Source organism: Lacerta agilis, chromosome 10 (assembly GCF_009819535.1).
Source record: "Lacerta agilis isolate rLacAgi1 chromosome 10, rLacAgi1.pri, whole genome shotgun sequence".
Lineage (NCBI taxonomy): Eukaryota > Metazoa > Chordata > Lepidosauria > Squamata > Lacertidae > Lacerta > Lacerta agilis.
This window is the reverse complement of record NC_046321.1, coordinates 62,580,609-62,724,787: the sequence shown is the minus strand read 5'-3', so window position 1 is coordinate 62,724,787 and position 144,179 is coordinate 62,580,609. Positions and strand designations below refer to the sequence as shown.

At 41.5% G+C, this 144,179-nt stretch overlaps 2 protein-coding genes across 2 annotated transcripts in view; one reads left to right on the top strand and one right to left on the bottom strand.

Annotated features, from left to right (window-relative positions):
* The first annotated feature begins 27,993 nt into the window (after window positions 1-27,993).
* SLC2A13 (solute carrier family 2 member 13) lies at window positions 27,994-122,476 on the top strand. Its single transcript, XM_033162939.1, has 10 exons — window positions 27,994-28,930; window positions 50,928-51,087; window positions 53,109-53,317; window positions 65,683-65,791; window positions 86,995-87,158; window positions 90,205-90,325; window positions 104,736-104,861; window positions 118,246-118,367; window positions 119,822-119,974; window positions 121,241-122,476. The coding sequence occupies exons 1-10, from the start codon at window positions 28,351-28,353 to the stop codon at window positions 121,465-121,467; spliced, it is 1,971 nt and encodes a 656-aa protein (XP_033018830.1). The 5' UTR covers window positions 27,994-28,350; the 3' UTR covers window positions 121,468-122,476.
* Window positions 122,477-138,511: 16,035 nt separating this feature from the next.
* The window catches only part of LOC117054275 (uncharacterized protein C12orf40-like), a 9,898-nt gene continuing 4,230 nt past the window's right edge, over window positions 138,512-144,179 (bottom strand). Inside the window, exons 4-7 of the mRNA XM_033162953.1 lie at window positions 142,709-142,766; window positions 139,826-139,874; window positions 139,342-139,424; window positions 138,512-139,098 (exon numbers count right to left, since the gene is read on the bottom strand). Of these exons, the coding sequence (XP_033018844.1) occupies window positions 138,640-139,098; window positions 139,342-139,424; window positions 139,826-139,874; window positions 142,709-142,766 (649 nt within the window). The 3' untranslated portion in view covers window positions 138,512-138,639. The remainder of the gene's footprint in view (window positions 139,099-139,341; window positions 139,425-139,825; window positions 139,875-142,708; window positions 142,767-144,179) is intronic.

Below are 144,179 nucleotides of genomic sequence, written 5' to 3'. Positions count from 1 at the left end.
TTTTAACTTGGGAGCTGTATGTGATTACTAGTGGTGTTCTGTTATTTTCTTTTTTGGGTCTGCCTTGCAGCAAGTCTCTCTGGGTATCAGTCTGGCTCAGTTGATCTGTTGTTTAACTTCATCAGGCGGATATTTTAGTTCTAAAAAGGTTTGCTGTAGATCTCTTATGTAAGAGTCTCTGTCTGTAGAGTTAGAACAGATACGGCTGTAATGTAGGGCCTGGCTATATACAATGGATTGTTTGGTATGTTTGGGGTGGTAGCTAGAAGCATGTAGATATGTTGTCGGTCAATTGGTTTGCGGTGTAAGGGTGGTGTCTATGTGTCCATCCTGTATTTTTATAGTAGTGTCCAAAAATGTATTCTTGCATAGATTGGTTCATTGTTAGGTTGATGGTGGGGTGAAAGTCATTGAATGTCTACCTACCTGTAACTGGTACTGTACTATAGTGCATTTGTGTCAATGAAGCTGCATTAATCCCTCTCCTTGGCTTTAATGTACCGCATCTGCTGCAACACCATTCTCTTAAGAGGTACCACAACCATAGCCCATTTCCTTGGGAGCTCAGAGCCAGTAAGGGCAAGATGTGGATGTCTCCCATATTTTAAGTAGGACATCCCTATACTCTAATAATATTTAGAACCTACCGGTGTTCTCCCCCCTCCACTCTCTCTTCATTGAAGTTTATCCTATTTGAAGGCTTAATATTATTCTAAGTGAATAACTTTAGATCAATTCCTTACATAGAATAGAAGAAGAAAATCTATTTGCTATGCATTAATACTCTGGAATTACCAGAAGATTAGAAGTAATAAACATTAGAAGTCATGAATAATGACTTCATTAGATAAGTTCACCCCAGCTTGGGAAATCAATTGCAATGAGAAAAGCACATAAGCCAAGTAAGAAAACAAGCAGTGTTGTCTTTTTGAAGCAATGCAAGAGAAATCTCAGACTGAGCACAATGCAGTGCTTCACGGAATTTTTCTGCATACAGAATTGTGCCCTGCTCAGCTCACCCTCCACCATCAACCTCCCTATTTTGAGGTTCTGGATGTGTGTGCAGCTCCTCTGTGTTGTAAACTACAAATGATTTATTGTTGTTATTTATTAAATTTGTATACCGCCCTTCATCTGCATATCTCTTCTCCTCACACAGCTATAGAGTGGTGCAATCCCTGTTTATCAGGGAACTTGGGGGCATTGTAGTTTTGGGAGGGGACAAGGGGCCTCGTGGCAACTCTCAGCACTCTTAACAAACTACAGTTCCTAGGATCCTTTGGGGGAAGCTATAACTACTTCAAGTGGCAAGATTAAATGTGTAATGCAGATAGGGCCTAAGTCAGACTGCCCCTAAATAACATTGAATAATCTACCCGCTATCTGAAATGGTAGATAACACTATTAAAGATTGCAACCTTGTGAGTTCCTCATTTACTATGACTGTGAGCTGACAATAACATCTTACAGTACATGCAATATTATGATCTAGCGCAGGGGTAGGCAACCTAAGGCCCATGGGCCGGATGTGGCCCAACTGACTTCTCAATCCAGTCCGCGGATGGTCTGGGTATCAGCGTGTTTTTACATGAGTAGAATGTGTCCTTTTATTTAAAATGCATCTCTGGGTTATTTGTGGGGCCTGCCTGGTGTTTTTACATGAGTAGAATGTGTGCTTTATTTAAAATGCATCTCTGGGTTATTTGTGGGGCATAGGAATCCGTTCATTCCCCGCCCCCCCAAAAAATATAGTCTGGCCCACCACATGGTCTGAGGGATGGTGGACCAGCCCACGGCTGAAAAGGCTGCTGACCCCTGATCTAGCGCCTGACTAGTTCACTATCTTTGTATAGCTGCAGACCCACAGAAGTGTGCAGATATGATTTGCCTTTTGTAATCCCTTATTTGTGCCCATATCCCATTCGCTCCTACACATGCATGATCCACACATTCACACTGGGGGTGGGTGGATGGAACTAATGGCATTTGGTGCAATGTTCCCATATTGAGATTGTCTCTGAGGAAGTTACCAAAGGAAACAGTTTTGTAAGCTGAAACAAGTTTCTGGGCTCTATAACAAGAGTCAATACAATTATCACAATTTGTGGGGTACAAGCTAGTTAGTTTACTAAGACTGCATTTTTATTTGTTTTTTTCTTTATTGCAAAGAAATAAACCAATTGGTGCTAGTAGTGCTATAATGCAATCTTAGTAAACTAAGCATAATCCTTGTTCTGCACATTACAGCAATTGGATTACAGTATTTTATTATTGAGGTTGCTTAGAAGTTTCAGCACCACAGATAGCTCCAGGTGAGCAACTTGTTTCAAGAAAGGTTGAGTGTAGATTGAGCCTCTTTTGCTCATACTACATCTCCCAGTTTCCACCCTTTTGTAACTACAGTGCCTGAAGCTGGGGACTTCTCTATTCCTGAACCTCCTGCCTGGTACCCTCCCTTCATCACTGGACTGGTGAAGTCTCAGGGGCAGCTGGGGTTAGTTCCTCAGGCTCAGAGCAAAGTGCCTGTGAAGGTTCAGGCTATGGGCCTACAAATCCAGGAGGTTCTTCTAGGGCAGGGGTCAGCAAACTTTTTCAGCAGGGGGCCGTTCCACTGTCCCTCATAGCTTGTGGGGAGCCGGACTATATTTTTTTTTGGGGGGGGGGGGAATAACAACGAATTCCTATGCCCCACAAATAACCCAGAGATGCATTTTAAATAGAAGGACACATTCTACCCATGTAAAAACACGCTGATTCCTGGACTGTCTGTGGGCTGGATTTAGAAAACGAATGAGCCGGATCTGGGCCCCCCGGCCTTAGTTTGCCTACCCACATTCTAGGGCCTTGTATTTCTCAGTTGTTTCCTCATCTCCACAGCAGGCTCAGAGCCCTGTAACTCTCCTTAGTTGAGCCCATGACTCAGAATTTTGACTGCTGCTAGACACTGGGGCCATGACACCCACCAAAGTACATTTAATAGCTGGTATTTATACTTCAGCAAAAAAAAAAAAAAGGCATGGCACACAACCTCCCGAACCCCCAATTTAGAAATGTCTTGGAGCATGACACCACTGAAATTCTGATTCAGCAGATAGTCACAAATCCAATTTCAATGCTACACATTTATGAAAGCCTGAGTGAGGGGGTGCTGCGCTCTCTAGCCCCATTTTGGAGCAGCGTAGGAATTATGATTCAGCAGAATCTTATTCCGTAGGGGGGGGCCCCCATGGCACTGCATTGGCCAGGAAACCATGGTTTTAATTGCATATTACCCTCAGCTGCTACTCACATCCCACTCATTCATTCACACACACACAAAACCCACACAAACTAATAGCTGGCTACCACTGTGACGATGATGCTTCCCTCTTCTGCATCCTTTCCTATCAACAGCACCACCAATCCCTATATCTCTTTATAATATAGCAAGGTAAAAGGTAAAGGGACCCCTGACCATTAGGTCCAGTCGTGTCCGACTCTGGGGTTGTGGCGCTCATCTCGCTCTATAGGCCAAGGGAGCCAGCGTTTGTCCGCAGACAACTTCCAGGTCATGTGGCCAGCATGACAAAGCCGCTTCTGGCGAACCAGAGCAGCTCACGGAAACGGCGTTTACCTTCCCGCCGGAGCGGTCCCTATTTATCTACTTGCACTTTGACGTGCTTTCGAACTGCTAGGTGGGCAGGAGCTGGGACCGAGCAATGGGAGCTCACCCTGTCGCAGGGATTCAAACCGCCGACCTTCTGATCAGCAAGCCCTAGACTCTGTGGTTTAACCCACAGCGCCACCTGGGTCCCTATAATATAGCAAACACAACAATAATTGTTGTTTTTTTATTTATTATTAAATTTTGCATAAAAATTTCCATACATCATTTAACATTTCTTCAAATCTTATACACAACAGTAATTGTTAACACTTTTATAACCATCCTGTAACTTCAGCAGCTCAGCTGATGGGGAACAGGAGATATTTCATGAAGCTGAAGCCAGATTGGCTACTAACCCTGGTCCCTGACGGCTATATTCTCCTTCCACTGTTGGATGGTAGTATACCAGGTATTAGAAACGGCAGGAGGGGAGAGTGCTTTTGTGCTCCAATCTGGCTTGCAGGTTTCCTACAGGCATCTGGTTGGCCACTGGCCTGACCTAGGAGGCTCTTCTTGTATTCAGAGCTGTCGGTACAAACAAGCTAAGAAGGCTTCAGAGACTGAAACATTTTCCTCCTTTTTTTTCTCGTTTTCCTTCTGTGCTATACAGTGGTACCTTGGTTTGCAACCGCTTTGGATTACAACCGCTTTGGATTACAACCACGTCAAACCCTGAAGTGTGTGCCCCCCTTTTTTTGGATCACAACCCATTTTTTATTATTACAACCAATTATTTTTTGGGAGGCCCCATTGGCGAAATCGCGCCTTGGGTTACAACCTGTTTTGGTTTACAACTGGACCTCTGGAACGGATTATGGTTGTAAACCAAGGTATCGCTGTATTAGGAAATCATATTTGTAGTGTTTGCTTGAAATGGATCCCTGTTTCTTTGTTGTAAGCCTTTGAAATCCCTGTTTCTTGTTGTAAGCCTCTTTGTTGTAAGCCTGTCAACCCATGCGACTTAGAGCATTATTATTTGTGTGTGTGGAAAAGCAGCATACAAATAAAATGAATGAATGAATGAATGAATGAATGCCAGTCACCTCCAACTCTTACTTAGCATCCCATGGGCTGGCAGCCTGGCTGGAGCAGGATGTTAGTTCCATTATTAAGAAATGTCAGGGGGAAAAGAAATTCCTGCCAAATGTGTAATTAGTGTTTAATGATATTTAAAAGCCCACTTTCCTTTCACTCTCTCTAATATGCCATCTAAAACATCCTCCTATTTGGACCTTGGCTATTCCCTCCTTTTCGTTACTGCATATCCATTTTTAAACATCTGTTTTTATTTCATTTTTTCCTCCTTTTTGAATTATAGGCATTTAGCCTGATTTCTGAGGAGAGCAAGTTATCCTTAGTCTCTGCACCAGATTGAAAGAGTGGGCGTTTGGCAGAGTTCACTCTCATAGTGAGCAGTGATATCTTTACATGTGAGAATCATCTGACTTCCTTTTTTTCCTTCAAATAAAGTGAAAGTTGATTTAGCACCTACCCACTTAAGCAAATTGTTCTTTTTTGACATGTGAAAAGATGTCACTCCATTTATCCAACATAATGGAGTAAAAGGTAAAGATAAAGGACCCTTGGACAGATAAGTCCAGTTGAATTTGCCTTTGTGTGCAGTGCTCATCTCTGCTTTCAGGTTGAGGGAGCTGGTGTTTGACCGCAGACAAGCTTCCTGGGTCATGTGCCCAGCATGACTAAACCACTTCTGGCACAACGGAACACCGTGACGAGTGCCAGAGCACATGGAAACGTCATTTACCTTCCCGTCGAAGTGGTACCTATTTATCTACTCGCACTGGTATGCATTTGAACTGCTAGGTTGGCAGGAGTAACCAAAGTGATCTGCTCTAGACATGGCTGGATTCCAGTTCTTATCAACCCCAGACAACATGGCCAAGGGCCAGGGATGATGTAGCCCAACAATAGTAGGGAAACGGGGGGCACTGTAGTCTAAACCACTGAGCCTCTTGGGCTTCCCAATCAGGTCGGCAGTTCGAATCCCCATGATGGGGTGAGCTCCCGTTGGTCTGTCCCAGCTCCTGCCAACCTAGCAGTTTGAAAGCACGCCGGTGCAAGTAGATAAATAGGTATCGCTGCGGCGGGAAGATAAACAGTGTTTCTGCATGCTCTGGCTTCTGTCATAGTGTTTCCTTGCACCAGAAGTGGCTCAGTCACGCTGGCCACATGACCCAGAAAGCTGTCTGTGGACAAACGCCGGTTCCCTCGGCCTGAAAGCAAGATGAGTGCTGCAACCCCATTGTCGCCTTCGACTGGACTTAACCGTCCAGGGGCCCTTTACCTTTTTACGTAACCCAACAATATCAGAAAGGCACCATATTGGCTACCCTTGCAGTTGAGGTTCCGTCCAGTACAAATCAATATGTTCCCCTTAAGACATAGATAACTCCTTCTTGGAATCAGAGGCCGACGTCAAGCAGCCACCAAGCCCTAGGAAGAGCAAATGACTAAAGATACAGGCTCAGTCAGCCACCAAACACCCTTCTGAGGAACAAGGACTCCTCAGGAGTAAAGGGATATTCATAAATAATCTACAGCACATTAGCAGACCAAAACTTCCAGCAGCACAGTTGGCCTGCGGTTGTGTTCTGTGTGGGTCCATGAAGGCTTAGATTTACAAGCCTTCCGTACCAGTCGGAGCGGTGGAACCATGTCTTTTCAACCAGTGTCATTATTTCTTAAGCCGTCTACTTGTGGGCCTCAAAATGCTGCTGGATGACGACTCCCAGGATCCCTCACCATACTGGCTAGGACTGTTGGGAGCTGGAGTCCATAAAATCTGGAGGGCCACAAGTTCCCCATCCCTGGCCTGTGTTTGAACTTTGAACTGCCTTTAGACCTTGCCTCATTGATCAGTTTCCAAGGAGGAAAGTAATGATAGCTCCATTGGTTAGAGTGTGGTGCTGATAATGCCAAGGTTGCAGGTTCGATCCCCACATGGGACAACTGTATATTGCTGCATTGCAGGGGTTAGACTAGATGATCTGGGGGGGACAACCCTTCCAAATCTGCAATTCTATGATTCTAATCTCTCTACAAACAAATTGGGGTGTATGCTATCTATCTAGAAACAGGAAGTATATTGTCAATGTGATATGTAGGCTGGAATTTAAGAACAAGCCTTGAAGGTGATCTTGAGAACTATTACTGATTTAATAAAAGCCAAAGGTCCGTAATGAAAAACACCCAATATTTTCCTTCTCCTTATAAATCAACATGGCTGCCTTTGTTCCTAACCTTCTAGCTGTCGGCAAACTGTAAATGTTAAATAAAGCAGTACAGATAACACTTCCCTCTCCTTTTCTGTTTCGCTGTTCTTTTGTAAGTGTCTTCATAGACCATGCCTGAAAACTGTTGGCTTGTTTACCGGGAAGATTTGTAGGCATGTAGTGTCAGCTGTTGGGTTCCAGATCTTCCCGACAAGATTTGTGGCTTTCATTATAACTTTCTGCAAACTGGATTGGTTTGGCAGCTCTTGCAGGCACTGAAGCAAGGTTTCCCCCATTGGGACTTGGAGGAACATTTTAGAGTTTGAAGCAGCCGTCCTGACATCTACCCCTCAAACCCTGCCAGCAGCAGCGTTTGAAAAATGATCTGTAGGGGAGTTGACTGACACATGACTCTTCCTTTGCCATTATCTTTGTTTCTTACCTGCTTAACTGTCAGCCTATGATTCATGGACTCATCCACTACCTTGCAGATCTGTCTTTCGACAAAGACAATAGGTAGCTTTTAAAAGCAGGAATAACGAACTATTTTAACATCTGACAGAGCATAGTTTCTTCTCCGGTAGATGCCGCAATGCAGTCGGGGGCAAAAGTGGACAGGAACGGAGAGACATGGAGCACTAGGGAAACAATTATGAAGCTTCCAAAAACAAAACGCCTGACTGCTGAGCTTAGAGTTGCAACATAACAGTACAGTGGTACCTTGGGTTAAGTACTTAATTCGTTCCGGAGGTCCGTTCTTAACCTGAAACTGTTCTTAACCAGAAGCACCACTTTAGCTAATGGGGCCTCCCGCTGCCGCTGTGCCGCCAGAGCACGATTTCTGTTCTTAAGCGGAGTTCTTAACCTGAAGCATACTTAACCCGAGGTACCACTGTATGGGATTGCAGGGGAAAGATGTTAATCAAAAATGTAATGGAATGGGGATACACCAGGTGTCCCCAGACTTACCGGACCTCGGGCCGCTTCCTCCAGCGCCGATCACATGGCGGGCCGGAGGGCGGGGGAGCGCGCGCCCACACGCTATTTCCGGCACACTTTTGGGTCGGCGGAGCGCCTGAAATAGCTTGTGCATATGCAGACCCGCTGTGATGGCCTGGGAGTCAGACTCTGATGCTGAACCTGAGGGATCCCAGCCTGCACAGGATTCCCCGCCTCCAGAACCAGCTGAGCCGGGGCCAGGGCTTGAGCCTGAAGGATCCCCACCTGTGCTGGATCCCCAGGTGCAGGCATCAGCAGAGTCTGCTCTGGCTCCTGATGGGAGGGAGGACCCATTGCCTGCAGGTGCTCCACTCCCAGCCTCTTCAGAGGAAGCTGAGGCAGCCCCTGGGTCCAGTAACCCACCAGCCTCTCCTGAGCTGCAGAGGCTCAGGACAGAGAGGTGAAGAGAGCTAAGTGCTTTCAGGAGGAGTGCTCGCCTCCAGGCCCGGAGGAGAGGCGAGTCTCCGGAGGATCGGGGCCGCCCTAAGCATAGGGCCAGATAAAAGCCAGCCAGACCCAGCCCAAGTTGCGTGAGCAACTTAGTTGCAAGCGTGTGCTCAACCTGCCACCTTGTGCCTGAACCTGCCTTGGACCTCGACCTGCTCCCTGCCTTGCTCCCCGCCGGACTGACCTCCTTTGGACCCCTAGACCCAGAACTGGACTTGGACCTTGCTTCATGGACAAACCCTTGGGGCTAGCACACCCGCAAGTGCACCGGAAATGACACTTGTGCATGCACACAAGCTATTTCCATCACTCCGGGTGATCCGAAAGTGGGCAGCTGCACCGCGCCGGTAAGAGCGGGCGGCGGCAGTGGCCGGTGGGGGTCACCAGGTGCTGGATAAATGAGCCCCACGGGCCGCATCCGGCCTTCAGGCCTTAGTCTGGGGACCCCTGGGATACACCATAGCTCAGTGGTAAAGCATCTGTTTTGCACACAAAAGGTCTCTGTTTCAGCCCCCAGCATCTCCAGGGAGGGCTGGGAATGGCCCCTGTGTCCCAAACCCCCTAAAACTCAAACCTTGGTGATTTGTCTGCCATATAATGGCCAGGGTCTAGCACCAACCCTGCCCTTACTCCTCAAATCCAAGCAGCCTAGGCCAGGAGACTCCCAGGCCTTACCAGACACCCCTAAGATTCCAGAAAAGAGCTAGTGAAACTCAGGTAAATAACTTACGCAGTAACAAATAATAAAGAAGTTAGAGGAAGCGGGTCCAGTACCAAGGCATGACCCAAAATGGAAGCCAGTTTTAAATGAGATAAAGGAAAAGGGACCCCTGGCCATTAGGTCCCGTCGTGGCCAACTCTGGGCTTGTGGCGCTCATCTCGTGTTACTGGCCGAGGGTGCCAGCGTACAGCTTCCAGGTCATGTGGCCAGCATGACTAAGCTGCTTCTGGCGAACCAGAGCAGCACATGGAAACACTGTTTACCTTCCCGCTGTAGCAGTACCTATTTATCCACTTGCACTTTGATGTGCTTTCGAACTGCTAGGTGGGCAGGACCTGGGACCAAGCAACGGGAGCTCACCCTGTCGCGGGGATTCGAACCGCAGACCTTCTGATCAGCAAGCCCTAGGCTCTTAAAAATCGAATAAAGATAGCCCCATGTAAGGCAACAAAAAGGCCCACAAAAACTACAGATCTAAAATACAGTTGACAATTACAGTTGGGCATAAGAATCAGTCCATGACACACATAAATATAATCTCCCAGGGGTTGCATAGAAACAGGTAAGAGAGACAAAGGAGACAAAGGTGAAAGCTAGCTTTATAGTAAAAAAGAGCACTTTCTGGCACTTGGGCAGACTGTTTTTCCACAGAAATGAGTCCCTAATTAGTAGGCTTCCTCCCTGGCCTTGAAGATTAGAAAACACAGGTGCTTCAACTCGATGAGATCATCCAGATTAGTGGGAAATAGCTTCTTTCTCGAAACTACTAACATGAGTTTGGCCAAACTGCGAGGCAGTGAAGGATAGGCGTGCCTGGCGTGCTCTGGTCCATGGGGTCACGAAGAGTCGGACACGACTGAACGACTGAACAACAACAACAAGCTTCTTTCCAAAAGGCTTGCTTTTTACCCAGAGACCCAAGCTAGGGAACAATTTTCTTGGCAGTTTCCAAATGCATAGTGAACAAACAAAAATCCAAACTCTTCTTCTTCTTCTTCTTCTTCTTCTTCTTCTTCTTCTTCTTCTTCTTCTTCCTGGAATACATAGTAGATTCTGACTGGCAGTAACACTTCAAGGTGGTCACACAATCTTAGTGGGAAGGCTACTTGGTGCGTTATAATCATAATCATATTATTATTATTATTATTATTATTATTATTATTATTATTATTATTATTACTATTATTACCCAGCCCATCTGGGGGGCTTACAGAATATATAAAACATAATAAAGCATCAAACATTAATACCGGTAACTTCCCATTACAGGGCTGCCTTCAGGTGTCTTCTAAAAGCTATGTAGTTCTTAATGTCCTTGACATCTGAAGGGAGGGCAAACCTGGAAGCATTAGCACATCTGTAAAGTTCTAGCATTCTTCAGATGCTTTTCCCCCTTTGACTGTTAGTACATGCTTTATTTTTTAAAAAACTTAATACAAAGTAAACATATACTAAAACTACCCGTACATACCAGAAGAAAAGTACATTCGCGTTTCAACAACAACAACAACAACAACAACTTATTATTTATACCCCGCCCATCTGGCTGGGTTTCCCCAGCCACTCTGGGCGGCTTCCAACAGAATATTAAAATACAATAATCTATTAAACATTAAAAGCTTCCCTAATCCTATTTTCTCTTTGGTTTGTCTCTCTGGAAAAGTAGTTTTATCCAGCGAAGCCAAGAACTGGCACCCCGTATGGTACTTGGAGGTCCCGCACTTCTGCATAATGTGAAGACGCTCCTCTGTTGTATTCTTTCTTATTTATATGTGCACTAAAGTCATACCAGTCCACTGTAAAGATGTCAAAGTGTTTTTGTTCTTCCAATAAGCAAAGCCTCTGGGTAAGTTTTTCTCCGAAGGCAATGTGCCGCATTTTGCTATACCACCAATCCAGGGTGGTTTCTTTCATATCCTTCCAATATTGGATCATTTTCAGTCATCAAGATTTTACTATGTACATCAGTATTACATGTTAAGGAAGTAGTTAATTTTCCATAGGTTGGTATAAAATGTCCCGTCCCCCCCAGGATGCAGTTGCAAAGTATTGTGACTGTCTCATCTCGGTTGTTGCGCAGACTGTCACATATTGCTGGCCTATATCAGAAGCTCCGATTATGGCTTTCTGTGGAGTGTGCACAATGGTGGATTGTGGTGAATTGCTGCAGACAGAACTGGAAAGGCTTGTGAAGAAGAAACAGAAGAATGAAGCTGCAGGACTTTGGCAACTCTAGACTTTGGACTTGCTGAGAACTTTAAGCAAGGACTATGAAAACTGAAAGCCCTCTCTGGGGTCAGAGAAAGAGGAGCCTTCCTGAAACAACTGTGTATAGTATGTGTGTGTATATAATGTGTTTTATGTTTACTACACAACACAACTTCTGCTACACTTTGTCAGCTGTGGGAAGTTTAATCACTTTGCTGAACTTCTGACTGTGCACAGTCACCCAACTATTGGACACGAATATCCAACAATACCATCTATGAACAGGTTTAGTAAGGTTTTTGGATACTTTTTGTTGTTGTTCAGTCGTGTCCGACTCTTCATGACCCCATGGACCAGAGCACGCCAGGCACGCCTATCCTTCACTGCCTCTCGCAGTTTGGCCAAACTCATGTTAGTAGCTTCGAGAACACTGTCCAACCATCTCATCCTCTGTCGTCCCCTTCTCCTTGTGCCCTCCATCTTTCCCAGCATCAGGGTCTTTTCTAGAGAGTCTTCTCTTCTCATGAGGTGGCCAAAGTACTGGAGCCTCAACTTCAGGATCTGTCCTTCTAGTGAGCACTCAGGGCTGATTTCTTTGAGAATGGATAGGTTTGATCTTCTTGCAGTCCATGGGACTCTCAAGAGTCTCCTCCAGCACCATAATTCAAAAGCATCAATTCTTCGGCGATCAGCCTTCTTTATGGTCCAGCTCTCACTTCCGTACATTACTACTGGGAAAACCATAGCTTTAACTATACAGACCTTTGTTGGCAAGGTGATGTCTTTGCTTTTTAAGATGCTGTCTAGGTTTGTCTAGGTTTGTTTGGATACTTTAGGCAGAATCAAACTAAATAGCTCTGCTAGTGTGAGGAGTTTTAGCTGCTCAAAGGAACATTCTCACCTTCTCTTGTTCCTAAGAACCCACTGTGCCTTCTGTAAATCTGTTCCTGAGGATTGGGGGAAACCCCATAACAGAGTTAGGGGCCACACAGAGGGAGAACATGGGGAGAGAAGAGGTTTCCTTGCACAGCTAAAACTCCTTGTGCTAGCAGAACAATTTAGGGGGATACCTCACTTTTATTTTGTGTTTTATCTGTTGTTTTCTAGTTTTTGATACTGTTGTTTTCTTATTTTTATATTTATTATTCTTAGCCAGCCACCTTGAGGCTGTAGTGAAAAAGCGAAAAGCAAAAGAGAGCAAGCAAGCGAGCAGAGTAGCAGTCTTTAAATATTAAATAAATTCATATATGTGCCTAAAGTTAATGGAAGCAATCCTTTCGGTTAACAGATCTGCTTCTGCTTCAACAGAGGACAAAGGAAATATCACAAGTGCAATGAATGGCAGTGTCATACGGTACATTTTCCCTCTTGCCTTGTCCCTCAAAGCTGGAGAAGAAAGCATTGCTCATTCCTGCTAAAGGCTACAGAGATGACTATTTGTTTTGGAACATGAGGAGGGGTTCCTTTCACTATTCTCCTTTAATGCAATAGGGATGCAACAGGGAACTCACCTGGAATTATTTAATCTTCACAGGCAGTAATGGGGGAAAGAAGCTTCCTTTACTCTCAGTTTTGCTACAAAAGCTTCCTTAGGTGCTCTCCATAATTCAGAGATATTAATTGCCCAGCCAGCTGGATGAGTAACTGATCCAGTGGCAACCTGACTGGTCACACCGCCATCAGCTTTCTCCTGCAAAGGTCTTTTCAATTATCGCTTCAATTAATAGTTTTTCAAGAACGCAGTAGTGAATCACCGCCGGAAAGGAGGCAAACTTTTTTGCAGCCTGAATATTTTGTGAAAATTTGCTCAAGGTTGTTACGGATAACTTCCAGTCTCCAGGAAAGGAGGCACCTCACAGGGGATGGAATGGCCTGTTTTCTGTGGCAAAAGAGGCAGGTTAGTCATGCCCCTCCTTTCTCTTACCATCACCCCCGCCCCATTGTAGCAGGAAACACGTATAGGATTGCCCCAGACAAGACCCAGATGTTTGAAATACATTGAAAAGAAACTCATCTGGTTTTCCAATTATCACTTTTTTTAAAATGTGTGTGAAAATAACTTTTTAAGGCTTTTTCTGTTTGTAATCTAATCGAGCACATCTTATTAGATTCTTCCGTGCATAATCTTTTTTCCCCAGTGCAGCTGCATGATGAACAAGTCTGGTCTTGGGAATAATGATTTTTAATAACATCTTGTTCCAGAAGAAGCCAACTGTAGCAGTCACTATCATGTGATGCTCGCAGATGTAGCCCGCCCTACTGATTAGCTTTCTTTTCTATATCATCTTCCACAAACTTTGCTGCACACAAGGCTTAAAAGAGCAAAAAGGTCAACAGAAATGAAAGAGCCGGTCTTCTACCAAATAAAAGCAGCTCCCCAATCAACTGTCACAAGGTTGGAGTAGATTTTAAATGCATTGCATGTCAGTAGGTTATTTGATGCATCCTTACAAAAGAATATATTGTGCCTCTAGCAAAGCAAAATATGCAACAGAGTGCTTGGTGTAATTATTTGCCTGTATATAGACTAGCAATGCAAACCCACTACTGGATTTTTGGTTAATTTGGACAGAATTTTCTACTGAAGTTGTTCCACAAAAGCATTTAGTGCACACATTGCTGAAGAACCTGGGACTCTTCAGCTAGTATTGCGGAGTAATGTACTCAAAAACCCGCTTTTTCTTATAACACCCAAAATCTGACTTTGCGAAAGATCTGGCATGGATCCTCGATATTTTGTAGTGTGGCACGTGCACAAACGCCATCCCACTTTTTATAGGGAGGGGTTGGGGTGTGGTTTGGGAGACGTCTCTGTCTGTGCAAGGTATCTGCTTGCAAGCTCAGTTCAGAGGAGAGATGGCTGAGAAAGACAGTTGTACTGAGTCTAAGAACTGCAGACAGAACTTCACCACGATAACCAGGTTTGCCATAGGTCAGGAAGACATGTAGTTCCTCTTCTAATCTCCTATGCTCCTATAAAATCAGCAGATGGTATAAAGGTAAAGGTAAATGTACCCCTAACCACTAGGTCCAGTCGCAGACGACTCTGAGGTTATGGCGCTCATCTTGCTGTATAGGCCGAGGGAGCTGGCGTTTGTCCACAGACAGCTTCCGGGTCATGTGGGCAGCATGACAAAGCCGCTTCTGGCGAACCAGAGCAGCGCACAGAAACACTGTTTACCTTCCCGCTGGAGTGGTCCCTATTTATCTACTTGCCCTTTGACGTGCTTTCGAACTGCTAGGTGGGCAGGAGCTGGGACCAAGCAACTGGAGCTCACCCCGTCGCAGGAATTTGAACCGCCGACCTTCTGATCAGCAAGCCCTAGACTCTGTGGTTTAACCCACAGCGTCACCTGGGTCCCTATTAGCAGATGGTATACTAGGCATTAAATAGGGGGAGGGGAGAGAGGACTGTCACTGTGCCCATACCCATAACTCCCAACATTTACAGAGTGGGGGAACATTTCTCAATTCAGGCACAACCCACTATTAACGTGGAAAGGAAACACAGTGACATACGAGAAAGGGCAATGTGTGCCCTGAGAAGGCTTATGTGTAAATAATAAGGAACTATATGTGTCCACTCCAGTCTGGAGGAGCTGAGAGATTCAATCAATTTGCTCTATCCCGTGTTCTCTTTCATCTGCAAAACCAGCTCAAATGATTTCATTTACCCTTGTGTCACTCACAGGACATCTATTTGACAGAAAGAATGTGAGACTTGCTGCTTGCTGCTAAAATGATCCGTTGGTTGATTTTGCTTAATGAGATTTAAATTTGAAGATCACAGTATGCTTCATTTCACAGGAGGCGCTGAAATTTATTTATACAGGACAGACATGCATACTTACACACTGCCCGCAACCCAAAGGTTTCCAGAGTGATGCATACCAGCATACAGAAGGTCAAACATAACTATTCACAATAAATAAAAACAGGTAAAACATAGCTATTCACAACAAATAAAAACATTAAAAACAAACAAACACATTCGCCAACATATTGAAACTATAAAAGCAATTTATAATGCAAAACGGGCACCTCAGCAGAAAGAGACATCAGTTCTTTAACTGCCCCCCATAAGTCAGAAAAAAGTGTCTCTATGTCAAAAAGCTGTTAAGGTAAGGGAGAAGCATAACTCTCATGGCAAAGAGATCCAGGGTCCAGGGTGCCACAACAGAGAAGCCCCTGCTTCACATTATTGCACAGTGAACTGCAGTTGTCAGTGGAACGGCAAGCATGGCTTCCATCCCCAGATCTTAATGCATAGGTTGGTAGCTATGGGGAGACATGTTTGGGTCACAAATAATTTAGGGATATATATATCCCTTACAAGAGCTGCTCTGAATGCCTGTTGGCTCCCAAGCCCAATTTAAGTGCTATATATATATATATATATATATATATATATATATATATATATAGTAAGGACGTTCAGGGGTTGCTCATGAGTAAAGCGCCAGACGCAGAACTTCTAAAACTAAGTTCTTTATTGTGCACAGCTATCTACAGTGGAGCAAAAGATCAAACGTCCATCTCATCCCTCTGCAGAGTCCAGGAATGACCCCTTCCTGTTCTTTGTCCAGCAAAAGAGGCGCGGGATTCTGAACCCCCGCCTCCGCCTTCCATGCCCTTCCGGCCTGCGACCTCGGAGCGTGGGAACCTGACCCTGTTCCCCACTTTCCCCTTGGCGCTGAGGCTCTGCGATCCTGTCAGAGCCGCTGCACCACCTTCCTGCTTCCGACCCCCCCTCCCCACTGGAGGAATGGGAGCTTCCGGCGGAGGGGGGGGAGGACGAGCTGGTGAAATGCACCGGAGGTTCCCTATACTGCAAATGCTCCCGCGATCCCGCCGATTGCGGGGAGGGGGGTTTCCTGACACACACACACACACACACACACACACACACACATGTTCTATATATATCTTAGCACCTTAAATTGGGCATGGGAGCCAACAGGCATTCAGAGCAGCTCTTGTAAGACTTGTGAAATATGACCCCATTTTGTAGTGCCATTGAACACCTTGGCAGTTGCACTTTGTACCGGCTGCAGCTTTCAGACCTGTCTTCAAGGGCGGTCCCATGCTGAATGCACTGCAACAGACTAAACATGAGATTGCCAGAGTGTTTGCTACTGTAGCCAGGCTGTCCTGGCCCAGAAAGGTCCATAGCTGGCAAAAACAGCTGGAGCTGGAAATAGGTGAAGTACCTGAGCCTCAAGCGACAATCGTGACTCTAGGCATACCCTAAAGGTAAAAACGGTAAATGACCCCTGGACGGTTAAGTGCAGTCAAAGGTGACTATGGGGTTGTGGCGCTCATCTCGCTTTCAGGCCGAGGGAGCTGGCATTTGTCCACAGACAGCTTTCCAAATTATGTGGCACTATGACTAAACTGCTTCTGGTGCAACGGGACACCGTGACAGAAACCAGAGCGCACATAAACGCCATTTACCTTCCCGCCGCAGCGGTACCTGTTTATCTACTTGCACTGGCGTGCTTTCAAACTGCTAGGTTGGCAGCAGCTGGGACAGAGCAATGGGAGCTCACCCCGTTACAGGGATTCGAACTGCTGACCCTTTGATCAGCAAGCCCAAGAGGCTCAGTGGTTTAGACTACAGCACCACCCACGTCCCATGCCACCCTAAGCCATGAGCCTTTTCCTTTAGGGGCAGCCCAACACCTCCAGAACAGGCTGTCAACCCAACTCTTGGACTTGAGAACGGCCTACCATCAACAGGGCCTCCATTTTGTGTGGGTTCATCTTCAGTTTCTTGACTCTCATTCAGCCACTTGCTGCTTCCAGATACTGTTCTAGGAACCTGAACAGCATCTCATGGGACTTTCTTTGGAACATTCATAATAGGATTATGCTGTTAAGTGATTATTAAATGACAGGCTTTTGAATTAGGTGGTTCTTTTTGTATTCAATTATCTTGTTGCATTTACGCTTCTCGTGCAGACTGGTTTGCTGCACATTTTATGAGTTCTCGGTGTTATTGAAACGATAACTTTACAAATAACTGTTTTTCAAACTGTCGAGGTCACTGAGGAATACCATGTTCTTTCGGCTAAGCCTATTTGCAGTGCAGACGGGAGTTTCTGTTTGACACATAAGAACATAAAAGGTCATTCTGACATATGCTCGTTCTCTGGTATTTCCAAGCAGAAGTGGTATTTCTCTGGAGACTCTTGTGAGACAGGCAGCCCAGTTCCATCTCCTGCTGTTGCGATTCTGGAGCAAGCAGAAGATTGTGCCTCAGGGTGGAAGTGGCAACTTAAGCAAGTGGAGTAGAAGCTATCTAGCTCCCTCTCAGCACCCCTTCAATGGGATGTTACTCAGCTGAATGTGTGATTTTACTATTCTGCTGGGAGACACCAAGAGTGGCTGGGGAAACCCAGCCACAGGGGTGAGGTATAAATGATAAAATGATTATTATTATAGTTGTAAGATGGAAAGAAGCAAGAGGGGTTACAGATTGGTTTGGTTTCACACTGCAGGGCAGGCAAAAATGTGTTTAACTCGCAGCAATGCTATGAAATGGCACTATATATAAGGGTCTGGTGGCTTCTGTTTCAGTGTATCTGAAGAAGTGTGCATGCACACGAAAGCTCATACCAAAAACAAACTTAGTTGGTCTCTAAGGTGCTACTGGAAGGATTTTTTTATTTTTTATTTTGTTTTGACTATGGCAGACCAACACGGCTACCTACCTGTAAATGAAATGGATAGTTCTTATAATGTTGATGTTCGCAAACAAGATCAAGGGGGGAAAGTGGTTGAATGGTGGTAAAGGCTATGGAAAATAGGTTTGAAATTTACAGTGTGTTGTTCATCGAAAGAAGATTAAATGAAAATCACGTACCGGTGGTATTTAACCCCGGTCAAATTAGCAAAGATGTATAGAATGAGCTCAAACACTTGCTGGAAATGTAAAGAAAAAGAAAAAAAGAAGGTACCTTTTACCATATGTGGTGGAGGTGTAATTAAAAATTTCTGGGAAATGATATATAATGAAATGAATTTTAAAAAAACTATTGTTAAAAACCCCAGAAGCTTTCTTATTAGGGATTATAGGTACTGAGAATCCAAAGGACCAGAAAAGACTGTTCCTGTATGTGACAACAGCCACACAGATACTTTTAGCCCAGAGATGGAAGGAAGAGACAACTCCAACCAGAGAAGAATGGCAAACCAAGTTGATGGACTGTGCCGAAATGGCAAAATTAACTGGGAAGCTCATAAATCAGGAAGACAAGAACTTTAAAAAAAAGAATGGGGAAAGTTTATAATTTATATACGAGGTCATTGTAAGCAAGTTACAGTAAAACACTGGCAGGATTTTAACCACACTTGTAATGTAACGGAATGTATGGATAATTTAGAAAGACAAAAAACTGGAGAAGTATTGATATGCAGTTGAAAATATTATCAATAGGATCCATGGAAGGGATGGATGGAAGTCAGGAGATTTAATCTTGATATTTGGATTCTGAATAGGTTTTTGCTGTATGTTTATATTTTTGAAAATCAAATAACATTTTTTTTTTATTAAAAAGTGGTTGAACGGTAGCATAAGGCCGCCATGAACTTTTATTGTGTCAAAAATAAAGGCAATTTCCTATAAACATATTCTCTCTCTTCGCTCATGCATTCATATATCTTTGGTTTAATCGCTGACACCCCATCCCATACTTGGTTTAACCAGCACATTATTGATGTGGTATATTTTAAAGAGGTATTATTGCACCCATCTTACATAGGTGCCACTGAGCCTAATTGTGTGTCACCAAAACCAAGGGAAGTGGAGAAATGTCTTGTTACGGCCTTAACTACTGAACCTAGCAAGGCCTTCTTTACTCATCCAGCTTGTTCCTGTGACTTGCTGAATCCAATAAAAATCTCCTTCATTGCATGCTTTAATTCTCAGGGACAGATCACCTGAAAAAAGACACTGTTAGTCCAACCCTGTGCATTCTTACTCCCAGGTAAGTGGATACAGGATTGCAGCCTCTAGACAGGCAAAATTTGTCATTCATTCATTCATTCATTCATTTGATGGCACTACTCTTTTGCCTTCAACAGTATCCTACGCAAATATAAATTAGGACAAACTTTTCCTACTTCTTTCATCTGTCAGGAAAAGCTTTACCAATTTGTTTCAGGCTGCTGCAAAAAAGTACGGTGGAAGGGCCAGTAAAAGTGAGATGTCCACGTAAATTAGAGTGCCGTTCTACTATGTTATGTTTCATGATATAAAGTTCTTTTTAAAAAAATCTTCAGTCTTAACTTTCTATTTCCCTTTCCATTCTTTCCATCAGATACAGTTTGCTAAGAAGAAAAACCACAACCCAATCAAAATGTGCTCAAAACCTAAAATCCAACAAAATAATACTTTCTAGAAATGCAGGGTTAGGTTTGTATCACACCACAGGGAAGAATGCCCCCCCTTCTCCTTGAAAGCTGGTTGAAAAGCAATGTGCTAAAAGGTTTCCTTTGAAAAGTCAGTGTTCCATCAAATTCTATTATGCAGATTTGTGTTATCCTTTATTGTACATCATCACAATAATCCATGGCTCCGAAATGCAATCCACTCTGTTTTCCACATGTACAGATGAAAAGCTCTCTGTGGGTATCTATTAAATGTTTTTCATATTTATTACTTTATTATTTTAGAGATGTTTAAGTATAATAACAATAAACTGTTTGCTAATCCTGTGGTGCCAGCTGAATAGAATAAACATTACTATTTTTACCTTCATAAGAATGACATGCTTTAATCCTTTTGAAAGACTGTGCTTAAAAAAAAAAAGGAACTGGAATTTTTGGAATAGAGGCAGAGGGCCTTCCAGAGATTAAAATACCGTAATGGTCTCTCAGCGCGAGATAACAAAAACCACTATCTAGGAAATTAAAAATGAGCAATGATATACCCTGTGATCTTCAGCAATACTAACTCATAAACAAAGGATTAAAGAACTAACAGAAACACTGAGAATCTAAATTGTTTCATGGGATCTACTTTAAATTAATTTCTTACGGTCTTTCTAAGTCAATGATCCTGCTATAATGATCTCTGGTGCACTATTTCTTCACTTGAGACCATATTCTGGGCCAACATATCCAACACAACCAAGACCCCATTACAGTTGTATCCATTGATCCAGTGGAGGATGAACAGAGAAGAAAATTGAGGAATGCCTGCATTTATCTTTCTTTTGTGATCTACTTCAGTGACTGCAGCAAGCTTGCTTGGCTAAGGCAACCTTGACTAAAGAGCCTTTACTGTCGGTCATGTCCAGGGGTAAATGCCTTCTGGGATAAGATTTATAACGAGCTTAAAAAGGTAATGAAAATTACCTTTAGTAAGAAACCAGAGGCATTTCTTTTGAGCATGACCAATGAAGAGATACCCAGTCAGGATAGAGTATTTTTTATGTATGCCACAACAGCGGCTAGAATTTTATTGGCAAGAAACTGGAAGGGTGAAGAGATTCCAACAGTGGAAGAATGGCAGATGAAGTTAATGGACTATATGGAGCTCGCCGAACTGACCGCAAGAATCCGAGACCAGAGGGAGGAGAAGGTGTCGCAGGATTGGAAGAAATTTAAGGATTATTTATTTAAATGTGTAAAATTGAATATTTGAGCAGAACTAGTCAGAAGAATCGGCTTTAGCATGTTAATGTTAGTTAAAATTGTTTAGAAGAAACTTTTGTTGTGAATGATTTAATTGTTAAAGAGTATCTTAAGATATTGAGTTTAAGTTATGATTTATATTTGATTAAGTAAATCTAAAGAGTATTAAGAGATATGATAAATGTTAATGGAAAAAGATACAAAGTTACCCAAAATACATATATGATTTTGAATGCAGTGGAGGGAACGGGGGAAGTCCCCAAATAGAGTAGTTAGAAACAAGAAAAGTACAAAGATAGGTATGGGTTAAGGTATGTATATGTTTTTCTTATGTTTATTGTTATTGTCTTTATTGTTGATTTTGTTTATTGTTTATCATGTATTGTGTTCTTATGGTGTTTATGTTTATGTAGTGTTTTTTCTTTGTTCTATTGGAAAATAATAAAAACTTTATAAAAAAAATAAAATAAAGAGCCTTTACTGTCATTGGAATTGCTTCCGCAATGAGCTTTGCTTATGGTTGTTTTTTAATTGGCTTTTGAAAGTATGTCTGCCTATTAGTCCTCCTCCTAATTAGCAACTAATTGGGGCCAGTGGTGGAGGAACCCTCTCCGGCACCCGGGGCGGCGCATGTGCGGCATCCCATACAGTCACTGTGCGAAAGTTGCAGCCTATACAGACGCCGCACTCTTGGCCACTCTACACCTGGGGGGAGGCAGGGGCCATCTTGTTACCCCTCCCAGAAGGGCATCCGGGGTCCTCCACCCCCTCTGCCCCCTTCCTACGCCACTGATTGGGGCACTAATTGTGAAGTATAAAAATAATTACTGTTAGTTTAGCAGAAACTTGAAAGCTTGCATATTTTAAAAGGAATCATTTTTGCCTGTTTAGAAACTTGTGGATGCAGTTGCAAGAAAGTAGTCTTCTCTGAGATAAGACGTTGCCGTTATTGCATTACAGTGGCACTCACTTGCCCAGTTTAAGTTCCTCCCAAACTCTCCTCCCCCCCACACAAGAAATGATTAAGAGACAGGTAACAAATCTCATAGTCAGTGAGCATCATCTTCCAAGGCATCATCTTGATTTTAGAGACCGCTATCAAATCTAGTGGTGGGGGGATCTGTGTTGCTATAATTGTGCTATCTAACATGTCTCAAAAGTCTACTGGATGGAACCCAAGACCCTATGACTTTGGGAATCAAGGGCATGGGGATTTCTCTCTCAAGTCTTAGAATTGAAATACTTTTATTAAGATATTTGCATGCATGATTCTACATTTATCTTAATCATTGTAAGCTAATCAAATGAACGAAGGTAGCCTGGACACATGCAGCTATAAGACAAATCATAGGGGATACGGCTATCAGCAACTGCTAGCCATGATGGAGGCAGTGTGCCTCTGAATACCATTTGCTGGGAATCACAAAGGAAGAATGCTGTTTTGCCCTAGTACTACTTTTGAGCTTCCCATAGGTATTTATTTGTAAAAACAGGGTGCTGGACTGGTTGGGCCATTAGCCTGATCCATCAGGTTCTTCTTATGTTCTTAAATATCTACAATGATAGGTTCTGAAGTGCAGGTGGGTTCCCACGAGGCAAGACACAGTGATAACAGCAATAACCTTTATTGAGCTAACAGAACTAGACAACAGGGGCAAAGCAACTGCTTCTATACATTTCTGAAGGCCTGAGTCACTCCCACTTCCAACATGATTGGCTATCTAAACTTCCAAGCTGCGAATCATAACTCAGAATTTAAGAGCCAATGGCAGAGGCCCCAATCCTGAATTGTTCTGTGATTGGATATCATGTATCGAATCAGAACACAGGGGCTCAGAATCCTTCGTCCAAGACTCAAGCTCAGGCAAACACAGACCACTGGATACATAACAGCTTCAGTCATGTATTTGCCATATGATGCATAAGCCGTCCACAGTACTTTCTTATAAGCTCACACAATACTACACAGATAACTTACATAATCAGGAGGCAGGTGAAATGTGTATTTCTACTTAGCTGGGAATAAGTCCCCGAGATCAGACCAGATCGGCTTTCTCCCGATTAAAGTGTGGAGTGTTTGAGGACCAGGACATTCGCAGGGAAACCAAAATGCTTGTTTACAAAGCTATTGTACTACTAACCTTACTGTATGCTTGTGATACATGGGTCACTTATAAAGGCCATCTCCAACTCCTCAAAAGATTCTATTGACAGTGTCTCCGAAATTTTTTACACATCACTTGGGAAGACAGGCGAACTAATTACCAGTGTACTGGAAGAAGCAAAGATCACCAGTATTCTTTAACATCAACTTCATTGGACTGGTCATGTTGTGTGGATACCCAATTATCACCTTCCAAAGCAATTACTCTATTCTGAACTTAAAAATGGAAAGCGTAATTGCTGGTGGTCAACAAAAGAGGTTTAAAGACTGTCTCAAGGTATAAACACCAACAATTGGGAAACACTGGCCTGTGAGCGCTCCAGTTGGAGAACAGCCTTTACCAAAGGTGTCATGAGCTTTGAAGACACTCAAACTCAGGACGCAAGGGATAAACGTTCTAAGAGGAAGGCACGCTTGGCAAATCCACACCGTGATCAACTCCCGCCCGGAAACCAGTGTCCCCACTGTGGAAGGGCGTATGGATCCAGAATTGGCCTCCACCGTCACTTCCGGACTCATTGTTAAAACCGTGTTTATGGAAGACAATCTTACTCGGCTACGAGTGATAGAAGAAGAAGAAGAAGAAGAAGAAGAAGAAGAAGAAGTCCCAGTGAAATCAAGAGGACTTGCTTCTGAATAAACATGCATTGGAATGGGGTGCACCACAGAACCTGGGAATACTTGTCCCTTGCAATGTGTTCAGAAAACATTCTGAGCTGAGTGAACTGTCCTGTGTATATAAGAATCAGGGATGTAGTCGAAAGGGACGACAGTTTTGTTATTTAAAAAGCCAACAAAACAAAAAGGACCAGGCCTTATACTATTTTTTTTTTATTTGTTAAGCCTAATGTTTTCAACCACTAGGAGGCATAGTGATCCTATCCGTAAATAAACCATGTCCTGCTATTATAATACTTTCAGAGAGTTGTGGAAATATAATTAAAAGCCTCAGGATGTAATTGCATCTTCTTCTTTTGTTTACCCCTGCCTCTGTCCCCCCTCATTCTCTGTTGTTTCCCTTTTGTCTATTGTCATATTCTAAGTCCCTTAAATGCATTAACATTTCTAGAGTACCTTCTATGCACTACCTGGAGTGTCATAGCTGTGCCACGTACAGAGGTAGATAGATAATATGCATACTTTCTTAGGAATAAGTCCCATTGAGCTTTCTGAGATTTTCATTACTATATTTTTATTGCAGAATGAAGATTTGAAAAAGTTTTTGGGAAACAAAGAGATCTATTATTTTAAAATTTCACTGACTGGCCTCTTTATTTTCTTAGCATCCTGTTAATTTTCAGACTAGGGTGTATATCAAACATGCTTTCATAAGCCATCCAACTAAAAATATCTAAAAGTGAGAGAGAATGTGAACCTGGAAGGTTTACTTAACAGAGCTGGATGAAGGAGAAGCAACTTTAAATGAAAAGACACTCAGCTGAGGCTTTGCTGGTTTAATCCGTTGTTATAAAATAAGTAGCATTTTTGCACCCCCCCCCAAAAAAATGAGTTAGAAATTGTCCTCTTACCCACTGAAAGAATCCTGCCCATGGACCATTTGCATGCTTAGCTTCCTAGCTAATGAGTTAAAGAAAAAAAGTGTGGCTACATGAGAGAAAACCCGCCAGACAGGTTCAAAACCAGTTAAGTAGAACCAATGTCATTTCTCTTACATTTTTAACCCAGCAATTCTCTGTTCAGAAGCAAGTTCTATTGCACCCGCATGTCATTGGCGTTAAAATGCCAGCACATATTTTTTTCTCATTTAATCTGGATTTACCCTTTCTGAGGGGAAAAACAAACTTCTTTTTTTAAACTGTTGCCAACAGCCTGTTTTCTACATCTGAATGGCTTGTTTGCAGTATTAAGCTCCCATCTGGAACTACCATAGGGATGGGGAAGGGAGGAAGCAGAGGAAAGAAAGAAAGAAAGAAAGAAAGAAAGAAAGAAAGAAAGAAAGAAAGAAAGAAAGAAACTTTCTAACTGGCAAGGGAAGATCCATCCACTCAGTGAATTGTATCCACTGGAGTTTTACACAAGACTTCCATCCCCACCTTAAAAGAGTTTGGGGTTCTAAAATCTGAGGCCTATTCTCACTTTTGACTTATAGGAGTCTCTTGAAGACTTTCTCATGTCAACGAGCCTATGTAGTTGTTCAAAATGTCCCTTAAGCAGCCAGCCATTTCATTCATCACTTCAAACTGCTTTAAAAATGTTTTATGCTATTGTGCACTGCCGTGACTCTTTGTGAAAGTGTGCTATATTAATATTTTTTTAAAAACAAAACGAAAATCTACTCAAAAGCAAGTTCTATTGAATTCCAAGAGAGCATGCAATGGAACAATTTTTCTACTGCTGGGATGGCGAACCTAGAGCCCTCCAGATGTTGTTGGATTGCAACTCGCATCAGCCCCAACCAGTGTGTGTAATGTTGGAAATACTGTATCTGAAGCTGCAGTTGGAAATACTATGTCTGAAGGCCCACAAGTCTCCTATCCCTGTCCTACTGCAATTTCTGTACTGTGAGATTTACTTCAAACTACTCAAGCTGCAAACGTGAATGGGATTGCCATTTTACAACCTGATCCTGTTCATATTTACTCAATAATTGCACTCTTCATTTTGGTGGTTCAAGCTGCTGTCCCTTAGAGCAGTTAGGTAATTTCAGACTCTGGGCTTAACAGTCTTCTGGAAGCCCTTTTTTTAACATTTTACTTCACTTTGGAGCCACTATTTTGCGGGAGGGATTCCAGCACACACCGGAAATTTAGGGTTGGACAGTTAGTGGATCAAAGTGCTCTGTTGCATTGGCAAACTTAAACAAAAGTGGCTTTTTGGGGTTAGCATAGAGAAGGGGAAACACACCGGAAAGTGGAATGAAGTTTTTTTTTAAAAAAATAATAATCAAACAGCAACCCCCAAGGAAATCAGGATGACACCTCACAGTTGTATAAGCCCTCCAGGAAACAAATCAGAACAGATGCTCAATAAAGACCAGGCATAGACTATCCTAAGGCCTGCATAGCTCAGTTGGCAGAGATCGAGACACTTAACCTGAGTGTTGTGGGTTCGAGCCCCACGCTGGGCAAAAGATTCCTGCATTGCAGGGGGTTGGACTAGATGACCCTTGTAGCCCCTTCCAACTCTACAATTCTATGATCCTCCACGTACGCTTTGCACAAGCAGATCGGGATATCAAGCCCCTCCCAGCGTCCCTGTTTTCTAGGGACAGTCCGGGATTAACAGAAGCCATCCTGGTTTCTGATTTGATCCCGGAATGTCCCGCTTTTCCTCAAGACGTTCCTATTTTCATCAGAGAAATGTTGGAGGGTATGGAGTTATGTGTAATAAGTAACTATGCAATGTTTAGAAGACACCTGAAGGCAGCCCTGTATAGGAAAGCTTTTTTAAAAAAATTAATGTTTTTTTATATATATGTTGGAAGCCACCTAGAGTGGCTGGGGCAACCCAGTCAGATGGGTGGGGTATAATTATTATTATTATAGCTTTTTTTCAGCTGGAACTCACTGGAACTCAGTCCCAAGATCTCTCAGAGAACAAGGAAGGTGCTAATGGTGAGTTCCAGCACCTCTTTTTCTACAAAAATATCAATTATTATTATTATTATTATTATTATTATTATTATTATTATTATTATTAAAGAGGTCCCTATTTTCATCAGAGAAATGCTGGAGTGTATGGAGTTATGCAACCCCCAAGCCAAGGAGATAAGGAACTATACACAACCTTTAGAAGACATCTGAAAGCAGCCCTGCATGGGGAAGATTTCAATGTTCTATGATGCCTTTAATATACCGGTATGTTGGAAGCCGACTAGAATTGGCTGGGGCAACTCAGTTGGATGAGTGGGGTATAAATAAAATAAATGATGATGAAGATGAAGATGAAGATGATGATGATGGAATAGGATGTCCCTATTTTCGCGGGAGAAATGTTGGGAAGGTATGGGATGAATGCTCCAAAATGTGACATATAAGGAGCTGAATTTTTTTAAAAAAATAATCTTTTCTAAAGCCTTCCTTTTAGGAATTCTAGGTGCCGAAATCCCATGGGAGCAAATACTATTTATGTATGCGACACGGCTGCGCAGATGTTATTGGCCCAGAAATGGAAAGAAGATAAAAGTCCCTACCAGAGAAGAATGGCAGATCAAGTTGATGGATTATGCAGAAATGGCCCAAATGACGAATCAGAAATCAGGAAGACCAAAATTTTAACAAGGAACGGGAAAAATTTATAACTTGTCTTAAAAGACCATTATAAACATTTAAAATCGTTAGTAGGATTGGAATATCACCTTGTAGTTTAATGGTGAATTTTGGACACAATAATTTTAGCAGGAGGAAATGATTGACAATAGGGCCCACAAAGGGGAGGAGATTCCTTGGAATCTTGTTTTTATGTTGCATATGTGACTGTAAAATTTTAATCTGGAAAACCAAATAAATATTATTGTTTTTTAAAAAGAATGCTTCAAAATGTGTTGGCGTTTGGGCCCCTCCTGCCGAGCGGGGCTGCTGATTTTTTGCCCCCCACCCCCTCAGTCCTGCCGTGGCAGCAGCGCAGCGGCGGCCCCTGCTCATTTCCAGGGGCGGGATCCCCGTGACACGTGGGGATACAAACGCACGCAATCCCTGCCACAGATTTAAAAGCCTCCACACGGACCCTGCCGTCGTTTTGCCTGAGGGAAAAGCAGGCTGGGCCATTTCCCCCTCAGCGACCACACTACGCGCGTGCTCAAAATATGCCTTTTCCCCGCGCTTGCTCTGTGCGTACGAGGCGGCGGGGACGACGACGACGAGAAAGGGATATTTATTTATTTTCCTGAGGGAAAGAATGTTTAAAAAAAAAAAAAAGGAGGAGGAGGATGGCGGATACACACAAAACACACGCCCAGGCCGCTCCGCCCCTTCACCCGCCCTTCGCCCCGCCTCATGGCCGCCTCGCTCGCTCCCTCGCTGGGCCAGTCACTGGCTGAGGTGGCAGCTCGCTCCCGGCTCCTTCCCTCGCTCGAGGCCCCGGTGGGCGTGAGGCGACGACGGTGGGCAGCAGCAGGCGAGCGGCGCTCCTTCGCCTCAGCGCGCCAAGAGGAGGAGGAGGACGATGAGAGGCGGCGGCAGCGAGGCGCCTCGGCAGCGAGCCCCGCACTGAGCTGCCTGTCGACACACGACCGATTGACCGCCATCCCGAGCGGGGCTCCTTTCCTCAGGGTGCTTCTTCCCGCGCCCGCCAGCAGAGGCCGCCGAAGAGGGCTGGCGGCGCCGGCTGCCCCATGTCCCGCAAGGCCAATGTGGAATATACCCTGAAGAGCCTCAGCAACCTGATGGGGGAGAAGCGCCGACGGCAGCAGCAACAGCAGCAGCAGCAGGCGCCCGCCGCCGAGGGCTCGGCTAGCCTCGGCGAGAGGAGCCTCCTGGCCGCCGCCGAGTCGTGCTCCAGCCTCCACAGCCAAGCGTCCGGCGGCGGCGGCGGCGGCTGCTCGGACCTGGAGCGGGCGGCCCGGCGGCAGTTCCAGCGGGACGAGACGCCCAGCTTCGTGTACGTGGCGTCGGTCTTCTCGGCGCTGGGCGGCTTCCTCTTCGGCTACGACACGGGCGTGGTGTCCGGGGCGCTGCTGCTGCTCAAGAAGGAGCTCCACCTGGACGCCTTCTGGCAGGAGCTGCTGGTCTCCAGCACCGTGGGCGCCGCCGCCCTCTCGGCGCTGCTCGGCGGAGTCCTCAACGGGTGGTTGGGGCGGAGAGCATGCATCCTGCTGGCCAGCGGCATCTTCACGGCCGGAGCCGCCGTGCTGGCGGCCGCGCAGGACAAGGAGACGCTGCTGGCCGGGCGCGTCGTGGTGGGGCTGGGCATAGGTAAGGGACCCTCCCCTTGTGTCGCGCGATCCTCCCGGGAAAACTTGTATCATTGCTGTCTCTCTCTCCCCCCCCCCCAAATCCTCCATGCACACCTTTCCCCCCAGTACTCCTTTTTGCCTTGCCGCAAAGCCCTGCCAGTGTGGTGTAGTGGTTAAGAGCAGTAGACTCGTAATCTGGGGAACCAGGTTCGCGTCTCCGCTCCTCCACATGCAGCTGCTGGGTGACCTTGGGCTAGTCACACTTCTCTGAAGTCTCTCAGCCCCACTCACCTCACAGAGTGTTTGTTGTGGGGGAGGAAGGGAAAAGGAGAGTGTTAGCCCCTTTGAGACTCCTTCAGGTAGTGATAAAGCGGGATATCAAATCCAAACTTCTTCTTCTTCTTCTTCTTGTTTCCCCCCACCTTGTTCCAGCTCCACTTTGGGGCATTGCAACAGACCTGCGTGCCTGTTTGTTTCAGTGGAAGTGGACTGAGGCTGCTCCGTGCAGGAATCTTGCATAGGATTGCAGCTTGCCTCTTTTAAGTCTCTCCCCACCCCCCAAAAAGCTAGCCTCTTTTGCACATATGTAGAGTTTCCCCGGCTATTGTAACCAATGCTTTTCTTAGAGAAAAAGGTGCCCAGTAGGCTACTCGCCATAAAGTGGATACAGTAAGTGCCACACTTTTAACCAGGGCTTTTCTTCTAGAAAAAAGGGTGCCTGTACTGCATACACTTGAGTATCCCTAGAAAAAAAAGCACCGTTGTAACATACTGCAAACTTTTCTTGAGAGTAGTATTGGTGGGGCTAGAGGAGAGAACTCCTCTTCCTCAATAGGCCCCCAATTGTGTGGTGTGTGCAGTGCAGAACAGGTAACTTTATCAAACTGCACGGGGTTTGCACCCTTGTAACCTCAGCGTTTTTCCACTTAGAGCCATGAGATGGCTTCCCCCAACTTCCCCTTTCATCTGTCCACTTTTTTAAAAAAAATCTGTTGTGTCATTTTTAAATGACACAAGCCTAGTCTGGATAACTTTAGGAATTAAGACTTCAGCTCTTAATGTCTACTGCCAAGTGAACAGCCTGACTCTAATGTAAGAAGGAAGTTGTTAACAATATGTTAGTCATTATTATTTATCATCATTGTAATTGTCTTTTTGAAAGAAAAGCCCTATGTTTATCTGTTCTCAGTGGGAACTGTTTGTGCTGTTAAGTGGCCCTCTGTCATTGTCCTTTTGCAAGTCAGAAATTCATTTTAAAGGTGATCATTGTTGCCACTGCCAGTGGTGTTTTCTTTAACATAGAATATTTAATGTAGCCTAGGTGGCAAATACAATTATATTGTAGCTTGAAAATGGTGCTTTATATTTTTGAAGGATGTTCAGGAGGGCTAACCTTGGCTTAAAAGATCTTGAGTTAAAATTCAGATGGTGCAACTAATGGTATTGTGGGGAGAAACGTCACATCTCTGAAAAGGCACCATTTATCTGTACAGCTGAGAAAGCAGTTCCACAGTTAATGTGTAGCATTACTTAAGTAAGCTTAAGTACATAATGGCAAACAGATAGTCTTTACCTGTTTCATTTTTTCCCTCCTAGCATATTGAAGGGTCCTTGCTGTTTCTTATGATGCCATTGTTCAGTAATGCACAATATCTGAAAGTTGAGCTTTCCCAGAACTTGCTTTATGAATTGACATCGGAAGATAAACTTACTAAAGTCCTTTAACACTTGATAACACATAAACTACAACCATACAAACTTGCCTCAGAGTGAGTCTCATTGAATCAAGTGGGACATCTGCATAGATGTGTGTAGGATTTTGCATTTAGTGGCATACATTTTTGTAGAAGGAATATTTTTTGTAGAACTGGCACTTTTATTCAGTCCTTCTGGCAAGGAGTTTAGGGAAGCCCAGATGATCTTCCCACTCTCTTTTCCCCATAACTCTCTAAGATAGGCTTAGACTGAGGATGTAACTGTGTGAATATAGTTTTAAACCCAGGCATCAGCCCTGTACAGCTTACTATTTGTGTAGAAAAATGCTGAGGAAGAAAGCCTAGTGATAAGTGGTGGTCAGATGATCAAATTATTAACAGTGGAACACGTATGCCTTTTCTATCTCATTTTTGAACAGTTCATTTAGGCAAGATGGCAAGAATATCCTGAAAATGTATTAGCCAGATATTCATAAACTCTGTCAACTTTGTATTCTTCACAGTACATATTATCTTCTCATTGGCCTCTCTATCGCTGAAACCTCTTTTCTCTATCTTAAAAGTTTGTGGTTTTGTTGTGTGCTTTTGTTACCGGTATTCTGCCTGTATTTACCTTTTCTTCTCTTGATGTATCTTCTTTTTTTCTGGCTGTTTGCAGTGTGAGAACTTTGTCACTGATTCAGCTGATGCCTTAAGTTATGTCTTTTCGTTGACATCATTCAGCACTATGCTGTTCTCTTTGTCATATATATTCTGATTTCACTCTTTCTTTCATTTGTCTCCTCTAATGTGTTCTGTTAGAATTGGATCCTGTGGACAGTCTGTTTCCATTTTTTTAACCCTTTGACAATATAAATAAGAACTAAACCTTGTAATGAGGAAGTACCACAAATACATGAGATCACACCTGCCTCTTTTGCCATTGGTTTTTCATTATATAATTGTGTACTACACTCCTTTTTTAATAACTTGCTCAGTTGTGATGCATACCTCAAGCTTATTTCTTGTTGGGAGACAGAACCAGCTAATTGAGAACCATTGTTGCATTGCTTTTCACAGTTTGCATCTGTGAAGCTGTACTGTTGGAAGCTTTTGTTATCAGAAGCATGGGATGTGCTTTTCAAACAGAGCAACAACTTTTAAAAAACAAATAGAGGGAGCCTCTGCTCTCAGCCATTCCTTGAACAATTACAGGAGTTTGTAGAATACTCCTTCTGAGAAGCTAGTGTAATTGTATTGGCATAAGGCTGATGAATCGTGAGTAATAATTCATAATTATTCATACTGCTCAGCTGTGTTTATTTCTGGGAATTCATAATTTAGTGTGTTTACACTTGAAGTACATATATTTGACTCTTTGTTGTACAAAGCTTTTGGGTACTGTAATTATTGGGACTGAAGTGCAGTTAGACTGGATCTAACCCTCTGCAAAAAAGGTAATTTTGAACACTATTGTTTCTCTTTACATGTGCACCTACTTTTAATTGATATAATTTGCATAGACTAACTAACCTGTCTGTCAGTCTGTGTTCTGCATGTCTTGTAAAGGAAAAATAATCAACATGATATCTCTTTTAATAGATTTGAGTTATCAGGTTTTGGTCTAATCACTTACGCTTTAGTGGGAGTGAAACACTGGCTTGCTGCCCTTCTTCATTTGTTTGATTCAACCAGATTTGCCCATTGAGTCATGAATAGCATGGATTTAAACAGTAGTCCATTTAATTCAGTAGTCCTAGGTCACCAGATGGAACCACTTCAGTGTGAATAATGGATTTCAGCCTTAGGTGCTCAGCAAATGTATCTGATGCAGGGGCATCGCGGAGGGGGCGGGGGGCCCCGGGCAGCACCCCTGTTGGGGTGACACATCGGGGGGCCACCCCCGCCCACTGGGATTTTTTATTTTTAAATTATTTTTTTTTAAAAAAATTAGGTTATTTTCGGCACTGTGGGGGGGGGAGCCGCAGGGGCGGCCAGCGAGGAGGGGTGTCACCCCCCCTCGCTGGCCGTCCCTGCGGCTCCGCCCCAGCAGCGCTGAAAATAGCCCCCCCTTGCAGCGGCGCAGCTCGGCATGGAAGCAAGGGGCGGGCCAGCGAGGTGGCCCGTCCCTCTCCCTGCCCTGACTTGCGCTGCGCCAAGGGAGCCCGGGCGGCAGATTCAGGAGTCTTTGCGCGCTGCAAAAACTCCTGAAGAAGCCTCCGCCCGGCGGCATCACCCCTTCTTGCCGCGGCGGAGGCTTCTTCAGGAGTTTTTGCAGCGCGCAAAGACTCCTGAATCCGCCGCCCGGCACCCCCGGGGGCGGGGCGTCGCATGCGTCATGACGTCATGACGCACGCCCCCCCGCCCCCCAGGGGTGTCTCTTGGCTTCCCACCCCCGGCAGCCAAGGGGCTAAGAACGCCCCTGATCTGATGTGGATTACTTGGTTGTAAAATGGTCTAGAAAAATAGTGAAATAGTTTAATGGTGGTGTATGTGTGCTTATAGGTGTAGCCTTCAGCAGGCTTTGTTTTTTTGTGTGGTGGTAAGATACCGGTAAGAACTGAAAAAACTTGCTTTAGTCTGCAGGGTGTCTTAAAAGTGCCTGATGCAGTATAAAATTAAACAGGAGTGGACCTAGTTTGTAGCATGATGGGAGAGTCACTTGGAAGTCAACTGGGTTCTTTGTAGAGAAAGATAATTACTTCAATTCTTGGGTGGAATGCAACATCTGTGAAAGGCTTAATCAATTATTTTCAGCTTCTGATAAGCTGAACACAACAGCTAATGGAAAAAACGTAATCATACCAACCAAATGAAAATAACCCAAGACTACTTCAGGTATTAAAGTATTCCTGTGTCTGTAATTTGTTTTCCATAAAGTGTTCCTGTGACTGTAATTTGTTTTGAACTGTTTTTAATACAGAATTTAAAATTGATGTAACCCATCCTGGGACATTATGGTAAAGGGTGGGTAATTAAAAATATTAGCAACAGCAGCAGCAGCAAGACTTAAAGCAGAGATGAGAACCTGTAGCCCTTTAGAGGTTGTTAGACTACATTACCATTGGCCATGCAGGTTGGGACTGATGGGACTTGGGAATCCAACAATATCTGGAGTGCTTCTAGTACCGTAACCCTAAATTTAAAGGCCTCTTTTCTGTTCTTGAAAAAAATCACAATTAACTTTTTCATTGTCAAATCGACCATCAGAGGGAGCTAAGGGGCTTAAGTAACTTCTTGAGGGCTGTAAAAAACCAAATAAACATAGCTGAACAGTAAGTGTATGTTCAAATTAGACATAATAGGTTGTAACACTAAAGAGCAATTAAGGAAAACTGACTCATCTTTTCTGTGTTCTTGAGCTATGGGGCATTAATAGAAGTTTTCATTTTGTGTGTATTGTGACTTAATGTTTTGGACAAGGCCTCCAACTTGTTCCTCTGTTCATATTGTCCTTACTGATTTTATATGTTATCTTTCAACATTGTTTCTTGTTTTGATACATTAAAAACTGAGTTAAATACTCTTAAATAATGGTACCTTATTAAATTATCACCACTGCTCTCAATATGAACATGGTTGGTGATACTGAATTGATGCCAAATAACTGCTATTCAGCAGGTAAAGGTTAGTTGATTAGTATAGAGTGCTAGACGTTATAATTCATGTTGACTGTTGTTCAGTTGAGCAGCTTTGCAATTAAGTCCACAAAACTTAATAGCCAGCACACCTAGGTCAGTGCTTTTGTGGCATTCTGATGGAAAGGGGAGAAACAAAGAATCCAGCTGCCTTTGCCGATAAGAGGTTTATTGCCTTGTTGTATGGTAAAAGTTATTACTTGCCATTGGTACATACACCAGCATTCGAAATTTGCCAGGTACATTTTGCACCTGGCTATCAACCACCTGCGACCACGTGAAGATGCCTGGGTGACATCTCCACCATCTGGAGGTGCATGCCTGGGGATCCTTGGATCTTGACTATTTTCACACACTAGCAACACATTCTGTAGAATTCTATCCATTATATTTTATCTGCACAATCAGAATGAATTTCAGGAACCAAAAGGTCACATTGAAAAATACGACTTTTGAACCGTCTGGCCCAAAAATGGCAACTAGGCATTCCATTTGTAAACTGTGTAAACATTTGTTTGTGACTGTAAACCTGGTTTAAGGAGCCATTTGGCACCTAGCTTATATATCCGAGTTTCTAAAATTAATACCAGTATGTGGCTATCAGCTAGTCACATACCTGTGATTTAGTAATATGGCTGTATAACAACATCCAGCTTATGCTTCCCCCCCCAACAACAGATTAGTGCTTAATAGCTTTAAATGAAAAACTTGTAGTGAGTTTGCTTCTAATTTTGCATTGAAAATGCAAAGTATAACTGTATGGGATGCAGGTACAAACTACTGTTTAATGTTTTTGTTTAAGGAACCGTGCATGTTGTATCCATTTTCTATAACCTCCACACTGACAAGTGAGGAAAAATGCTAGACGTTTGCCCTTGGGTGAGTTGTATGCATTAAAAAAAACAAAAACACTTCCAGCTGTCCTTATATATAGGCTTATTTCTTAATTCCAATTTAAGTTTGCTTTCGCCATAGCTTGCTTGTGTAGATGTTGCTACAGTTTTTGCAGGCAATTAACATACTTTGAACACTGGAACATATAGCAGCCTAAAAGCTTCTAGTACAGTGGTGGCGAACCTATGGCACGCGTGCCCAAGTGGGCACGCAGAGCCCTCTCTGTGGGCACGTGTGCCATCGCCCCACTGGTCTAGGCCCTGCGGCGTGAGGGCGAGGGGGCGGGGTCTCCCGAGCGGCGCAGTGTCTCAAAGCGCTCCGCCCGCCCCACCGCTTGCCGGGCGGTGGAACCTTGTGGCGCGCGCGCCGGCGGCATGTTTTGGGTGCCGCACTCCGCGAGGGAGCCCCGCGGCGGGGCCGAGAAACGCCGGGATGTGGAGGAGCAGCGCCCGCGCCGCCTGGTGAGATGGGGGAGGGGGCAGAAGGGGGCGGCCTCCCTCGCAGGGCTGGTGTCGCCCTCCCCCCCTTGGGGGCCCCGAGCCTCGCCCGCCCGCCGGCCCTCCGCCAGGCCTCCCCCTGCCCTGAGGCGGATTGGCACCTTGTGATAAATCATTGGGTTTGGGGTTGCAATTTGGGCACTCTGTCTCTAAAAGGTTCGCCACCACTGTTCTAGTACATCAGCTTTAAAAAAAAACTCTAATGCCCCGAACAACCACTTTTGAAGTGAAATATTTATCCTTTAGTAAAACAGAATCTTGAAGTTTGACTGCTAAATGCTTTTTTAAAAAAAATGATTTACATTTAAAGCACATTTCTCTCCCCTCCCCCCCGTCATGGGAACTGTAGTTTACCCCTTGTTGTTGTTCAGTCTTTCAGTCGTGTCCGACTCTTTGTGACCCCATGGACCAGAGCACGTCAGGCACGCCTATCTTTCACTGCCTCCTGCAGTTTGGCCAAACTCATGCTAGTCACTTCGAGAACACTATCCAACCATCTCATCCTCTGTCGTCCCCTTCTCCTTGTGCCCTCCATCTTTCCCAACATCAGGGTCTTTTCTAGGGAGTCTTCTCTTCTCATGAGGTAGCCAAAGTACTGGAGCCTCAACTTCAGGATCTGTCCTTCCAGTGAGCACTCAGGGCTGATTTCTTTAAGGATGGATAAGTTTGATCTTTCACCCAGATTCACCCAGTGAAGCAGCTGAGTGAGTTCTGGTATGTGATGGCCATCTTCAGTTAAGAATTCCCTGTGTGCTATATAAATAATTGTAGCTATGAATGGCCCAAGACATTATCTTCTTGAAGCATAAAGTTCAAAAGTTATAGTGAATGAGCACACTATTTCCAATTTGATATCAATCCAAATTCAAGTTGTTTATGCTGATGTGTGAAGCCCATGCCTGACAGAAATCACTGTGAAAGTGACTTGTTTTTCTCATTATCATGTTAGACAGCCATGACTCTGTACAAGGGTATTACATATGGAGGACGACCACTTGCTTGAAGGTGAAGGTTGCAATCCTGGGCATACATATTTCAAACTATTGAACAAAGTAGGATTGACTTTGAGGAAATTTGCACAGGTAGGGCTCTAACACAGATCCAGGTATAATGCTGGACAAAATAGAATGAGATGGAAGGTATATACCTATGCTGGTTGACTAGTCAAATCATAAATAGTCATAACTAGACAACGGAAAACAGTGCAGAACTCGAGTAGTTCAAAGGCATAAAAAAGGAGTAGAAATGTGGCCTCAGCAGATGTCCTGATACACGGGAGGGTATACCTTGGATTCCAGGATTTGTGAGTATCATGCCCTAAGCCTGGGCACGATACAGTACATGATACTATCTCATTTTTCTATTCAGAACACCACTAATTTTGAACGATTTCTTTGGCAGATATTTATGAATAATTTTAAAGACCTAAGTTAAGGCTTGAGCATATTTTTTATTCTGTTTCCTTTCAAGTTAGGTTGCTTTGAAACATGTTTTATTTGTTTTTGTTTTTGAAATCTGATTTTAAAAATCCATTCCATCCACTCAGTGTGGCTGGAGCGATTACAGTAGGAGAGGTCAAACTTAAAGTGCAACAGCTACCAAATTAATGGTGGCTGTGTACTGACAGCCAGTGTCTGCAGTAAATAATGGGACTGGTGCTTATTACTAATGCATGAACAGATTTCTGTTGTTACTTGACAGTCAACCTATGTTGACTGCTGTTCTTCAGTACATCTTCTGTACAGGGACTGTTTTGTAAGACATACAAATGAAGTGTGGGTTTTCTGTTCCTCTTTGGAAGCTGCATAATGAGCATTCCAGTGTTTGAACTGCTTCTGGTTCATTAGGGAAATCAGTAGATGCACATGAATTTAAATTAAGATGTGTAAGTTATTCTAATTACTTGACTGCTGTATAACATGTTGTCCTTAGAAGGTGACAGATATTTTCAAGGTGAAAACCTTGAGCAGAATAATTGGAAATCTACAGTTACAGGTAGGTAGCCGTGTTGGTCTGCCATAGTCAAAACAAAATAAAAAATAAAAAAATTCCTTCCAGTAGCACCTTAGAGGCCAACTAATACCAAGAACAAACTTAGTTGGTCTCTAAGGTGCTACTGGAAGGAATTTTTTAATTATTATTTTGTTTTGGAAATCTACAGAAATTGAGGTCCGTATTTCTGCCTGTGGGGTTGATATTTGGAATGTTTAAGCATGTCATCCATGTTGTAATGAAAATCCAGAGACTGGTTGCAAAAAGGCTGCTACTGATGTAGTAGTAGAACAGTGAAGATATCCAAATTTTTCTGTTCGTAGCATGCTGGAGTTGCAAAACTCTGGACTTGAGATACTCATGTTTTGCAAGTAGAAGCACAGTAGATAGATATGCTAAATTTCCTTTACTGTCCAGCTTAGATGCTTTCTACAGTATATGCAATAGAACAACTTTTTATTGAAAATGTTTGTCTTTTTGTGTATGTGCTTGAGAAAACCTGGGATTTCTCAGATAAGTAGGGGATAAGTAGAAGGGGAAGGTGCAGAGTTGAGGCAATGAGGGTTGTGGTGGTTTCTCTGTCCACTTCTATTAGTCCTTTACATTTGTTTCATGATTCTGTTTGTATTTGGGAAAACCTAAGACTTTTGAGATTTAACAGAAGTGCATAGGTTTCAATGCTAAAACAGTTTCAGATTCTTAATAACTGCAGTAATGTCAGCTTCCAGGGAAGTCAACTTGGAAAGTGCAATTACCAAATACCGGTACATTTTGGTGATATGCATTGTTTCTTTGCCTGGAAAACAGCAAGCAGATGTTTGACTTGATTCATTGCACTTTGAGTATTGCTTCATGTCAGCGTATTAAATCTCTGAAATTATACACATAATCTACTTTGAGATCTGATTACAGTTCCCAGTTTTTAATGACATAGTACAAGAACCCTTCCACTGGGATGCGTTTTGTTGTTCCATGGTTTCCCATTCTGTTGCGTGGTGATGTGAAAAAGATAATGAAGCATTCTGTCAAGCAACGAGCTCTTTGGCAACTGAGTGTGAAGTGACATGTGTCATCGAGAAGCTGCATTATAAGGTTGTTTTAGTTATCCTTGAAATGGTTGGTTACCCAGACAACCAGCAGCACTTTTTCTATTCCCCTGGGCGGACTGTTGCCCAAATAGATGTAGAGCTGGTGCAGATGTAATGCTGCTGATCTCTTCACCATGGCTAAAAGATCAGGAGCAATTCATGGACTCCTTTCATTTGCTAGTGTTAATTAGGGTGTAGTAATATTCCTGCAGTGAAGGCAACCAGCATTCATTTCCTACTGATTTGATGGTGATTTTAGAGACTTGTTCCTCACACATTCCTTATTCACATAACCAATAATACCAGTAGAACAGTAAAATATAATGTGCACCCCTGCAGCAGAGTAAAAGGCACTTAAAAAAAAAAGATATTAGGTAGCAAGAAGCCACACAGTTGGAAATGCATTTTTTATTATTGCTACCTGCAAAACTGTTCATACAATCTGTTAACCATTGTAAAAGATTGGTAAAACATGCCTCTAGCAGGCCGGTGTGGCACAGCCACAAGCCTGAGTATTGGTACGGTGCTCCTCAGGACAGCATTGGTTTTTCAGCATTTTGGCATCTGCTTAGAGACAATGTGTTTTTGCTGCATAATTGCTTTGAATTTATTTACCTCTCCTGCCCCAATATGCAGAGGTGTAGGAAGGTCAGGTGGTACCCGATGCAGAAAATTTATTGTCATCCTCCCCCCCCACATTGATTTTATTTTTATTTTTTTGCCTGCAAAAATGGTTTTATATTATTTCATATTTTCTTACAAAGTAATGTGGATTCTGAGCCTCTGATAACAAGTAGGCGACTATGGACAGATACAGGATGGATTGTGTTTTGGCTTGTGTTATTTTATTTATATTTTTGTTTATTTATTTAATAAAATTTATTTTTAAAAACCTGCAAAGTGTTTTACCAAAAGAAAAAAGAAAAAAAACCACAACAGTAAAATGAAGAAAAATGAACAATCCTACTTTAAAACATACAAAAGCTAAAATATTAAGATTAAAATTACTTCCAACTTCCTAAGCATCTAGGTATGCTTGCCTAAAGAAGAATGCTTTTAGCAGGCGCCCGAAAAGGGTCTAGCAAAGGCACGTGCTTTGTTGAAATTTCAGCCTTCACGACATAAGATAACGGCCAAGTAAACAGCTATTTTTGGAGAGGAGGGTCAAGATATTACCTGATATGCATGAAATTTCATATGTAGCTATATAATCCCTAGTGTAGTAAGATAAGACCTTTGGAGCAGGCATTTTTTTTAAAAGAAAGTTTTTTATGAACCGCCCTAGGTAAAGGTAAAGGGACTCCTGACCATTAGGTCCAGTCGCGGACGACTCTGGGGTTGCGGCACTCATCTCGCTCAATACGCCGAGGGAGCCAGCGTTTGTCCACAGACAGCTTCCGGGTCATGTGGCCAGCATGACTAGGCCGCTTCCGGCGAACCAGAGTAGCGCATGGAAACGCCGTTTACCTTCCTGCCTGAGCGGTACCAATTTATCTACTTGCACTTGACGTGCTTTTGAACTGCTAGGTGTGCAGGAGCTGGGACTGAACAACGGGAGCTCACCCCGTCGCAGGGATTCAAACCGCTGACCTTCTGATCGGCAAGCCCTAGGCTCTGTGGTTTAGACCACAGCGCCACCCGTCTCCCTTATGAACCGCCCTAGTAGGGCAGTAACTGTTCCTTGATAATTTGTCACCCCCCTCCATGATGGCTCCTGGGCGGCCTGCCCCCCTTTCCTATGCCCCTGCCAATATGAAAAATATTTAAGTATTGACTGAGAACATTAACCACCCATGTCATAGGATAGGACACTTGATGTAAGTACTTTTACATGTTGTAGGGGCATAAGCTTTTATTCAGAAGCTGTGGCTAGTTTATATATAGATTAGACTTCATGTATTAAGATTTTGTCTTTTTTTCTTAATTTGCCCTCGGTGTTCATTGCTTTTATGCTCTCTTTAATTATTTGCTTGAGGAGCAGTCATTAGACCAAGGAAGATAAAGTTAATCACTTCATTCTCCCCAATGGAAAGTGACTGAACACTGGACAAAAATTGACTTGAGTGGGTCTCTGAATTGGAGGTTACCAGGTTCAGTTAATTAAACAGTAAGAATACTACTGTGTCTGAAAGTAGTTGGAATTGAACCTGTGGATTAGGGACTTTTTTAAAAGGACTTTTTAAGGTCTGTAAAGCTGGTGTCTTAAGTGAACATGCAAACTACCTTCTTAAAGTTTAGGGAAGCTTTTAATGTTTGACGGACTATTGTATTTTAATATTTTGTTGAAAGCTGCCCAGAGTGGCTGGGGAAACCCAGTCAGATGGGCGGGGTATAAATTATTATTATTATTATTATTATTATTATTATTATTATTATTAAAGTCCCTCATATTAATAAAGCTTTATAAATAGCTGTCAGTGGAAAAAGCCTTTTGTTACTGTGACAAATCTCAAACAAACCAGGAAAGAGGGAAGGAGACACCAGCAGGGGCGGGGCGTTGGGGGCGGGCCGCCCCGCGTGCCACCCTGGAGGGTGGTGACACTCAGCTCCACCCCCCGCAACTCCCATGCCGAGCCCCGCCGTCTGGCACCCCATCCGTGCTGCTGCTCACGCCCGGCAGCCTGGATGGACTGCGCTCTGTAGCGCGCATGTGTCGTGATGTCACGACGCATGTGCGCTACGGAGCGGCACCCGCCCCTGGGGGGTGCCCCCGCATTTGCCACTCCAGGCGGTCAAGTGGCTCCGTACGCCACTGGACATCAGGGTTTGTTCTGGCAAAACTATCACCTCCCCATGATAGAGTCTGTCACTCGGCTATGCTACTAACAGTTGCCATGATGGAAGGATCCTGATGACACCAGTATGTCCATATTATTGTGAATTTTTTTAAAGTACCGGTAGTTAAATGTTACTTGCCTTTGAAGGACTTGTATCCAGGAAGACAGGGTATTGTTGTTGTTGTTGTTCAGTCGTTCAGTCGTGTCCGACTCTTCGTGACCCCATGGACCAGAGCACGCCAGGCACGCCTATCCTTCACTGCATCCCGCAGGGAGGGTATAAATAATTGTAATAAATACGCTTCTAAAAATGCTATCCTTGTTTGTTTTTGCTTTGTATAACACTATTCCTAAACAGCTGGTTTAGTAGGTACATGATAAAAATATACCTCCTTCAAAATCTTAACTTTCTAGTGAGTTTAAGGCACCATTTTCATCCAACTTTTCCCTCTCCCACTTTACATTCAATAACAATGATTCACACTTGAGCCTAGGGTGTAGTTCATGAGCACAACTTTGAAAGAAAATTATTAATGAAAGTGTCTTTTGGTCTGCAGAGAAGCAAAAAAGAAGCTGAAGGCACTTGAAGTTTAATATTGGATAAATTCTCTTGCATCTTCAGTGTTGGATTTCCTTTAAAGTGGCTAAGAGTGTAGTGTTAAAATCTAGTTTTATATGTAGAAGGAGTCCCTTGAAGCTTTTTCCCCTTTTGAATTAGCTGTGGAGATTGCCATGCTAACGTGCAAAGCCTTAGAGTGGTTCATATATGAAAGTACAGGAGTTGTCTTCCTCTGCTCTTCATGGTACTTGCTTTGCTATTCATGCTATTACCTCTGCACTCTCCCCAATTTTACAAAATCAGTTTATCATGAATGAACCACTGTGGCATCCTGGCAAATAAATACCTTTAACTTACGTAGGACTCCTAACCACTTTATAACTATGCTGCAAAACTGATATTGAAACACCATGGCATAATATAATAAAGACAGGCTACAAGAAGGTAGAATGGAAATTCTACAAATGGTTAAATTAAGTCAAACACTCTTAAAACCTGTGGATGAATAGGAGAGACTTCAGCACATGCTTAATCCTTCCGTTGAAATAGATACAGTAGACCTAAAAAGTGCCAAACCCTAGTAGGGCACAATTCAGCCAATCACTTATTACTCTGCCTCTTGTGTTGTTTTTCAGTAATCCCTCATATTACATGCATGTGTCTTGCACAATTTCAACCAAATGTGATAGAAGGAAGGCTGGTTAAAATTGCACAAATCAAATCCCAAGCAAAACAGAGAGCTTAAAATCTCTTTTCATTCTGGGTCCACTTGTGGTTACCTGGAGCAAAAAGAGCTTTTAAGCTCTCCACTTTGCTTGCTGGGCAATGTCTGCTCAGCGCACCACCATTGCAAGGCTCAGGGATGCTCTTGCGAGACAATTTCTAGCCTTCTAGAACTGGCACATCAAGTGGGCCTTTCTCCCCTAAGCAAGTCTGAGAACTTAAAAGCTTTTTTTTATGTGGGTAATCCAAACACGCATCAGCAGTGGTGACAACTTGCTTGAGGTCCTAGACAATTTTGTCTACCTGGGCTCCACCATAACCAGCAACCTTTCCGTTGATGCTGAGCTGCACAAGTGTGTTGGCAAGGCAGCTACAGCAATAGCTCGCCTCTCCAAAAGGGTATGGGATAATGTGATGCTAATGACCAATAGCAAGATGAAGGCCTGCATGTTGAGCACACTGCTTTATGGAAAAGTCATGGGCAACTTACATCCACCAGGAGCTATGCCTCAATGCCTTTCATATGTGCTGCATTAGGAAAATTTTGAGCGTTGCATAGCAGGACAAACAATGATCTGTTCTCCCAAGCCCGCATTCCCAGCATCTTTGCACTCTGGTCTCAGGGACGTCTACGCCAGCTTGGTCATTTCCACAGAATGGAAGATTTATTTATTGAATTTATATGGCAGGATCACCAAGGACATGCTCTATGAGGAGCTAGCTTCAGGCATTAGAAAGATGCCTGTGATCTTGACATGAGAGCTGGCAACATTAACCCCGACATATGGGAATCCCTTGCAGACAGCCGCAGTGCCTGAAGGCAGGTCATGTATCCACGGCAGTGACCAGCGGAGGCATGACTGCTGGGAGGAGCACAGACAGAAGAAACACCATTGTGCATCTGTAGCAGCAAAACCGGATGGCTTCATCTGACCTTGCTGCAACAGTACATGTCTCTTCCATATCTGTTTCTACAGCCGTAGCAGGTGCTGTAACTCGCCAACAGTTTGATTTTATCCCTGAAGGTGCACTCTTCCATTGTCTCCCAAGACAGATAGATGCCACCAACAAGCACAACAAGAGACTGAATATAACTGAAGAGCATATTTTTAATCTTTGAACCATGCTGCTGAATTTTATTTGCTTAGAAACAATAGCCAGATTTCTGTTGGGTGCAGTCCTTATGGATTTGCAATTCTTATGGATTTGGCAGTAAATACCAGTGAACAAAGTGGGACTGGGTTCTGAGTAAATGGCCATAAGATCGAGCTATAACAAGTGTTCAGAATTTTCAAGAAGCAGCAGATGGTAGTAACTGTACAAAATAGTGCTGGCTAAAATAGAATGTGATGGAAAGTAAATATCCTTGTTGAAGTACAGGACTATCCATATGGGCTCAATGGATGATCTTGCCAAGTTACACTTCCTAAATTTCTGCACCGTGATGAGTAGCTAGTCGTGGGTTCATTTGGAACCTCATAATAATAAATACAATATGCAGCTTACTGTATTTATAATGCCCACACCTAAAGTAGCTTTTATCTGTCTGACAGATGGTCATGAATCAGTTTTATGAGATAAATGTAGACCAACATATTTATATTCAGGCTTTTTTTTTTAAAATACATACTATAAAAGCGGAGTTCAAATTGGTTTTAAAAGCTCTTCAAATTATTCTCCCTTTGATGTTTGGAACATTTGGATTTGTATGATATTCTCAAGAGCTCGCAAAGCTCCAGGCAGGTGAAAATATGATGGCACCCACCTTAACGGCCATGTTGTGAAATCCTAAAGTACTGTAGATGTAAGCATTGATTTCCCACTTCCACTATACCATGTTGGCTCAATTTGCCATGAAAAAAAGATGCATATAAAGGAAATTTTCCAAATGTAACCGTCTAGAGTCTACTGTTGCTAATACAGTGGTACCTCAGGTTACATACGCTTCAGGTTAAAGGTAACAGACTCTGCTAACCCAGAAATAACGCTTCAGGTTAAGAACTTTGCTTCAGGATAAAAACAGAAATCGTGCTCTGGTGGCGCAGCAGCAGCGGGAGGTCCCATTAGCTAAAGTGGTGCTTCAGGTTAAGAACAGTTTCAGGTTAAGAACGGACCTCTGGAACGAATAAAGTTCTTAACCCGAGGTACCACTGTGGTACCTCAAGTTAAGTACGCTTCAGCTTAAGAACTCTGCTTAAGAACAGAAATTGTGCTCTGGTGGCGCAGCGGCAGCAGGTGGTCCCATTAGCTAAAGTGGTGCTTCAGGTTAAGTATGCTTCAGGTTAAGAACGGACCTCCGGAACGAATTAAGTACTTAAGACTTACAACCCTTATTTTCCTAAAAGTAAAACAAGGGAGCCAGCATCTAAAACAATGCAACATGGAAAAAAATACAAAAGTTTAAGCAAACAGAACAGATAAAAGCAGCAGAAGGTAACAAAATGAATAATTGATACCAGTAGCACAAAACCACCTCAGCCAGCCAAAAATCAGCCAAAATGTCAAAAGAAAGAGGATGAAAGGTAATTGGCCCATGGCTTGGAAAGCTATTGCACCCAAAATAAACACTTAGAAAGATTAAATCACTTGTTCCTTATGGTGATATTCAATAATAATACCGTAATAATAATAATAATTTATTTATACCCCACCCATCTGGCTGGGTTTCCCCAGCCACTCTGGGCGGCTTCCAACTGAATATTAAAAACAATACAGCATCAAACGTTAAAAACTTCCCTAAACAGGCCCGCCTTCAGTTGTCTTTTAAAAGTAAAATAGTTGCTTATTGCCTTGACATCTGCTGGGAGGGCGTTCCACAGGGCAGGCGCCACTATTGAGAAGGCCCTCTGCCTGGTTCCCTGTAATCTCACTTCTTGCAGCAAGGGAACTGCCAGAAGGCCCTCGGCGCTGGACCTCAATGTCCGGGTTGGACGATGGGGGTCGGAACGCTCCTTCAGGTATACAGGACCGAGGCCGTTGAGGGCTTTAAAGGTCAGCACCAACACTTTGAATTGTGCTCGGAAACGTACTGGGAGCCAATGCAGATCTCTCAGAACGGGTGTTATATATGGTCTCGGCAGCCACTCCCAGTCACCAGTCTACCTGCCACATTCTGGATTATATTGCAATTTTATTTTATTCAGAGTAGACCCATTGAAATGAATGAACATTACTAAGTTAGGTCCATTAATTTAAATGGGTCTACTCTGACTAAAATTTGGTTACTACCACCAGGACCTCCATACACACTGCCCAGGCTAGCGCCATAGGGAGGTCACTTCGGTGTTGCTATCACAGCGGTTTGACTTCACCTCCAGAGGTGAAGTCTATTGTGTTTTGAGACAGATGGATACCAACAATGTGATAGGGAAGCAGGCAGGTCACACTCAACTCCTAACAACTGGTGAGAGCAGTTCTTATGCCAGTTTTTTTAATGGTGGCTTTTTTGTGCAGAAGGTACTACAGTATATTGTTGAATACACACCCACACCCACACACACCCTGCCACCTCTGTGTTTCTACTGCGTCTATTAACACTCCTTCCAGATCCTGCAATTGAACAGTAAAAACTCTTATCTCAAACTGTCATGCAGGCGATGGAAAAATCAGAAGTGTTAATAGACCTTTCTGCCCAGCACCTATCAAAAAGCCTGAGGATCTATTCATCCCATGTGACTTGGAACGGAGAGTTTGCTAACCAGGAGGTGAAAGAGATGAGGCAGCACATACTGAAATTAAATATTTGTTTAAAAGGTAGAACTTCATTAGTTACCAGCAAGAGCAAGTTGGGGAACTTGATGCGCTCTGAACGGCTAAAGGTAATCTTTTTATAACCAGCGTAGCTGGGAGGGCTGAGCTGAAGTGTAGCCTATTAATTTAGGGGAGAAAGGGAGGTTTTCTAGGATTCACTGTTTCCTGAAAAGCCCCTTTAGTGTAGCTCCTTTACATTTTTTTTCTGTTTACAGGGATTGTTTCGTCCTCTGTGTTGTTGCTGTTCCTAGTGCCACTTTCCCCTGGCTTTGCTCTTGCCGATCAGAAGGTCGGCGGTTCGAATCCCCGTGATGGGGTGAGCTTATGCCGGCTCCCTTGGCCAATAAAGTGAGATTTGCGCTGCAACTCCTTAGTCATCTGCGACTGGACCTAACAGTCAGGGGTCCCTTTACCTTTACCATTAGCCACTCAAAAATAGTTAAGTGTAAAAGACCCCTGGACGGTTAAGTACAGTCAAAGGCGGGGGGTTGCAGCACTCATCTCGCTTTCAGGCCAAGAGAGCCAGTATTTGTCCACAGACAGCTTTCTGGGTCATGTGGCCAGCATGACTAAACCTTTTCTGGTGCAATGGGACACCATGGTGGAAACCAGAGCGCACGGAAACAACATTTACCTTCCCGCCGCAGCAGTTCCTATTTATCTATTTGCACTGGTGTGCTTTCAAACTGCTAGGTTGGCAGGAGCACAACGGGAGTTCACCCCTTCGCAGGGATTAGAACTGCCAACCTTTCAATTGGCAAACCCAAGGGGCTCAATGGTTTAGATCTCAGTGCCAACCGCATCACTTTTTAATACTACTGTATTCAAAAAATACTATTCAAAAATAGTATAATAAATGTGGCAGTATCATAAAGCTGTGTCACCAGTCAGATTTTGTTAATGGCAAAGTCACAAAACCAAATCTGAGGGGTAATTGGCTGGTCATATCCTAAAATATTTAGTTGCGCAATAGCATAACACTGCACTTATATTGTGCCTAATCTGACTTGAATTTGTCTTGAATTATATCACTAATTTTAATTTATGAGACAAGTCATTTCAAAGTAGATAATCTTTCATGGAGCATTTTTGACCCCACATCCAGTGGCTGTTATATTCATAGCTTCTTCCTTTATACTGATGCTGATGTACTTGCCCAGAGCAACTGCATTTATTTAGACTAACAAAAGCTTATTGGAAAATGCCAAGGTGTAATTTAAACACCCCCTTTTGGAACACGGGGATAATTAACTATCTTTTGTTAGGAATGTCCTGTATTATCTAAATATAGTTCACATAAATTAATGTGCACTGCTTGATATGGCATTAATTGATTCATTTAATGTGTATAAGAAGCAGCACTACTTTGAAGTGACCTGCCACTTATCTTCACAGCCACATCTGGAACATGAGTTGGTGGATGTGTTCTTAACTCATTAAGTGTAAGCCCTGTGCTTGATATGACACATCTTTTGTTATTTTCACTATTGGATGCTGCGTGTTGCTTAAGTAATCTTGTTATCTTTATCATGTTGAAATGTGGGGGTTTTGTATATTAGTGTATTTGCTATTGCTTTGCGCTATGTTATTATGAAATGGTTTTTGTTGTGTTTGTTTGAAATGTATTCATGTTTTATTTGTTGTAAGCCACTTGGAGCATGATTTGTGTGTGTGTGGAAAAGCAGCATACAAATAAAATGCATAAATGAATGATTATACAACTATGTTTTTGTATTTCTCTGGTAAGAAATGGATAATCTTAGGACATATGATATCAGAAGCTTCCTAACATTAAAGGTTGCAAACCGATTTACTTTTTTGAGGTATTATTGTAATAAGACTACTGTATATCCATTTCTTTTTAAAGTTATCTACCAGTGTGTTTGTGATTGATGAACTTTAGATTGACATTGGAATTCGAATATACCATCGTAATTAACAAACTTCATGTTAATGCCTGGCATTTCTGGTACATTTCTGAAGCATGTCACAGGTCTCTTCATTCTGAACATGAACCAAAGTTTTCCGTATTGTATATTTTGTCTAAATGTTAACGAAAGGCTTTAGGGGTGCAGCCCCATCAAATACTTTATGGGGGGGACACAATGGGACCTTGGCCCCTAGAGGCCAAGCAGCCATATTTCCTTGGTTGTTCATTAACTTGTACATCACCTAAAACCTTGTATCCGCTACAAATTCTTTCTCTAGAATGAAATATTTTGCCATACTACAAACATTTCACAATGAGAATGATAGACTTTGAAAAGCAATGTGTAATGTTAATAAGTTGAATTAGCTGGAGGATCTTAAAGGGGGAAAATAGACATTAAAATGTTCAAAGCTGCCACCGTTCCTCCTACCTTGTAATGTGTAATGTAAACATTGTATAATGTGTGAATCACCATCTGCCATCCCCTTGTTTTGTGGCTGGCAGGGAGAAGCCAAGTCTTAGAAAGAAGACAGAGGAAAAAATATATAGAAAGACAATGCAGATAATGCACATTTTGTAATGTTTAGTTTGGCTCTAACTCTAATTGTGTCCATAAGCATTAACTTGCACTCCTTCATCCCATTTCAGTTTAACATGGTGGGGCAGAGTTGGCAGAAGAGAGGTTTCAGCAACTTTGTTGTGCGGAACTGAAAACCATAACCAGCTCTTTTGTATCTTTCAATTTATCCTATCTCATAATTTCCTGTAATTGGTGGTTTAGGCCATCTGTTTGGCTAGCATAATACCGTGTACAATATGCTGCTGGCAGGTATCTGTTGAACGGTGGCCACAAATTGGAGAAGCTGACATGAGTAGCCTGGGCTCATCTATCACAAAGCATTTGAAGATGAAAGGGATTTTGCCTTGGTTGTAACATGTACAAATGGCTGCTGGGAGAGTTTCTGCTACATGTTTCTAGTTTGTCCCTTGCAGAGTCCTGCAAGCTCAGTACACAGTGTTCTTCAACCATGGCTGCCCAGATGTGGTCCCATCATCTTCAGCTATAGATTAGGGATGATGAGAGTTGTAGCTCAACAACATCTGGGTATCCAAGGTTGAAGAACATAGAGCATGGCAATTAAGCTTATTGAGGCAGTTCATAATGAAGCTTTTTTTGTTCGTTTGTTACTGTATTAAAAAAATCTTAGTATTCCTAGGTTCAAGATATTAGTCCTGCAACAAAATCCATGCCAAGGCAGCCAAACTGAGAACCAAGAGTAGTGAAGGGCATAATTTATATAAAAGACAGCTTGTCGCACAGAGGCTGCCTGGCACTCAACTCACCTGGAATTCCATTATTTCTGCAAGCTCAATTTAGATAAAGTATGGGCCAACAATTCAGTGGGTCACTGGACTTCTTAGCACGTTTTTTTAAATAAAAATATAAATATTTTTAATTAATTCTTAGACTCCATTTCTGCAAAAGTTAGTTCAGGCACAGAGATCTGCTCTATGGTCTTCCCTGTGAAGACAAAGACAAAGTGCATCTGATACAGTTCTTCTGGCTTTGGTTTTGAAAAGGTGTTGGTTTCTAGCATCTGACTTGATACAGGTGATTGGCAGAATAAGTAAGTTTTCGATGGATATGAGGTTATAATATTCTTAACTCTCTAAGTACTTAGACTAATCTCTACGTACTTAGACTAAGTACAATGTGTGCTTTGAGACATGAGTTGGAAAAAACACAACAAAAAAATACAGCCACAAAAAACCGTTAGCTTACTTTTTTCTTAGGAAGTTGTAGCAATTTGGTTAGATGCCTGTTACTGAAATCTATTTTAATAAAGTGCTTTGTGGGCCTGCTGGTAATTTAGTTCATGTCAATGGAAATACACCAGTACTGTATAAGGGAGTCATAATGTAGCCCGGGTTGATATTGGGCTGAGATATGTTTAGGTGCCAGATGACATATGCCCTGTTCTATTAGGCTTTAATTGCCTTTGATGATTTTTTAATGGTTACAGATATCCCTTAATGGATTGCTTACAACTCATTCCTTTTTTAGTCGGCTATCTTGTTTGCTACTGTTCTTTTGTATTATGTTATTAAATGTGGGATATAAATCCCTCCAAACATATAAATAGTCATCACGCTTCCTACATGTTCAGCTTCTGTTTGCTTATCTATTGATAATCTCTTTTATCTGATTATTTTCAACTTGCAGTGCAATTCTTTATGCTATATTCACGATCAAATGATTTCTCCTCCGTTTGAGACTCTTATCTTTCAGATGCACTGTAAACATGCTATATTTATATAGCATGTACTTTGGTTTGATTACTTATTTGAAAGGTAAAACGTTTCCTCCTGTTTATGATTTGAGTGTCATGATTGTAGATAACACATGCCAATGATAAAATAATAGTTCTTATTTGTAAACAGGTTCATACTGAATTTTAATTACTTTCTTCCAGGTATTGCTTCTATGACAGTCCCAGTATACATTGCAGAAGTTGCTCCACCTCATCTAAGAGGCAGATTAGTTACTATAAACACACTCTTCATCACAGGAGGACAGTTCTTTGCAAGCGTTATAGATGGAGCCTTCAGTTACCTTCCAAAGGATGGATGGAGGTTAGTGTAATTTTTTGTTTGTCATTGAAAGTAAAGTTAGAGCTGCACTTCCATTAGATTCATATGCTCTGTGTGTGAAATGTGTGTGTGGTACACACAAATATTTATTTGTAATCTTTAGTACAAAAAATTAATCACCCTTTCTAGATCACAATAAGGAGTAGTAGTAGTAATAATAATAATAATAATAATAATAGGTGACAAAGAAACTATCCAAATGTGTTACATTTTACAGATTACATTTTTATTTTAAAATCAACTATTTTAGATGCAAATCTAAATGATTTAAATGTAGATTTTGTTTTTGCACACTTGGAATCTTCCTTTTTGTGGTTTTAAGTTGGTGCCCTCAGAATGTTAATTGGCTTTGAATAATGGCAGCAAATCCAGCTGAAATTTACTAATGGATTGAATTAAGGAGATATAGATTTTATCTTTCAACATTGTAATTTGCAGGGTGGCAGGATCTATAGCAAATGCAACCAAGATGCATGCTAGCGTTCTTGGAGACCCATGGCTTCAATTCTATGGCCCTCAGTACAATATCATGTAAAGTCTTGATTCTTCTGTTACCCAGACAACTAATTTTAAGAATCCCCAAAGCTAAAAAAATAATATATTTTTTAATTGTTTGGTTTGGAATAGACCATCTTCTGTCTGTGATCTAGAAAAATCATTCATTGTAGCAATAGCCACCAACTTGGATGGCTTCAAATGAGTGGTAGACAAATTGATGGAGGATAGGGCTATCAGTAGCTACTAGTCATGATGTCTGTGTTCTACCTTTGCATGTCTTTGTGAATGCCCAGTGCTTGGAATCTCAAACGGGAAGAGCCCTGTTTCACTTAGCTCCTGCTTGCAGGCTTCCCTCAGACATTTGGTTGACCACTCTGTGAGGAGGTCCCACGGGGTACTTAAGTGTTTTTAAATGGTATAGTTTCATGCCTGTTTAGTTAGTGAAGAGAACCTGTTTGTACTTTAAAGATGCATTATAGAACCCTGGGCAATAGCCAAATAAATCACCATAAGATTTCCTCTTGCATGGTTTGTGTATTTTTAAACAGAACTGTAATAAAAATAATACTTGAATTATCAGGGGAAGGGAGCTCCTTTTTATAGAAAATTGCAATAGTGTGATTGAATTGATTTAAGAGTGAGTGAGTTGGTAGGTGTGGATTTCAGATTCAAATTTTTCCACTTGCCATTACAAGAAATTCTGTCATAATAGTGAAAGGAACAAATATTGCACATTAGTAACTTTAAAGTAAAACATTTACTTAAAGTAAAACTTACTTGCGTGTTAGTAACATGAAGTAAAAACATTTAAAATATAATAAAATTAACCATTTGTTAGAAGTCATTGCAACTTGAAAGTCAGTAAATATCTTGAAAAATAGAATGGCCAGCTTTTGGAATGCTAATTACAAAGATAAAATTCAACCATGCTTCTGGTTTTGAGTGTTTGTGTACTATAGTAATCTATAAGATTTTCATTAAACTTAAAAGTATCTGAACATTTTTGCTATTCTAAATGTAACACACTTATCAATATCATTTTAGCAGGAAAAGCAGTTTATCTTATCAAAGGACAAGTGAAATGGGATTTTTCTCCCCCAGAATGAAGTAGTTTTATTTTTGATTCTAAGAAAACCATCAGTACAAGAATGCTTCCAGCCCAATGTGGAACAATTTGGGGAAATAGTTAATGATTCAGTATGTAAGGAATTCTCAATATAATATGAGTTAACTTTGGGCTAAGTTTATGTTATCTAACAGTAATTGAAATAACTGATTTGCAAACAGCAATGTTAAAATTATGTCTGCAGGGAACATCTGAAAACCTGTTCAAGAGTTCTTGGAATTGTCTGATACGGAAATTTCAGCATATAAACTATGTTACCTCCATCTGCTCATTTAGAGAAATACTGAGCGTATTCAGAAAGCAGCTTAAAGCCTTGCTGTTCTGTATGGAGAGAATCTTGATAAATTTGCATTAAAAATGTTTTTTTTCTTTCCCCCAGATATATGTTGGGCCTCTCGGCAGTTCCAGCTGTAATACAGTTTTTTGGCTTCCTCTTTCTTCCTGAAAGCCCCCGTTGGCTTATTCAAAAAGGACAGACTCAAAAGGCACGAAGAATCCTGTCTCTGATGCGGGGTAATCAAACAATAGATGAAGAATATGATAGCATCAAGAATAACATAGAAGAGGAAGAAAAAGAAGTTGGTGCAGGTAAGGCTGAATTTCTGTTTTCTTTGTACATTTATTAATGAGTGACAATCAGGTTGTGACAGTGTAACAGCATTTTAGGTTACTTTGAAATAGATTTTTGTTGTTGTTGTTGTTGTTGTTGTTGTTAAAATTTGTATAGCAGCTGCAGGTCTCAGGGCAGGTCTCAACTTAAAATCACAATATAAAAACACAGAAGACATAATAACAATTAAAACAAGAATAATCCAATAATTTGCAACCCATGGTTTCAGGCAATCCTAATTGGGTCTAACCATAGTCCCAGTGAAAATAAAATTAAACTAAGCGCTATGCTTTATACAGCCTTGCTCCTACATCTAATTCTATTGGTATTTTTCAGAAGAAATTAATATATTAATATCAGACCTGTTTCCATACTTTAACATAATGAAATTATAATTGTCTTAAGAATTGCTAATGAGTTTCACGGATTCAGTTAAACAGGGGAAGCCAATACAGTAATCAGCCATGTGTACTTTTTCAAACAAATTAATAATTTGAAGGATAATTTTTGAACTGCTCTCAATTGACTGGGTGTATATATTCTAATTGTCACAACCTAATTATATAATTGCTTGTCAGGAGTAACTTGCTAGTGCACACTAGCTCTGATGTCCTTCAATTGCGATATTAAAACTTGAGATTCTACAGTGACCTTTCAGTCTGTTGCCTCCCTTTATTCGCAGAGGATTTTGGTGTGTGAGGTTCCCAGTATGGTTACAAAGAAACAAAGGCTGGCAAATTCCAACTAGCATATTGAATTCTCGTGAGTTGCTTCTGTTCGCTTTTGGGTCATGCAAATTATACTTGCTTTATACAGCCACTTCTATGCATTTTCTATTACCAAATTGGAATGAGACTTCAGTCACAGTGAACATGTTCGTGAACAGCAGAAACTTTTCAACCCATGCTACTAGTGCATGGTGATGTTTCACCTTCCCCATTTATACCAGTCTCTATTAGAGTTTATTTAACAGGATTAGGTTTTTTTTTAATCTGTTAAAAAGTATATAAACACGGACTGGCAGCGTACAGTACAGATCCAGTAGCAGGGAAAGGGAAGAGGCAGTTTTATGTTTTAGATGCTTCTTCAGAGAGAAGGTGGGTTTGTCTATTGTTATTATCAAATGAGCATTGCCAACTAGGGGGAATCCACTGATGCTCCTGCAGATGATCCCAGTGGCTGATCTGGGATAGAAAGCTTAAGGTGGTCTCTGAGGTAGCTTGGACCTAAATGGTCCAGGTCTTTGTAATTCAATACACGGACCTTGAACCTGGCTTTGTAGTAGATGGGCAGCCATTGCAGATTCTTCAACAATGCTTTCATATGTTGTCAGCCAGATGCCGCCATGAGCAAACTGGCTGCTGCATTCTGCACCAGCTGGCACTTCCATACCAGGCCCCAAGGACAGCCCCACGTAGAGGTATTGCAGTAATCCAGCCTTGAGGTTACCAACACATGGGCTATAGTTGGTGGCCCTGTAAGGAGGATGCTGTGAAGCAGTCCAACTGGAGCAAGCAGTGAGGTAATCTTTTCCAGCCCAAGCCTTCATTACCTAGTCCCAAGATAATGACACAGGATGAAAAACTTGAATGCAGTCTGTAGTTTGACTGCTGTTTCTACCACAGCAGTTCCCAGTGCTGGGAAAAGGGGGTGAAATCTTAAAATCTGCAAAACAGCCTATCTCTTCTGTGGCCTGTGTTTACAGATCCCCATGCAAATGTTTCAGTTTCTTTGGATTGTGGCTGTCACCTAGGCTGAGATCCAGAAAGCCCCCACACAACTAGTTCTGCGTGCCAAGAGGTTTTGGCTTCTGTTTTTGTGAATTGAAACTGTGCAATATTGCAAACCACTTCTGAAACCATGTGGACTTTTAAGAGCTGTTTGTGTTAAGTCTCCGGGGTCTATAGCTAAAATAAAATAAAATCCTCCGGGCTTCTCCAAAATGTGCTGCTTAATGTTGCTGTTTGGAGTCTAGCCCATAATGATTTTTCCATGGAGAGATGTGGGTCTGACATAAGAGTGTTAAACTGAATCATAGGTTAAGTTTTTTTTAATACATCTACTCACTTGCAGTCCTGCACACTAAATATGTAACATAATATTATGTTCTGTTGACCAAAAGGGGGAAATGGCTTATGGCTTTTTCTTGCATCAGAGTTTATTATAAAAATTGAAATAAAATCAAATTATTGTGATTCAAGGGTTGTATGTTTGTGTTGAGATATTACCGATTTTTGTTTTTCTCATTGATGGTAAAATGAGGTTTCTTAAAAATGACACAAGAAGTTCCTTCTGGTACTGTACCCAAATAAGGAAAAATATATTTTTCTTAAAGTGAATTTTGCATTGGTGAAGAAGCTCTTGACACTAATATGAGAGGATATAAGAGGATTTCCCCCATTTACCTTTCAAGATGCAAAACAGATTCTGAAACACAGACCTCTTATTTATAGTGTGCGGATATAAGCAGATTAATGTATAATTCTTATTTCCTGTAAAAACAGATATTAGCAGGATAAGTCTGGTCTCAAGTTTGTGCAGCCCTGACCACTCAAACTTCAATTTATCAATATATTTCTTGCTCATGGGACTTTGGAAAGTCATGATGAAGGGTTTGAGATAAGTTCCTTCCTCCTCAAAAACTCAGAAGATTTTAACATTTCAGAGTTAGCAGTTTTAGTGAGCTTTGAATGCAGTGATATTCAGTGATCTTGTTTGTGTTCATTCATTCTGTTATGACTTTGGCTTTCAGGTCAAGCAGTGTGGTCAACACTGCATTAGAGGAGTTCTGTTTTTAGGATTTCTTCTTCCCTACCATGAAGCTTAGTACTACTACAAATTTAATTATGCAGGGGTGGAGATTTCTTGAATTTATATCACAGCCTGAAATACAAACAGTATCAACTTTGTGTCATTTTTGCATCAAAAAGATTGCTTATAAATAATGGAACTAAAGCACAAGCTCTATTTGTGTTTGAGTAGTTTTCTGTGACTTCAGTGATTATAACGGAATCGGATTGTTCTCTTGCATTTTAGCATTTTTTTCATAAGAGCAAACAAGCAGTTCTAAGAGGGAGCTCTGAAGTGTTAACATTTTGTTAAAACTAAATTAGATCTGTTAGAAGCAAGAATAAAATGACAGTTTATGGCAGATTCTAAACAAGTGAATAGCTACGGAAATGCCTGTATAGAAAACATCTTTATTCACATTTTATTTCAAAAGTGCTGTGCTTCATAGTATTTAGCTTCTGTTGCTATGACGATGGAAAACAGTTTTCCCAGTAGCTTGTAGCATTTGTAAATGCAGAGCAAGAAAATGTTTGGATATAGCTACAGTCCAACAGCCTTGAAAAAGAGCACAAACTGATATATTAAACTGAAGCTACAGTTTTGGCAATACCTTATTTCTAGAAGTATGAACACAGAAAAGGTTAAAGTTGACATGTTTTGCATTTGCCACACATTGATATTTTTGAATTGTTATTAAAAAAAAAAGACAAACTGAAATCATTATGACTCTACCAACCAAATGGCATGGACTTTCACTTTGTATCTCATTGAAAAACACTATTTTGCTGCCACCCACTGCTTTTAGACACCTGTTATACCCCAATCATACATGTATATTCAGTATATACTGTATGTCTATTGTTCACGTATGTACTTTGTTCAAAGGGACTAATTTTCAAATAAAGGTGCATAGGATTCAAACCTTAGCCTTCAAGTAAGTAACCTTTCTTAGTATCCTATACCAGGCTGAAGAGAAGAAAGCATTAAGCCCCAGGCAACTGAGGGTTTGTACCAGTCTACTGCTGCAAGCAGGTGGGTTAAACCACAGAGCCTAGGGCTTGCCGATCAGAAGGTCGGCGGTTTGAATCCCCGCAACAGGGTGAGCTCTCGTTGCTCAGTCCCTGCTCCTGCCAACCTAGCAGTTCGAAAGCACGTCAAAGTGCAAGTAGATAAATAGGTACCGCTCCGGCGGGAAGGTAAACGATGTTTCCATGTGCTGCTCTGGTTTGCCACAAGCAGCTTAGTCATGCTGGCCACATGACCTGGAACCTGTACACCAACTCCCTCAGCCAATAAAGCAAGATGAGCGCCGCAACCCCAGAGTCGTCCACGACTGGACCTAATGGTCAGGGGTCCCTTTACCCTTTACCTTTACTGCTGTAAGCGCTGGCCACAACATGAGGGTAGCATGCCCCCATGGTCCTGTTTTTCTGATAGTTTGGTTCTTTAAGTACTCTTAAAAACATGTTTCTCCTACATGCCTTGGAGGTTTCTACTTCAGCTGGGTTTCCCCTTTCCTTATTTTGCCATTCAGCATTTCATTATCCACCTTAGAAGGAGCAATTTACCCTTGATTGTTTCAGAGCCTGTTCTGTTTTATTTTGTGCCTTTATATTCTTCCTGGCTTCCATTGAACTCCAGGCAGCATATATAGGACTCCTGGGGAGCTTCCAAGCCAATACAGGCCTATGTAGTTTCAGCAGAGTTCATGTATTGTATTCCATGCCCTGGGATCTGGAACACTTATGCTACATAAAAACAGTGCTCAAGTAGGTTACTAGTTCCCAGTTCCTTATTTGCTTGCAAGCTCAAAACACTAAAAATAATGAAAATTCATTCATCCCTGAACCCCCCAAATAACATTTGGAGTACCCCATATAGTATATTTCCATGACTGGGTACTCCCACCTTCGGGTCCTAGAATAGCTGTTTTTAGTCCAAATTATCTTGCTTATGAAATAATCATAAGAAATTAAATAAGCAGCTGGTTGTGCCTACCCCACAACATGAATCACACACCCATCCATCTGGGAGAGTGTCCCTTGTGAGATGACATTGGATCCTGCCTAGCCCAGAGCTTCCTGCAGACACATAGCACAGTCAGCTGCACCTGTACATACCAACAATAGCCAAAATGTGTAAAAAAGAAGATGATACTCTTTAGGCAACAAACAACAAATCATGCACTCACCCACAAAATAAAGTATAATGATGTTGGTGATCATATTAATTGTTCCTAATTATTTTATGTAGATTGATGGAAGATTAAATATGAGGATATACTAACTGAAAGGAAAATGGGGTCTAGCATATATTTTTATTCCTGATAAACATTGAAAAGGGAATATTGAAGAGTGTTTGACCTTTATTACGGTGCTTTGTAATAAGAATTATAGAGAACGTACAACTCCCAAGTTGCATCATCATCATCACTATTGTCATTCTCAATAGCTGGACTGTGCTTGTAAGATGATACTATTAATGTTGATTAAATGATACAGCAGCCCTTGCTTTGGAAAGGTAGCATGCCAGGGAGAAATAGGTCATTTCCTGTAAAATCTTGTGGTTTTGTTTCATTATGCGTTTCCCACACCTTTTGTGGTTACATCTGTACTGGGGTTTGTACACATGGGTTTGCCAGGTAGTTTTGTTACTTTTCTTGCAGACTTACACTTGAGTGTCACACTCTAGTGGCAAAAAGTGAGTATGTGCATTTTGCCTCTTTTGAGATGGTAACGCATATAAGAGCATGGTAGATCAGGCCAGTGGGCCCATCTATTCCAGCATCTTCTTCTCCCCGTGGCCAGATGCCTCTAGGAAACCCTCAAGCAGAATTTGAGCACCAGAGCACTCTTCCCTTCTGAGGTTTCCAGCAACTGGTATTCAGAAGCATTGCCACCAACAACTGTGGAGGCAGAGCACAGCCATCATGGCTGTTAGCCACCAGTAGCCTATTCTTCCACAAATTTGTCTAATCCTCTTTTACCTAGCCCATCACTGCCTCCTGTGAGAGCGAGTTCCATAGTTTTAACTAATATTGTTTTTGACAGCAGTGATCGTAGCATTACGCAAAGCAATAATACATGTAGATGGTGTGACTTGTACTGGTGTTCGGAGTGGTTTACCATGTACAGTGGTTTGAAAGCAGCCTATGAATTACCGGTAGTACAGTAATAGACAGCAGCAGCAGCAACAACAACAACAGCTCCTTTCGAAACAGGGCTGGATGAGGCAACTGGGTCAAGTGGCAGATTCAGGAGTTGAAGCGGCAGGCCCCTGGCTGTTACTTCTAAGCCCCTTGGCAATTCCCCTCTGTTGGAGGACAGAGCTTGTACATGCTATGTAGCCTGTCCAGTTCCCCCAAACCTAGCCTGGTACTTTAGGTGCAGTAAATGATGCTAATCTGCTATCGTTGTTGAAATAAGATTCAACTGTCTGTCCAGGCCGTTTTTGAATGTGGAATAGGGAAGGAGTGCCAATCTGTCCTTCACTGCTAACTGCAAAATATTTGGGGCCAGCCCTGCTTCTAAAACATGTTTTTGTGGTTTTCCAGAGCTTGGTTTCAACTGTGAGGAAGCTGAAGTATACTCTCTGCATCAGTGAGATTGCTTCTGAGTTCATCATCGTCCAACCTTTTGTAGAATCCTTTTCGATGTATCCTAGCAACAAGAATGGCAATATGCACAAAGGCCATTAGGGACCCTCACTTTAAAAAATTTAATCTACCCTCAGTTGTTTTTTTTAATCTACAAATTTAAGATGATAACTTGAAGACTAAAGCATGTCTACTAAAGGATTTTCTAATTCTATTCACTTTTTTCAGAATAGTAGGAACATTATACAACAAATATTATAACCCTTGGAAAGGTTAATCAGTGTATCAGACTTAATGGTTTAATATCTTTATTATTATGACTACATGTTTCACAATTGAATGTTTGGTTAATTGTGTTTGCTTGAGTACTTAAATGATAATCTGAAAAATAACATTTCCACTCAGCATCAGCCATCTAGATAAATATTTAACAAACTGTTTGGACACTGGATAATAGGAATCCCTGGAGTCCTAAAGAACTGCTATTTCCCCCTTTAGTGTATGTTTACTGCTTCTGCCCTGTTGTCTGGTAGTCCTTGGAATCTCTGTGGTTTGCTCTTCCCCTTTTCCAAGCAACCAGAATGCATTTTTCCTGTGGTGAGTTTGTCTGAGGTCAGGTACACCTTAGAAAGTATTTTCTGCAGATGAAAGGTAAAGGTAAAGGGACCCCTGACCGTTTGGTCCAGTCGCGGACTACTCTGGGGTTGCAGCGCTCATCTCGCTTTACTGGCCAAGGGAGCTGGCGTACAGCTTCCAGGTCATGTGGCCAGCATGACTAAGCCGCTTCTGGTGAACCAGAGCAGTGCACGGAAACGCCATTTACCTTCCCACCGGAGCAGTACCTATTTATCTATTTGTACTTTGATGTGCTTTCGAACTGCTAGGTTGGCAGGACCAGGGACCGAGCAACAGGAGCTCACCCCAAATATCATCAAGCCCAAGAGGCTCATTGGTTTAGACCACAGGGCCACCCGCGTCCCTTACAGTAAAACACATTATATGTCTACTCAGAAGTCGATTTCCTTGTGTTTAATAGGCTAAGTGATTACATGATAGCAGCCTAAGCTTTGTTTAAGGGTTGGGTTTTTTGAGGGAGGATGGTTCCTGTTGCTTTTGCAGCTGTAACTCCACAGTCAAGGTCAATGGGACATAGCTGACTTCCCATGGTAAGCATGGGGTCGGCATGGTGTGGGGGGGAACTAGTTGTTTTTTAAAAAGATCATTGTCATGCTTCATTCTCCCCACCAGCCACTTTCGGTTTGTATTATTTAGCTCTTGTTACAGAACTTGTTTCTTCCCTATTTAACTTCATTGCTTGTAGGGATGAAGTATGGTGCATGACTCTCATTCTGCTAAGAAAACAAGGAAAGGGGCCTTTATTCAATCATCCATTTATTTCTGGGAAGTGTGGCTTCACGTTCTGATTTTAATCCTGAGAAGAAATGGTTACAGTGACATTTATAGACTTTATAATATGATAGAATATTTTAACCTAATTGAAGGTGTTCCATCCCTTTGAAAATAGCCATGCCCTGTACCTGTGAGGTTAACAAAACACCCGGGTAATTTAAACTGTGCTGGTAAGTAGAACAATACTCTATTCCAACAGAAATAATTAAATCAGAGCAGGATGACCTTGGCACCATGTTATTTTCCTGTTGATTTCTTAAGTATCCCAGGAAGACTTGGAATAAAGAAATAAACTCTGGAACCTCTACTGGAAGATGCATAGTCTTTGTACAGTTGTAATAAAGTGAGCATTTGAACTTCTGTCTCAAACAATTAAACTCCATTGAATAGCATAATAGGAAAATTCTGGAGAAATAATTAGTTATGCATGATATTTTGATTTGAAAAACTTTTATAGAGGTTTATAGACCACAGACATAATTTTAAAATGACAAATCAAATAAATAAGCACTTTAATGTTCTTAGTTAGGAAAACATATCATAGGAATAAAAGCTTCTCATCTGCAGTTGCTGATGTGTTTTGGAATTGTGTAGTGCTTTCGTTCATTGGATTTTATTTAGTGATAAATTGGCTTCAAGAATGGTAACATGGTTCTGCCTAGGTAGAATAAAATTGTGGTTGTTAAGTAAATTGCTGGCATTGGTAAAATGGGCTAAAAGGCTGCATTTGGTTTTCAAGTAGAGCTGTTTGGAGTCAAAGCTGCAAAGTGAACTTTCTTGTACAGGCAATTCTCAACTTACACTGGGGTTACATTTCGGGGATAGTGCATAAACTCAAAATCGCATATAGTCAAAGCACATGGGATTCAGAGTTGAGTGGGATTGCCAAAGTTATTTTTTCTTGGATGCCTGCCCCCCTTTCCATCTATCTATCTATCATCTATTTTATTGCCAAGTGCATAAAGCTGAATGCGCATAAGTTAAATAAACATAAGTTGTCAGTTATCTGTATCCTAAAAGATAGCACTGAATGACCATAAACCATGCATCTTGTTCTGAACTGCTGTACTTGACTGTTTTGTCTCCTTGCTTTTAAATTGGTGGTACCTTTTGAAGGAGAGAAATCAGGCTCTATGTTTTACATACCAACAGTGTCTTACAGCTTTTTACTAACAAGGTGTAAACTTTGACGCCTCCCTCTCTATGGAGGCGCAGGTTGCAGCTACAGCAAAGGCGGCATTTTCCCATCTCTGCCGTATTAAGCAGTTGGTCCCTTACCTTTCTCGCCCTGATCTGGCCACAGTGGTCTATGCGATGGTCACCTCCAGGCTTGATTACTGTATTTCGCTCTATGCGGGGCTGCCCTTGAAGCTGACTCAGAAACTCCTGCGGGTGCAGAATGCCGTGGCGAGACTCCTTACGGTGTCCTCACCGCAGGATCACATTCATCCAGTGCTTTACCAGCTGCACTGGCTCCCGGTAGAGTACAGGATCAGGTTCAAGGTGCTGGTTTTGACCTTCAAAGCTCTATGTGGCCTAGGACCCTCATACCCACAGGACCGCCTCTTCTAGTATGCCCCGCGGAGGACCTTAAGGTCCATAAATAACAACACTTTGGAAGTCCCGAGCCCCAAGGAGGTTAGATTGGCCTCAACCAGGGCCAGGGCCTTTTCAGCTCTGGCCCCGGCCTGGTGGAACGCCCTGCTGCAGGAGATAGGGCCCTGAGGGATTTGACATCTTTCCGCAGGGCCTACAAAATGGAGCTGTTCCACCTGGCTTTTGGGCTGGACTCAGTCTACCCCCCCATTTTTTATTTTATTTTATTTTATTGATGGAACCACTTATATGGGATTTGTATATAAATTTTCCCTCATCTCTTTTTGCTGGCCCATGTAGGACCAGCATGGATAATTGGCCCCGGTGAATATTTGATGTTTTCTCCCTTTATGGCTTTGATCTATAGGGTACCACTAAAACGAAGCTGTATTTTAAGCTGCATTTTAAGCTGTATTCTAACGTATATTTTAATCAGCTGGTTTTTGTGTGTTTGTGTTTTAATGTTTTTACTGTATTTATATTCAGTGTTAGCCACCCTGAGTCCAGGGGGAGGGCGGGGTATAAATAAAAATTATTATTATTATTATTATTAAATAATTTATACCATACATTATTTATAATGGAAAGGTTGGGTCTCCTGAATTGCAGAGGATAGTTGTGGTTGTTTTTTTTTAAGTGAGCATATTGGATCTCCTTAAAAGGCACAATTGAGAGATCTAAATTTGAGGCTGATGAGTTAGGTTTTTGTGTTACCTTTCGTCCAAATGCAGCAGTTAACTGTCTTTTAATATAACAGTGAATTAACAGTGAATTAACCTTATTGGGTAGCGAATGAATGCTGAGAAGCAAATAGGGAAAATTATATCTAAGGTTGCGTATAATTTATTCCCTATAAATATTGATTTTGAGCCGTACTTCATGGACAGTGTTGTTTGAATGCGATGCATTTAATCTCTTGTGAATATATTGACCTAGGAGTCACTGTACTGAAGACGGTTGAGCTACTTCAGCCACTTTTATTTCTCTTGGTGAATTCTCCAGCCCTCACCATGTATATTTACGACATGCTAAAAATGGTTTTCTATATGAAGGCGAACAGATAATACAAGAAAAGAGAGTGCTTAAAGAAGGTCCTAGAGGAGCAATAAGTTTGAAGAAACAATAGCTGCTTTGTTTACCAGCAAGCAATGCAGGGGGAGTGAAGACATCTCTTATATCTTATAAGATTGGAAGAGAACTGACTGATATTCTGTCATTTTGTATACTAAGCACTCATCCTGCCGTATATGCTAAGGATGTGTGTACCACCGCATCTATTCAGTTTTAGAGTTTTTGAGAAACTTAATGACTTCTCACAGCTGTCCATGGAGGCACAGGTCAATTCTGTGTCCCGGGCAGCTGTTTACCAACTCCCTCTGGTACGCAGGCTGAGACCCTACCTGCCCACAGACTGTCTCGCCAGAGTGGTGCATGTTCTAGTTATCTCTTGTTTGGACTATTGCAATGCGCTCTATGTGGGGCTACCTTTGAAGGTGACCCGGAAACTACAACTAATCCAGAATGCGGCAGCTAGACTGGTGACTGGGAGCAGCTGCCAAGACCACATAACACCGCTCTTGAAAGACCTACATTGGCTCCCAGTACGTTTCCAAGCACAATTCAAAGTGTTGGTCCTGACCTTTAAAGCCCTAAACGGCCTCAGTCCAGTATACTGAAGGAGCGTTTCCAACCACATCGTTCTGCCCGGACACTGAGGTCCGATGCCGAGGGCCTTCTGGCGGTTCCTCCCTGCGAGAAGCTAAGTTACAGGGAACCAGGCAGAGGGCCTTCTTGGTAGTTGTACTTGCCTTGTAGAATGCCCTCCCACCAGATGTCAAAGAGAAAAACAACTACCAGACTTTTGGAAGACATCTGAAGGCACCCCTGTTTAGGGAAGCTTTTAATGTTTAAAGACTATTGTATTTTAGTATTTTGTTGGAATTTTGTTGGAAGCCGCCAGAGTGGCTGGGGAAACCCAGCCAGATGGGCGGGGTATAAATAAATTATTATTATTATTATTATTATTATTATTATTTGAGACAGAAGATTTTCAGTACTTGTTTTTATGCCTGCATTGTTGCAGTAGATACATTTAATTATTACCATGTTTTATATATGTGGGGAATAGTGCCATAATTTAAAATTTTGGAATAATGCATAATTTTAAAGGCTAGAGCAATATCTCAATTATAAAACCTGCCATGAGTATGCAGTGGCTATAGTATTATATTTTTATGGATTTTAGTTGCATTGCTAATCTTAAAATATGGACATTAAAATTAATAGGGGAATTGCATAGAGAAATAACCTTAGTGCTTGTTTTTTATATAGATTTCAGCAGCAATTGTATAATTAACCACCTTTCATTTCCCCTGCTGGTATTGCATATCATAGGGTCTCCCAAACTTGGCTGTCTAGCTATTTTTTGGGCTATAATTCCCATAATCCCTGACCACTGGTCCTGCTAGCTAGGAATGATGGGAGTTGTAGACCTAAGACTGGGAAATCCTGACATAGTGTATCCCTCTTTCAGGTCCTGCAATATTTATTAAACTAAAGTTACTGGAAAATTATTAATTTAAATTCTTATCCTTAGACCAGTATATGAACAATTGTTGCATAGGCTATATATCTGAAATTAATTAATTTTGTAAGCCATTTATGATGTGGGTTTGATGGCACTATCATTTTCGGCTTTCTGCTTCCCTGAAATACCCACCTTTATATATCATTTGTCTTCCAGAGGCTTGAAACATTTTATTTCATTGATTTTTAAGTCCCAGCATGACAACCGTCTTGAAACCACTTGATCTGTGGTCAGTTATTCATCTGCTATACATAGTAAAGAATGTATGAAATAAATAGCGTGTGAAAAATATGGGATGTGGGTGGTTGCCATAATGGGAAATACTGATTGAGGTAATGAATTTCATTTCTCTTTTCTTTTTCAAGCTGGACCTGTGATATGCAGAATGCTGACCTATCCTCCAACTCGAAGAGAGTTAATAGTTGGTTGTGGTCTACAAATGTTCCAGCAACTGGCAGGTATTAACACAGTCATGTATGTATCACTTTTTCAACTTTGTTTTTTTATTTTAAAAACATGTTTCATTTGGTACGACAGAAAATAGACAAAAAGCTTTCAGTGACATGTATATTTTTCAGATACTATAGAGGGCGAGGGGTGACCAGTAGAGAAAATGTCAGGAAGCCCAGAAACAATGGAAATAGTATAAAGGTGATTTATAAATTGACAGACTCCACTTGTAAGAAACTCTCCATTTGTTGTGATGAAGCATGGGATGCAGTGCAGGAAATCTTGTCATATTAAATTGAGATGTTTGGAGATACTGTTGTAATTGTTACCCAACAGTGGCAAATGTTTGACTTTATATATGCATTCACATCACATGTAACAATATTTTGTAAATTTAATAACCACTTTTCTACTGTTTACATTGTTCTGCAGATTCCTGTGATTTTCTGTTTTTCATATCCCTGGGGACCTTCTCCTTTGTTTTAGATGTGTGCTTTTCAAATGTTGCATGAAAATGCATTGTCAACTGCATTTAGACTAATGTTCAAGGTAACAGAGCAGATTTTTCTGCAGTGCACCTATTTAAGCATGCTTCCCTACGAGGCGAAACAAAATGCACAAAATATAGGACTTGCATCAAATTACTTTGAAAATGTGATGTGTGCATATGGTAAATGGTAAAATGTCTGAAGTTCCTGAGGAAAAAACACAGTTGGAGTAGGTACACATCTTTTTTCTTTCTTTCTTTTGAAATATATTGAAACCCTGTAAGATTTATGGTACTCATTAGCTGACTTTGCTTATCCTAAACTTACAGATGTGCTTAGATCAGAAACACCTTACCAAGCAGTAGTTTGTGCAGACTGTGAATGGAACAGATCTAGTTGACAATGAGGAAGTGGAGAAGGGCGGAAGTTACTGCAAAAAAACTCTTAAATTCTAAAATGCATTACAGCAGCTCTGGTGTGGATTTATTAAGTAAATCTTTAGGCATGAAGTATTAGAAACACACAATTCAGTGTAAATTGATTTCCCCTCAGTTTGTTTTTTGGTGTTTGAGATACACACTCACATACAAATGTATGTTAGGGGACCTGCACTGTGAAATGCTTTGATACTGTAGATCAGGGGTTCCCAAACTAAGGCCCGCGGGCCGGATACGGCCCATTTGAGCCAATTATTTGGCCCCCAATGATGCCTGCCGCCCACTCTTACCGGCGCAGTGCGGCTGCCCATCTGCGGGTTGGCGCGGCACCAGAAATAGCTTGTGCGCATGCGTAATTTCCGACGCATTTCTAGCACGGCGCAGCACTGGAAATAGCTTTTGCGCATGCGTCATTTCCAGTGCACTTCCAGGTCTGTGGAGGCCCGTGCACACGCGCACAAGCTATTTCCAGTGCCGCGCTTCCCCGCCCTGTGGCCCGCCGCGCAATCAGCGCCAGAGGAACTGTCCTGAGGCTAGGTAAGTTTGGGGACCCCTGCTGTAGATTGAAAACCTGTCGCCTTGCTAGATATGACAGCAGAGTGCTTGGTAACCTTCCACACATTCTATGACCTATACATTTTAATGGCTTATTAACATAAAGATGTAGCACTGCACACATTTAGCCTTCTTTCATATGTTTCCCAGTTGACTGTATTTTAATTGAGAGGACCATGGTAGCAGAGTGAACTATTGCTTTTGCTTGGTGGGTAGGGAGGTAAATGTGCTAAACAAAGTTTTTCCATGTGCAGCTGTTGAAGAAACTGGTCTCATTATATTTACTACATGTATAGCACAGAAGGGTCATAGTTCAGTGGGGGAGAATCTGCTTTCCATATAGAAGATCACAGGCTGGGAAGGTTTCCTTTTTGGAAACCTTGTACAACCAGCTGCCAGTCAGTTTAGGCAGTGCTGAGCTAATTGACCAATGGCCTCATTCTGTATAAAGCAGCCTCCTGCGTTCCTGTATACTACTTTTTGTTTGCATTTTTATAACAGTGACTTGTGATCTGATACAAAGGAGGAAAATAAGCAAATTCAGGTACTAATTCTTTCATGCTATTATGCAATGAAGTTATATAACAACCAGCTGGAATAGCTGCTGATTGAGACAGTTCTGATAGAAGAGGAGCCAAATGACATTTGGACCCAGCTGAGCTGATAAAGGAGGACTAGCTGTTTCCTCTTCTGTCAGTTGCAACCAAATGGAAGATTCAGAGAGCCCGATATTACTGCGCCCTAAATCCTCATTGAACTTTGACCATGCCTCTGACTCCATTAGTTTGCTTGCAGAACTTTTACGATCTTCAAAATTTATTATTCCTCATTTTATGCCCGCTGTTTGTCACTGGTGTGGTGAACCTGTGTTGAGAACGTGGGACTGGGCTAACATCCTTGAATGTAGCTCCATAAGCCTCCCTAATATCCCTGCACAAAAAAGGGTTACAGCCTAGGCTTCTTACTGATATGGTGTAGCAGTCAGAGTAACACCAGAAATGTCAAGGTTCAAGGCTCCACTTGGTAGGTGACATGGTGCCAATAATTCTCTCACCCTACCCTATCTTACAGAATTGTTGCAAAATAAAATGAAGTTGCTGTGCTCCTTGGAAGAAGGGCAGGACAGCTCCGCCCCACCCTAATCTCACTGACAGATGCAGTGATTTTTATGTGATAGGGCACCATGTAAGCTTATATCTGCAGCCTAGCTGGTAGCATTACTACGTGAACAGTCTTAAATAAGTTTAAAAACAAACAAACGGGAGAATGCCATAGGCAAAATCTAGTCTATTTTGGGAAGGGTATTGGAGATAGGAAACTCCCGACTTACAGGTTGTGATGGATCAGGACAATAATAGTCATTCTAATGATGGAGGTCATTTAGAAATGCTTTATTGGAATTGGACTTGCATCATCATAATGTGACACTCGATCGTGGGGATTCAATGATAAGAAGTATAATTGAAAACGGTAAATCAGAGTGAGGATATTCAAATGTCAAATGACTAGGAGATTAAATGACCTACTGATAAACTCTTAACAAAATGATGTTGCATGAAATCATAGAAAATTAGTAGAAATTAGTAGAAATGTTGTACTTATAACCCTAAGAAACGGATAAGTCTTAAATATGAAAACTATCAGTTATTTTAATGATTACAATTCAGATAATATTTTTGTGGCTGTGAGATCCTGTGTAAGAATGCAGTAGCATTGCAGACTTCATAATTTTGCTTTGGGAGAAATGTATCGTGATGGTGTCTTTGTATTCTTCTCTGTTCCTATTTTTAAGCCATTTGTGTGAGTCTTTCACAGTCCAGCCATTTCTCCTCCTTGATCCTGCCAGGAAGTCATAGTACTATTTGATTTCAGCCTGTTGCCTTGGTAATAACTGTAATGTCACAAATTCAGCATTATAACTTCACTGCACGATCAAAAAGCTGTGAGTGTGTGCTATGTGGGAGAGAGCCCAAAGGCTTTGTTGTAATACACAGCTTTGATAATTAGTAAAACTGAGAGAGAACGACTTGCTTTTTTCAAACATAGCAGCCTGCCAGATTTGAGGTGCTGAAATTCATCTCCATTTTAAAAAAGTAACGTTCAGTCAATCAGTTTCCCTTTCACAATATTCCTATGCATCCTTCCCACTATTCATCAGATATTTGTTGATAGCCAACATTATCTGTAGCAAGAGCAAGGTATGGAAGGTAGGTATGTTTTAAAACCTCACTTAGTCACTTTAGTCTTCTGTATTTAAATGCACACTTGATGTAAGCCAAATTCATAAATTTGTTAATGGAGTTGTGCAGGAGGTTTCTTGGGCTCGTTTCTCGTATGTTTTGAAAAACACTGATCAATCAGGATGTTTACTCAGTTGTTCATCTTGGAGCTATAAATACTCCACTTTATACAACCCATTTTTCCTTTTAAAAGGGGCGGAGGGAGGAGGGACATGATTTGCCTTGAGATGAAATCTTTTGAAAGATGGTCAGTGTGAAATTTGATGATGGTTGGCAGGAATTGAACACAACCCTTGTGTAATATCCTGCTAAAGTTATTACAGCAAATGGCACCATGTCTTGCACTTTGTGGGTTTTAGTCACCGTTATTTTGAGAGCGTCAAAACGGGTTCTGCTGGTGAGAGACTGACATATCTAGGTAACCAAACTCAGCTGGAGTTTAACAAGAAACAATCTCACACCAAGATTAAGTGAGTGGGCAGGACTTGATGAAAAAGAGTCGCACCTGTGACATGCTTTCCTCCCCCAGGAGGTCTTTTGAAAATAAGGTCTTTTACCTTCTGACTGAGGTGTACTTTCCAATAGGAGGTAACTCCTTTTTATATATTATAAAATGCGTAGGCAGTTAGCAGAAGAGACTTGCTATATCATTTGGTCCAAATAGGTTCCAGTTTATTTTAATGCATGTTGTGGTTCAGTCTGCAACTATTTGTTTGTTTGTTTGACGACTGAGACAACCCACAGTTGGGCTTTTCGTGTTAACTGAACATTCTCACTTCTAAGACTCTCCAATATTTATCTACAACGACAATAGCAAAATGAAAGGGATATAGGGTCCATTCAAAAATTTGACTAAAATATGATAGAGGATAGTGCCCCTTGTGGTATTTTGTGTTCTTAATACTTCAACAAAATGTTGCCTGCAGCATTTCTTTATTCTCCCCACCCCTTGGTGCAATATATAAGCTGGCTAACACCTTTTGAGGGCCGTGGGTGACGCTGTGGGTTAAACCACAGAGCCTAGGGCTTGCCGATCAGAAGGTCAGCAGTTCGAATCCCCACGACAGGGTGAGCTCCCGTTGCTCAGTCCCTGCTCCTGCCAACCTAGCAGTTTGAAAGCACGTCCAAGTGCAAGTAGATAAATAGGTACAGCTCCGGCGGGAAGGTAAACAGCGTTTCCATGCGCTGCTCTGGTTTGCCAGAAGTGGCTTAGTCATGCTGGCCACATGACCCAGAAGCTGTATGCCGGCTCCCTCAGCCAATAAAGCGAGATGAGCGCCGCAACCCCAGAGTCGCCTGCGACTGGACCTGATGGTCAGGGGTCCCTTTACCTTTAACACCTTTTGAAGAATATTAAAGCTTAGCTAGAAATGACAAAAAAATTATTCTTACACACAAAACTAAATTCCCTATCCAGCTTGGGAACTGGGTATCTTTCTACTCTACCCCTGAAAGGCATTTTACCTATCAATTCTCTTCCTGAACCAGAAGTAGGAAGAGCTCTCTTTACTACTACTAGTAGTAGTAGTACTACTAATATATTATTTGTACCCCGCCCATCTGGCTGGGTTTCCCCAGCCACTCTGGGCAGCTTCCAACAAAGATTAAAAATACATAAAAATACATATCTCTTACATGTGATCTGATAGCTTATGAATAGTCTCTGAGAAGGTACCTACTTGAATAGCAAGGTATAGAGAGTCTGGGGAGGAAGGAATATCGCTCCTCTATGCCAACTCTGCCCCAGCTTCTGCCAACCTAGCAGTTCAAAAGCATACCAGTGCAAGTAGATTAGTAGGTACCGCTGTGGCATTTCTGTGCGCTCTGGCACTGGTCACGGTCCTCCGTGCGCCAGTAGTGGTTTAGTCATGCTGGCCACATGACCCAGAAAGCTGTGGACAAACGCTGGCTCCCCTTGGCCTAAAAAGTGAAATGAGCGTCGCACCCCATAGTCGCCTTTGACTGGACTTAACTGCCCAGGGGTCCTTTACCTTTACAGTCGTACCTCTTGTTACGAATGCTTCAGGATGCGTACAACACGGGTTACGAACGCGCCGAACCCGGAAATAACGGAACGCGTTACTTCCGGGTTCGGCAGTTCATGCATGCGCAGACGCGTCAAATGACGTCACGCGCAGAAGCGCTGAATCGCGTCGCGCACATGCGCAGACACAGCGCTTCAGGTTACGCACAGGGCTCCGGAACGGATCCCGTTCGTAACCAGAGGTACCACTGTACTAGCAAATCCATGGCCTTGGTGGTTCTTGGAAAAGGGAGGATTATTGCCAATGCAGCAAGTTGCCTGCTTGGTTGCTGCAGGCGACGCTAACAATAAATCATGTGGCAGTTTTCATGTGCCTGCATTCCCCAAAAGTGCAGGTAGCATGTTACTTTATATGTCTTCATCAACTGGTGAAGAGGGACCACTATGAATTCTGCTGCTCTCGAGGTTTGCCTTCTTTGGAAATCTGAAAACCATGGGCTCCTGGAGGTTGTGTTTTGATATGTCCCTTGTATCCAGGACTTAAGCATGTTGCAGATGTGGGAGTTCTGGATGGGTTCACTACTTGCCCTACCAGTAGCTTTGAAAATGACTCCTGCTGTTCAGCATTCATTACTTCCTACCATTTACCCTGTAACAAATTTATATGTGGAGTTCCTCTCCCCCATTTAGAAAACACATAAACAGACAAAGAAATGCATCATGAGATGTGATCCGTGTAATGTGCCTGGGAGTGGAGTGTGGCTTATTAGTAAAATAGGACAGTTCTCTTGGGAAATATGCTCTGATTTTGAATCATTTCACCCTCCTCTTGCTGTGTCTACATCATCTTAAATATGTCCGTTATAGTAGAATAGTTGCTGTGAGTGACACACACATAATTGGAGAATGTTTCAAATATATTTTGATTTGAAGTAGTCTTGTAAAAGCCAACTGAATTGTTCAAAAACATAAGTAGGTTTGGACTGCTACATTTTCAGAGGTGAACACTATTTTTTGCAAAACATCTTTGTATATTCCTTTTTGTTCCTTTTTTCCTATGGGATTAATTAACTCTAGAGATCTAATCATTCTCTCATGTGAGAAAAATAATCTGATAAGGAAGCTGTAGCTCAGAGGTAGAAATAGCTGTTACGTTTTGCCTGACTAAATATATAAAAATTAAATATCTTGCAGCGATTAACAAAAACAGATATATTAAATACTTATAGCAACTTTTCTCTTGAATTTTTTTTTTAAAAAAACTATAGGTCAGGCAAAACTGTCTAGAATTTTCTCTTTTGGCAGCGTCTCATTCAAAGAGTCTGAAATAAAAAACACACATTTTATAGTGCTATCCTCTACATGTAAACTACATGTAAACCTATTAAGCTGAATAGTTTACTTCCAAGTAAGTGGAATAAGATTACAGCCTCAGTCACTTTCTGCAGGCTATAAAATTCTAATAGCTGTGGGGATCTTTAGGTTGCTGAACTACAACTCCCATTGACCCTGAATGTTGGTCATGTTTGCTAGGACTCCCCCCTTCTTTCCAGCACTTGGATCCCTTTGTGTAACTTCCAGAATACACAATCTTAGATGATGGACACCTTTGAGCCCATGATTGAGATGGTTTTGATTAACATAAAGGCAATAATGAAATAACTGAGTTCTTAATCATTCCTTAATTATTTTTAGTGATAAGGTCAGAGTTGCCACAAAGAGCAACACTTTTATTAATCCTTATTTGCATTGCAACAATTATTTAAAATAATATCTTTCACAAATCCAAATATTTAGTTCATAACCTGATTTGATGAATTTATGGCAATGGTTTATTTGTATTGGATTATATTGGATTATATTTTGAGGTATTTTCCACTTTTGTGATTAGAATTTCTCCACACTCATAAAGTTGAAAAACTTCTAATGAAAGCCAGAAAACTGCTGCATTCACATGTAGCTCCAGCGTTTTTAATGAAAGTTTGATATTGATTGGATCCAAATGGGATTTGTTGAAATGATGAAATTTTTCAGCTCTCTGAAATGTGCCACAGATAATATGCTGATCTCCTTGAAGTGTGTGTTGTCTGTATTTAAGGTTTATTGTTTATTCCTTAGGCAGTATCTCCTGAATCACATTCTATTCTGTCTGGGTCTGCTTCAGCAAAGATGATTGAGGGATAGCAATCTGGGGGCAGTGGAGTATATCCCAGAATGCTGTGTTGATAGTCTCATCTTTCTATACAATAACCTTTGTCAGAAATTTTTATTCTTTGTGCATGATAGAACAGTGGAGCTGTGACCACTTAGATTTAATATCTAATTATGCCTAGTTACAGACATAGAGTCCAGCATGGCAGTCCAACGACCTCTTGCTTGTTGTCACTAATTTAACCAGTGTGGTTTATTGGTTGTGTGTATGCTAAGCATCCATGTATCCAAGAGGGTGAATTGAGTGTGCAGAAAGCATATGCATACTTGAGGCAGTGTGATTAAGGTTAATCTGGCCTTGTCTTTATTGCTTCTTCTGTGTTTGCCTCTTGGATTTGTAATATTTTTGGTATAGAGCCAGTTAATTTAATGATTTAATTTAAGAGCTCATTTCTGTCAAGGAGTCTTTAAAATGTGCTGCAAAATATGCAGATTGGGGTCTAGTGCTTAAATGCAGAGATGGGAAAGACACGTTCAGAAAGATAAGTTCAGAAAAACACACACACATGAATAAATATAGTGGGCAAAAACTGAAATTCCTGTCATATCATTTTCCCCCAGTAGGAAGAAAGCCTCATTTATTTCAACAGAGCTACTTCTGAGTAAAGCATACCAATTGTGTTTTATTCTGCAAAGACAGCACATTGAATGAATTAAATGACAATGAGGAAGGTGCTCTGACAAGCATACCCCAGTATCCTCCTCCATCCAGCTTCTCTTGCTTTTTTGTGCAGCTCTGGGAGGGACCCTTCCCAAATCACAGATGAGGGCATCCACATTCCTTCCTCTTAATGCTTAGCAACAGTGATTAAGAGATGGTCATTTGCAATTGTGCTGCCTGAGTGCTGAATCATAATGGCTACATCCGCATGTTGTGTGCTAACTTTCTTCAGAAATGTCTGGTCAACCCCCCACCCCCTAATAAAATATAAGAATCTGGGGCCTGTGCTGGCCTTGACCCCACCAGAATCCTAACTCTTGTACGCATCTGTCTGTAGACCTGACTCAATTCTGTTACTCCATTTTCCTTCCAGTTCTTCAAACCCCCTAATAGTTCATGATTTTCCACATTCTGTATTGCAAAAGATAGCAATAAGGTGACAACCCTGGATTTGACTTACTTTTAAACCTTTTCCAGACCATATTCAGTTCAGATTTTCCCTAAACAATTTATGTTGGTGTAAAGAATGAAGGTTTACACATTCTCTTTGAGTTGGGATGGCTATCGGCCAGCCTGTTCCTTGCCTTGATAAGCCTTCCTTTTAAGTGAGAGGGAACCATGGGCTGGCCAGCACATGCTTTCAAAGTCCTCATCTCTGAGCAGCCTCCTCACCTAAGGAAGGGACATTTTGGAACACTAGAAGGTATAGATTGCATTGTCAGAAATAGAGGGAATGATGCTACTTCAAGATGTGTTTAAAATGAGGCATTCTGAGATGATCAACAAGGCTGTGGATGTTGGCTGTTCTTGATCATAGATTCGAAAAGTTTAATTCTGGGATTTGTAGCTGCCAGACATTTTCTTTGTAGGTTCCCATGATCACTGAATAATATGCCAAAACAGATGGAGCAGAAGCAAACATTTCAAGTTTGTGTGTATCAGGAGCCAATGCTGCCAAATTAGTACTCAGATGGCATACACATTAAGATTACTATGCAGTTAACTGTTGTTGTTGTTCAGTCGTTCAGTCATGTCCGACTCTTTGTGACCCCATGGACGAGAGCACACCAGGCACGCCTATCTTTCACTGCCTCCCGCAGTTTGGCCAAACTCATGCTAGTCGCTTCGAGAACACTGTCGAACCATCTCATCCTCTGTTGTCCCCTTCTCCTTGTGCCCTCCATCTTTCCCAACATCAGGGGTTTTTCCAGGAAGTCTTCTCTTCTCATGAGGTGGCCCAAGTACTGGAGCCTCAACTTCAGGATCTGTCCTTCCAGTGAGCACTCAGGGCTGATTTCTTTAAGGATGACTAAGTTTGATCTTTTTGCAGTCCATGGGACTCTCAAGAGTCTCCTGCAGCACCATAATTAAAAAGCACCAATTCTTTGGTGATCAGTCTTCTTTATGGTCCAGCTCTCACTTCCATACATTACTCCTGGGAAAACCATAGCTTTAACTATGCGGACCTTTGTCGGCAAGGTGATGTCTCTGCTTTTTAAGATGCTGTCTAGTTTTGTCATTGCTTTCCTCCCAAGAAGCAGGCGTCTTTTAATTTCGTGACTACTGTCACCATCTGCAGTGATCATGGAGCCCAAGAAAGTAAAATCTCTCACTGCCTCCATTTCTTCCTATTCTATTTGCCAGGAGGTGATGGGACCAGTGGCTATGATCTTAGTTTTTTTGATGTTGAGCTGCAGACCATTTTTTGCGCTCTCCTCTTTCACCCTCATTAAAAAGTTCTTTAATTCCTCCTCACTTTCTGCCATCAAGGTTGTGTCATCAGCATATCTGAGGTTGTTCATATTTCTTCCAGCAATCTTAATTCCGTTTTGGTATTCTTACAGTCCAGCCTTTCACATGATGAATTCTGCATATAAGTTAAATAAGCAGGGAGACAATATACAGTCTTGTCGTACTCCTTTCCCAATTTTGAACCAATCAGTTATTCCATATTCAGTTCTAACTGTAGCTTCTTGTCCCACATAGAGATGTGGGACAACTACCATGGCCTAAATATTCCTGTAATTTTTGGTACATTTTGTGGGGATGGGGCAAAAATACCCCCAAGATTGGATTAATGTTTGGTGTGGTAAATGAAATAACCCTTCTGGGAAGGTGTAGGTTTAAGATTTTTTTAAGCAACAAAAATGTTTCAACACTTCAAGCAACTCACTTGCCCTTAGCATCCAGCAGTCAACCCCACCTAAATATTCATCCATTTTAGGAAAATTAGTACAGTGATATCTTGGGTTACAGACGCTTCAGGTTACAGACTCCGCTAACCCGGAAGTAGTACCTCGGGTTAAGAACTTTGCTTCAGGGTGAGAACAGAAATCGCACAGTAGCGGCAGCGGGAGGCCCCATTAGCTAAAGTGGTACCTCAGGCTAAGAACAGTTTCAGGTTAAGAACAGACCCCCGGAACGAATTAAGTTCTTAACCCGAGGTACCAATGTACAGTCAAACCTCAGTTGTCTAACATAATCTGTTCCAGAACCCCGTTTGGCTTCCGAAACATTCAACAACCAAGGTGCGGCTTCCAATTGGTTGCAAGAGTTTCCTGCACTCAAGCGGAAGCCATGTCAGATGTTTGGCTTCTGAAAAACATTGGAAAACCAGAGCATTTTCTTCTGGGTTTTCGGTGTTCAGGAGCTGAAATGTTCCAAAATGGAGGCGTTTGGGAACCGAGGTCTGACTGTAGTCTTATACTGAATCAGACCACTGGTCCATTTAGCTCTGTTTTATTTATTCTGGCAGGCTGCAGCTCTCCAGTGTTTCAGACAGAGGACATTGCCAACCCTACATGGAAATGCTGATACCTTCTGCATAAAAAAAAAAACTGATGCTCTATGAGCTACATCATCATCAAAAACCCCACATTCTATGGATACGAATAGTTCTGCAAAAGTGGGGGTGATACTAAGTTCAGTTTGATTTCATTTACATTGTATCTTGAAGGCACAGAATAATAAATTTAATTGGTCTTGTGGCATATTGTTTATGTAAATGTTGGTGTTGGCAACTCTCTCTTTTGAAAGACAATGGAGTGTGCTTCTGGGGCATTAGCAGCACTAAAGTGACCCCCCAGAATGCAAGCCTGGGCAGGTTATATAGAGTTCCTGGGCTGCCCAGATGACAAAATCCACCCCCCCCTCTCTCTCTCGGCCTCGCTAATGTGGTCCAAAGGAAAGCACAGCAATATGTTTGGCACCAGCTGGGCGGCTGGAGTTGCCAGAAGGAGGTGTACAAGGTGCCATCCAACTATTTTAGGGACTCCACTCTGGATTTGTGTAGAATTTACTATTTAGCCTTTTTTTTTCTCCTGAAGATAATTCCTCAAGGCAGTGGAGGTTTAGGATCAGAGTTTTCCTTCTGCTATATGGGCTACCTTCCCAGGTTATGTAATACGTAGAAAGTAATGACATTAACCTTTACTGCCCAATGGAAAGCTTTGCTTTCTTCCTCATGTGTAGTGAGTGGTAGATAATATCCTAGGACCAAAGGAATAGCCATATTTAACCTGATTTGCAGGTGGTTTGCATGAGGTGTGTGCCTAAGTCAGTGGTGGCGAACCTGTGGCACGCGTGCCAGATTTGGCACGCAGAGCCCTCACTGCTTCCACGAGCACCATTGGCCCATCCGTGCTGTTGTTGTTTTTTCCCCATTTTCTCTCCCCCCCCCCCCCGGCTACAGCTTGCGTCTGCTGTTAAAACCCGGAACCTTTCCTTCTTTCTTTCTTTCTTTTTCTTTTTTTGCTGTTAGCCAGAGATTGTGTTCAGCAATTGGTCTGTTTTTCAATTTGCTGCGCCAGTGGCTGTTTCTGATTGGGTGTAACAGCGTTCGTTTTTTAACCCTTATTGTGCTGGGGTTTTGGGGCGCTTTAGCAGACGATGATGTCGGTGCTGCACGTTAGTTCCAGCGAAGGTATTATTCATCATTTATTTCTGTTCTCTCTCTCCCCAAAAAAGCTCAGCAGCTTGGGGGACCCCCCCCAAAAAGCAAAGCAACTTTTGTGTGAGACCCCCCCAAAAAGCTCCAAAATTTTGGTCAGCAGCTTCCCCCAAAAAGCTCAACAACTCTGGGCACTTTGTGATAAATAGGTGGGTTTTGGTTTGCAGTTTGGGCACTCAGTCTCTAAAAGGTTCGCCACCACTGGCCTAAGTAAATGCATAAAAGCCTTTAACTCGCACTAGGGTCTAGATTCTTGCTGCAGATGGTGAAACAGTCTCTAGGCAACCATGCTGAAGAAATGCATGGTTCAGGTGCTCTTTCATAATGTATATGAGTAACATGAAAACTTGGGGTCAAGTCTGGTATAGGTCATGAATCACCTCTTGGCCCCGCTGAACATATTGAATACAGTAAATGCATTGTACATAGCCTGCTGCAGTGATATTTACTCAGGACCATGGGAGCAGTCTACACTATGATATTTAAGCATACTGAAGCTTTAGTAACTGTTAGTTTCACAGCTTAGTTTTGTAATGATTGTCACTGCGTGTTAAGATTATTTCTTATATCAACTCCTGATTTGTAGTTGGATTGTTTAAATTACTAGTGTGCCCGTACCCTGAAATATTTGGATAGAGAGTAGGTTCTAAATATTTTAATAAATAATATTGAGAACATACACAAAAAAGCTATTCAGAAATAACAACTGTGCCTGTTGCATCAAAGGTTGCTTTAAAATTTAAGGTTGGTGGGCACCTAAAGATATGCATTTATATTCTTTATATATAATTAGTCTAATATAATATCTCAATGTTTGATCAAGAAAAGAAAACCAGTATTCCCAGGAATTGTCTACTTTTAGACTGGGGGCTCTCACTGATGTTAATTAAGCAGTCCTAAAGGTTTCTTTTAAAAAGTTAAATTATGCAAGGTAAATATTACTGATGTAGCACATTTAATTAAAAGTTGAAAAAGGAGAAAATAATGAGATGGTTTCTGTGTGTGAACTTAAACTTGAAGTGTTCCTAGAATTTTAAATACCTTCACTATGCTATTCAAGAATAATTTGGTTCAAGAGAATGATTTCATTAGGGGATAAAGCTCTGTATGCAAAGAAGACTGTGTTAATGCATTTTCATAATGTTGAGGAATTGTGCAGTCTTTTCTATTTTTTACTTGTAAATTATAGCCTATGTCATCATAGTGAGGGATGTTGGCAGGGGGGAGGGGGGACGTAGAATGTGTAATTTTAAGGTACCATGGCTTGATTTATCTACCAGCCCAAAAGCTAGACAAGAGTTTTGTTATATAATTAAAAACAGGAAACATCTGACTCTGCCCATTTACAACTTAGTCCAGTACCACCTAATGACCAAGCTATATAATGATCCCATCCACACAGTTTTAGTTTAGCTGCACTGTGACAATTGAGTATCAAACAAAACAAAACATGCATGGCATGACCTGACCTACTCTCCCTTCTGTCACTAGGAGGAAGCCATCTGAAATGGGGAGCCTTTCATTGGTGAACGTTTTCCCTGTGTATTAGAACCCAGATTGTTCAGGGTTCTAAAACTCATGAAAAGGGCTTCAGTGCATGTCTTCTGCACTGGGTTCTTGGGGTTCTAGTAAAAGACAGGTCACATTTGCACATAACATTAAACCCAAAGCATGGCTTCCTCAGAATGATGAGGCAGGTGCTTTGCTCCTCCCAGGTTCTTTTAATTTGACATGTCAGTAACCCCAAGGAGTGGATAATTCCAGCTTTCAAAGGTATGTTTGAGTTGAATACTAGTGCCCACAAACAACAGCATATATTATGTTGACTAGCTTATCATTGAAAATCGCACAGGGGCTTTCTAGCACTCCCAACATTTTCGTATTGGGGATGTGTGTTCTGAACATGAAAATCTCCATCATATTTTACAGTGCCTCGGGTACTGAATAATAATCATTCAAAGTGGCTTCTTTGTACAATTTTCCTTTTTGGAGAGGTCTGGTGTCTTTATTCTAGATGTATTGCCTCTAGTATGCTTTTGTCATCACAATTTTCAAATGTGGATTTTATTTGTCTTAGTCCATTACAATGTATATTATTATTATTATTATTATTATTATTATTATTATTATTATTATCATCATCATCATCATCATCATCATCATACATTTATTTATACCTCACCTATTTCTCTTATGGGACTCAAGGCGGTTTACAGATTAAAAACAAGAACCTCTAAACAAACAGAAAATCGATTAAAATGCAATTTATAGAATTAAAACTATATACATATATAATATCTGTTTAAAAACATACTAGTGATTACAATAGGGACGTGGGTGGCGCTGTGGTCTAAACCACTGAGCCTAGGGCTTGCTGATCAGAAGGTTGGCGGTTCGAATCCCCATGACGGGGTGAGCTCCTGTTGCTTGGTCCCAGCTCCTGCCCACCTAGCAGTTCGAAAGCACGTCAGAGAGCAAGTAGATAAATAGGTACTGCTCCAGCAGGAAGGTAAACGGCGTTTCCATGCACTGCTCTGGTTCGCCAGAAGCGGCTTAGTCATACTGGCCACATGACCCGGAAGCTGTACGCCGGCTCCCTCTGCCTATAGAGCAAGATGAGTGCCGCAACCCCAGAGTCATCTGCGACTGGACCTAACGGTCAGGGGTACCTTTACCTTTACCTAGTGATTACAATAAAAACAGCAGGGCACCAGTTCTTTAATTAAAAGCAATCAGTTCCCAGAAGCATGCGGCAATAAGGAAGTACTCACCTGCCAGTGGGACAGCAAGAAGGAAGCCGGTCTAGCTTCTTTAGGGACGGAGTTCCCAGAAGTCTGGGAGCAGACCACTGATAAGGCTGTCTCCCATGCCCCACCAAGAGTGCCTGAATATTGTGAATGTTCTGTTCAGGATTCAAGCATAACCATACCAATCTAGCAGTAGAAATACACAGGTATGTCCTGTTGTCTTGCCTGTTTCTTTATTGAGTGTGGACATGTTTCTTGCTTTTTCTTTTTTTATGTCCTTGTTGTCTTATTTGTATTGTGGGTAATGCACCATTGACAGTTTGTTTAGTTGCATTATAAAATTTCCAGTAATAATAATAACAATTTCTCACCAAAGTTGACTGTGTTTTTTTTTACTTTGCTAAATGATATCAATAAATATGTGGCCTGCTGTGTTGCCCTCTTTTGCTATTGTCACTAAGAAATTAGGATAGGGTTTATAGGAGAGATGTCTATTTACTGTGCAGCAGATTGCCTTAGGTGATAAAACGGTGGTGTTTCAATCAGTACAGTGGTACCTCTGGTTACGTACTTAATTCGTTCCGGAAGTCCGTTCTTAACCTGAAATCGTTCTTAACCTGAAGCATCACTTTAGCTAATGGGGCCTCCCGCTGCCGCCATGCCGCCGCTACCCCATTTCTGTTCTCATCCTGAAGCAAAGTTCTTAACCCGAGGTACTATTTATGGGTTAGCGGAGTCTGTAACCTGAAGCGTCTGTAACCTGAGGTACCACTGTACTGGTGATTAACATATGGTAGTGACATAATCTTGGATTGTTTTCAGACTTCCTGTTCAAACAAATCAGAATGAATGTTCAACTGTCTTTGTGGGAAGGTTAGACAAGGTTAGATTGAGCATCCATTCTGGTTGCAGGGAGGTTATAAAACGTTGTGTCAAGCAATGGTTATCCCACACTTTCTAGCACATTTTCCTGTCACTCTCCTTCAGCAAAATGTTCAATTTTGGTGGAAAGGGGGTTTGCTATACAAGAGCACCAAATCAGCTTTAGTTGCACAACCTGGATTTGTTGGTATGTAGTTGAATTCCACCTGAACATAGCCCTTAAATTGGTTTAATGTTTCATATTATTGTATTTATTTATTTATTGTAACTGTTTGTATTTGCTAAGACCTTTCACCAAAACCAATAAATACAATGGAGTACTGGACTGGATGACGCACAATCCATTCTGTTTAAAGATTGTGTAGATGTGCAGTAGAGGAAGACACGCCACATCTGAGAGAAGAGTAGAAAAGATTAATAGGCACTTTGATGAAAGAGGTAGAAGTAAAAAAAAGAGATACAAGTCTCCCTGCATGATTGCCTATTCTTGACTTCAACTAAGAGATACTCATACATGGCTACACCTTTATCAAGCTATCTTGCTCCGAAGCACTGGAACATCAAGGAATAGTTTAAAAATAGCTATGTGGTAGCCACTAGACAAGGATTTTGTCTTGGCAGATGGATTCCAAAACCACATTAAGGATTGAACATGGTTATATTGTCACAGAAAGCACCACTGAAGCAATTTAGATTATGCTCCAAACCAAGGGTTTCTGGTTCTGGTTTGAATGGAAAGCAGTAAAGCATAGTTTGCTAACTGGGATATCATAGCACAATGTCAATATCAAGGCAGGAAATAGAAAGTGGAGTTGCATATAGTGGGGAGAGGTAGTATATGTCCCATCAGCTTGTTCCTGATCCATCATATCATGGTTTGGGCTACAGGATGGTCTGAACTGAGCTAGTGTATGTGTTGCTTTCTCCTCAGAACTTCAGGAAATTTTCTATACAGTCATTGATGTTCATGTGCAAAAGCCCAGATAGATGGTGAATGTGTTACCTTTAAGCAGGAGTGGCTAACCTGTTCAACTCCCATCAGCCACACCTAGCATGGTCAACAGAGAGTTACAAGTTAGCCTCATCTGCCCTAAAGGGAAAAAATAAATTCGCTAATTCTTAAGAAATATAGTTTACTTTTACTGGATCATGAAAGTAAGTACACATGAATATATTAAATACACTATTTATTAGTTTATTACAAGACCATTGTGGGCTTTTTTGTATGATAAACCTCACATGTTGAAACAGTTGTGGGACAGTTTTTTGCTACTCAGGAAAGAAATATCTTGCTGCACATAATTAATGGATTGTACTCTTTACGTTCAGATTTTTTCAGTTACCAAGCTTTAAATGGAACACTTTCAGTTCAATGATTTCTCCCCTCTTGATCTGGTCATTTATCACAGCCTTGTAAAATGTTCCTTTGGTTTGTGTGAGACTAATCTGGGCTCAATGGTTGCAAGATAGCAGCACTGTTTTCTGATTTGCAGAAATGGAGGCGAAGAATAGCCAATAGCTGGGTTCAGACACTGGGTTTTAGCATTATGTGAATCAGCTGACTTGTGTGCTTCATCTTCCCCTCTCCTTCTGACAGGAATTGTATATATTAACAATATAAACCTGATTCGGTTAAGCACAGTCATATTTGAACGGCATTTTAAATTTCAGTATCTCACTGTGTTTCTACAAGAAACCTTTTTTGGAGCCAAATGGATAAAATAGTCCCATAAGAATTTGTATTGTGAAAGCAGAAGAAGGTACATGAGTCAGTTGTAAAACTGTTTGCTTCAGTTCTTTTCTAAAGCTTTAATAATTTTGCTAGAGTGCTGCTTGTGGTATCATTTTGCCTTGAGCTGATTTCACAGTTGAGTTACAAGTTGCGGGGAAAGGGGTTTCCTAGACACTTTCTTAAACTGTGTTAATGTGTTAAAAAATTGCTCCCACTATGTTTGCATTGTAAAAGGTATGTAACAGTATCATGTCAAGAGAAACTACTGTAACTGCTGAAAGGTGGTTTTGCACTGGGAACATTCATCCTATTTATCTGTGGTTGAAAATTCTGTCAAACCACTGAAAAGCCAACTTCATTAAGAATCAGTTTGCAAAAGATGGGGATTCTCCTCCTATAAAGAGAGGAGGTATACTATGAAGGTTAAATAATTACAGAGTTAAGAAACTAAGAGGATGACAGAATAGTTTTCACTGAGGAAGCACAGCGTTCAATTGTTTGGGTTGCATATCCAGTTTGATGAGCTAAACAGAAAATCTAAATTATGAATGGTACTGACATTTGGGATTTCCTCTTTCTCTTACTTGCAGTGACACAGTGAAACCCAGAGCAATAGTTTAAGATTTCAGATTGAGGCTTAAAAATTGCAGGCAGTAATTTTGAGCCAGATGTAATTCATAGGAGGAAAGGGACTAACAAGCACATATTACTGAAATGTCAATATGTAGTGAGTAGGAACATTTGAGAAAAGGAAAGAGTGGTGATTGTTCTGAAATACATTGATATATAAAATTTACCTTTTCACTCCTGTAAACACATTTTAAAGGTCCGCCTTTCAGCCTTTGTCTAATTTGCCTGTAGACCTTAGTCTTGTCTCCTCTTTTGCCCCAGTTCCAGTGTGTCTCATGTTCCTGAATTGTGTTCTTAGCCTAGAATACTTAGTCTGTTCATTCCATCATATGAAAGCATGGTTGCTTTTGCTGCATACAAAGGTGATACTTATAGGTGAGAGAGTGTATTGAAAGCAGCACTTCCTCAGAAGTACAGTGGTACCTCGGGTTACATACGCTTCAGGTTACATACACTTCAGGTTACAGACTCCGCTAACCCAGAAATGCTTCAGATTAAGAACGTATACTGTTTATTGTGAGGGCTCCCTCTGGTGGTCTCTGCTACCAACTCTGAGAAATATAAGATACTCATGGAGCCGTGGCTTGTCCGCTGGAATCATTTTCAATTTAAAAGTTGGAGCATCTGAGAGGACTTCTATCAATAAAAGTTTTTTTTTAAGTGTCCTTAGTTTAGCAGGTAGCAGCTGTCTATCTGCCAACTATGCTTGAAAATGAAGTTTAATCAGTTAGACTTTTGTCATAGTCAGGAGCTGTTAGTGATTTATTTCAGACATAATTATGGCTTAGCATTATGTGCACAAGGCTAGAGTGCCCATATTTCCCTTTCCTGCTGCTCTGGTGTAGCTGCACAGAGATTGGAAGCTCTTTCTGCTTTCAGGCAAATCTGGTTAGTCTTGCACTGGCTTGTTTTTTAAACTAGGGATGCGGGAGCTGAGGCCCTCCATGTGCTGCCATGCTGAAGGAAGTTCAAATTCAATAATATCTGGAGGGCCACAGAGTTTCCCCATCCTTGCCTTAAGATTAACCACTGCATTTCTGAGTTCAGATATAATGAATAATTCTGGGTATCTTGAAACAGTTGCAAACCCTGCCAAATCTGCTCATGGCTGTGTCGGGGAAGGAGAGAGCATATGAGATAGGGGAGAATTCACTATGGTTGAAGATTGTGTCTAAACAATAGAGACCCTTTCTTGTGAATATGAGACTAAATGGAAGCTGTGTCACAGTTTTCTTGTGGAAAGCACAGATAAATTGAATCTGCAATCAGACCCCTGCCTTGAAAGCATTACATTATTACTAATGTAATAAGAAGGAAAAAACATGAGCAGAAAGGAGGAATTGGCTCTGAGAGGCTTTGAAAGTAACAGCATCCTTTGGTATTTTATGTGATGGTAAAATAGAAGCGATTTCGTTATTCCAGAATATTTCAGCTATAGCAGAACAAAAGATCACAACCATTGCGTTTCTTTGGATCATAAAATCTTTGTGTGTGAGATGGCATTTCATACAAATGAGGTGCAGACTTAAAATGGAAGCTGGACTGCAGCATTTTGTTTGCTGGTGACTTCATCAAATCTTGAAAGATTTTGCAATTTGGAATCAAGAACTTGAATGCTTAAATAATTCTCCCTGAAGCATTTCAGAGTGCTAGCATTTGTAGTAGTAATTTAGAAATCCATTTTGAAATTTGACATGCAATCTTGTCATAAGAACACACTACAAGCCGTTTAGGACAAAGAGGAATCCTTCTGTTTTAAAGGTTGGCTTAAATTTGTCATGTCTAAGCATAAGATTTCAGAACCCCTAAAAGTTTATAGCACTTGTTAAATTCAATTATTTTGAAATGTGTACTAAATAGACTGCTCAGCAGACCCACTAGTGACAAGCACTTTTATAGCCTGCAGCAGCAACACATTTTGTTTGAATGCAGTATAGACACTGGAAGAGAGTAGCCTTTTGTCATCATCAAAGGCCCTTCTTTGTGTGCCTCCTGCACAAGAGGTCCAGAGGGTAGCAACATGAGAATGGGCCTTTTCTGCAATGGCTCCCCACTTGTGGATTACTCTCCCCAGGGATGCTCACTTGGCACCTTCATAACATATCTTTAGGCACGAGGCAAAAACATTCCTGTTTTCCCAGGCCTTTGGCTGATTAAACAATCTATGCCCTTTTAAACTGTTTTTGTTTTTTACTATAGTGTGTATTTTTATGTTTTTATATTGTAAACTGCCTTGTGATTCCCTGATGACTGGCAGTAAAGAAATTATAATTTAACTTACAGGAGTGGAGAATATCAATTAATAGTTTTTAATTCTTAAGTTTATTATGAATTAAAACTCTTAATTGGTGTCACATTCTCCATGGCAACATTCCATCCCTTTTTCATGTTCTTGTATAGGTAGATCTCTCCAGTGTTGTCCCCAACTGGCCTTAAAACAACAAGGATTTGTGAGTGTCAGGAGAAAAGTGTTCCTTGGACATGTGTTAGAAATTTCAGAGCCTTTCAAGGGACAGGTTTCTGGAGTCAAGCTGCCCAGCAAAGCACAGGACCTGTTCAGTTCCTTAGTGCCATTGTAAAAGAAAACATAATTGCCCAAAAGAAGAAACCTCATACAGTACTGTCCATAATGAAAACCCATATATGAAATCATTTTATCATTGACCAAATCAGTGGCAATGCTTTTTATTCTGTTTTATTTAACTTTTCAGGTATTACAGTGCCACCATTATGCAGATGTCAGGTGTTCAAGATGACCGGCTTGCAATTTGGCTTGCTGCGGTGACAGCATTCACTAATTTCATTTTCACTCTTGTTGGAGTCTGGCTTGTTGAGAAAGTGGGCCGGCGAAAACTCACCCTCGGAAGCTTAGCAGGTACAACTTTGTGTTAGTCTCTTCATTATTGTGTGACATGTTGTTTCAGGCCAAGATGGACTGCGTAGAAGAAAGTTTATCGAGACTGGGAAATGACGTAACAATGGCAGAAGATTGCTCTTAAAGCTTCTTAAATTAACAAGCCAAGTTGGTGTCTGTAGGTTTTGGAAGTGGCAGGCCTGTGTTTAGTTGCTTGATCAGGTGTGGCATATTTGGGGTTCTTTTGGATGAGTTGCCTCTCTGCAGCTTTAGAATGAAAGGTATTAAGCATATATGCCCCCATAAGCATGTGAGCAATCAAATTGTAGAGTTGGAAGGGACACCAAGTGTCATCTAGTCCAATCCCCTGTGATGCAGGAGTTTAAACTACAGTGGTACCTCGGGTTACAGATGCTTCAGGTTACAGACTCCGCTAACCCAGAAATAGTATCTCAGGTTAAGAACTTTGCTTCAGGATGAGAACAGAAATCACATGGGGGTGGCAGGAGGCCCCATTAGCTAAAGTGGTACATCAGGTTAAGAACAGTTTCAGGTTAAGAACGGACCTCCAGAACGAATTAAGTTCTTAACCAAAGGTACCACTGTACAGTGCTACCTTGGTTTACGAACTTAATCTGTTCCAGAAGTCTGTTCTTAAACCAAAGTGTTCTTAAACCAAGGCATGCTTTCCCATAGCAGTGGGGGACTCAGTTTACAAATGGAACACACTCAACAGGAAAGTGGAACATGTTCTGCTTCCAAGGCAAAGTTCACAAACCAAAGCACCTACTTCCGGGTTTCAAGCGTTCTTAGTCCAAGTTGTTCATAAACTAAGCTAAGGTACCACTGTAGATCATACATGGCAGATGGCCATCCAACTTCTGCTTAAAAACCTCCAAGGAAGGAGAGTCCACCTGGAACTCCCTCCTGGGAGTCTGTCCCACTGTCAAACAGCTCTTATTGCCAGAAAGTTTTTCCTGATGTTTAACATTCTTGTAACTTGGATCCATTGCTTCAGTTCCTAGTCTCAGGAGCAGGAATAGCAACCAGTAACCAGTAGTTATAAATCAAAGACCTGGGATAGCCCAGTTGTTAGAGAATGAGACTCTTAATTTCAGGCTTGCGGGTTTGAGCCCCACATTAGGCAAAAGATTCCTGCCTTGCAGGGACTTGGACTAGATGAGCATTGGGGTCACTTCCAACTCTACAATTTATTCTTCTGTAACACTGTAGAATGGTAAGACTTCATAATAGCTAATCTTGATAACAGTGTTGCACAGTAAAATAATGTAACTCTCAGTCTTCTGTGCAAATTCTTAAGAGTTTGTAAATTAATTTGCCCATGTAAATTGTTTTTATCCAGCCTGGTTTGCATTGATAAGTGAACTAGTGTGTTCATCTTTATTTAGTGTTCACTGTTGTATACCTAGACCTGGTTCACACAACATGGTAAACCAAAGTTAGACTTCCCTAGACCATGTGAAATGGTAGGCACCCAGAGAAGAGCTCACGACTGCTTTGATCCCTCCTGGTCTTTTTTGACCCTCATGAGCAAAGCCAAGGCTTGGCTTGTGTGTCTGCACTGCAATTTGTGGGTAAGCTCTTTCCTTGTGATTCGTGGGGTGATAGTTTACCTGTGGAACCCAGTTTGGATGACACACTAAGCCAAATGTTGGCCTGGTTCTGCATAGTGCAGCAGTGAAAGGGAGGAAGGAGGAAAAAAGAGGCTTTGAGCAGCTCCCCACGGCCTGCGCATCTACAAAATAAATAAATACCAAATATGCCTTCTATTTAATTAGCTCTCTGCTTTTGATTTGATTGTGCTTTCTATGTTGAAATTTCAAGAGATACCCTGTTTTGTTTGCCTTAAACCACTGTAAGAGCTAGTAATATAAAGCATTTTGGAAATAGTAAATTTCAGTAACAATGAGTAAGTAACTTTTCTCAACCAGTGACTGTTGTCAATTTTCCAATTACTTTTTTGAAATCCTATAGTAATTCAAGCATTTTTTTAAAATAACTAAGTCAGCTTGCTGTTTTTCTGAAAACAGGGGTGTTGAAATGCCATCCTATTCAAACCTGTAGAGTAAGTTCTGCTGACAGATTTCAGTGAATACATCTTACTATAGAGAGACTGGTTTTCAGACTGAATGTAGCACATTTTTCAAGTGCTTCAGCACGTTTCAGAGATGAGAAGGAAGGGTCATCGCCTGCCTGATCTAAATTTTCAATGCTGCTGAGAGGCAGAACTATCCTTTCCCTCAAAGTACCTACACTTAGCAAGTGAGCTTTAAGAAGATTTAATTCATGATTTAAAAAATCTGTAACATTTTTAACCACTTATGAACACCTGCTACTTGGCTGGCTCTGACTAAGTGTTGTGTTCTCATTTTCGAGGAAGACCTGCAGAGGGCCTCATTTGTTTCTTGTTTGGGGAGGCTTGAAGTTACAGGTAGTGTAGGACTTTGCAATCATAAGGTTCCAACCTCCTTTCTTATATTGTAAGGATAAATCATTGCTTGCCTGGTCTACACAACATCTTTTTCTTGTTTATAGATGCCATAGAATGAATTTGGGCCTTCAGGAATGCAAATCTCTGAAGATATGTTATCCTCTTAATGCTACTTGCCATGTTTTCCTCAGATAAACAGAATTCTCCACTCAGTATTTCTTAACAAAAGGACTATTTAAACACCTGTTTACTTCAGTCTCAGGTGTTACAAGGCAGATTGGATTGACAGATGCTACAATTGGATGCTATTGTGACATTCGCCTTTTTGTAGATATCATTCCATCTGAGCATGTGGATGAAGCGCCAATATATTGTGAGGAATTTTTAATCCAAGTAGCAACCCGGTCCCTTGTTCCTAGCCATTCTGTGTTATGTGATGTTCTTGAGCATTGCATTTGTTAAGGAGTTAGGTGCCTAATATAAATACCTTATTGCAATGGACAAAGTCAACTCAACATTGTTAAATTGAACAAAATAGCAGTTTTCTGCTAAAGAAGCACATTTGTGTTAATAAAATTCTGTTCTGAACTAAAGTGTTTTGTTTCTTTCTTGTAGGCACTACTGTTGCACTTCTTATTTTAGCTTTGGGATTTTTGGTGTCAGCTCAGGTTTCACCACAAGTCACTCTTAATCCCGAAGGCCCTTCAGGTCAAAATTCTACCTGCACAAAATACAGGTAAGTTGCTGTGATTTCCTAATAAAAACCTCTGATGAGAATCCAATTTATTTTTCTAGTGCAGACTTTTATGGGCCGAGGATTTTGTGTTCAAAACACATCAGGGATATTTCTGTTCCTTTCTTCATAGAGTTTGTACCTTTGCGGTTGAGGTGTGCCAATGAGCAATGTTAGTGGCTCATTGTATTTTGATTGCTATTAATTGTGTATCAGTAGAAGTTGTACTGACATTATTATTATTATTATATAACAATTTATTTATTCATTCATACATACATACATACATACATACATTCCCCGCCCATCTGGCTGGGTTTCCCCATCCACTCTGTCTGCAGTAAAAACATAGAAAGAACTCAACTTGTGCAGAACTTACTCCATGCACCTTTTCTGTAGAGAATTCCTAAGTTGGTCCAGATTGGTCCAGAGTGGGGGCCCTTCAGCCTTCCACACACACACACACACACACACACACACATATATATATGGCTGAAGGGTCCCCACTCTGGCCTAAATATATATGTTCCATCTCCTGTTAGGCCCAAGTGCTCAGGAATGATGGGGAGTTGTAGTCTACAACACCTGGAGGGCCACACATTCCCCATTCCTTATTTAGGCAAACACTTTGGCTTAGATACGAAGAGCCCCTGGCACAAGACCAAGCATGGAAATGCTCTCTGGGTTGGGCAGGATACATCTTTCTCAGCACAGGAGTGCCACTGGGTCCTGGGCGACCAGGCTGTGCCCTCCCCACCACGCCACGAGGTGCCCATTGTTGTCCTCGTCTCCCTGGGAGGAAAGAAGGAAGATGGGAGTCCTCGTTCCCCAGCCAGGCCAGCTGCCTTCTTCCCCCAGTATTAACACCCCCCGCATGTCATCTTCTTTCCCCCTCATCTGTCTCAGCCTGGTACTCCACTTCTGAGTCCGACGATGCCTCAGGACTCATGACAGGGTAGTTTCTACATTGTGCAGTTTGTGCAAACTGCTACAGCACAACTGCTTGACGAGACTTCAGTTCTGTCCGCATATTATGCTTTTGCTCAACGATCTTCTGTGGTTCCACTGTTGGTTTATAAAGCCCTTAATAACTTCAGACCAGGTTACATAAGGGACCCCCATGCTCCATGTATGCCTGTTTGATCACTTTGTTTGGGAGAACTTGCACTTCTACGATTTCCACATAATATTTGTTCCACATTTGTGAGAAGTTGTTCCTTCAATGTTCTCTGCTCTTGTAAGCCATTCTCACTACATTGTTTTAGATGCTTGCTGCAAACTTTTCTTATCCGGACAAATGATTTGATTACTTAATATTTGTTTTAAAGTGTTGTTTGTTTTTTTATATTTGTTTTTAATTATAATGGTTTTCAATATGGGCAGTGACTGATTTGCATGATGGTTATGTTCTAGACCTCCACCCCTTTCTGTGACGTTTATGGGTTACATCCAGGTTTGGCGTGGTCTGTGCATGTGAGATCATGTACATAAGATTCATCTGAAATAGTCACTGCCTGTTTTTGTTTTACAGAGTTTAGCCATATGTAGGTTTAGAAAATTCTTTTGAAGAAGTGGTTTACAAATAAATAAGCATTTCTTTGTAAAGAGAAGTTGTCAAAGGAGCAAAGGAAGAGGGCAGTATTATATTTTAAACTAAACATATTGTCAGGGGGCTGCCCTCGCCTCACGGCAAGGAGTTGCCAGGGCTTTATCGGTATCGCGAGCCCCCGCCTCAACTGCTGAGCAATTCATCTTCATCCAGTGAGGAAGGCAGTGATCCCTCTAGTGGGGAGGGAGAGATGGAGCGGGAAGTAGGAGTCAGGGCTCTGACAGGGAAAGAGAGCCTGAGCACCAAGCAGAGGCTGGAGGGGAAGCACCCCTTCCGCCTCCCCATTTGCGCAGGGGGGGAAAGACGCAGAGGGGGTAGGCGGGGGTTCCACATTCCGCGCCTTTTATGCTGGGCAAAGAACCGGAAGGGGCCATTCCCGGACTCTGCCGAAGGATGAGCTGGACGTCTTTTTTGTAGCTGCACTGTATATATTTGCACAATAAAGAAACTTAGTTTTAGAAGCTTCAGAGTCAGCTTGGTTACTCATGAGCAGCCACTGAAAGCCTTACACATATTTATAGAAATATAATGGTTTTTTTCTCTTCATGATGAAAGACTGACTGAATTGCATTTGACAATACAGGAGGCATAGATGAAAAAATTGTAAATTAAAGGAATGCTTGTAGAAACTGATCTGAACTGGAGTTTATTTCTCACACAGCTGATTCTTGCAATATTGCCAGCTTTCCTCAAAGGGATACATCGCTTGGATGAAAGCATGATATTATACTGAAACTCAGCTTATGTTTACAGTGAATTTGCCACCTATAAGCATATTGGAAACCAATAGCAGATGCCTGGAGTGTTGGAGATGAAGGAGCTGTACAGAGTTACTACTATATAACACTGACTTGTTATTTACTTGTTATAAGTAATACCAAAAAGGTGAATTTTAATGAGTTCAGTTTGTGGGTGCAGACAATTGCCGAAGTAGGGGACAGTGGTACCATTATAATTCATGGGAGCTTCTGATGTGATATTTCTGCTCCTTGTGAGGTTTTACAGCTGTCAAAAGCTTTGGATATCGCCCTGCAAATCTAGCTGACCATGTCTGTCTAATTTATAATTGCTGGAAATTTAGTCAAATGAGAATGGTAATTCCCATCTGCATGCAAACTGCCAAAGAAATGTGGTTCCACGTTGTTGTTGTTGTTCAGTCGTTCAGTCGTGTCCGACTCTTCGTGACCCCATGGACCAGAGCACGCCAGGCACGCCTATCCTTCACTGCCTCTCGTAGTTTGGCCAAACTCATGTTAGTAGCTTCGAGAACACTGGTTCCACGTATAGCCTTTATAAACAAACTTCTGTCACAAAAGTTTCTCTAATGCCCGTGTAGCACAGCTTTCTCATTTGTGTGTTGATTGACCCTATCTCTCTTCACCCAGTACATGATTTCTTGCTATTACTAGAACAAGATTGAAGACGGAACTAACTCCAAATGATAAGAACAGAATTGCTTTCACAACTTAGGGAAAGCAATTTTAATGCACAAATCTCTCTTCGTTGTAGGATGTTTGAAGGGCAAACAGCATACTGCAGAGAAATGTGTTAGAGATGCAACTTAATACTGTATGGGAACTCCTCAATTTAAAACCTAGTTCACGTAAAATGAAAAACAGGTTCCGGTTATGGTACAAATTAGTGGAGAAATGGAACCTGAGATTGTAGTTTATTGGTGGCATTGTGGAAATTACATCAGGGGTAGAAAACATGGTGCTCTTCAGTTGTTTTGCACTACAATTCCCATCATGCTTGACCGTGCTGGCTGGGCTTATTTGAGCTGTACCCCAAACATCTGGAAGACTTTACATTGGCTACTCCTGCATTACATCATCTAGCAGTGGGTGAGGTACACTTTCAGTCTAAAAAATGAAGTTGAGAGCAGGAGAGAAACAGTTAACGGTACTCAGATCATATTCAGGTGCGCTGGATGAAATTAAGGTTGGATTATGCTATTAGATTCTAATAGGCACGTTGAAAATACTTGACTTTTGTGTTTCTTTCACTGCTGTGGATTGGCATGAATACATTTTAAGCAATTTCATTAGATGTTCAGATTGTGGATTATATCTGATTGTGCTGAATTGCCGTAAATTACTTTGGGTGCCCACTGCCTAGGGGTGGAAAATATGTGTACATTCCTGACCATCTGTCTCAAAAAAAGATATTATGGAGCTAGAAAAGGGCAGAAGGGGTTGGGCATTCATCCAGAATGATAAAGGAGTAGAGCACCTTCTCTGTGATGAAATGTAAAAGCATTTGGAACTCTTTTCTTCAGAAAAGAATAATGTGTATTGTTGACAGAATTGGGTGGAGCACTTCTTACTCTCATTGTAACTGTTAAATTGCATGATGTACTGGCAGTCCTTTTATTTCAGCCTTTATTAAAGAAAAGAACACCCAGTTACTTTATTGATGCAATAAAAGAGAACAAGTATATCTACCTCGTATTAGACTACAAACTCTGCAATTATTTTCTGGGGTTGGGGCAATGGGTTTAAAATATTTTTTAAAAATCAATTATACTAAGTAACAAAAAATCCCACACTTTTAAACTTCTAAGGTGTCACATACTATATTGCATATTTGCAATAGTTCTCCGTTAATTTAAGGTCAGTAGAATAACCCTATTACAGTACCTTAATTACTGTGGAAATATTTGTGAATCTCTCATTCCAGATCCTTATTCCACACTGTAATACTTAATGGTTTGGAAATTAATCAGAATTTGGTAAAAGTCTAGGCAACCCTTTTTTTCAAAATAACTTTTACAAGCTCAGGTTTCTTTCTTGCCATATACCCATTTAATTTTTTTAATCCATCCACTTTCTTAACAGAAACAGTGGAGATCTTAAATGCTTGTCTTGCTACAGGAAACTCTTTTATACTCTAAGAGTATTATGGTAATATTCCAAATAGAATGAAGCCTTGTGTAATAATAAACATAGTTTCATACTTACATAATTGGTACACCTTTTCCATTACTTCATGTGAACTTTCAATTTTGAGCAAGGACTGTTAGAGGAGCAGAAATGTACTTTATTGAGCCTGCTTTTTAAGGCACAAAGGTGCTCTAAGAAATAGTAGATTAGCCCCCCTAAGAAGCAGGGCGGGGAAAACAAATTGACTTAAAAAGAATTTTTTTAAGCAAGCAGCACATGCTCAACTATGAGACATGGCAAGGGAATGCGAACTTCTCTCTCTCTCTCTCTCTCTCTCTCTCTCTCTCTCTCTCTCTCTCTCTGTGTGTGTGTGTGTTTTCAACAAAATAGAAATCCAAATGTTCTGTTTTGTATAACTTAGATGCAGACATTAAATGGGGCAGTATTCCTACATGCGTTTACCTCCAGACAAACTTCTTCTAGAGCCAGTTGTGTGTAGAGTTCATGTGAGGCAAAGATGGCAATCTGTTGCCCCAGCACACACAGTTTATGGAGATCACCAATGAATGAGTCATCTTCACAGAATTAACTTTGCAAATTAGTCATACCAATCTTCACTGCTGACTGAAATGAAAGTTTTGGTATAATAGATGCATGGTGTGTCGAAACAGCACATGGTTTGCTGCTGCAAAATTTAGTGATGGCCACCAGCTTGGATGGTTTTGATTAGGTCAGTAGGGCCACAATAGTTGTGTCCTATGTCCACAGTTGGATGCAGTTTGCCTCTGAATACGTTGCTGGGAATTACAGGTATGGAGTGTACCATTGCCCTTTTGGATTTCCTGTACGCACCTGATTGGCAATTCTGCAAATAGGATGTTGGACCAAATGGACACTTGACTTGACTGAGCAGGGGTTTTCTTATATTCTTTAATGTAGCAACCAGTAGATGCTCCATTAAAAACTGGTCTGTATTCCATTGGTCTGCTCATCCATGGTCTAATCTGTACCAGCATTTAAGCGGCCTGGGATTTTAAAAGCCACACTTTACTCCAGTTAGTGCCCTTTAAAACACTTCTATGTTTCCCCCCCAATATAAAATACAAGCCCCATGTAGCTGAAAAATAGAAGCTATGGTGGTTTCCATGAAAAGCTCAGAGGAACCAAATCCTAAAATGAAGCACATGTGCCTGTTCCAACCATTTCCACTGCTCTAATCAAAATGTAATTAAAATTCTATTGGAAAGCTCATGCTGTAGAGCTGAAGAATGACCTTATAATAAATCCTGAAATTGGCTAAGCAATAAAAGCTGTTCCCGGGTACTATCATTTAACCTTTCTTTAGCATGTTTCTCTCTCTATTAAATCTCCTAATTTAATTTAAAACCCTGGAGGGTAGCATCTCTCAACACAAAGAGGCATCTGTCATGTTAGCAATAAAATATGAAATATGAAATAAATTTTATTTTTAGGTCAGTCTCAACATGAAGAAAGGAGTATTTTTTGGTATATAATAGAATGTTGACATTTTGCAATGCCACACTCTTAATTTTCGATAGGTTAGCTGTCACAGGTTAGGCAGGCAGCGAATGGATGGTGGTGGTTGGTTGGTTTCTACCCTTCTTTTTTCTGACATAGACTTAAGGTGGCTTACAGATAAAATAAGAACAGGTAAAAACAGGGGGGGATAATTAACTAACAATAATTGGTAGGCGTCCCTACCATGTGTGTCTGTGTGGGTGGTGGGGCTCCCCCAAAGATCTCAAAACTCAAGCAGGGTTTATATGAGGGTATACAGACTTTAAGATAGTTTGGACCTAAGTCAGAAGTCAGCGCGCAAGCAGGCAACTCGGTTTGGAGGTGGCTTGTGGGCCAGTCAAACGACCTCCATGGGCCGCTTCTGGCCCATGGGCCTTAGGTTGCTGACCTATGCCATATAACCAGCACCTTGAATTGTGGCTGGAAAAGGACTGTTAGCGGAGTTGTTAGGTAGCAAGGGAGTCATCTGTTCTCTATCGCCAGCCCCACTCAACAATCTGGCTGTAGCTCTTTGAGCCAGTTGAAGTTTCTGAGCACTTTTCACTATGTAGCCTGACACAGAGAGTATTAGAGTATTAGATGAGGTATGCTTGATAACACCAATGTGTATAGGAAAACAAAAGGTTTAAAATAAGTAGTATAAGGGGGGAAACACTGAACTTGAGATCTTTTAGATCAGAGAACACTAAGCAGTAATAATAACACTTTCCTCAAAAGTTAGTGTCAAATCAAACATCTGGTATGTATATTATTTTACGTAATCTTGACATAATAGAACAAACATAAGGAAAATATTGAAAAATTTAAGGCGCTGGCAGCCCTACCAAGGGAAAGGTTTGTATGAGAAATTACAGTGCTTCCCTTACCAAAGAATGAATTGCAACATCGGGAATCCTGCAATTCAGTGGGAGAGGATTTTTCCATATATCTTTAAATTCTGATGCATTTTATATTTAAAACCATCACACACAAGTAATAAGATTCCAGTTTCAATACTATATATATGTTTTTCCATTAAAAATACCCAGAACAGTACAATTCACTATCAAAACCATATAAGAAATTTAAAAAAAAATTCCCCCCCAAAAAAATATTTATCCCTGTTGATATCTGTCTTTGAATGACATTGACTTTATGTGCTGTTGTTTTAAAGTGCTTTTATATTTATACAGTAACTGTTTTATAAAATTATTTTTATATTCAGTTTTCTACAACTTTTTAATATATCTGGTTGTTTTTTATATGTCCTTACATTGCAAATTGCTCTGGGGTGCCTCATGGGAAGCTATTCATAAATGAAATAAATTATCATATAAAACACGACAGATAAAAAGCAATCTTTGAAAGCAATAAAATACAACTAACACTTAAGAACAAAGCAAAACAGAAATCTAGGAGCAGCAAAAGTGAACAATGATACATTCAAAATAGGGAAGGAATTCGATGTAGTGGTATGGCGATTTATGTGTTAACATTTCTTACTTGCCTTATGGAAGTTGGATGTGGAACTTGGAATAGGGAACAGAGCAGAGCAGGGATGGGAAACCTATGGCTCTGCTGATGCTGCTGCATTACAACTCCCAACAGGACCAGTGTTCAAGGATGATGGAACTTGTAGTCTAATAAGAGCTTGAGGGCCACAGGTTCCCTGTCCCTGGAAGAGCTTTATTTCAGGGTAGTCTTAACTGGAACACTGAAAAGGAGCACCCCACACAGCAACATTTTGTTCTACTTCCCCCTTGTATTGTATAGTAAAGATGCAACACAATACAGCAACCTATTATTAACAGAAGGGACGCTTTATATGTAACGCATGAGCAGTATTTGACATGGACAAGATACCGATCTTATTTAGACACTCGGCTAAACCTGATATCAAACCTAATATAATGAGATTTTTATACAAAGTGGGTCCCTTTCTTTTTCAGACTGGGCTCTGTGGGCTCCACATTGTGTGCTGGTTTTTTTCCTTCCTTGGCATTTGGAGGGGGGGGGTTGTTTCTGCAGGCAGCACTCACAGCAATGGTTTTGCTGGGCTCAGAAGGTAAAAAACCTTGTGATATTGGTTCCAGGTTATGGTAGGAAGGTACATGAAGCTACCACCTTGCAGAAGCTGAACAGGTCTCAGTGTGGTCACCTGGGAACCACGTAAATGCTTCCTTGGGTTCCACAATGGAAGAAAGGCAGGATATAAATGAATTTTTTTAAAAAATACATTTTTCAAAGGCTATTTCAGTCTTGCAGTGCATTGTGCAACTAGGTACATGGGAAATAGCCCTGGAATAGATCGGCTGTGCAGCATTTCGGTACCAGTTCTAGACAGCGAAAGAATGTGAGCTACAGCTGTGACAATTTCCCTCTCTGCAGAGGACAAATCTAAGCCTGATTTCTATGTAGCAGGCAGACAGTTCGGTTTTTCACCTTGCTTTCCTCCACAACAACAGCCATGTCGGGGGATTGTTACCCCCTGCGCTTGTATAAGCACCCAGAATATTTAGTGTTTGCCAAAGAGTCTTCAGGCATTTAAATATATTTCATTTACTTAATAGAACTTAATTGAACATTCCAGAAAAGAAGATACCTGAGATTAATAGCATACAGAACTTTATACATTACATACCTAAAATATTGATTGACCATATACCCAAAACATACTTCTGCAACAATCTTGATTAAGCAAGAGAATTTTAGCAATATCTAATAGAACTACATCAAATACCAGCAATTGCTTTTTTAAAGGCGTGTACAGTATAAAAAACCCTCCATGGGCATAGACATATTATCAAAATCTAAATTATACAAAAGTGGCTCACATCTAAGGGTACTAAAAATATAAATAACATTTGGTGTAAATATAACCTCTTTAACTAATCTATAAATGTGGGTTGAATGAATCAGGCCAATTCAACGTTTTCTTTTTGTACCAGGGGACCGGCGTATTGTTGCTAAATAGGGCAGGTGGAGTAGCAGTTGTTTGAAAGTTTGTTGATACCAACTACAGGTAGATCTGCACCTGCAGCAGCTCAACTCATGCCCTAGGCTTCAAGGCTGTATGGTGTGCAGTTCTAGCCTGTCTCTGAAGTACATTACAAGAATAGAAATATGTATTTTATTCCCATTTTAACAGATCTAATTGTGCTGCATTGGGCTACAGAAAATTAGCTATAGGGTCTTCTCTGGCACCAGCAAAAATGGATGCTTTGCAACATAGCACACTGCCTGTATGGCTGCAGGAAGTGGCTCACTAGACATGTCCGATCTCCTTCACATTATCTTAATAGTTGGAGTATATTTTCCTCTTCCTTCCCTGCTGTGTGTTGCTGGGTGAGAATCCTCATTTATTGAAATGTGTGACAGCTTTAAAGCTGTGGACCTGCTACTTGTAGCTTAGCCTTTTGCAAGGAAATCCCTCTCTCATTTGTCAAGAGAAGCGAAACTTGTATAAAAACTCCGTACACCAAGGAATACAGTGGTGCCCCGCTAGACGAAAATAATTCGTCCCGCGAAAATTTTCGTCTAGCGGGGTTTTCGTCTTGCGGAGCGGCAATGGGAGCCGCGCTCCGCAAAACGAAAAAAAAAAAAGACGAAATTTTTTCGTCTTGCGAGGCAGCCCCATAGACTTTTTCGTCTAGCGGGGCAGCCTCCCGCTAGACGAATGCTTTCGTCTAGCGAGTTTTTCGTCTAGCGAAGCATTCGTCTAGCGGGGTACCACTGTACAAGATCTTCTGAATCTGAAGCACTTCTGCTCTTCTTGAAACTTAATTATAAGTTGTATTGAGGTTTTTAAGTATTTTGAAAGCTTTTCCTCTGACAGGTTGATTCATACTCCTGGAAGTATGATGAAATTTTCGTTGTGTGCATTTTTATGCAACTCTGTTTACATGAGCAACTTGGTGTAAGGTAAACGATTTTTGCAGATTGCAATATTGTATAGAAACAGTTAGATTAAACATTGTGCTTTTGGTTGATGCTGAGTTAGTCTGCTGCCTAAAATAAAATAAAATGGTATAATATAGGCAGTGACAGGTTATTTTACTAAGCAGTTGTCTGTTTGCTTCATATATAATGAGAGGTAGCTACTTATGGCCAGTTCATAACATTTCAAAGTTGCTGTAGCAGTACCCAGTCATAGGGGAGGGAGGATTTTCCTTAAGACCAGGCATGTCCAAAGTCTGTCTCCGGGGTTGTTCCCGGCCCCTGTGGCAGTTTATTACTTGGCGTCAAATCCTTAAAAAAGCTCAACAAGTTAAATCCTAAAATAAGCTCAACAACTTTGGTCGGCCCTCACGCATGTTCACTTCATCAAATCTGGCCCTCTTTGAAAAAAGTTTGGGCACCCCTGCGTTAAGACCATTGTGTATAAATGTCCTCTTCCCACTACTGCATTCTCAATCATGCTGTTCTCCACTGTAGTTCAGGATGGTAGGACTATTGAGAAGGAAATGGCTGCAGCAAGGCACACAGGCCATATCTGAGCAGAATAGCAGTGTCATAGCCAATGTACACCTGGGAAACTGAATTACTGCACTGAGTTATAAACAGTCTATATATAGTCTATATACAGTATAGTCCAATAGCACCTTTAGAGACCAACTAAGTTCGTTCTTGGTATAAGCTTTTGTGTGCATGCACACTTCTTCAGATGCACACGAAAGCTTATACCAAGAACAAACTTAGTTGTATATTTTTATGTATTTCGGCTGCATCAGACCAACACGGCTACCTACCTGAGTTATAAACAGTTGGATTTCCTGAGCTTAGGGAGGATGGGAGCAGAAACTGAACAGGCAAGTGTCTCGTAAGTGTAGGTGAACAAAAAAGTGTGGTTGTTCCCTAGTGTGTGTGCATCACCTGAACTAAAGCCTGTTCATAGGTCCCTGTAAAATCAGTGCTGTGATTCCTATTTGCCATAATAAACTACCCATTTTTTTCCGTGGTCTCCTTAGAAGAACAAAAGAATACATCTCCTTAATCAGACAAAGGGCCCGTCTAGCCTAGGCTCCAGTTTAAAGTGGCCAAGCAGAAGCTCACAAGAGAGCTGAAGGCAAGAACCCTCCCCACCATTCACTCAGGAAATAGTTGCAGTCATTGAACAAGAGGACAGATTCTTTCCCTCGCCACACCATACATAATTAAACCTCTGTCGTCCTCTCTGTTGGGTTCTTGTCTTTTTTTCTAACGTAAAAAGCTTCAAACCTTTTAACCTTTCCTCATATAGAAAGTGCTCCCAACCCCCCTAGATAATTTTGCTTGCCTTTTTCTGCAGTTTGGTTCTCCAGTATTACCTAACACAATATTAAATATAAGGCCAGATCATGTATTTACATAAGGACATTATTACATTGGCCATTTTTATTTTTATGATCATTCAGTCCTTTCCCTAATAATCCCCAGGATGGAAATTTGCCATGTTCACTGATTAAACATAATGAGTTGAAATTTTTCATTGAGGAGTTCACAGTGATTCCATGCTCCTTTTCCTGGTTGGTTACTGTCAGTTTGCATATATACTGATAGGGTAAAATATCCTAGTTTCAGAGCTTATCATTTTATACCTGCATATATTTTACTCTTCTGTTGCCCTTTCCCAATTTGGAAAGGTTCCTTTGGAGTTATTTTTTTTACTATCCTGAATCATGTTTGTGTCACACAAATTTGGGTGCTTACCTGCTCACCTCAAGCTTCAGATATTTCTAAAATAAATAGCACCCATGCCAATCCTTGTGGAACCTGAATACTTACCTCTTTCCACTGTAATAGTCTATTGATTCTTGCCTTTCAACCTCCTGTTCTTTAAACACTTACAGTACAATCCATTAGAGAACCAATCTTCATATTCAGTGACTCATAAGAGCTTTCGGTGATGGGTTTTGTCAAAAGCCTTTTGGAAGCCCAAGTATTCAGTGTCTTAATGTGTTTGTTGACATGAACCTCTAAAACAGGGGTCCCCAAACTAAGCCCCGGGGGCCGGATGCGGCCCAGTCGCCTTCTAAATCCAGCCCGTGGGCAGTCCGGGAATCTACATGAGTAGAATGTGTCCTTTTATTTAAAATGCATCCCTGGGTTATTTGTGGGGCCTGCCTGGTGTTTTTACATGAATAGAATGTGTGCTTTTATTTAAAATGCATCTCTGGCTTATTTGTGGGGCATAGGAATTTGTTCATTTTTTTTTTCCAAAATATAGTCCGGCCCCCCACAAGGTCTGAGGGACGGTGGACCGGCCCACTGCTGAAAAAGTTTGCTGACCCCTGCTCTAAAAGATTGATGAGGCAGGATTCCTCATTGAGGAAGAGTTTCCCATTGGCTCTGTACTTTGTTCTTCAATATGCTTAATAATGCTTTCTACCAATTTACCATGGGTAGACATTAGACCAACAGACCTATAATTTCCTTTCTCCCTTTGAACCTGTTTTTCAGTGTTGATTTTACATTGGCTACTTTCTGATCATCCATTACAGAAATATCTAAGAAGTGATGAACAATTTCACATTGTGAGTTCTTAAGGAACTCTCAGGTAGGAAGTAGTGACGTCTTCTGCCAGCTGTGCAGTGCATGAAAGGCCTCCCTGGCCCAGCAGTGAACTGCACCGGGCCACAACTGGCACCCCTTGTGAAAGCTGAGCAATATATTCCACTAGATTCCTCCTATTAACATTATTTTCCCAATAACGTATTTATATGGGTAAATTTACTGAACATGTGGACAATAACTGGACATACCAGCAATACCTCGTATGTCCTTTATAGTGGAGTATAATGCCATCATTGCCTTTGGTTTTAAAAGATACACTTTAAAATTGTAGTATTAAACTGTTCCTTTTTAGCGGCTTATAGTCAGTTGTGCACAGTTTATATCAAGGGATGGGGTCCGTTTAAATATTAATCTGCTTATTTATTTATCTGGCTCAGCTATTAATCTTGCGCATAATGAATGGATAATAACCAAAAACAAGGTGAAAGAAAAGGAGCTGGTCTCCATGTGGTGGTAACGTCATTTCCACCACTGATACTGGATGACTGCACATTACACACACTTGCAAAGAGCAGCCCTCACCTTTTTACAGACTCAAACCCTCAAATAAATAGGGACAGAAAAGTCACAATTGCTAACAGTACTTGGAATCTCTATCCTTTTCCGGAAAGTAGTAAGCATACTCAATTGATTAGTAGCTTTGAAGCTTATTTTTGTCAAATCTATGTAAAAACTAGTAAATTTTGTTGCTGTTTGGTGTAAGATGTGTGTTTGATTTTATTGTTCATCTGAAGTTAGGGGTGTATATAAAATAGAAAATTCTTTCCAGTAGCACCTTAGAGACCAACTGAGTTTGTTCTTGGTATGAGCTTTCGTGTGCATGCACACTTCTTCAGATACATGCACACGAAAGCTCATACCAAGAACAAACTCAGTTGGTCTCTAAGGTGCTACTGGAAAGAATTTTCTATTTTGTTTCGACTATGGCAGACCAACACGGCTAAACACCTGTAACTGGGTGTATATAAGTGTGCATAGAGATGTTCACAAACACACACATACATGCTGTTTTGACTGATGATCAACCCTGCCTTAATTATCATTGCTAAAACTTAATTTCCAATGCAATAGTGTCTTAATTCCTTCCTGTCTGCAATTGGTAATTGTAGGGATATTTTTCTTATCTGTCTACTTATTGAGAGGAAAATTTCACCGTTGTCCAACGATGACTTATCCATCAAATTGGGCTCTTCTGTCTCTCCAGATCCAGAATTGGCCAGCTCCCCTCAGACCACTTTATAACAGCTATATGGGGCCACCCACCTGTCAATTGCTTGATGTCATATGATATCAGGCACAGGAAAGATGGTTGTGGTTCACCGAAAATTCCAGAGGTTCACCACCACTAGTTTAAACCATAGTTAAAAATGAACTATTAACGTGAACAAGCAGTGTGCTGATGTACACTTTCCAATCAAAACACAAGTTGGAGACAAACCATTAAACTTAGACCATTAGCATGATTTATATTGCTAGTCCAGCTTCATCAGAATTTAGCAACCATGTTCATGATCCAGCTGACGTTTCCCCTATCCGTCTGCTTTTATTTCAAGGGGAAGCTTTCAGCATGCTTTATTATGTAATTAAAACCATGGGAAAATCTGTACTACTTAATTTTGATGGGATTTTATTCTGTGTGTTCAGCTTATTTACCTTTTATTTTCCGCAGTTGTGCAGATGTTCTCTGTGCAGCAAAACTTTCTCAGTTTTAATCTTAGCAAGAGTTACCAAAAGTTATTGATATCCAAGGTACAAACTTGCTCCATGGACCAGTCTGATTGCTTCCATTGGCTAACTGATGTTTTGCTGTGAAAAGGTTGGGCTTATTCTTGTGATTTTTCATTTCTTTCAGTTACTGTAATGGGTGCATGCTGGATCCAATTTGTGGCTTTTGCTACAAGCTAAACAAGTCAAGTGTTGTGGAGTCCTCCTGTGTTCCTGTTAATAGGAAGTCTACAATGGAAGCAGCCTGGGGCAGGTACGTTGCTTTTGTGTTGCTTAATTTCATATTAGAAGGACCATAATATCCTTTTATAAGAAGTGCTACTGTTACACTTGTCTTCAAACTGGTATTTTGTCATTATAATAATAATGTGCACCAGAGGTTTCCTCTTGTCAAAAACCCTCTCATTTTGCTTCCATTTTCCCCCTTTCTCAGAAAATAAAAACGCTGTAGGATGGAATCATTTGTGAGTGCTGACTTAAAGGTCACATCACACTTTCTTTTTGAACATCAATGGCAAAGACAAAAACAAACCTTAATAACCCTTGTGCCAAGACCCAATGCTGACTCTGCCAGTGGAAGGACTTAGTGCACATCAAATTGATGAGGTGGCAAGAAGCAAAAATAATTAAAGATGACACAATGTTGCAACAGTAAATACTGCACCATGCACCCTGATCTCTGAGCAGCTTTTAGGGGTTCCAGCAATTACCTTGGTTTTTGGTTTCTGGAGACTGGTAGGGTTTTCTGTGATCAAAAGTTTATGTTCAAGCAGAGCCGTCTTTCCCATAGGACTTAGTGGTGCATTGCACCACAGCGCTGGGCTCTCATGGGCACCCCAGCGAGTGGGGGAGCTGCGAGGCTTTGCTGGCAGCCTCCCCTTTCCCTGCACGCCTGGGCGTACAGTTTGCTTCCCAAGTCTCCTGTGCATGGCAGGAGCGCAGGAGGGGAGCCCCGAAGAGGCGGGTGGGAACGGTCTCGTTGGGGACTCTGGAGCCTCTCCCAGCCGCTCCCTGTCAAAGCTCCCCACCAGCAAGTGAGGACCCCGTCTCTCCCTTTTTGGTGCGGCAGCTTCCCGGCGGGCAGAAGGGAAGCAGACCCATCATTAGCTGTGCCCAAGTGCACTTTTATTTCTCCCTGTAAGTAGCGTTGCGAAATGCAGCAGACTGCACACGCACATCCCGTACGCTACGTGTGTGGTCGTGGGCGAGGACAATCTGCTGCTGTCCTGCCGCACCCACCTACCGACTCACTTAGAGGGGATCAGGGAGCAACTGGGGTTGGCATGTGTGTTTGTGTTAAAAAAAAACAAAAAAACTCCTGCTGTCCTTCCTTTTTGGCCACGAAGCCTCCATGGGCGGGAGGAGCGATGCTATTTCTACCCCGGCTCAGCTTCCCGACCACCACCCACCTCTCCTCTCCGTCGGTGGGTTAAATGCCCTCTCCTTTCTGCTTTCCTCTGTCCCACTTTCTCTTTCTCTCTCTCTCTTTTCATCCAGTAAAGGAAGGGGTAGGTTCCCCCCACCCCCAGCTCTTGCCTCTCCTTCCCTGTAGTGAAATCTGTGGAATTCCCAAGTTCTGGTCAACAACAACTCTGGGGAACCTTTCCTTAAAAAGGTCAACAACTTTGCCCCCCCCCCTAAAAAGGTCGGCAACTCTGGGAAAGTGGGGGGGGGCTGGAGGGATCTTTGCACCACGGTGCTGGATATGCTTAAGACAGCCCTATGTTCAGGCTTAGCATAAGATGGAAGGCTCACAGCTGTATCACTCAAACAGATTGCGGTCTCCTATTAGGTGTTTTTGGGGGTGGGGGTACCAAACCCATAGCTTTATTTTCTCCTAGAGAGCAAGCCAAGCCTCTGCATCTTTCCAGCCCTGTTTCTAGTTTGCCATTCCCTTTTGTTCACTTTCACTCCATGACACTTCCATGACATCACCTCCAGGCAGAAGAGGGAGAAGAAAGACTTGTCCCCATCTACAAGGATTCCCAACCATTAGCTCCTATGGCAACAGAGTACCTGTACTAATCAATCGCTTCAGTTATGAAGAGGCCCGTTATTGTTTGACAAAGAGGTGACAGTAATGATACTTTGAGACAAGTTTAACCGAAATATAATTCAGGATGAAGTATTTCACTACTTTCGCTGGCATCCACCAGAATACCAGTTAATATGGAGGTGGCTGGCAAGGAATTTAAACAATCTCTGTCCTTAAGTCCAGTTTCTAACTCGAGAAACTCATTCTGAATTTGGAAACTATATAAAGGAAGTATCCTATTTGACTCCAGTATGGTTAACATGTTAATTCCTGTCAACATGTAATCCTTGCAAATTCTGAACCCCCTTAAATGCTCTTTTGCAGAAATTAAGAGGTGAGCCCATTTCCTTCTGTTGTATAAACCAAACAAAATACTTTAGTTTTCTGTTGTACAGACTGTTGTCTGTGAGCCATTTTATTCCCATTTTTTATTCCCAGGTAGAGGGGCATAGAAAGTGATAACATGCTACTCACTGAATTTCAGTGAGCCAAAAGGCAGCCAGTGTGTGCATTCACAAAGTAGCCATCTCTGATGCTACCTTCTAATGTGCCATATCCCTTCATGCTCCTTTAATATGTCCCACCAACCCAAAACTTGTGATTTATGGTTAGCACACACACACATTGCATTTCATTTAGATACCTCTTAAAAAGCAAATACCAACTCATAACAATGTGAAAGATTACATACTATTTTGTGACATCCATGTCCTATTGACCTGCTGAAATTTCACTGCTTTTTAGTATTTCCATGCAATGCATCAAACTGCAAAGCTGTCAGAAGGTCTTGCTTCTCCCATAGCCACAGTCTTTGATTCAAGTAGAAATCAAGCATGGCTCTCACTCTCAGGCTTTTGCCTGCAGCCTGCTTCCAATCCAGCTCAAACACACACCACACTTTTGTCTTTTTCACTACCAGCCAAGTGAGGGAAAGGGTCCACCCATTTGCCCTCTGGCACAGTGCAACTTCTTTTCTTATACTAATGACCAATACGGCCAATGGGATCCTCCCTTGCTGGATCCAGGCATTAGAAAGGGCTCACCTAACCCCCCACCCCAACTGAGAACAGTATTCTCTTTAGTCTTCCACTCTCCCCCCCCCCCTTTCCTCAAAAGACAAAGATATTGAAGAATTGTAACCATTCCAAAAAGTTGAGATATTTTTGGTCATTTTCATAAGCCTAATTTTCTTCAGATAGATTAAATAATCCACTTTAATGAAAGGGTAATTTTTTAAGATTGGATCTACTAATTGTATTGGTAACATAACTTCAATGCAGTTGTGAAATATGTTAAGACTGGTTTAATAATGTGTAGGTCAGTCAGGTTAGCAAATGGTATTTGTATAATGTGCTATAAGAATGCATGAAATTTATATTTAGTACTCAAAGCTCCACCAATGAATTGCACTACCTTTTGAAAGTATCATTCAGGATTAGAACACAATCATGCTGTTAGTTCATTCATGTGGGAAGAACCTAGTTCTGTCATCTGGAAGCTTCACAATTCACCTTCCAACTCTAAAACAGTTGAAATATTTCAAGACAAAAATCAACGTCAAGTGTGATTAATGTAATCATTGTTCTTGTGACAAACATGTCTCTGTGCTCTTCTATTCTTGTGCTGTTGATTACAGCTGTTATAATTGTACTTAATGGTGGCTAATGACTGAAATAGCGTTTAGAAAAATAGGACATTAAAGCAAGGCTATGCGCTGTACACTTCTTTCTGTTAAGAAGACCTTTCACAATGGTGAGAGAGCATAAAAGAACAGCTAAATACTGTTGCTTGCATGCAAAAGTTGCTTTCTTGCAATCCAATGAAGAGCGAGCCTTGTAACATAAGGAAAAGGGAATATCACTTTAGAAGAAGAATACAACAAATTGAAAAGGGACTCTGTAGCGACTAAAATCAAAGTCGTGTTTGAAATTGATGGCATTGGAGAACAAGCTTACGTCAGGACATTAGAAACACTTTAGCTTTAAGTCTCATTAAACCTGGGCAAATGCGAAAAGCTTCTTGGCAACCTAATTAATCATTGCAGTATTCTTGGGAGGTGTTATTCACTACTGAATAGCTTATTTTCTAATCCCTGATTTTGATCTGCTTAAGAACCAGATCTGCTTAAGAACCCACCACGCGGGTGGCACTGTGGTATAAGGTAGTAGAGCCTAGGGCTTGCCAATCAGAAGGTCAGCGGTGTGAATCCCTGCGACGGGGTCATCTCCTGTTGTTCAGTCCCTGGTCCTGCCAACCTAGCAGTTCGAAAGCACGTCAAAGTGCAAGTAGATAAATAGGTACCGCTCCGGCGGAAAGGTAAACAGCATTTCCATGCGCTGCTCTGGTTCGCCAGAAGCGACTTAGTCATGCTGGCCACATGACCCGGAAGCTGTACGCTGGCTCCCTCGGCCAGTAAAGCGAGATGAGCGCCGCAACCCCAGAGTCATCCGCGACTGGACCTAATGGTCAGGGGTCCCTTTACCTTTAAGAACCAGTTTGGTAAGTATATCGCTGGGTGGTTGTAGTGTGTTCAAGGGTACCCTTCTCAATTGAAAAGTGCAGGAGTTACAAACCTTTATAAGAACAGGAGGGTGGATGTGTTCAGAATGCAGACAGTATATTTAATGTCCACCCCGCTTAGTGTCTTTGGCTACACTGTGACGTTCTGGGGTGTTAGATGGTCATGAGCATTTTCTGCATTGCTGTCAGGATGATTGGTGATAGAAATTCTGAAGGCTGCAGAGCACAGCTCCTGGTGTTTCGGCTCTAGACTAACTTTCTGGTTTGTATACAGTAGCAAATGCCTTGTTTGGGCGAAACTGATTAAAATGACACCATTGTGCCCTCAACTGCAGTTCAGTTGCCTAGTCACTTGCTTAGTGTCATAATAAATTGTATGAAAGCTGGAGAGAGTTAAGCAAATAGTTTTCCCTGTTCGTGCAGCTGTGCTTTTCCCTGTGCTGTGCTTGAGGACAGACAGCACACATTTAGTGTGGAAATTCAGGATTACTTAACGAAAGATACACAGTGCACTGTTAAATTACTTCAATACAGTAGCCCAGTTGCACATCATGGTAAACCATAGAATTCTGTGTATGTTCCCCTACCCCTAGAGCAAACAAGGATCCCTGCCTTATTTCTGCATCTCACGGAGTTATACGGTAGTTTGTTTCTCTACAAACCAACAATACTTGGTTTGGTTAGTCAAGTACATGTGAGCAGTACATGTGAAAAGGATCTAGGAGTCTTGGTAGACCACAAACTTGACATGAGTCAACAGTGTGATGCAGCAGCTAAAAAAGCCAGTGCAATTCTGGGCTGCATCAATAGGAGTATAGTGTCTAGATCAAGGGAAGTAATAGTACCACTATATTCTGCTCTGGTCAGACCTCACCTGGAATACTGTGTCCAGTTCTGGGCACCACAGTTCAAGAAGGATACTGACAAGCTGGAATGTGTCCAGAAGAGGGCAACCAAAAGAGTCAAAGGCCTGGAAACAATGCCTTATGAGGAACGGCTTAGGAAGCTGGGTATGTTTAGCCTAGAGAAGAGAAGGTTAAGGGGTGATATGATAGCCATGTTCAAATCTATAAAAGGATGTCATATAGAGGAGGGAGAAAGGTTGTTTTCTGCTGCTCCAGAGAAGCGGACACGGAGCAATGGATTCAAACTACAAGAAAAAAGATTCCACCTAAACATTAGGAAAAACTTCCTGACAGTGAGAGCTGTTCGGCAGTGGAATTTGCTACCAAGGAGTGTGGTGGAGTCTCCTTCTCTGGTTGGGTTTTTTGGAACATGGCAAACCTGATCCTCGGTTTGGATGTAATGCTAAGCCAGGGATTGTGATTTTTGCTACTGCTGGGGGAGAAGTGAAGCAAGAGTCATCTTTGTGCTCACAGTAAGCCATTAGCTATAGTTGGGCTCTGTTCACCTGTCTCAGTAATGCCTGTGGGAAGTAGATTGGCCACTGTGAACAGGATTAGGTGTGCCTTTGGGTTCTTCAAGACACACAAAAGTAACAAGATATTTTCCTTTTGCAGCTGGTTACTTATGTGCATTTAATAGCTTACTGGCCCACTTTCTAGAGTTGCTAAATTTACAAATGAGTTGCTGTTCATAATGAAAGAATAGAGCCCTTGATGAAATATACACGAGCAGCATAATGTGTAAGGTGAATACTTGTACAATTAATACTCAATGACTTTGGTTCATACACACAAAAAACATCCATGTTCTCAGACTTCCTGTTCATATAGTTGAGAATCTAAGTATTGCCATGCTGAGTCAGACTAAGATCCATCTAGTTGTCATTGTTTCAAGAAGTGGGCAGCTGGTAATCAGAGGCAGGGTATTGACATAATTATCCCTCACAATTTTAATCTATTTTAAAAAGCAGATAAGGACTATGCCCTAAATATTCTTCTCTCTTAACTTTGTGAGCTTAAAAGCGCTGTGAGGAGAAAACTTCAAAAAACATGATAACAGCATTCCTCCTTTTAATAATGCTCAGTGCCATATTTTTAATCTACTTTTGCTCTGGCACTTGTTGCTGCTGCTTCCTCCTGGATAAGTCACAAGAGAAGATACGAAGAGGCCTTCCTATCTAGTCCAACATCCTGATCCCATAGTTGTCAGATGCCTATGGGAAACCCAAAACAAGACACAAGGGCAGTAGCCCTCTCCTCCTGTTGTTACCAAATGATTGGCATCTGACCCTGGAAAGAGTTTTATCACTATTGTACTAGAAGCCGTTGATGACCTTATATTTCATTAATCTAGCTAACCCCAACCCCCAACCCCCGGTTAAAGCCATCTAAATTGGTGACCATCAGTGGAAAATGGGGACTTAATACACATGGTCTTGCACTAGCTGTTTAGGAATGCATAAACTACAGTCAAACCTTGGTTCTAAAACGGCTCCGTTGCTGAACATTTCGGCTCCTGGACACCAAAAACCCGGAAGTAAATGCTCCAGTTTTTGAACCTTTTTTGGAACCTGAACGTCCGACACAGCTCCTGATTGAGTGCAAGAAGCTCTTGCAGCCAATCGGAAGCCGCGCCTCAGTTGTCGAACGGTCTTCCGGAATGAATTACCGTACATTCGACAACCGAGGTTTGACTGTACTGAAAGCTAAGGACAGCATGAGCATTCTGCTCGTGGTTCTTAAAAGCAAGAATAGTAATGACACCCAATAAATCTGTGAACATGGGGGTTGGGATTCAAAATGTGCTTTTGCACATCTCTGCGAAGTGGTTTGTGCTTAGCCGAAAGCAGTCTAAATTAATGGTTGTCGCCACACTGTTTGGTGGGGGATTTCATATGTGCTGTGAGGAATTACTTTCTTTTGTCTCTCCTGAATCTCATCTGTCCTCAGTCAATTCTGTTAGGCGGCCCAGAGTTCTGTGCTGTACAAAACAGAGTAGAATGTGTCTGTAGCTATTCTGCATACTAATAATTTTATAATGCTCTCATGGTCCTTAGGATCAAGTTAGATGTTTAGTTGTGTAGCTAGCAGCCACATCAGGGGAGTTCCTTTTTAATGAATACTAGTTGCAGAGGGCTTCAGTTGTCATTGGAAACACATGATATAAGGGGCAAAAGTTTAACTATATTTTTGACAAAAAATCACATGCAATTAACCCCTTAAAAAAGAGAGTGACTCTAATTAGCACCAATGGGAGGTTTTCTTTGTAAGTCTTTTTCATTCATTAGAAGCACAGCTGGGAATGGAACAGTTAAACATCACTGGAGATATTCTGAAGTATAAATAATATATATTGTGCTATATTTATTAATTTATTGTGGCAGTTTCACATACACACAGACTCTTTGCATGATGTCTGTGGAAAATACAAGATGAGCAATATGCATAAATCTGTTTTAACTACAAGACTGTTATGCTTCCACTTTCTCAGTAATTTTGAGGGAATGTTGTTATCTAGCCTTATTATTTTATGTTGTTATCTAGCCTTATTATTTTATAGTCCACACAAATCATGGCATGTTCTTGTTTACTGCTCTTTAGCCCTGACTCAGATAATTTTTCTGCAAATTATTTCGCCATAATTTTTCTCCTTTTATGTTTGCATTTCCATTAATCTGAGTTAATTGTTGGAAGAGTGTCTAAATAATTGATATATGCAAAAATTAAATAAAACTCATGATGTTGTGGCAGCTCATGCCGTATCAGGTTAGGTCATCTAAGCAAAGAGGCCAAAATAACCACACTTTCACAGTACTTCCATAGCAGCAGAGTTGTGAGCATGCTCTCTGTTTGTTTGCATGTGGTGATGTTATGCTCAGAATATACTTTTCACAGATCACCTTGATCAGGCTGTGCCCTAGTGGAGGAAGTGTTCCTGGCTAATGGCAGCTTAATGCGTTCTTCCTCAGCTCAAAATATTCCTTCCAAAACTGCTTTTTATATAGGGCAGGTGACAGGTGAAGAGACAGGGACCACAGCTATTCCCCCTGTCCCTAGTTCCCAAAGACATAGTGATTCTGAGCTGGAAATAAATGACCATGTGAGAAAGGTCTGAGCAGCATCTCCCAAACCATACTTCCTCCACTTAAAGCAGCTTGGCAAGGCCAGGTCTTACGTTTAAAAAACAAGAATATTGGTGGAAAGAATAATGGAAAAGGCTGTTACACAGTGGTAGAGCAACTGTTTTGCATGCAAGAAGTCCCAGGTCCAAGGGTCCCAGGTTCAATCTGCAGCATTTCCTGGTACAGCTGAGATAGATCCCTGCCTGAAATCCTGGAGAGCCGCCAACAGTCAGTGTAAGACAGCACTGAACTAGTTAGACCAATGATGTGACTTGATTTCTTATGGAACACATGTGTAATGTGTCATTTCAGCTTCAACCTTCATCAGTGGCCTGGATCTTTTCCTGTGCTCTGTGTTGAAGATACTGTCCCAGAAGGCGCATATTCGCTAGACTTTGGCTATAGTTACAAGTTTAGAGCTCTGTCTATACTGAACATGAACTTGAACTAGTACCTGGCATCTCAGGTGGTGCAAAGGGTCATTGTGGCTGACTGTTAACCAGAAGGTTGGTGTTTCAAACCTACCCATGGATAGTTGTGGGCAGGATTCCTGCATCACAGCGGGTTCAACTAGATGATCCTTCCAACTTAAAATTATTTGATTCTGTACACATCAGAAATATATGCTGCTTTCTCTCCATGCCAAGCCTGCTCCTATACCTCATATTTAGAAAACATGTTGTGGGTATGCCATGTTCCCTGTCAGTGAACAGCAAGTTGAAGAGTGTCTGCCTCTCTCCTCCACTTCCCCATGATTACTTTGAGAAGCTATTCTGGAAAGTGACTGCACTAGCCCTTTAATAATGCATCCCTTGGGCTCCTTGGAATTCCTGCTTGCTTTTGCAATAGCAACAAAGCTGATTTAAAACCGGCTGGCATTCTGTTTATACCTCTCCCAGGGGTTTGCTGAAAAAATAGGTCTGAGGCAGATGGAGAAGAATTCCTAGAGCTCTCAACTTGCCAACACTAATGAGCATGCTCAGAAGCAACAAGCTCTGGGAATGGCTAAAGAAGCTATGGGGATTGGAGAGGCTAATTAAATGTGACAGTTGGGAAAACAAGCTGCCAGGCATCTTGGCTTTCTGATCCTGTGTGACAAGGAAAGTGGGGAGTTGGTGGAACCAAAGTCAACAAAGCAATTGGAAAATGTATCATCCAGGGGACACCTGACTCCAGTTTGAGCTAAGAGAAGATAGCACCTTTGGCCCTGTGCCTGCCATGGCTTTTCAGTTGCTGAAGGAAAGGCTTTGAATCCCATCAGCCCTGACTCAGCTGGAAGAACGGAAGTAAGAGTCAAGCTCAGTGGAATGCTGAAGGTCTCAAGAAGCAACAAAAGGCTGAGATTGCTTTGACTATGCAAAGACGTTTTTGTGGGAACTGTTCTTTGGACATATGCAGTGTGACATCATCTAAATCATCCATCAGAAGTTGATGGATTGATCCAACAGGGTATCCATCTTTGTCTCATGTGAGAGGGGGTTAACCCTTTCTCCTGTGCCATATTTCAAAAGTAATCCCCTCACCCTGGAGTTGCTGTTTGTTGCATTAGGGCGATCATGTGGCTGCTCCCATGATGGGTTTTTTAATTTAAAAAGTAAAGAAAATAATCACTAGTCTCAGCAGATCACCACCATCTAATCTAATTTGGCCTAAATCACCTGCTGCAATATGCACAAGTATCTGAGGCTGGTGAAGAAAGGAATCTGTAAATGAGGTGAGAAGTTGTAATTCCATTTATGTGCCCCTTTTTTCTTCCTATCTGGTAGAATAACTGAGTATCTTTGCCCATCCACCCTTCTTTCCAGAAATACCACCTCGTGCACATTGGGAGAATGAAGGCTAAGGTTTCCTAACAGTATAAATAGCATGTTCAGTTATTTGCTTTTAAAAGAAATTAGAGGCATGAGAGCCTATCATGAATCTCTCAGTTTTGTGTCTCATTTGTCATCCTAGTTTGTGTTTCAGGGCACTGTTGCCATTAATGGAGTGACAAAGGAAAGAAGATTTTTGGTGTTTCCAGGAAGTTTGGGATGAATGAGTAAGGAGCTTCATTTCCTGTTGCCTTCCAGTTATTTCTGCCCAGGGTTATGAGTCTCTACATGCCTGTGTATACGGAAACCAACTTGTAGAGTTTCACCATCCTTTACCATGCCCAAGAATCAGGTCCCCAGATAGAGAGGTGAGGCTATGTAGACAGGGGAGGCTTGATTCTTGACTTGCAGTCTGGGACACGACCAAACCCTGCTGATTGTCCTGGTTCCTAGGATCTCTATTATGTTAAAGGCAGAAGACTGCTCTCCAGCCTTGTTCCTGCAGCAGAGATTTCAAAGAAAATGCAGTTTGGCTCCTAAGTGCAGAGCATATAGAGATGCACTGCATCCCTTATGACAGGGGTAGGCAACCTAAGGCCCATGGGCCACAAGCGGCCCACGGGGGTCGTTTAACTGGCCCACGAGCCGCCGCCCGCTTGGCAAGTCCCCACGCACTGTGCTAAACCAGTGCAGTGCAGGGACTCACTTCTGCGGTGCTGGAAATTGCATCTGCGCAATCCGGCCCATGGAGGGATCTCCGCTGGAGTGAACCGGCCCAGGTGAGGTAAACCTTGCCAACCCCCTGCCTTATGAGACCTCAAGATGTGCATGTGTTCTTGCTTTGCATATTCTGCCAGTTATAAGGATGGACGTTTCGATAATTACAAATGTAAGCTACTGAGCAGACAGCTTCATACCGCCTAACAGGGATACAAGATGACAAACCGACTAGCATCTTTATTTACTGCGTTCCTAAGAAAACATTGGACTTCTCTTTAGTGGGCAGCTGCAGTGCTGCCTGAAAGGAATCTACTAAGCCAATTACAGTATTGTTTGCTTCAAGACACTTCAAACGTGGATAATCAGCCACTATTCATCACTGTGCACCTGCTCAAAAAATACTAACGGCAACACTAAAAGGAGCTGATGGGATGTGAAGCTGTTATCCTATTGTCCGTAATTTAAACTGACGTAAATGCAAGAATCTGGCCATACAAGGTGGGTCAGAGAAAGAATTGGATGTGTTGAATCCACTTGCTTAGTAGGGGAGAAACCCACAGCGCATGTGTGTAGAGCTGCTCTTCAATTCAAAGACAAAAATTGCCTCCATCACCCATAATTACTAGCAGTAATGGGCGAATATATAACTATTTTACCATGTAAGGCTTATCACAAAGGCTCACATGGTTACTGGAGTCAGCCATCACACTTCATACAAAACAAGCCGATGAAATGAGAAAGGAGAGATTGTGGTTGCAGCTGATACGATCTTTACAATATGTGTTTAAGCCTACATGAGATTTGATTTATCTGTTTTCTATAAGGGACTGCCAGATGTAAACATTTTAAAGTTCAAGCTGGCTAACGGTATGAAAAATACCAAATACAGACAAAGCAGTAAAAAATGAAAGCCAAACTGATGGGGGGAAACTAGACTGTGAAGGGGAGCAGTTTAGGATTTGTATTGGACACCTGCTTGCATTCAAAGCATGCTCTCTCCCTGTGACTTTCAAATCTGATCATAGGCAGGTTCCCCAAATCAAAGAACTGGCTGAGCTTCTAGGAGAAACCTTTTCCCAATCCCAGTTCTCACTTCCCCCCTCCCTCCATGTGATAATGGACCTGCATATGCAGTTTTATAGAGAAATAGAAACAGCCATGGGTGAAGTGGAACTACCTAGTCATCAGCTGGCATCTGCTGCTGTTGGTAGTCTCTGAACAAAGGAAATACGACCTATTTATTTTGACTGCATGCTTGCAGTCAGAATTCAGTTAATTTTTTACATTCTACAGCATTCTGGTTTTTACGTGCTTCAGAAATGTTGTTATTCTTTCCCCATGTGAGAAGCTTGATGATCATGGCATTCCGCCTTCTGGGCACTTACGCCTTCTGTAGCGTGGGGAAACACTTCCATAACTCTGTGTAGAATCTTACTCCATGGTCCTAAAGGAACAGTGTGTGTGTGTGTGTGTGTGTGTGTGTGTGTGTGTGTGTGTGTGTTTCGCTTGCAGAAAAGGCAGTTCTGAGCTTTAAAAGAATCTCAGAAGAGCAGCAAAACAACAAGAGACTTGCGGCATCTAACAAATTAATTATACAGCATAAGCTTTTGTGGGCAAGTGGGCTTGACTGCTAAGTACCACCAGTTAGTTACTGAGCTAAGTTCAAGGTGCTGGTGCAGACCTACAATGCCCTATACAATTTGGGACCAGCATATCTAAAATACCACCTCATCCTTTGTATACCTGAGAGGCCCTCCTGGAGATCACATCTCATCAGGAGGTTCATTCCATATGGTGTAGGAATCGTGCTTTTAATGTGACAGCACCTACCCTTGAGAACTACCTATCGCACAAATATCATCTGTGTTTTCTTTTCAGCAGCTGTTGAAGACCTCCTTATTTCAACAAGCCTTTTAAGTGGAGATATTTACCCCCACCCTGTTCTGGATATGAAACTGGTTTTCTGTATATTTTTATGGCTATGTTTTTATTGTAATGGCTTCGGGATGTTTAATGAGCAACTGTTCCAAAATAAAACAAATGAATAAAATTATTTATTAGCCTTTTAGGTGCCACAAGACTTGGATGGCATTATTTTGTTATGGGTGGGGGTTTTGGGGGGAGGGGAGACTGACATAGCTACCCCTCTGCAGATCAGAAGAGCAGCAGTATTTGTCCACCTTATCCGCTCAGACAGGAAAATAAGCAACACTTCTGAAATACAGGGCATCAATTTGTGTCAAGTATTAGGAAGCTTCTGTCTATAAGAATAATTCAGCGATGGAATAAGCTGCCTGCGGTATTATGGAACGGTCTTCTTCTAGAGACTTTGCATGCATGCAGTGATCTGCTTTTAGCCAGAAGGTACTATGTTTCTTTGGTCTGAGTCTGCCTGCTGTAACTTTATTATCCTTATTCTTTCCTTGTAGGCACTCGCTTTATCCTTAAGCCTTTGTTTTACTCTTTGCTTATAGATGTTGGTTTTATCTTTAAATCTTTGTTTCATATGGTGGCTATCTTGCAGATGTTCAAATGAGACCAGACTCAAAACCGAAGAGACATATTGGGCATATAACTTCTGCCCTACACCATACGCTTGGACAGCGCTCGTGGGACTTATTTTATACCTGGTTTTCTTTGCACCAGGTAAACAGATTTGGTGTCTTTAGTTTTCATGTGAAATAAATTGGACCTGTGGAGCTGTTATATTCCAGGAAAAGTTCTAGGTCTGATACAAGTCTTAGACATATCTGTGTGCCTGCCTCCCTTCAATGAGAAAATGATGAGTGAACTGCCTCTCTTGCCTTTATTTGAACACACTGTCTCCTTGAAAACCTCTGTTCTCTGACAAGAGTGGGCAGGGAGATACTGCTTTCAAATAACTTGTATAACCCAGTTCACTCACTCATTACTCCCCCCCCCCCGAGAAAGACGTCCATGTGAGAGCCTGAGGCTCATATTGGATCAAGAACTCTCCTGGAATGTAACAACTCAACAGATTGACCTTTGAAATAATGATTAATATTATCTTGCTATTCAGCCTTTGTTTTACTATACCTTTTTAATTTTACATATTTTTTTTCCAGTGTTACAGGAATTTCTCCCCCTTTTCCAGTTCCCTTAATGTTGCTGTTCACTTCCTTGATTTTAAATAGCAATGGAAAATTAAAGGAGGGGGATTAAGGCTACCTTCTCCTGCCATTTCTGCATATTGTTACCACATTCCATACCTCATTCCTTTACTTAAAATAATCCCCAAAATGCCCACATATCTCTTTGCTTTTATTAGCGTCCTTGCCTGTTTCAATATCCTTCGTAAATTCTTCTTGCTAAAACTATCAGCTCCATGTGCCAAGTGTCAGTGTGTTGAAGAGTTAGTCCGTATTAGCATTGTAGGAGCAAGCATTTAACTACAGTGGTACCTTGGTTTACGAACTTAATCAATTCCAGAAATCCGTTCTTAAACAAAAGTGTTCTTAAACCAAGGCATGCTTTCCCATAGCAGCGGGGGACTCAATTTACAAATGGAACACACTCAACAGGAAGCAAAACATGTTCTGCTTCCAAGGCAAAGTTCACAAACCAAAACACCTGCTTCTGGGTTTGCAGCGTTCTTAATCCAAGTTGTTCATAAACTAAGCTGTTCTTAAACCAAGGTACCACTGTACTTAAATAATTCTATGCAAACGACAGTTTTCTGAACTACAGAAATATGTACAATAAGGAGTCATCTTTCTAAGCCATAGGAATACATACAATAATGGTTGGAATCCCTCCATCTATGCATCTATAAAAACAGGTTGACTTCCGCCTTCCTCTTCTCAAAAGTATCCCTTCATTAGATCCACAGTTAGGTATTCTTCAATCTCCATTGCCTTCTGTCGTTCCCAACAGATACTAGTGTGTACTGGAACCCCCCCCCCCCAAATATAAGATTTAGATCTGAGTAACTTAATTTTTCCTCATATGGTGGCTTTCTACTGAAGTAAAATATTACTGTTCTGACATTCTGTTTGCACCACATTCCATTTTTGAAGATCCTTTAGTATTTGATGTGAATGTTTATTAAAATTAATTTTGCGGTATGTTTCTTTTAATAGGAATGGGACCAATGCCATGGACAGTAAATTCTGAAATATACCCCCTTTGGGCTAGAAGTACAGGAAATGCCTGTTCTTCCGGCGTGAACTGGATTTTCAACGTCCTAGTGTCACTTACATTTCTGCACACAGCTGAATATCTGACGTACTATGGTAAGAAATGTGTTCTGTCTTAAATGGTACCAAGATAATTGCGTTTAAGATCCTTGGAATTTTAGCTTTTCATCAGCTAAGGTCTTGATGGGCAGTTTAGCTTTCCTTTTTAAAGGCCTCTAGAAAACTTATGTATATATTCTCTTTTCAAGACTTTGTGTTGCTGAGTTCTGCTTCTAAACAACGTTCCCAAAGCTATCTGAAGAAGTGTGCATGCACACAAAAGCTCATACCAAGAACAAACTTAGTTGGTCTCTAAGGTTCTACTGGAAGGAATTTTTTTATTTTTTATTTTGTTTTTCCCAAAGCTGTGTTAGTGCTTTTGGTGGTTTGTGAGTAGTTAAACTTCCAAGTAGTAGATGTTTTACATTTTTAAATCATTTGGCTTTAAGAACAGGGTGTGTTGCCAAGCCACCCATCACTGAGTCAACCAGGGCCAGTTTCAGGGTTGAGATGCCCTTGGCCACATGCTCTCTGTTGGTTCCCCAACAGTTGTGCTTGTACCCATAAATCCTAGCTCTCCCAAAATGTAGTGCTTGGCTGTGTGACATTGTGGTGACAAAAACCCATGGTGGCATGGAACAGTGGAAAGTCTGGGACATTGCATTTTAGGAAAACTAAGGTGGCATCCAGGGCCTGGCATGGAGGCTCAGCAGTTACCACCATTGACAGGGCAGCCTTGCCAGCTTCACCATGATGCCAGGACGAGTCTGGGGGACACATTCCTGAGTGCAGGCAGCTGCAAGGCCATTCAGGCCTTCAAGTCATGCCGCTTGTAATCTAGCTGATAGCTTTGCCCCTTTCCCAAAAACCCAGACAGGTATTACTGAGTTCCTACAGTCTCTCTCTGTGGCAGCCCTGTTTAGGGAAGTTTTTAATTTGTGACTCTGTATTGTATTTTGGTATTTGTTGGAGGCCACCCAGAGTGGCTGGGGAGACCCGGCCAGATGGGCGGGGTATAAATAATAAATTATTATTATTATTATTATAAGTCTCTTTACTAAAGAAATTTTAAATGAGATCTGAGTGTTATTGGGATGCCATTGTGGTTTTGCAAAAATTAAACAAATGTTTGGAATCTTGACCAATATAATTATTTGAATGCATATTAAAATAGTTATTTGTTTCTGGAACCTTCATTTTAACTTTGCTAAGATATAGTAGATCTTCTATTGTTGTGACCTTGTATTTTGTTTTAGAGGAAAACTTTATATTGACTCTGTGTCCTGGGGGGGGGGGGTTGTTTGTTTGTTTTTTGTATTGCAGGAGCATTCTTCCTTTATGCGGGATTTGCTTTTGTGGGACTCATTTTCCTCTACGGCTGCCTTCCTGAGACGAAAGGGAAAAAACTGGAGGAAATTGAAGGCTTATTTGAGAACGCACTGTGTACATGTGGCATTTCAGATTCAGATGATGGGAGGTATATTGAATATATCCGGGTGAAGGGAAGTAATTATCATCTTTCTGACAATGATGCTTCTGATGTGGAATGATTTTTCAGCTGCTGGTGTGTTTAATCAAGCCGGGGTGTTGTTGTTTTTGGCAGGGGGTGGTGGTGAAGGAGCTGTTCTCGATGACCTCACTGCCCTGCTTCTGCTCTGGTTCTCCTTTCTACTGTCTTATCTAGCTTCACTTTCCTGTTCCAAACCATGTCATTTGAGACGAATACAGCAAAACAGGACACTGATCTTTCAATTAGTCAAAAAGGGGAAATTGTGAGGGCGAGGGAATTATTCTGGGAGGATATAAACATTCCAGGTGGGTGTATGTTTGAGGTCCTAGAAATGACGATACCAAACTCAATTGATGATCTACCATGCATTTTTGTCCCATTTGAAAAAAAAGTGAAAAAGAACAGCTAGTCAGAAACCAGATGAATCATTAAAGTACAGTTACCTGGCAACCAAGGTTTGATACAAAAGTGCTCAGCCTCTTACAAAACAAGCAGGAGAGAGAGAAATCGGCTGCCTGCTGTGGAAATTGTAATTTAATATTATTACTTCTTTCAAAAGTAGATTAATTTGTATGCAAGGAGAAGGAAGCTCTTTGGGTTGCTCCCTTCCTTCCTTTGGGCATGCCTATCTTTGTAATAACTTGCCACTGCTTTACAACCATTGCTCTGCACAAGGGACCCCCGAGAACAGCCACAGGGCGGGTGTGCAGAGAATTTTGGCACTGGTTTTTAGCATTCTCTCTTGGGTAGTGTTGTGGATGGTTGCTTGAAACACAACTGCACACAGGCAATTCTGGGTAGCAGTCTGTTTTGTATGCCGGTGTTCAACAGCAGATCCATGCACATTGCTTCCTTGAACGTGGTAAAATTTGACAAAAGCTGATCCCTTCATGAATCCACTTCTCCTTTATGAAGCTATGGGTGAGCTAGAACTTTTACCATAAAAAGGGTGAGGGGGCAGATACACAGAGCTTCCTAAAGCCCATTTTTCCCCTTATTCTGTCCTCCCCAAAGAATGGAAAGCACCATTGGAGCAAACCAATGTTCATCTCTAACCCCCCATCCCCAAGATCAAACAAACAGAAGAAACTTTCCATTAACTTGGTTGAGCACCTCTTATTGAATGAAACTTGCTCATGGATAAACACTGCAGAAGACTCTTGGCCATTGGAGAGAGCATGGTTGGTAATATAGTTCTGGATTAAATACTGTGCGGAACCTTCACTTCCAGCTAAACACAGAAAAGTAAAAACGAAAGGGCTCTAGTACAGAAATGAGTGTGAAGCACTCTAAAGACTACATCAGGAGTGGGGGGTCCTATGGCCCTCGGGATGCTGTTGAACATAAATTTCAATCAGCCCCAGCCAGCATGGCCAGTGGTCAGAAATGGTGGTAGTTGCAGTCCCAACAACTCCTGGAAGGCCGCAAAGTTCTCCTACCCCCTCCTGCATATAATTGTATGCCTAAGGGAAAAGTGGCTCTGCAGAAGAACAAGAAGTTAAAAGCACATGCCTAAGTTAGCAACTGCACTAATCAAAGAGTTAATGCTGCCATCAGATTTCTGCTATGTCAACTGGGCGTCTCCTGTTATTCCCCCTGCCCCTTCTGATTCTGCTTCCCTTGGATAGCATTTGGCTCAAGAAGCTTTTGGGATTTTAAAAACAAACAAACGGTTAAGGGGATCATATTATAGACCCCGATCTGTAGTTTATAGCCTCTTCCAAATTGCATTTAAGGCATATGCATCCTCCTTTGTGACTAGGAGAAAGGAAATAAGACTTTTCTTCAGCAAATATACTTTTAAAAGGCAAATTAACCATTCATTTTTAGCTGCTGCTTGTAAAACCCACATTTGAAAAGCTGTTTGGGAGGTTTGGCATGAGAGTGACCCCAAAGAGGACTTACATTCCCACTGGCTCTTTCTGCTAACATCCATGTGCCCTTTTAACCTTTTGAAGTTTCAGGCAGGGAACTGATGGAAAGGAAGCGCTGTCTTTCTCAAGGCTCCGATGTGTAGAGCTTCACCTTTTCAAGCTAGCTGCTCTCTTTCCAGAACAATTCCACATTTTCAACAGCCACCGTTCAACTTTGAAATGTATGGTTCCATCAAACGAACAGTGTTGCCTTAAAATGGGTTTAATCTGCATCTGCCTTTTAAAAATGGGCAAATAAACCAAACCGGTCTGCTTTTATGATGAAACTGGTTTCTGCCTGCCCCTTAAACATTCTCTTGGAATTGGTTGCTATGACCAATAAAGTCCAATGATAATGAAGTCTGTGCCAAAATGCTGCCTTTAACAGGGCCAGTCCTTAAATATGCCTTCACTGGTTTTCCTGCCTAAAGCCTTAATTGAAGGGAAATGTGTGAAAGGTAAGCCCAGGAGGAGATTTCAAATTGATCTCAGAAATTTGCAGCGTTGGGGCTTAAAGCCACATAGGATATGGGTGTTTAATTGGTGATCTATTCATCTTCTGTGGCTCTGGTTATCTGTTTTGGGACAATAAAAATTGCTCATTGCTCTTCCAATCAGATCAAAAGACGATTGCCCTAGACAGAACCTTGTCACAAGCCCGTGTGTTGAGCATTGCAAATAGTGTTCCCATTTATATTAACTTTCTTATTTTTCCAAACTGCGCTGAAGTCTTTATCAACGGAAAAGCATTAGCCAGCATTTTGGTTCTTTGCAATTCTCTCAAATGACGTTCAGCCATCCGCCATCCTCATCTCTTTTTCTGAAACATATTTTATCTTCTTAGGGAGTATATTTTTTTTAAGCCAGGCCTGACATTTCCCCGCTCTCTCTACCTGTTAGAGACCAAAAGCAGTATATTTGAGCTCACTAACAAGAGCACAAAATCCACAGCCACCTTTTTTCCATTGCTTTGTTTTCCCTTCTGGACATGCTGGCATAAGTCTTCCTTTTGATGTTGCTTTATGCTGTAATAATGCCTTAGTCACAGTACCAATAATTACTTATAACAATGAATCGAATGTTACTTGAAAAAGTCCTACAAAATTGGGGTTTTTATTTTTGGAATCTGTGAATGTTTATAATCAAAGAGTAAAGGAGAAATGTTTCTATTTTACAGCATATTTTTGTTTATATTTTACATCTTAACTTTGTCAGAAAAGCCTAGTTTTAATATTCGAGATACAGCTATTTAATTACAATAGATGATATGTAGTTTAGCCCTACTCAAGAGTAGACCCATTGAAATCGGTAGACGTCACTTAAGTATGACTAATGTTGAATGTTCTCCAATGTAGCAGGTCAATCTCTTCTACTAGGACTTTTATTTGTAACAGAACACAGACAGCATACCTAAGCACAACACTTTCATTCAAACTTTTTAATGCCCACATGTTTCTCTAGGTCTGTTTGATTCAGATCTATTGTGCTTCAGGCCAGTTAGTAGTTTCAGATATGGTGTATTTGAGAAATCTTAAAATACCTCTTCTAAGAACTCATCTTAGCCTAGCAAAAGCAATCAGCAGGTGGATGGAGGCTTCCAGTCCGAGGATCAGGTCCTTTGGGCACAAAAAATTGCAGTGCAGGATTGGAATGGTGGCATCTGTCTACACCTAGGGTTGTGTGTGTAATGGACCATACTAGTTCAGGTCCAAGGGAGCACATTTGATAGGGCAGATGATTGGTACTGTCAGAACTCAACATCCTCACATCTTATGGTTCTAATTACCTGCTTTGGGACAATAACACTTATTTGTTGCTTGTCTGATTGAATCAGAAGGTGATTGCTCTAAATAGATGTTTGTCACAAACCATGCAGCCCACTCTGGGATTATCTAAAATAGCACACTGTTGTTACAGACACACCTTTTGAAAATAATGATAATTCAGGATTGTTGGTTAATTCTGTCTCTCCCTCCCCCGCCCTGGTTTATCCATATCTTCTATTTTGTTCAATATTCAGGTAGATTTGATTTGTCTCATAGTATGATAGAATGGTAGAGTTAGAAGGGACCACGTGGGTCATCTAGTCCAACCCCCCGCAATACAGGAATATTTTACCCAACATGGGGTTCAAACCCACGACCCTGAGATTAAGAGCCCCAAGCTCTACTGATTTAGCTAAGTAGAAAATATTCATTTATTTTCTGTTATACATTCTCCCCTCACCCTTAAGTTATTAAGCATGAGTAAATAGGGTGAGTTCTTAGGAACTTAATAAAAACAAGTAGCCTTGCTTGTTATATGTGCGCCAAACTTAATTTCCATAACTTTTATTGTCCTTTGAATTATAGTGAAAGCACTATATTACAAGCAAAATGAGAGCAGGAGATCATGTAGAATTTATTTTGAAGGAAGCTCACATTAGGAATGGGAAGTCAATATGTTTTTAATGTCTAAGACCACTGAGGGAAATGTCAAGGAAACGGGTTATGATTGATGCCCACCATTAGTAATGATGAGGTGTTGTCGTTGAGAATTCTATAAAGATTAAAGAACACTAAGCGGGTTTGAAATGTATTCAGTAAATATACCAAAATAGCAGACTCTGACCCATTCAACATAGAAGACTTTGTACAAGGATGCATGCCATCTTGGACATAGAGCAGCTCGCCTATATAGGACAAAAAAGAGGGATCTCAAAGCAGGCATTGGGAAAGAGTTGCCAACTTAGTGCCACCAGGAGCCAGTTCATCCTCCAGTACCTCCTACACAAGGCACCAGTGTTTCTGCTCTGTTCCTGATTGCATTGGCTCAGCCCCTCCTATATTGACCATGCCCCTTTAAACATGATCCTTTAAACACGACCATGTTTCCTTGGATGCCAGGACAACCCACTCTCCCATCTGTTCGGAACAGAAATGATGTATAAATTCTTTGCGAGTGAGTGCAGTAGTAGCTGATGCAGATGCCTTTTCCACCATTGAATACCCTCACCATTTTCTGGTCCCATGTCTCAGAGATGTGGCATCCATTATGCCATGTCCCCACAGTAGCCATTTGTGCCTGCTGCCCATGGCACCTTCTGAAAACTCCAAGAATGCCCACTGGCCCTGAAAGTTTGGTGGCTCCTGGTTGAGAAATTTATAAGCATATAGCCAAGATACATGCCAAGCAATGAGTCAGCATTGTGCACCAAGAAGAACTGGGTTGGCTTAAACTAGGGGTGGCATCGCATTTCAGAATTGGATGGATTCAGAAGAGTGTGCCCAATTAAAAATAAATAAAGGAGCACCATTAATTACATCTAAAGTCCATCTCTGGCATGATGGTTGTTTGGGTTCCATCTTTCCCTGCTTCCAATTTCCCTCTCCCTTTTCTGGGAGATCGTTTCAAGGCATGTCAAAAGGCCAGTTTTAACTTCCCAGTGTCTCTAAGCAACATAATGTTGCTTACATAATAAGCATGCTTCTGGATCCGTTGCTTTTGGATCTGTGAGTTTTTATTTTGACTTCTCAGATCACTCAATTCAGATTGAAGGAATTAAAATTAATTCTCAGCAGCAGTAGAGGGGGATGATGAGTGTCCATTGTGTCACCAGTAATCACAGGGACCTAAAGGCTAGACTTGTTTTTGAAATAGGTCCAGGGCAACAAGGTATGTTCACCCAGTACTAGCTCGAAACGAGTGATTCAAAAGTTACTGCAACTTTAGTTGCATTCTATAGATATGAGCCCATGGACCTTCATAGAGGAAGCTCCCAGTGGACTGTGCCCGTGGTTATCGCTAAATGTCAAATGTGTTTCCCGGTAGTCCTTAAAACTTCTAGAAATGTGAGAGAAACTGCAATGAAATCAGTATTTGAAAAATTAATGTGAAGATAAATTATCAGAGTAGCACTTTAATCAATTGATTTGTGTGTTTTTCTTTCTTTTGCCTCTTTTCTGGATGTGCATCAGGCCAGAAGCAGTGAGGCTACAATATGTGTTTTATGGGTTTTTTTTTTTTAATTACAACGTGTGTTATTGCGGGTAACTTTGACAGCTTAAATGTAGCTACTGATGACAAAATAATCCTGAATTATTCTTTGGATTTAAACAAGTCACATTTTTATCTTGCAAAATTGTTGTTTTCTATAAATAGCCTTGTGTACAGCTACCATTTGGAGTAACCTAGAATGGTTTCAGTTGAGGCAGTGTTTTCAAGGTAAGAAGTCAGCAAAGTATATTCTTCTTGGTAAAAATGGCTCCAGTACTGGAGAGTAAATTATTTAAAGGTAATTACATAGATTTAAAAATAAGAAAAATATTGGGAAGTTATTTATTTTGTGTATTTTCATATAGAGAAAGGTTTTTAATGTGCCAATAATCATCACTGTGGTGTTTTGTAACAAAGTGCTAATGTTGTTCCAAGTACTGTATATGAAAATATTTTAGCCAACAGATTTGTTAGTACAATATGAAAGCATATTTCCTAATCTGACTTGCATCTCTTGAAATCAAAGCAGTTAAAATTAGTGTAAGAAACTAGTTTCTATAAATTTTTGTATGTAATAAATATAAACTATATTACATTCAGGAACCGGGCATGTGTAACTATAAAGCTTTACATATATATAATGTTGGAGTACATATATTCTTTGGGTCTTTTCCAAATGGATGTTGACATTTTATTTTATTTTATGTAGCATACCAAAGAAGGGAAGTAGATGTTTTCTACTTCAAGGGTCACACGGATTGATATAAAAGAAAAAAAATTGTATTAGAGTCTCTGTCCTGCAACATGTTTAAGTACATGATTGGTACTGTATTGTGTTTTGTTTTGTTTTTTAAAGTTCCCTGCACTTAGAAAGCTAGGTGTCAGGGATTTTCTTTTGATGGAAGAAAATTTAGTTATACATTTGTCTTACCTCCCCTGCTGCAGAATATTTAGTCATATTTCTCCCCTATCTCTCCACCGATCCGCCACCCAAGTCTGAAGTGGCATTGTCCAAAAGCCAGTTATGTCTTACTACAAACATCTGTTTTCACCATAGCTGTCAACCTTCCCTTTTTTTGTGGGAAATTCCACTATCAGTACTATATTATAGACTATAGTACTGATAGGGGAATTTCCCACAAAAAAAGGGAAGGTTGACAGCTATGGTTTTCACATGCAGGTGATTTTTAGGCAAACACCTCCCAGTGTGAAATTTGGGTGGTGAAATAATGTGAGGAATTCTGCCTGTCACATCAGAAAGGCATGTATTGAATCAGTCATCCCACCCCCCTTTCCTCCACATTTAACATGCCGTTTTGTTGCTCAACCAACCAAGCCTATAATGTATAAAAAGTGGTGTAAATTTGATGACAATGTAGTGATGCACAGTTGAATGTTTTTATGTTCAAATTACCCTACTGAAAGTTCAATGTCTCTGCATAAGAATAAATATCTTTATTAAAGAATTGTCTGACAATTGTAAATGAACAAAAATAAAGGTGAGGCACTTGATTACAAAATCTTTCTTGCGGTTTTATTTGCACTTGACAGAGTTTTAAAGAACATTGTCAAGAAACTGCTGTGACAGAACCTAATAAGGAATTGTATGAATATGTTTCTCAAAATGACACCTACCTCCCCTAAGTGGTAGTAAAATTAATAGAAGGTTAAACTCCTGAAGTCTTGCTGAATGATGCAGCACAAAGGTTCTCATTCCAATATGATGTCAACCAGTCTCAGATTTTGGAATTTGCCTTCATTCAGCGAGCTTTAAACAGTCATACCCAGGAAAATGGTGGTGAGGGCTCCTTGAGTTGTAAACTTTCCCTCAGTGAACTCCCTTAACTTTAGAGCCCAAGGTAACTTTGCAATGGTCTGAAACTAACTTTTTCTCTGCTCCAAAACAACGCCCAAAAAGAGACCCCTTTTTCACGTGAAAAGGTCACTTTTGAAGTACTTTTTGATTTTATGGCAATTTAAACTGATAAATGTCAAGACGCGTCATAAAATCCATAGTGATCTATGTAGCATTTGGTCATTTGTTAACTTTGACCTATTAAAGGCTGCCTTTTGTGTCAAAAGTTAACACTGTGCTTTGATTAAAACTACCCACAAATTGTGACTGTGAAAAGCAAAATACTCTGCTTTTTAAGGCAGCGGGTATAGAATTAAAATGTCCATTTTTATTTATTTTTTTAACAATCGCCTTAGCTAGGAAGACTTCTCTACTTAGACACCCACCTAGACCTGGCAGCAAAACTTTAAAAATGCAAATGGCAATCTGAGGCCTACAGCTGTGCATGCTAATTTGGATAAGAAATGGCATTTCTCATATAATCCTCAGATCTTTACCCAGAAGGCAGCAAGTTTTAATGTCGTCATATGGTAAAACATTAGGCCTCCCCCTTGTTTCTCAAGGCATACGGTAGGTCAGCTGTTTTTGGACTGCAACTCCCATCATCCCTAGCTAACAGGAATGGGTCAGGGATGATGGGAATTGTAGTCCCAAAACAGCTGGAGGGCCAAGTTTGGCCACCACTGCCGTAAGTGAACACAAGTGGAACTCAAATACATATGTGAAAACTGCATGAAGATATTGCTGAGAAGCGATCCTCCTTAAAAGCGTCAAGATCCAAAGGCTGAGGGTTTGGCCATGACAGTGATTTTTATTTTGATCTGCCAGGAGGTTTCCAAGCTACCCTCGGTTTCAGCAAGGCTTGCCATACAGCATGAGGAAGATCTGCACGGAGAACCTGAGACCCAAAGCTTTATGGGTGTGCGGAAAGTGGTTGCACAGCTCTTTGGATCCAGGCCTCAACTTAAAGATAATAATTGCCCATCCTGCTGATCCACAGTCTGAACGCAGTAGACTTGATGATTTTGCATCTTCCCTGAATGCCACCGATGCAAGATGACGGCGAAACCTTTTTCTGCGTGGGCGCGAGTACCGCTTCCCCTCTTGCTATTCCCTGGTGCTTTGACGCAATCCTGCCTAATGAGTTTGTCGGGGAGAGGTGGGGGGATGTTGTGTGCTGTGTAGTGGCATCAAAGCAAAGTCACAAGTCAGCGCCGGTGCACCTGCTGCTTGCTTATTACTTGGAAAAGACGGAGTTGTCAGAGATAACATAAAAGTAGCCGCAACGGAGTAAGCAATTTTCTTATGAGCTGGAGAGGAAGATGGCTTATGCCCCCTGCCTGATAGCTTTTAAATAAAACTTCCCTGTGGGGTCAGAAATCATTACTACGTATCTGATTCATTGGGAAAATGCGAAAGCTTTAGATCTAGAGATGGAGGGCACAAATGAGATTCCAAAGAGTGATAGTCTGCAACGATTCTGCTCCACCGGCTCCATTCTATATTGGCAAGATTTTTAAATTTTTGCTATTTACATAGGCTTATGGTGAGCAAGCAGGCATCTCAGCAGAATGCAGCTGCTGCCACAAAATCCAAATTAATCTGGACAAGGGGGTGCAGAGTCAGGAGACTCTGGTATCCTAGGAAACAACAGCTGGAATTGCTGTTCCCTTCATATAGGCTCTAAAGTTGGTGTCTCCTTGTTGATGGGCGAGCATCTATAACATTTGAGTGAAGTGGGTTGGTGACTTCGGTTATGCGGTGCCACATAAGCCGTGGTCACAGATGCCAGATTCCATGTGACAATCAGCCTTTTTTCTCTGCAATGTGCATCACTGGTGAGAACATTGATCAAAGGTGACCTTATGAGGTCACTGAGGTCTACCCTTCTGACAGTGTTCGTAGGGCTACTTTGCATATTATCCAACATGAGCATATTTATCTAGCAGAGACACTCTACTAATCACAGTTCCTTGGAATATGGAAATGTGCAGAGGGCCTTCTCGGTAGTTGCACCTGGCCCGTGGAACGCCTTCCCATCAGACGTCCAGGAAATAAACAACTCTCTGACTTTTAGAAGACATCTGAAGGCAGCCCTGTAGAGGGAAGTTTTTAATGTTTGACGTCTTACTGTGTTTGATGTTTTAATTTGCTGGAGGCTGCCCAGGGTGGTGGGGGCAGCCCAGTCAGATGGGCGTTATATATATAAATGAATTCTTGCTATTATTGTTGTTACTAACATTATTAGCCAGTGTAATACATACAACTTCAAACTGCTTCCCAGTGAACAAAAGTAGTATTTAAATATGGAACAACATAACCGAGCACTGGTTGCTTTTACTCTTATGGTGTCTTGCATACATTTTGAAATAATTGTTGTATAAATAGCATTGTCAACGGCACAGCAAAGATCCCTACCCCAAGCAATTTACAATCTTGGTCTGCAATCCTAAATGCACTTACTAGGGAGAATGCCTCCTAGAACTCAGGAGGACTTACTCCTGAGTAAACACGAAATTAGGATTGCACGAAAGGCTATGCTAAAACCCTTCAGAAGATTGCTAGCCCTGTATATGAGCAGATGGATTTTTGAAGGTAACTGTGATGGGACCACTTTATGAAACATTACTGGGAAAGAATAACTATTAAAGGCTGGATATTGATTCTGGACCATGTGGCCATATTTGCTTGGCAGTACTATTAATTCTGTTGGAACTGACTACTTTTTGGCAAAGGTTTGAAGGCCCTTTTTGAGGTGACGGATGTAGCTGACAAAGGAGCCTGTGTGGAATGCAGCCTGGAAATCAAATCCTCTTGCAAGCAAATTGAGTTTTGGAAATGGTTATTTAATTAGATAGCTTCCTGCTGGAGAATCAGTGTATGTATCTGCAAAACTGGACCTTCCCCTTTCCAAATGCATTAGATTTCATAGTGAGATTTCAAAATCCCAAAGGAGCAGAAAATACTATTTATGTATGCTACCACAGCTGTGCAGATGTTATTGGCCCAGAGATGGAAAGAGGACAAAGGCCTGACCAGAGAAGAATAGCAGATTAAGTTGATGGATTATGCCAAAATGGCAAAAATGACTGGAAGAGTCAGAAATCAGGAAGGCTGAAATTTAAGTAAGAAATAGGGAAAAATTATAATTTACCTTAAAAACCATTGTAAACAGTTAAAATCGTTAGTAGGATTGGACTAACACTTGTAGTTTAATGGTGAATTTTGGATATAATGGAGATGTAAAAGATTTGGATTATTATAAAAGATGCAGGAGGAAATGATTAATAATAGGACCCACAAAGGGGAGGAGGGAAGTCCTGGAGATTCTTTGGAATCTTGTCTTTCTGTTGTATGTTGGATATGTGAATGTAAAATTCTAATTTGAAAAACCAAATAAATATTTTTTTAAAAAAATTCATAGTGAGATATAAGCAGCTGAAGAATGGTGAAAAGAGATTTCCCATTAAAACCATGCAGTACATAATTCAGAGAACAGGTACCTAATTGAAACTACAAACAGCACAAACAAGCCTAGGATCATAGGTTTCTAAAAGGAAACATTTATTCTCGTGAAGTATCCTTACGCTGGGCCCAACAGCTGTTACCCTGCAGATGGAATTTCCATGCTTGGTCATGGTGCCTAGTTGATAAATTCATTTCTATGACAAGAAAGCCAGCAGGGCAGATATGCTCCTCTACGTTAAGAAACTTGCTCTGGCTCCTGGTAACCATGACTACAATAGTACAGCCAAAATGCAAATGAGATCATGTGATTAGGATTACCTTGAGCCTTAGCCTTGCCCATATATATAGCCAGCTTGATAGTTTAGCGCTGACAAAAGTAGGAGCATGCATATCTATATATCACATATGGTCAATGAAGATGCATGAACTCCTATCAGAAATCAGCTGCGCTAATTAGAACTATGCTTGAAAGGTTTCTCGTGTGAAAGTTACTCTGGGGTGAACTTGTCTTCCAGCCTCTAAATCCCGCAAGGGCGAGACAAATACAGCGTAGAATGTTTACTAATCTTCAGTCCGTGGGGCCTTTTGAAATTGGATTTTGAACGATTTACACGTTTTCAAGTTCTTTTAGCATACACTCCAACAGAGTGAAAAGATCTAAGTAGGTAGCGATGGATGCACTATAGATTATATTAAAATACATTATAAAGTATAGGTAGTGTGATTTATAAGGGCATGTTCTATGTGCCCTCCTTCAACCAAGTGAGACGTTCAATGAAAATGTTATTTGGGGACTGAGAGCCTGTCGGGGAACCTGTTATGCGACCCCCAAGCATTTTAAATGTATTTTAATATTTGATGGAAGCCGCTGGAGAGACCCAGCCAGATGGGCAGGGTACAAATATATTATTATTATCATTATTATTATTATTATTATTATTATTATTATTATTATTATTATTTTAACAGTTTTGCAGTGATGCAATAAAAACCAGCTGTCTCATTTAGGGGGTGCATTCCTAAATATTTTCCATGATAAACTGTCCAAGCACACTTGAAATGACTTAGCTAAGTGGGGACTGTGCCCTGATGAAAATGTGTTTTGATTTATGTAGAGGCTGAGAAGAGAATGGATGAGCAACAGCAGTGAATCCATGTCGCGGTGCCCCGAGGTGAATTCAAAGACTGCACAAATATACACAAACAATAGATCTAAAAAGGCTTTCCTCTTCCTGTATGTTTTATGCAGCTTCAGCAAGTGCTACCATAGAATACCTTGTATTCTGTAACATTTGCATGGCAGGTAAAGAATTCACAGGTACAGCATCTCACATTGCACTTACAGAATGGGAAACACTTCTTTTTCTGGTTCTTACTTATTGTTCACCACCCAAAGGCACAGTGACCTTAAGAAATGCTAGCTTAGAATACCTTTGCTCACGTACTGTGCATTTAGACCGGAAAACCCCACCTTTTCTTTGTGGCACTCCAACAAGTATTCCAATAAGGAACTTGAATCCCTTGATTATAAGACTGCTGGTTGCTCAGACGAGAAAGGTAGTGCAAACCACTGCTTAGTTTTGTATTTGAAGAGATGGCTTTGTCCCGTAAGCTCAGCAAATGGGTAAGGAAAAAAAATGTTGCACGTTTATTAGTTAAAGGAAAGACTTTCAGCTCACAACTTTTGGAAACAATATTTTTAACTTCAGTAATTAGAGTTATCACATACATCCCACTTTATATATAATATATACACTCTTATGATGTATAATTGATACTCTTTTTGCTTGCATTGCTGAAATGTTTTTATTGAATTGATTTTTTTTACATAAAGGACATTTGAACTGGTTGAAATACTGGTGCTGTATGTGTGCTAGTTCTGCTAATCTTTATATATTGGCTTTCCCAAAAAAGTTGAGTGCAAGGCAGTTTAGTTACTAAGACTGATGAGATTGGTAAACCCAGAATGGACACTTAAAGCTTGCCTGCAGAAGATGGAAAGGACCAAGTAAAGAAAATAATCTTGTGTCTTTGTTCTGGATTCTTCCTCTGCCAGCAGGTTGCTGTAGATTCTAAAAGAAGCTCTTTCAGTTTTCAGTCATGTAGGAATTATACCACCCTGGAGTGTCCTGCAGTAGAAACTCCTAGCAATCCCTACCTAGCCAACGTCTACTGGTTTGTGTGTTGCCTGCCCAGGAAAATTGTTGTTATTGTTGTTGTTTTATGTGTGGATCTGCTTCTGGTGCTTTAAAAAACAGTTTGAATGCCAGAGAACACACACACACACACACACACACACACACACACACCTTTTGCATGACAAGGTCTCCTGAATGAGAAACGTGTTAACAGAAGGACCCAGCTGAAGCAGGGTCAGCAAATCTTTCAACAATGCTCACTGAGAAGGAAAAAGGCACAGCATATTAACCTTCAGATAATCCCTGCCTTTCTTGCAGTACTGAAAGAACAACAGTTAATGTCTCTCTTCTGACCCAAAACATTTCCTAACAAAATGGGATCGTGGGAAATAATCATAAGGCTAGAGTTTAAAATAAAAGTGGAGGTTCTGTTCAACCACAGCTTGTCAGGGCTGAATGACACTGATGTGGCAGGGAATAGCCAATAGAGGATTTGGGTGTCTTAGCAGAGTTATGTTTCAAAGAACAGAGAGTAAAAGAAAACAATTTTATTTCAGATTGCAGATCACATAGCTACTGAATAAAATAAGAGTAAATATCAACCTTTCAGGCTCAAGAAAAACATCCAAAGTAAAAGCCAATAGTGGTTAAATTAAGTTAAACGGCTGAGAAATGATGTTTTGGAATATGTATTTATTTTATATACTACCATTCATAATGTTTATGCAATAGCAGATTACAATGAAGTAACTTTGGTTAACAGTTCTAATTGCACAATGAATTTCTATGTTCCTGTTCTGCAATTTCTAATGCAGATAATGAAAAGATTATTTTGTGTGTGGACAACAGAGGTGGAAACAAATGGTTCTGTATAAAGACTCCCTTTTCCACGATCCTATTCAGATGAAAGGGGCCTTTTCCAAGCCATCAGTTTCTTGGCACATGAAGAAGCAACAAGCTTGCCCTATCCTGTCCCTTTCCATTCCTCTTCCTTTTGCACAGTCAGCTGCAAAGGAATCCAGTTTTATAAACCACAGTTTTTGAATATAAACCCAGAAACTCTGTTTTAAGTGCTGCCCCCCAACCAGCACTGCAAACTAATTCTGGTTGTAGTCAGTGCTTAAACCACAGTTTAAGTTTGGCGATCACGGTCAAATATGGTTTAAGAAACCTGTAAGTTTCTTCTGCAGCTGAGCACACGTAGAGGAGGTTGAGGGATGGGGTAGAAGAGGGATTGTTCAAGCTTGTTCATTTACCAACAAACCATGGTTTGTCCAAGCAACTTGTTACCTCTGAATTTGTCCATTGCCTTTGAGAAGAAAAAGGCAGAATGCCAACAGACAGAGACATTTCTTTTACCATAATATGTTCTTATCAGTTGTGTATACTACAGAAGGACACACTGAATTTTTGGGGGGAGGGTGGGAACAAACAGCTGTGCAAAAGAGGTCGCCACCCAATGCAACACACCATATTTAAATTGGCTCCAATTAACACTGTGTTAACCATGCTTAAGCCTGTTACAATCACTGTAGTGCGGGGGTCGGGAACCTGCGGCCCCGGAGCCGCATGCGGCTCCCCGGGACCTCTGCTGCGGCTCCCCGCGGTCGCAAAATGGTGACTCCCCGGCGAGGCTGAGAAAGGAGGGGATGGAGCCAGGAGGCGGCGACGCGGGAGGGCGATGGGCTTTGACCTGCCTCCGGCCAGGATGGGACAAAGGACAGAGGCCGGGGGCGGGGTCAAGGCCCAGGTAAAAGCGGCAGAGCCGCCAGATTTCCCCCCTTTTTGTTTCTCTCCCGCAGGTTCAGGAACGTCCAGGATCCAGGAGCTCCACATTGCAGGTATGTAGTCCTGGATCGGGCCTGCTGTTGCTGGGGGGCTTCCCGCTGGGCCTGGCTGCCGGCGGGAGCCCCCGGGGATCGGGCCGCATGGCGGCCGAAAGGAGGGCGGCGGGCGCGATGCGCTGCCGCCGCTGCTGCTGCTGGGGGGCTTCCCGCTGGGCCTGGTTGCCGGCGGGAGCCCCCGGGGATCGGGCCGCATGGCGGCCGAAAGGAGGGCGGCGGGCGCGATGCGCTGCCGCCGCTGCTGCTGCTGGGGGGCTTCCCGCTGGGCCTGGCAGGCTGCGGGAGCCCCCGGGAATCGGGCCGCTTGGTGGCCGAAGGGATGGCAGCGGGGCGCGATGCGCTGCCGCCGCCGCTTTTGCTGCTGGGGGGCTTCCCGCTGGGCCTGGTTGCCGGCGGGAGCCCCCGGGGATCGGGCCGCATGGCGGCCGAAAGGAGGGCGGCGGGCGCGATGCGCTGCCGCCGCTGCTGCTGCTGGGGGGCTTCCCGCTGGGCCTGGCAGGCTGCGGGAGCCCCCGGGGATCGGGCCGCTTGGTGGCCGAAGGGATGGCAGCGGGGCGCCACCCCCGTGGAAAGGGAGACCCCGACCCCCCCTACTTTATTTCTTTTCTTTTTTTTAAAAAAAACTATTTTTTAAAATATTTTTTATTACTAATTCCCCCCCCAATATCTTTTCTTTTTTTCCTTCCCCCCCAAACCTGTTTTTTGCTTTGTGGCTTTTTGCCTTGCTCTCCCACATCCCCCCCTCTCTTTTTCTTCCTCCCCTCCTTTTTTAATCCAAGGGGGGAAATCCCATTTTTAAAACAAACAAACAAACAAACGAAAAACAAACAAATACCCCCCACAGCTGCTGCAGCCACTCTATTTGAATTTTTATTATTACCCTTTTCTCCCTCTATCCCCCCTTTTTCTTTTCTCTTCCCCTTTTGTTTTTGTTTTCAAAAAAAGGAAAAAGAAAAAGATTTTCCCCCTTTATTTTTATTTTTTAAACTACTACATATTTTTAATAGATATTCTCCCCACCCCACCCCCAATTTATATTTTTTCCACCCCACTTTTCCATTCTCACCCCCATCTGTTTTCTACCCCGTCTCTTCCTTTCTCTCTTTCCCTTTGTGTCCCTCCCTCTCCCTTTCTAAACCAAATTCCCCCCCTTTTTCTTTCTTTCTTAGTTCGCTTGTCAACCTATCTTAGAGGGGGAAGCCCTCTCTCCCACCCCACCCCCAAAAACAACTTTGAGTTGAACCCCAAAAAAACGGGGGTAGATCACTGCTGAAAGTAGATCACAGTTTCTTGGGAGTTGGCCACCCCGGTCTGTAACTAGAATAAAAATTTTAAAAAACCAAGCAAATAATTGTAATAAAGCACTGCTATAATTATATATAATTTCCCTTAAATTTTGGTTTCATTCGCCTTTCCGTGCTGAAATGTCACAACCTGAACGACCATGGCTTGCGCCCCCCCCCCCCAGTTTTGATCCTGGGTACGCCCCTGAGTCAATGCAAAAAAGTAAGAACTTATTCTTGTTGTTTTTACTGATTATACTTTGCATTGGCTCCTATACGTTATTTATTATTATTGCATTAAGGTAAGAAACAATATATGCAGCGTTATATTTGTTTTAAATGTCGCAATGGTTTTGCGGCTCCCAGTTGTTGTTTTTTCCTTTGGAAACGGGTCCAAGTGGCTCTTTTCGTCTCAAAGGTTGCAGACCCCTGCTGTAGTGTATATTTAATCCTATGTTTGATCATGGCCAAGGGATTTAACTATGTCTGAGCAGGACAAATATGTATGTCCGCATTATTTAAAAAGAATAAACCGGTCAAAACTCCCATATTTATTAAACAGCTAATAAGCATATAGATTGATTTGTTCTTCTTTATTTAATCTTCTTTATTTAATCACACACCTCCCCTTTATTACTGTAATCCAGAATGCCTAAGTTTATTTTGCCATGTACATACTGTTTCAAGAGACGAACTCTTAACTCTTAACGAATGAGTGCTTCTCAGAAGCAGCACTTCAGCTTTCATCTGCAGGAATGTTCTGCCCTCCAGTGGTCTCTACCTTGCTGGCGGAAGTGGTGATTTCAGCACTATGGACAGAGGATGGCACATTATTACAGCTGCAAGCCTGCATTATATTGCATTGCACGGCAGCATCGGATTTTTCTATTTCTTCAGTACGTGTCTCTGTTTGCGACCAAGCGTTGAGATGCGCCTTTAAATTAGCATGTTTATTTTCACATGATCTGTGTGTTTGAGCTCTGCGCAACATATCTCTTTTCAGAGGCCTGGCTGGTTTTGCCTGGGGATGAATGTCAGTTGTTTCCTTGTCAAGGAAAACGGAATACGTGGCCATTGACTGGCAACTGCACTGCAGCTTTTGATTTCCTGAAACTGAAAGTGGATTGCCATCATTTCTTGCAAAATTGTTCTCAAAGTAACGCAACGCTCTTCCATCCTGCTCTTCCTCTTCAGACTGTTGAAACAGAATTGTCAGTTTAATCATGCACGTCTGGGTCCAGTGAATCACCATTACAGTTAATGTCATATACGGTAGGAATGGTTTTTGGTGTTTATGTGACCCTGCTGCATTCAACCCTGCTCATAAATATATAAACTCTACTGGGCTTTTAAAAAAGCCATTGGCACCCCTGCTTATCCCCAGACACTTGGATAGGCTTGTGTAAACTCAGTTATGGCAATATTTGCCTCGCTTTACCTCAGCAGATGTAGTAGTGGCATAGCTCTCTGTTCGGTTTGGAGAATAACTAGGTGACTGGTTGCTTAGCTGAGATTCTTCATCTGAAACAATATATATCTCATTCTGAGGCAAAATTCTAAGCACTAACAAACTTTTCTAAAAGAATGTTGTCTAATTTCCCCATCTTTTAGAACCAATGGGAGGGAAACATTTTTTTTAAAAAAATGAAAATGACTAAGTGGCAAGGGACAGTGGGGGAGCAGTAAAGTACACTCATTTTGCTCTGTTGTCAAGAGCCCCATATGGCTTTGGACTGGGGGATATCTTCCACCGCAGATTCTCCCTCCTCACCCTCAGGCTTGTTCCGCCCAGTGGCTTACCTATTTAAGAAGAGTTAAAGCTACATTACAAACTCATTAGGTGAGATACTCAAACTTAAAGAACATGTGTTCTGTTCTTCTTGACCATTAAGAAAACTAAGGAATCTGAGATTAGTACTAACCTTTTTGTTTTCCATGCTTTGAATGCTGATCATAGTAACTGCAGGCTTCCTTTCTCGGGTTGTTGTTGTTGTTGGTTTTTTTGAGAAAATTAAAGATGATGTTAGTCTAACTTCATTTACTGTACATTTTACTTTGGGTTCCTCAATTCTGTTTCAGGCAAATCTCATCAATTGTTGACCAGTCGTTCCAATAATATTGCACTAAGCAGCTCACATTCTCCTATTTCTACCATGATCTCAAACCATGAGCTTAGAAGTTAACCCAGGAAAATGGACACAACTTGCCTTTTACATAAAGAAAGATTATTAGGTCATTATCTGTCTTCATAGCAACTGGACCACTGTACCTTTGCTAAATATTTGACAAGGTGTAGATATTCACTCATGAGACTGCTGCACAACACTGACTCTACATAGAAGAGGTCATTCAGTATAAGGAACCAGGCCTCCTACACTTTCTTCATAAGCTTCACAATTTCTGCTATTGCTAAGTCTGGTGGAAAGGAAGAGTAAAAGGCGACACCTATCAAGCCAAGTTTGACCTAAGGACCTTCCCTCACCTGAAGCTGCAGATGTGGAGTCTTGTGCTTCATTGTTATTGCTACAACTACTGTTTGTAGAGGGCTGGACTGGCAGTCAACCCCCAGATTGCACCCTGAGACAAAAGCATTGTAGCTTCTCATTCATGCACAAACGGAGCTTGCTGAAATGAAATGGGGGAAGTGAGGCTCTTCTTTGCAGGAGTTTGTTCTCCCATCCTATTGAGTGCTGCCTTGGCCCTTCCAAGTCTGGTGAGTTTTCTCCTGCATCTCCATCATTCTAGGCTGTTCCTCTGTCCTGGTCTGAACCAGGTAAGTTATCTTTGCACCACCAGATGAGACAAATGAGTTTATTCAACATCTGATGCTATTAAAAATGGAGAGGATGATTAGGATAATCATCTCGCCCTTCATCTGTGCAGCTCCACTGCCTGAACCAAGTTGATTTGTTCTTCCCAAGTTCTGCTTCTACAATGATCTAGCTCTTTTCTCCGTATGTACTCTAGGGGTGTGGCCCTCAGATTTGCTGAGAGCAGTTTGGGGGAATGGCGGGCAACTGGACCACTGCAAAATGAGAACAGTCTCTAATATTTCAGCTTTTCCCTTATCACAATCACACACACAAGAGAAATAAACCCTGAACTGATTGGGAAGGGTAGCACTCAAGTGTATCATGTGCAGCACATAGGCTCTTGTCACACACATTTGAGATGAGCCGTGTGGTGTTATACACTATGCTTTTGTTCTTGTAATGCGCTGTATTTCAATATGTTGGAAGCTGCCTTAGAAGGGGTAACCCTGAAAGATGACCTAGAAAGTATGGGCCCCTTTGGGAGGAAGGGTGGGATATAGATTTAATGAAGAAATAAAACAGACAAATTAATTTATAAAATAATAAAACACTTCAGGAAAATCAAATACTGCTTCTCCTCATCACAACATTCATCTGATATAAATCATTGGGAATTTGCCCACTTTCCACAGGAGTGATGAGTGGCAATTAGCCAGTCCTCTTTGGGTTAGTAATAGTTTCCCACTTCATAATTAACTCCCCCTTAACAGCTGAATCATACTCATAAAAACAAGTCAGTTGCCAACATACTAATGCCATTCTCTATACAGAACCTAACATTTTGTCATACTGAGTTTGAGAAAACAACTAAAATGTCAAGGTCTTGATGCTTGCCATATCAGGCAATCTATAGAAACGGCTGTCAATTTTATACTTGGAAAAAATAAATCAAAATTCTACTCCAAGGTAACCCAAGTAAAAGCTACACATACTTATAACTGCATTTGTCATACTAATTTCAAATTATATTAACTTTAGTAATTGTTCTGATGTTATAGCAGAGCTACAAAAGAAGGAGCAAAGAGCTGTCATGGAATCATACAGTTAAAAGTGCTCATAAAGGCCATCAAATCCAACCCCTGCAATGCAATAATATTTTGTCCAACGTGGAGCTCAAACCCATGACCGTGAGATTAAGAGTCTCATGCTCTACTGAGTGAGCTATCCCAGCATGGGAAACACTGATCTCTCTTTTTCACTTAGCCTTTTGCTCCCTCTGAGTTCTTAAGGGCTGGTTCTATAGGCTGATCTAGATGTGACAACAAATGTGAGTTGGCCAACAAAAATGGAAACCCTACAATGAGTTACTCTGTCCATGTGTAGTTAAGAAAACACATGTCACTGTGTTCATTTCACCATCCACAGAGGCATGGTGGATGCCAGGGTAGGGAGGGGGGACAACCTGCATGATGCTATCCTGTCTTGGAGTTCCATAGTATCTACCTGCTTGCCTGCTACCTATATTGCCACCTCTACATTCTCAGCTGTAATATTCCTTCAGTTTCTCCCTGCTTTCTTTTTCTTTTTTTGCATTCTCCTCAGCTCCACCCACAATCGATTCTGATTCCCAGTTTAGTTAGCATCATGATGTGTCTGTTTGCACATACCGGTAACTCTCAGTACAGTGGCATGAAATGCAGTGTTTGAAACAAATGTGAGTAGTACTGCTAACCTACAGCATTTTTCAAAATTTTCTCTTCAAAACATACCCCTAAAGATTTTTGCTTGCCACTCATTGGTGTACCCCACCAACCAATATTCAGACAATCAAGGAATAGTCAAGAGCCCAACCTAAGCTCATTGGAAGAGACTTCCTTTCCTCATATAATGAGAAAAGTGCTCAAGATGTGCTTTTTTCATGCCAGGTTTCAGCACCAGAGGGCAAAGCATAAAATAATTCTATGTTCAGAGCATAAGTAGCACCAAAAACATGGCATATTCTACTCAAGCTGCTTCCCTTTGCACACAATGCAAATCATACAAAGCTTTTACCTGTTCAAGTCCAAATATCTGCAAGTTACTCAGATTATGTTCTGCCCATCCAGCCTTCCTGCTGCAAAATATCGGGAGAGGGGGGTCACTTCCATTGCAGTTTCAGTCCCTGATCACAAAACTAAAACTAACATTACTAGTGGTGTTTGGGTATGTTATGGTAGCTATAATTAAACTATTTATAGTGTTAACTGAATAGTTTATACCCTTTTGAATAGTGGAGATCTAACACTAGAACTATGCCACACTGTAACAGTAGAAGTCAGAGGAATAAGATGCATTATCATATAAAACATTAGCCTAATGGGGCCAAAGACTGTAATTCTAAAATAAGTCATATGCTCAGCCTTGATCTTTGTTCCAAAATAACTGCATTCAATAGGCAGTAGGTTTCCTTGCTCAATAATAACTGCTAAACATTCAACAGGTATCGCTGTATTTCCCAACACAACCATTTTTGTTATGAAACAAAGTTGGGGAAGGAATGTGAGGTATCTTGCAACCTGAAATGGAGTGATAACGGGATCTTCTGATGTAACACAAACAGCAGCCTAACCTTTACTGTGACATGCTAGTATGTCATTTTGTCATTCAGATCAATTTAAAACTCTTAGGCCTTAGGGCAACTGCACAATGACTTTGAGAAACTGCAGTAAGTACACAAACATCTATGATGCTTTGCTGAACAAAAGCTATCACTAATTAACTGCTATCATGGATTATACCCTTTACCTCCCAGGCATAGGCAACCTTCGGCTCTCCAGATGTTTTGGCCTACAACTCCCATGATCCCTAGCTAACAGGACCAGTGGTCAGGGATGATGGGAATTGTAGTCCAAAACATCTGGAGAGCTGAAGGTTGCCTATGCCTGCCTCAGGCAATGACTTTGGCAGGGGTAACCAACATGTTGCCCTCCAGACATTGTCGGACTTAAGGTTCCATCGGTCCCAGGCATCATGGCCAAGAGTCAATGATTATGGTGCTTGTAGTCCACCAGATATGGAGGGGACCGTGTTGGTTACTGCTAACCTGTGGTGTGCAAGGTGACAGATGTGGATCATAAAACTATTTTCTGGCCACGGTGGCTTTATCAAATGGTTTTTAAAAATTCACACATTGAATTGGACACTGAAACTGGAGAGCCAGAGTGTCATAGAGATTGTCACGACAGAAATACTTCCATATATGCACCAGGAACCATATCACTACTTTAAAGGTTAAATCAAGGGTCGGCAACTTGTGGCCCATGGGGCACAAGCGGCCCATGGGGGTCTTTTAAACGACCCACGAGCCGCCCGCTTGGCAAGTCCCCACGCGCTGCGCTAAACCGGCGCAGCACAGAGTGGGGACTCGTTTCCGCAGCGCCAGAAATCACATCTGTGCAGACGCCGGAAATTGCATCTGCGCAGACGTGATCCGGCCCACGGAGCAATCTCCGCGGGAGTGAACTGGCCCAGGCAAGGTAAACCT

Excerpts from the sequence above, each read along its gene's own strand:
- SLC2A13 (XM_033162939.1), top strand. The coding sequence starts at position 28,351 with ATGTCCCGCAAGGCCAATGTGGAATATACCCTGAAGAGCCTCAGCAAC. Across the intron at positions 28,931-50,927 it reads CGTGGTGGGGCTGGGCATAG|GTATTGCTTCTATGACAGTC; the intron begins GTAAGGGACCCT and ends ACTTTCTTCCAG. Across the intron at positions 90,326-104,735 it reads TCTACCTGCACAAAATACAG|TTACTGTAATGGGTGCATGC; the intron begins GTAAGTTGCTGT and ends CATTTCTTTCAG.